This window comes from Tasmannia lanceolata, unplaced genomic scaffold, assembly GCF_043159265.1.
Source record: "Tasmannia lanceolata isolate RefF3 unplaced genomic scaffold, GAP_Taslan_0.1 ptg000020l, whole genome shotgun sequence".
NCBI classification, from domain to species: Eukaryota; Viridiplantae; Streptophyta; class Magnoliopsida; order Canellales; family Winteraceae; genus Tasmannia; species Tasmannia lanceolata.
In genome coordinates this window covers 11,227,265-11,349,160 of record NW_027518697.1, presented here as the reverse complement: position 1 = coordinate 11,349,160, position 121,896 = coordinate 11,227,265, and the positions used below count along the sequence as shown (strand labels likewise).

At 38.3% G+C, this 121,896-nt stretch overlaps 8 protein-coding genes and 1 long non-coding RNA gene across 19 annotated transcripts; 7 read left to right on the top strand and 2 right to left on the bottom strand.

Annotated features, from left to right (window-relative positions):
• The first annotated feature begins 967 nt into the window (after positions 1-967).
• On the top strand, positions 968-20,663 carry LOC143854534 (uncharacterized). Of its 2 annotated transcripts, none has more exons than XM_077364552.1 (3): positions 968-1,172; positions 19,621-20,046; positions 20,245-20,663. In XM_077364552.1, exons 1-3 carry the CDS (start codon positions 1,119-1,121, stop codon positions 20,494-20,496), a joined length of 732 nt encoding a protein of 243 aa, XP_077220667.1. In that variant the 5' UTR covers positions 968-1,118; the 3' UTR covers positions 20,497-20,663. The 2 variants fall into 2 exon arrangements, with proteins under 2 accessions (XP_077220667.1, XP_077220666.1); XM_077364551.1 differs by having other exon boundaries at positions 975-1,181.
• A 2,032-nt stretch (positions 20,664-22,695) lies between these two features.
• On the top strand, positions 22,696-28,349 carry LOC143854365 (tRNA/rRNA methyltransferase (SpoU) family protein). Its single transcript, XM_077364268.1, has 4 exons — positions 22,696-23,079; positions 24,370-24,667; positions 26,992-27,042; positions 27,909-28,349. Exons 1-4 carry the CDS (start codon positions 22,790-22,792, stop codon positions 28,308-28,310), a joined length of 1,041 nt encoding a protein of 346 aa, XP_077220383.1. The 5' UTR covers positions 22,696-22,789; the 3' UTR covers positions 28,311-28,349.
• Positions 28,350-29,824: 1,475 nt separating this feature from the next.
• LOC143853723 (uncharacterized) lies at positions 29,825-36,695 on the top strand. 3 transcript variants are annotated; one of them, XR_013237286.1, is made up of 6 exons: positions 29,825-30,032; positions 34,553-34,612; positions 35,586-35,669; positions 35,805-35,971; positions 36,076-36,234; positions 36,400-36,695. XR_013237286.1 is itself a non-coding variant. In XM_077363458.1 (5 exons), the coding sequence occupies exons 1-5, from the start codon at positions 30,011-30,013 to the stop codon at positions 36,172-36,174; spliced, it is 432 nt and encodes a 143-aa protein (XP_077219573.1). In that variant the 5' UTR covers positions 29,826-30,010; the 3' UTR covers positions 36,175-36,695. The 3 variants fall into 3 exon arrangements, 2 of the variants coding, with proteins under 2 accessions (XP_077219573.1, XP_077219574.1); XM_077363458.1 differs by having other exon boundaries at positions 29,826-30,032; positions 36,076-36,695; XM_077363459.1 differs by having other exon boundaries at positions 29,829-30,029; positions 36,076-36,695.
• Positions 36,696-38,894: 2,199 nt separating this feature from the next.
• LOC143853722 (gamma-glutamyl peptidase 5-like) lies at positions 38,895-45,852 on the bottom strand. The gene is made up of 4 exons (XM_077363457.1): positions 45,439-45,852; positions 41,168-41,317; positions 39,895-40,062; positions 38,895-39,099 (listed from the first exon to the last, which is right to left on the bottom strand). The coding sequence occupies exons 1-4, from the start codon at positions 45,745-45,747 to the stop codon at positions 38,989-38,991; spliced, it is 738 nt and encodes a 245-aa protein (XP_077219572.1). The 5' UTR covers positions 45,748-45,852; the 3' UTR covers positions 38,895-38,988.
• Positions 45,853-52,172: 6,320 nt separating this feature from the next.
• LOC143853751 (uncharacterized) lies at positions 52,173-62,191 on the top strand. Its single transcript, XM_077363487.1, has 10 exons — positions 52,173-52,221; positions 52,493-52,677; positions 53,260-53,371; positions 56,088-56,284; positions 57,172-57,277; positions 57,937-58,036; positions 58,960-59,086; positions 61,167-61,491; positions 61,590-61,691; positions 61,792-62,191. Exons 1-10 carry the CDS (start codon positions 52,173-52,175, stop codon positions 61,803-61,805), a joined length of 1,317 nt encoding a protein of 438 aa, XP_077219602.1. The 3' UTR covers positions 61,806-62,191.
• Positions 62,192-62,981: 790 nt separating this feature from the next.
• On the top strand, positions 62,982-74,260 carry LOC143853736 (heat shock 70 kDa protein 15-like). Its single transcript, XM_077363478.1, has 10 exons — positions 62,982-63,138; positions 65,702-66,936; positions 68,734-68,955; positions 69,083-69,178; positions 69,270-69,491; positions 71,039-71,233; positions 71,575-71,721; positions 71,805-71,954; positions 72,542-72,672; positions 73,690-74,260. Exons 2-10 carry the CDS (start codon positions 65,767-65,769, stop codon positions 73,883-73,885), a joined length of 2,529 nt encoding a protein of 842 aa, XP_077219593.1. The 5' UTR covers positions 62,982-63,138; positions 65,702-65,766; the 3' UTR covers positions 73,886-74,260.
• Positions 74,261-75,792: 1,532 nt separating this feature from the next.
• Positions 75,793-92,066, bottom strand: LOC143855067 (uncharacterized). 3 transcript variants are annotated; one of them, XR_013237680.1, is made up of 9 exons: positions 91,695-92,066; positions 82,426-82,501; positions 82,057-82,240; positions 81,729-81,803; positions 78,118-78,201; positions 77,806-77,871; positions 77,604-77,719; positions 76,984-77,225; positions 75,793-76,156 (listed from the first exon to the last, which is right to left on the bottom strand). It is a non-coding gene; the product is annotated as an uncharacterized LOC143855067 (long non-coding RNA). The 3 variants fall into 3 exon arrangements; XR_013237681.1 differs by having other exon boundaries at positions 82,148-82,240; positions 91,695-92,065; XR_013237678.1 differs by having other exon boundaries at positions 81,729-82,240.
• Positions 92,067-101,294: 9,228 nt separating this feature from the next.
• LOC143854046 (ubiquitin-conjugating enzyme E2 2-like) lies at positions 101,295-108,952 on the top strand. Of its 6 annotated transcripts, none has more exons than XM_077363770.1 (6): positions 101,295-101,407; positions 102,556-102,631; positions 102,766-102,843; positions 103,731-103,820; positions 105,284-105,372; positions 108,651-108,952. In XM_077363770.1, the coding sequence occupies exons 2-6, from the start codon at positions 102,565-102,567 to the stop codon at positions 108,777-108,779; spliced, it is 453 nt and encodes a 150-aa protein (XP_077219885.1). In that variant the 5' UTR covers positions 101,295-101,407; positions 102,556-102,564; the 3' UTR covers positions 108,780-108,952. The 6 variants fall into 6 exon arrangements, with proteins under 6 accessions (XP_077219885.1, XP_077219882.1, XP_077219883.1 ...); XM_077363767.1 differs by having other exon boundaries at positions 102,556-102,689; positions 102,818-102,843; XM_077363768.1 differs by lacking the exon at positions 101,295-101,407 and adding an exon at positions 101,426-101,576.
• Positions 108,953-118,106: 9,154 nt separating this feature from the next.
• Positions 118,107-119,539, top strand: LOC143855227 (transcription factor MYB98-like). Its single transcript, XM_077365459.1, has 3 exons — positions 118,107-118,254; positions 118,407-118,533; positions 118,953-119,539. The coding sequence occupies exons 1-3, from the start codon at positions 118,115-118,117 to the stop codon at positions 119,481-119,483; spliced, it is 798 nt and encodes a 265-aa protein (XP_077221574.1). The 5' UTR covers positions 118,107-118,114; the 3' UTR covers positions 119,484-119,539.
• The last annotated feature ends 2,357 nt before the right edge of the window (positions 119,540-121,896 follow it).

The window sequence follows — 121,896 nt, the reverse complement described above, 5'->3', positions numbered from 1 at the left end:
AACTGGGCCTTAGTGGCCAATAAGACCCTGTTTGGATTGGGAAAAAAATTTGTGGCGGAAATGATTTTCTTAGGAAAATTTGTTCTTTCAAAATTTCGAAGGGAATAAATTGCGGAAGTGATATATCCGCCCCTTTTGATTACCGAGAACACCCCCTCTCAGTGTTTGTGGCAATCAGGGGCATTGAATTCTTCTGACATAAGTACAACAACCCCCCTTTAGTCATTGATACACTGACAGGGGGTGTTCCTAATGATCAAAAGGGGCGGGTATATCATTTCCCATAAAATTAATTATGATTACTAAGGAAAATGATTGTGCGCTGGAGCGCATATAAGCTTATATGCTCTTGAGGGCCCAAACATATGGGTCCCACATTTTTTGTGGTGATCAAAACCATTCATATGCAAGGCCCCATCATAGATAGGGTGTATACAAAAAATCAGCTCCATTGGATCATCCTAACCCCTTCAAAAGTGGAGGGCAATCTGGGCAGATTTGGCCCTCAACTTTTGGAGGGTTAGGATGATCGTCTGCCCATTTTTGCTCTCCACTTTTGGAGGGGTTAGGGTGATCGTCTGCCAATTTCTGCCCTCCACTTTTGGAGAGGTTAGGATGATCCTATGGAGCTGATTTTTTGTACACACCCTATCTATGTAAGAGTCTTTCAAATGAATGCTTTGAATCATCCTAACAATGTGGGCCCACATGAGTTTTGAGCCCACAGTCATATTCCTCTTAATATAAAGGGATATTATCATAAATTGAAGGTCCTACGAAAATATAGAATTGGGTTGGTTCCCGTTATCTTTTTCCTTTTTTCTTTTTTCTTGTGTAATATTTTTCCTTTCCAAACTTTACCAAAAAATTCCTGAGAAATTATTTTCAAGAAAAACAATTTCCAAGAAAACATCTTTTAAGAAGAATTTTTCAGTGAGAAATGTTTTTCTTGCCATCCATGATCCATACATCGCCTAAAGCTTTCGTGTATATTAAGACACAGGCTTAGCCTCTTCCCTTATAAAATCCACAGCAGAAGCATTGAGGATAGTGTTTTTCTCTCTGCACTGGGAGACGAAACAAGAGGAGAGTAGAATGAAACAAAGAGAGTATAGGGAATGATGAAGACAGGCATGGAAATGACACTCACTGTGTCTTCAAACCCTCCTTTCGTAAGTCAGGTACTTTAACTTCTTTTTCTTATCTTTTTTCTTCTTTTTATGCCTTATCTTCCTTTGGGTTTTTTTTTGAATGGCGCTCCAAATTTTGGGTTGCTGTAATCTGATGCATTTTTCGCATTTCCTGTTGATAAACCTTCGTCCTGTGAATTTTATTGTGTGCTTGATGATAATAAGGACCAAAATCTATGTGGGTCTCTCTTATTTTCATCTGGGTCAGTGGGTGTTGGTTTTAAGAATCTTTTTGATGATATATTGGATTTAAATCTTTGTTTTCTGGGTCTTGTGCTGTGGTTCTTTATGTTATTTGATGATTGGTTTGTTTGTTCCCTTGTTTTTTGTGTATACCTGTAAAATGAGTAATTAGATTAATGAACTTTGGTTGTACTTCTTGCTCGCATTCAACAAAGGGATAACTCAGAATAAGTATTTGTTCATTCATTTTTTTTTTCTTTTTTTCATTTGGCAGTTTCTTTTTACTAGGGTTTTATGCTGGAAACCCAGTTTCCAATAGAAGAAGGTAGGATGCAAAGAAAGTTGTTTTTGGTTAAAAAGAGTTACTTCTTGACAGATGGATAATTCTACCAGTTATTTAGCCATAATCCATCCACCCTTTGCGTCGTCTGTATCTAACCTACCAACTCCATAGATGGTGATCAATGATGCTTCTTTGGAGCGTTTGAGGGATAATTTATTGTTGGTGCAAATAGGGAAATTATAAAAATGAAAACTGCAATAGTATGATCTTAGAGAAAGATGGAAATACCAAACAAAGAATAGATAATCATCAATACATGTAGAGCTGCTGTACGTCCTCGAACGCTTCGCTTAAGACGTTATTCGGCCCTATTCCGGTGCAAGGATCTGACGACCGAACCGTCTCCAGGAACAACAACTAAGTGTTGGTGTGCACCTACCAAACACTTTGAAGGCAAAGCTTCGAGTCTCTCTAGTTTAGCAAATCTGGCTCTACAAAAACACTTTGAGGCTTCTTGTGAAGATCTTAATCTCACACCAAAATATGGGACGCCCCCTTGGTTGGCTTTCCTTTCACACCACAACAATGGTGTAGAGTCTTTTCTTTTCTCTTTTCTCTCTTATTAGAAGTTAGCCAAGAGTCTCTTCATTTTTATGGAATCACCCTTAATGAGAGAACTAAAGGCATCCAACTAAAATGAGAAAACCAAAGAGCCACCATAAATGGAATACAAAGAGTCACCAAGAAAGGCCCACTCTTTTGTCCTTTTGTGCATAACTTTTGGAGTACCAAGGAATATGAAAAGCCACCTTAAAGCCTTAGCCCAATTATGAAATATTTGAAACTTAGATTTTTTAATAAAAAATCCAACAATCCCCCACAAGTTTCAAATCATTCACAAACAATGGTTCGGTCGTCAGATCCTTGCACCGGAATAGGGCCGAATAACGTCTTAAGCGAAGCGTTCGAGGACGTACAACAGCTCTACATATATTGAGGATTATTTATTCTCTGTTTGGTATTTCCATCTTTCTCTAAGATCATACTATTGCAGTTTTCATTTTATAATTTCCCTATTTGCACCAACAATCTTAAGACGTTATTCGTATAAGATGGATACTGCAAGAGCTATGGGTATTGAAAGTCTAAAGCTTGAGAACTTTGACGGTTCTAATTTTAACGCTTGGCGTCGAAAAGTGATTTTTGGAATGCAACTTCTGAAAATCTATTACACTGTTCAAGAGAAGAAACCCGATTTTGAAGAGGAGAATGCCAAGGAATAGGCTGATTGGGATAGAGATAATGACTTCTGTAGAAGTTATTTGCTCAACTGTCTGTCAGACCATCTTGCAGATGTTTATGGTCAAAACAAAACAGCTAAAGCAGTTTCGGACAATCTGGAGCAGCAATATAAAGATGAAGAGAATTTGTCCAAGACTCATCTTATTGACAAGTTTCTAGATATGAAATTTGAAGACGGAAAAGAGATTCTGCCCCAAGTGAAGGAACTTGACAAATTGGTGTTGAAGCTTGAACAGAAATCTATTCAGCTTAACAATGTTTTCATTGCTGGAGCTATTGTAAACAGGCTCCCTCCTTCCTGGTTATCTTTCTCTACGGAGATGCGTAGAAGAAGGAAACAAGTTTCTCTTGATGATTTGAAGCGGTTCATTCGTATTGAAGATGAAGCCCGAACTCGTTCTCAAATTGAGTTGCTTGAGAAGCAGAAGGCTACTGCAAACATGATAGAAGCAAAGTAAGAAAATAACAAGGGAAGATATGATGTAAAAAAGAAGAAGTACAATCCCAAGAAGAAGTGGAACAAAAAGAACCTTAATGTGCAAAAAAATGATTTTAAGAAGAAAGGTCAATGTTTCAATTGTAGAAAGTATGGCCACTTCGCTAAGGATTGTAGGGCACCACCAAAGAACAAAGAACTGAAGGAGTCGATTAATGTTGTAACTGAAAATGAAGGGATTTCAAATTTTGTGGCAGTAATCTCTCATGTGGAGGGTACTTCAAATTCTACTGATTGGTGGCTAGACACTGGTGCTACTTGTCATGTGTGCACCAACAAGTCACTATTTTCTTCTTATGTTGCTTCAAAGGAGAAAGTGGCTATGACGGATCGTTCTACTACTGATGTGCTCGGTTCTGGGACTGTTGTGTTGACACTCACGTTTGGGAAGACTCTTACTCTAAAGAATGTCAAGCATGTTCCATCCATAGCTAAGAATTTAGTGTCTGGCAGTCTTCTATGTGAAGCTGGTATGCGTCTTGATTTCCAAGGTGGTAAGGCTGTTATTTCTTATAATAATGTGTATTTTGGAAATGCTTACCGCACTAATGGAATGTACAAAATGAGCACTGTATCTTCTGTTGTTAATGAAATTACAGGTTCTAATTATTCTTTGGAGTTGTGGCACAATAAAATTGGTCATGTTAACTATAGAAAGTTGCAAGACATGAAGAGCTTGGGATTATTACCCAAATGTGGGGGTGATAAACCTGGGAAGTGTGAAGTGTGTGCACAAGCCAAAATTATCAGAAAGCCCTTTCCGAAAGTTACTAGGAGTACAGAGTGTCTTGATTTGATTCACTCTGATACGTGTGATTTCAGAAGCTTCACTACAAGAGGAGGTATGAAGTATTTCATCACCTTCATCTATGTTCGCACTAGATTCTGTCATGTGTACTTGTTGAAGTCAAAAGATGAAGCTTTTGGGAAGTTTGTAGAATTCCGAGTCAGGGTTGAGAAGCAACAGAGTCGACCTGTAAAGAAGCTCAGAAATGACAGAGGTGGTGAATACCGGTCAAATGAAGCAAAGGCGTATTTCAAGGAGCATGGTATTGTGGCAGAAACCACTGCCCCTTACTCACTTCAATCAAATGGAATTACTAAAAGGAAGAATCACACGCTCACTGAGATGGTGAATTCGATGCTCATCACTGCTGGACTTCCTTCATGTTATTGGGGAGAAGCTCTCTTGACTGCCAATTTTATCCTGAACAGGGTTCCGTATTCAAAGAGAAAGATCACGCCACATGAACTTTGGTATGGTTATCCACCTAGTTTGGATATTCTTAAAGTGTGGGGGTGTCTTTCATATGTCAAAATACCAGATATCAGGAGACCAAAGATTGGACCAATGGCTAATATGTGCGTATTTTTGGGGTTCGCTGAAGACATTGATGCTCGAAGGTTTCTGGATCTTGGCACTAACTCAATTATTGAGGCCAGAGATGCTGAATTCTTTGAAGACAAGTTCATCAAAGACAAGAATGTTACACTTAGTGATCTGCCAGAAAACTCTAATGCAGAAGAGTCTATTGAACCAGAGGAACTTGTCTCCCTACCAGCTTATCAGGAGGTTATTAATGGAGATTCAACCATGTCTAAGGAAGTCGAAGTGAATGATGATTCCATCATTCCTGAATATCATGAGCCTCGTTCAAAGCGTATCAAGAAAGCTAAATCTTTTGGGGATGACTTTATGACATATAGTGTTGAAGCAGATCCACAGAATTCAAAGAAGCAATGAGTTCTAGAGATGCTCTACTCTGGAAAGAAGCTGTTAATGATGAGATGGACTCATTGATCCAGAACAATACTTAGGAGCTAGTAAATCTTCCTGAAGGTGCTAAGCCCATTGGTTGCAAGTGGGTCTTTAAGAAGAAGTTGCGTGCATACGGTTCCATAGAGAAGTATAAAGCCAGATTGGTGGCTAAAGGCTTCACTCAGAAAGAAGGTATGGACTTCTTTGATACTTATGCACCAGTTTGTCGGATTACAACAGTTCGTGTTCTTATTGCTTTAGCAGCAATAGAAGGAATGATTGTGCATCAGATGGATGTGAAAACAACATTCCTAAATGGTGATCTGACTGAGGAACTGTATATGCAACAACCGGAGGGATTTTGTGTTGAAGGTCAACAGAACAAAGTGTGCAAGTTGATAAGATCTCTCTACGGTCTAAAACAAGCTCCAAAGCTATGGCACGAGAAGTTTGACAAAGTTCTCAGGAGTGATGGATTTGGTGACAGTAACTCTGATAAATGCCTATGCAGCAAGGTTGATGGGGATAAGGCAGTAATCATCTGTCTCTATGTAGATGACATGCTGATCATTGGGACAGATATACAGATTGCGACTTCTGTGAAAGATTTTCTCTCATCACATTTTAGTATGAAAGATCTTAGTGCTGCCAATACTATCCTGGGGATTAGAGTTTTGAGGACAGAGTCTGGGATTGGTTTGTCTCAATCTCATTACATCGAGGGCATGCTGAAGACATATGGATATTTTGATCTGTCTGAGTTATCTGTTCCATATGACTACAACCAGAAGCTCCATAGCAATACTGGAAGAACTGTAAAGCAATTGGAGTACTTAAAGGTTATTGGTAGTCTGATGTATGCAATGCGTTGCACCAGGCCAGATATCACATTTGCAGTGGGGATGCTCAGTAGGTTTACAAGCAATCCAGGTAAGGAACACTAGAATGCAATCCAGAGACTGATGAGGTACTTGAAGGGTACTCTCAACTATAGTTTGTTCATCTCTGGTTATCCATCAGTTGTAGAGGGTTTCTCAGATGCTAGTTGGTGTTTAGAGCCAGACGAGTCTAGATCGACTGGAGGCTTTGTTTTCACCTTGGGAGGTGCTGTGATTTCATGGAAGTCCGAAAAGTAGACCATAATAGCTAAGTCTTCTATGGAGTCAGAGTTTTTTGCTTTGGAAAGTGCTGGAGATGAGGCTGAGTGGTTCAAAGATCTTCTGCTAGATTTTCTGTTGAAGAAATTGCATTTGTCGACAATTACTATATTTTGTGATAATCAAGCGGCCAACACTGTTGCAGAAAACAAGCTCTTCAATGGAAGAAAGATGACTCTTCGTCTGAAGCACAGCTATCTATCGGATCTGATAAGTCGAGGGGTCATTGCAGTGATCGATGTTCGATCATCAGAGAATGTTGCTGATCCTATGACAAAAGGTCTGAAAAGAGAATTGGTCATGCAGACAGCCGCCAGAATGTGACTTATGTCCATTTGAGGTATGGCAATTTGCATTTGAGTTATGGTCATTTGCATTTGGAATGGTCATTTGTGTTTATATCTACCATTGTAATGACGTTTATGGTTCAAAGACTTGTCTACCTAATGTCATTCATTGTTCAAAGAATAAAACACAAGTGGATTGATTCAAGATTGCTTGCATTTGTTGCAAAAAGGATTATGCATTTGTTGCAGAAATATTTTCTTACTTGTCGGAATGGGTCTCTTGCTTAGATAATCTATCTATATTTGTATCTACCATTAAACTATATTAGTGGTTCAAAGCTTAGTCTACCATCAAATATAGTTCATGGTTCAAAGAATGAAATATGAATGGATTTGTTTTGGTGCACTTTAACATAAATTGTTTGAGACCATTCTTGTGTTAGTGCACTTAACCTGTCGGAGTAGAGGATGGGTGTAAGCCTTAATGAGCCTAAAGCATTTTGTGTGTGGGATGCCTGGCAGGTGCATGCCCTGAGGGACTCACCTATGTATGGGTAGAGGCATATCACCTCTTATGTAGTCTGAGTAGACAAGACTGCTAGAGCCCTACAGAAAAATGAATGAGTTGAGGTTGGCTTTCGTGCTGCCTTAATGAGTCCTGAGTATTGTGGATACTCTGAGGAGCTCACCTATGTGCGGGTGGAGATTTGCCATCTTCTATGTAATCTGAAAGATTGCTAGAGCCCACACAGAAACCTGTCATGATAAAGAGGTTAGTTTTTAAGCCTTAATGTGGTCCAAAGTACTATGGACGGGGTGTTTGACAGGAACACACTAAAGGACACACCTATGTTAGGGTGGAGACTATGTGTCTTCTATGGAACTGGCATACTCTTAGAGCCCTCGCAGAACCAGGACGAGCACTGTGTGTGCTATTTGTTTCAGGCAAGCTTGTGAGTAGTGTGGTAGTTCAAGGCGTGGTCCATTACACACTCATACTCTGAAGCTAGTCATGTGTGATTACTGAAAAGTAGAAAGGTGCTGATTCAAGGCTAAGTCCACCATGTACTTACACTACAATTCAGATAATCTAATTGGAAATTCAAGTCTTCGGACATTTTCATTATGCACAATGTGACTAGAGCTCTCTGAGTTTGTGAATGATTTGAAACTTGTGGGGGATTGTTGGATTTTTTATTAAAAAATCTAAGTTTCAAATACTAAGGCTTTAAGGTGGCTTTTCATATTCCTTGGTACTTCAAAAGTCATGCACAAAAGGACAAAAGAGTGGGCCTTTTTTGGTGACTCTTTGTATTCCATTTATGGTGGCTCTTTGGTTTTCTCATTTTAGTTGAATGCCTTTAGTTCTCTCATTAAGGGTGATTCCATAAAAATGAAGAGACTCTTGGCTAGCTTCTAATAAGAGAGAAAAGAGAAAAGAAAAGACTCTACACCATTGTTGTGGTGTGAAAGGAAAGCCAACCAAGGGTGTGTCCCATGTTTTGGTATGAGATTAAGATCTTCATAAGAAGCCTCAAAGTGTTTTTGTAGATCCCGATTTGCTAAACTAGAGAGACTCGAAGCTTTGCCTTCAAAGTGTTTGGTAGGTGCACACCAACACTTAGTTGCTGTTCCTGGAGACGGTTCGGTCGTCAGATCCTTGCACCGGAATAGGGCCGAATAACGTCTTAAGCGAAGCGTTCGAGGACGTACAACAACTCTACATATATTGAGGATTATCTGTTCTCTGTTTGGTATTTCCATCTTTCTCTAAGATCATACTATTGCAGTTTTCATTTTTATAATTTCCCTATTTGCACCAACATTTATCTCTAAAAGGATACAGTAAAGATTGGGAAGTGATATCATTGTTGTGAACAGCTCCGCTCATTTTTCTGAGACATGATAGTATTTTCCCCATCTCCACAACATCTCTTGGCATCACATGGGAAGCATTATGGTCATTACATGAAATCAATCCCCCCATTTTCCTCTCCTCTCCCTCTATTACTCAATTCAGGCTGTGTAACCCCATTCACAGGTCATTTGCAGCCCCTATATCTATTTTACCGTCCCACCGATCACTCCACATTGGTTCAAAATCTCAATTACTTGGAAATCAAGCCCACTCGGAAGTGGATTTTAGGCCGGTAAAATCATCCCCTACTCTTATTCCTCTTCTTATCCATGAATGCCTATATGTGTGTATGGAAATGTTAAATGCCTTGCGAGGCTTAATGTTTGTAGCCTTGTTTTCCCTGCTAGAACATTCCAGTATGGGACGCAATGTGATGATTGTGGCCATAGATGTGGTGGGCCACCGTGTGTACTTGGTAACTCTCCAAAATGTATGCAATAAAATGTTCCAAATCATTCATTCAAAAAAGGGGGCTTCAGGTTTTTTCCTCAATGGAAGGTATACAATCATTCATTTACAGTCATTGGATGGCTGAAATCATTTGATTACCACCATTTGTGATACTAACCCATACCTGCACACACCTAATCAACAGCCCCTATCACCATATTTGTGGGATAGGTGGAAGATAGGAACAGCAAGGCTTGAAAAAATCAAGCCTCAAGGCCCTCTTGTTCTATAATTGCTCAATTTTGTTCCCGTAGGTGTTCTGTTTTTCTTCTTGTATAGAATGTTTTAGTATTTTGCATATTCATGTGTTTCATTTTAGAGAAGACATGGACAAAAAGATTTAAATTTGGAATAAAATTGAAGAATATGAAAAGAAACGTAACTACACTAAGTCTACATAATTTTATCAGATACCATTTATTAATATCAGGTTAACATCTATCTAAAATCAACATAATGGAAGTACCATCTATATACTCCATATTCAGAGAGGTTTTCTGTTATTATTAAGCCCCCAAATTTTATTGGAGATTTTTTCTCAACTGAATGGGTCCATAATAAGGGCATCTGATTTTTTTTTTTTTAAATATATACAAATGAAGTATTGATCGGAACAAGTGTAATTACTCGAATTAGTCTAAAATATTCAGAAATTGAATACACACTGGCACATTCCAGTATAGTTTTTGTTCCGGTTTGCGTACGAAATGGAAAATTTCACAACAGAATGCAATTGACAACTAAATTGGAAACTGAAATAGTTAATGAAAGAAGTTTAAAATACAGAGGTATGTGAATATCTATTTCTGACATGTAGTCGTCTGTATCTACAACAGTGTCATGTGCTATTATGTAACATAAGTTGTGTAGATAACTATATTTAACTGAGTTCCGATATATATATATATATATATATATGAGGAAACTGTTGGTGCGCTTAAGCTCACCAAACTTATGGTGCGCTTAAGCGCCCAATCACATGGGGGCCCACTTTGTTAGGATGATCCAAAGCATTCATTTGAAAGGCCCATTTTGACCTCCACAAACATGGGGGCCCACTTTGTTAGGATGATCCTAACCCCTCCATTTGTGGAGGACAAAAATTGGCAGATTTGTGGACAAACAATGTCTGTCCATTTTGACCTCCACAAATGGATGGGTTAGGATGATTCTATGGAGCTGATTTTTGGTACACCCCCCATCTATGTAAGGGCCTTTCAAATGAATGCTTTGGATCATCCTAACAAAGTGGGCCCCCATGTGATTGGGCGCTTAAGCGCACCAACAGTTTCCTCTCTCTCTCTCTCTCTCTCTATATATATATATATATATATATATATATAGAGGAAAGTGTTGGTGAGCTTAAGCGCCCAATCACATTGGGGCCTACTTTGTTAGGATGATAAAAATCATTCATTTGAAAGGCCCTTACATAGATGGGGTGTGTACCAAAAATCAGCTCCATAGGATCATCCTAACCCATCCATTTGTGGAGGTCAAAATGGACAGACATTATTTGTCCACAAATCTGCCCATTTTTGTCCTCCACAAATGGAGGGGTTAGGATGATCCTATGGAGCTGATTTTTGGTACACACCCTATCTATGATAGGGCCTTGCAAATGAATGGTTTGGATCACCACAGAAAATGTGGGACCCATGTGATTGGGGCGCTTAAGCTCACCAACACTTTCCTCATATATATATATATATATATAGAGGAAAGTGTTTCTACTCGGTCCCCTAGATAAGCTTATCTACTCCTCCCTTTAAAAAAATACAGTGGGCCCACGCTGTTTGGATGATCCAAAGAATTCATTTGATAGGTCTTAACATAGATAGGGTGTGCCCAAAAAATCAGCACCAAAGGGTCATCCTAGCCCTTCGTTTTGTTGGGCACACCGTGTCCAAAATGGACGCATATAAACGTGGACGTTTATATGTGTCCATTCTGGGCACCACAAGGCACTACAAAACGAAGGGCTAGGATGACTCTTTGGTGCTGATTTTTTGGGCACACCCTATCTATGTTAAGACCTATCAAATGAATGCTTTGGATCATCCAAACAGCGTGGGCCCACTGTATTTTTTTAAAGGGAGGAGTAGATAAGCTTATCTAGGGGACCGAGTAGAAACACTTTCCTCATATATATATATATATATATATATATATATATATATATATATATATATATATTTATATATATATTTTTTGATGGGTAAGCTGGGGCTAGGCAAGACGCCCACCAGATATATTGCATAAAACAGAAAGATACACATGAAGCTCAAGGACAAACCCTCCAACATGCTGGGGGGAAGACAACAAGGAAGAAAGCACAAAACAAACCAAAAAGAATCAAAACCAAGAGCAAACAAAGGAAAAAACAGCCCATATAAAAAGCGGAGGAGAGAACGAAATTGCTCTCCTGACAAAAAAGCGAAGGCAAAACCAACACCGAACGGCAAAGCCAAGATCAAATACTTCTACCACGGGTTAATTTGGAGAAGAAATGAAGCCCACTAGAAGAAGTGGGTGGGAGAGAAAGGGGCGGTTTTCTTTTCTTCCTTTGAACTCTTTGCCATGTACATTGATCCAATGTAGATGGCTGAAATTCAGATTTATCAGGGTATTCATCTTGCTGCTTGGAGCTGTCTTCAGTTGGGCAAGGATTGGGATCGAGGTCTACAAGGGCAGCAAAACGATTGGAATGGCCTTGAGCTTGGAGAGCTGAAGAGGTAGAGCCTTTGATAAACTCAGAGGGCTTTCTAATATGGGCCTCGGACTGTCGAACAATGGGAGGAGGAGTATGCGCCAAAGCCAAACCTAATGATTCTATCCACAATGCACCCTATGCTTAAGGTAGTAATGTCCTACATACCAAGCAATCCAAATGGATGTGCCCCCAATTCCCACATAGATGTAGAAGTAGCATACTGTGTATCCTTTCTCGTAAAGTGTATCACAGCGATCCAAAATTGGATATGAGGCTATCATTTCAAATAGACTTAGAATATGGGAAGAAAAGAACATAAGAGGCTAAAATCACTCCTTTTATAAATATTTTTCCTTTCCAAACTTTTCTAGAAAATTCCTGCAATCCAAACAGGGCCTATAACTTTTGTGACACATATTAGTTCGAGTGATGCTTAACAATTTTTCTTGCAATTGTGACACATATTAGTTAGGAAACATGCTTTATAATTTTTCATGCAAATGAGCTGGAAAAGTACCAAATGAACGATGATCTAAACTGTTTATTTGTTCGGCCTCTTCATTGGATGATCCTAACCCTTTGATCTTTTAGAACCTTCTCTATCACTATGCCGTCATGTCGCTGTCGGAATGAGGATGCGGATGATGCCAGACATTGGTTGGCAACATGGGCGACCAGATGGCAGCAACAAACAGAAGAGTATATGCAATTATTGTTGGAAGAAGATAGATGGAGAAGGTATTAATTACAATTGAAACACCACATGATAGGTCAAGGGGAAATGTGTCGGCATGCATATCTTACCCCAGGGAGGTTAAGGAACTTATTTCAAAGTCTCTATAGGGGTCCAAAGTCCAAACAGGATAAGGAGAGAGTGAGGAGAGAGGAGTTCATTAATGCTGTGGCGGAAAACTATGATGGAAATGAACGAATGGATGACGACAACATGATACTGCATATTCATCTGATGTCGACACGATAGGTAGAAGATGGACTACAAACGGGCTATGAGAGTCTGTAACTGCCGAGTACGAGAGGAGGTGGATGAGCAATCTTACCCCCACCAGGCCAAATTTTGGCCCTTCCATAATGAGGCGGGCGGGGGTAGTTCGAGAGGAGAAAGGCCGATGCAGGCATGCTTGGCACGTGGGGCAGCCTAAGGGATCCAGCAAGGGCACGGCGATATGTACATAGGGAAAATAGAGGGTTTTAAATTCTCCTTAGACGAGCATATGTAAAATTGTCCTTTACAACACCTTACCAGCACACGGCACAAATAGCCCATACTTGCAGCATTTTATTGACGCAACCATGGTTTAAATTGTCCAAAAAATTTCGACTTTAGGTCGAGACCGAAACCGAAATCAGTAATACCTGAAATGGTAGTTTATTTCGGCCGAAACTTCGGAATTTCGTTTCGGTCGAAATTTCATTTATCCCGAAATTTTGTTCGAAATTTAAGAGATTTCAGCCAAAAATCTCGATTTTTGATGATTATTTAATATTATCCTGAAATTTCGGCCGAAATTACCGAAATTTTGGTCGAAGTTTTGTACAAGAAAAATTAGCTGTTAATTTGATTTCGTTGGATTTCGGCCGAAATTTCAAATTTTCATTCGGTGAGGACCGAAACGCATTCCGAAATCAAAATTTGAAACCATGAATTCAACTAGCCAACACAGGTCAAAGAGTGAAAGCCTCCACTTCATATGAGATTATGAAGAAATACTTGCCCATGGAGGTGACCGAACTAGAGTATATTGACAGGCTGAAGAAGCAGTGGCCTGAGTACGGAGTGGCAATCATGTGATGGTTGGACTGGTCCCACGAGACAGTCGATCATCAATTTTATGGCATATTGTGATGGCAAAACTGACTTCTTGAATAGTATTGAGCATTTGATATTGTGAAAGATGCCTAGTTCATCTACACACATGGTCGAAGCAATTAAGGACGTTGGGAAGATGAATGTTCAGATTGTCCCTGGTAATGGGAGCAACTATAAGATGGATGGAGAGAAGATTTTGAGTAAGTACAATATGTCCTGGACCCCATGTGCAGTGCACTGTATCGACCTTATGCTGATGGACATTGGAAAAAAAGAAGTTAATTGATTATGCCAAATCAATGACTCTTATACAACCATGGGTATATATTGTCTCTCATGAGAAGGATTTGTGGAGGGGACTTGGAACGCCCTGGGCTTACTAGGTTTGCCACTAACCACGTTGCTCTCCAGAGTATGCTAGACAAGAAGGTTGGTTTAAAGCAATTATTCTCATACAAAGAGTGGAATGAGTACAAGGAAAGAAAGTGTGCAGGTGAGAAGATGGCTGAGGAGATTGTCGGTAGACCAAACTTTTGGGACCAGTGCATGAATGTAGTTGGTATATTGGAGCCCACTATAAAGGTATTGAGGATGGTAGATGGGGGCAAAAAGCCTATCATGGGTTTTTTGTATCATGGCATCCAATTAATGGAGGCAATAAAAGTGGCTGCTCCTATATCCTATCATGGCAACCATACCATCGTCGATAATAGATGGACGAATACGCTCATTCACCCACTCCATTTAGATGGCATGATCACCAATATGGACTTATTATCTCTTATGTCGTGATTTATGATATATTAATGAATTGTTTTTTATTAGCATATTATCTCAATCCAATGTACCAGTACACCTAATACCTTGGTAAGGGATGCCATATGACTTTTACATACATGCACATGGCAAGGCATCATCTTCATATGGAGCAACACCGACATCACTTGGCCCTACTGTCATGTACCCACATTTGGGATTGTTGACGCAGGTTGAGCATTATGTCTTTGATTTTTATGTCTAGGAATGCCTGGCCCTACTGTCATGTACCTATGTTTGGGATTGTTGACGCAGGTTTAGCATTATGTCTTTGATTTTTATGTCTAGGAATACCAACATACATATGCGGTTAACATGTCCTGGAAAGAATATTACTTATCTATTGAACAACAGATTTGCCAGCAGAAGCACCATGCATATCATGACCGAGAGAGATGATGGATTTGAACTGCCCCGTAACTCATGTGATATTGACATTGGGGTCCTTGGAGGGATGATTGTTGATTCTACTGTCTTTATTATTATAGTTTGGTACATTGTATTTCTTTACTTTGAGTTTAGAATTCACTTTATTATTCCATACACGGGTGATAGCGCATCTCATTACTTGTTCATATTGTAAAACTATTATGGATGACTCTCTTTCTTATGTGATGGTTTATAAGTTTGTAACTTTCTATGCATGCTTATTCTAGCATTTCCTGAAGTTTCATCTTAAAATTTTATCATTTAGATATGTTTCCATATGTTTCCATGATGTTACAAGATTTCCAGCGAACCCGAAATATTTCCATTTCAATGAGGACTGAACTGAAACCGAAATTTAAATCCTTGCCAAGGAGTTTGATTTGTGATCTAAGCTAGACGACAACATTTTCAATCGACTTCATCCAAACCAAAGTGAATTGTTAGAAAGGGACTTCTCGGAAGAGGAAGTGTGGATGGCAATTAAAAGTATGAAAAAGGTTAAGGCTCCCGGGCCCGATGGGTTTCTGATGGCCTTTTACCAAAGAAGGAAAGGGAATCAATACTACTTTCATCACCCTTATTCCAAAGAAGGAAGGGGCCATTGAGTTGAAGGACTTTTGTCCTATTAGACTAATTCATAGCGCATGTAAAATCTTGGCCAAGGTTCTACCAAGAAGGGTTAATAAAGTAATGGGGAAAGTAATATCTAAGTTCCAATGTGCTTTGTTTGATGGAGGCAAATACTAGAAAACATTCTCATCGCCAATGAGATCCTCGATTCGAAAAAAAAGAGAAGGTGGCAGGGCAATCATGTGCAAGGTTGATATCGAAAAGGTATACGACCATGTGGATTTGACCTTCTTGAGATTCATCCAAGAGAAGTTGGGATTTGGCCAAAGATGGAGGTGTTGGATTAGAGAGTGTATATCCACAACATCTTTTTTCTATTATTGTGAGTGGAAGCCCGATGGGATATTGATGCAGGAGCATCCCCTTTAGCACTCTCACATCAGCCAATGTTTGCTCATTTGTGTAGTTTCTCTTTTGTTTCATGAACATTAGCCATGTAGGGGAAGTTTAGGCAATTTGTGTTGTTACAGGTCCTTTATTATCATTTGCATTAGTAAGGGCGGTTAGGTCTTTTTACATTGTTGGGTTGCCTATATAAAGCCCATTCTCCCTCATTTGTAATTAACATAGTTGAATTTGAATTTGAACGAAATCCTAGATCTTGGATCTAGCAAGAGAGGTTTTGGAGGGAGTTTTCTTCTATGCAAGGAGAAGGTTCTTGTTACTTTCATGAAAGTCCGTTTACAAGCTGAATTTCTCGCTTTGCTTTTTAATTCCAACCATTTCATCCTTGTAGAACCAAGGATCTGCCCTGTTTAGTGAAGATCTAGCGTCTCCTCGTCTGATCCAAGTCATTTTCCTTCTAGATGTGCAAGAAAGTGCAGAAACTGTGGAAGTTAAGTACAAGAACATGAATTTTTGAGCTCAGGTTAACTCGATTTGGACTGTTTTGATTCAAGAAAATTCTGTCCACATCTGAAGTTCAGATGGACTATGAATTCAGATCTGGATGCTAGTACTTGCTAGCAATCTTCTCGACTGGAATCCTTGAACTTCATATGTGAAGAGCATGTTTTTACCATGGATTTGCTAGAACCGAGTGCTAATTAGCAGAAAGTGAATTGATTTCTGTTGTTGAATGTTTCCACGAATTTCACTATCACTTGATCTGAAATATAAGACCCTCTAGTTCACTACATTTATAGTCTCTGCTTGGATAATGGTTTTTGTTCCCGGAATCTACAAAACTCGTGGAATGTGAATGTACAAAGAACAACCCTTATATGAACAAAAAATGAGTTTCTTGTTGTATTTACCATAAATTTGTGGATTTTTCTAAGCAAATTTCCTACAATACTTGTCTGCTGCTACAAGAGCACGATTTCTTCGTGTTTTCCAAAAATGTTTTGTTAGTATACAGATCTGAAGATAGGGAGGCATTCATTTCTTGATTTCAACATCCAAATATAAGGATCAAGGACCTATTGCTGTTTACATATTTTTCCCAATTTCTGCTGCTACAAGTTCAGATATGGAATGTCCATCATAGATGGATCAAATCTGGAGCCTGAAATCTCAATTCCGAATTGAAAATTTAAATTCACTGTCATTGGAGAATCAGGTCGGTCTTGGCGTGAATTGATCAGCTTCCATATTAATATGTTTTTAGTTGGAGTGAATTAAGTGATTCGACCTATAGTGGAAGTTGTGTCCGTTTCCTATTTTGTTCCACCGTTGTAGAAGAATGCTATCTAAGGTCAGGTCGGTCTTGGCGCTCTGTGAGCTGGAATTACTCCAAACACTAGCGACTGTCTTGAGTGTCACATATCATATATTGAACCAGTAACAGTTTGTGAAGAGTTTCTGGCTTGCTATTCTCGGTGTACCTGAAATTGATAAGGAAAATGGACTACCATATCTGATCTGAAGTAGAAGTATTAATCTTTAGAGGAAGCGTAAGAATCAGCTGAGAATTGTATCTCACTCAGTCATTGGGCTGTTTGATTTCTGCCACTCACCAGTTAATTTCAGTTTCACATATTTTACTGTTTGTGTTGAATCTATAGAAGGATCTCGATCAGACATAAATTGAAATTGATCCTTGAACACTCTATAAAGGAAGATTTGTTTAATTTCTTCAGAGAAAATCTTGTGTTAACATGCTCTTCAGGCAGTTTATATTAATGACGTTGAGGATCCTTCTTAAGTCAAATTCCAAGCTTCCTCTGCAACACTTGTCCGCACACTTACCCTGCATCAGATATTTTTGTTTCTCAGGAGGCTTAAAACAGGGAGATCCAATATCCCCATATTTATGTATCATGCTCACAGAGGCTTTGAGCCTTCTATTATCGAAAGCGGATGAAAAAGATTTTCATTAAAGGCTTAAAAGGCTTCTAAGAATGGTCAAGCACCCCCAGTATGCCGACGACACACTCATATTCTTGGAGGTGGAGTTTGTAAGGAATATCAAAAGTGTATTCAAATGGTTTGAGATGGCATCTGGGCTAAATAATTAACTTCTCCAAAAGCTCTATGGCGGGTATCAATTTGCAGAGGAGGTGAAAGTTGTTTCATCTATATTTAGGTGTAAAGAGGTGGAGCTTCCAATCACTTTTCTTGGTTTACCATTGGGCTATGGAGTTCCGAAAGTTTCATTCTGGTCTCCTATAATTGAGAGAATGGAAAGGAAATTGGTTTCTTGGAAAAAAAAAGGTATTTATCCATTGGCGAAAGAATTACACTGATAAAGGTATCTAACTTGGCCAAGATAATGGAAAAGCTGCAAAAATTTCTTATGGGAAGGTGAAGAAAGTAAGAGAAAGCTCAAGCAGCTGATGAAGCGGGAAAAGGTGTGCAGGATGAAGAAGCGTGGAGGCCTTGGTATTGGAAATTGAAAAACAAAGCCCTCTTTCGAAAATGGTTGTGGAGATTTGGAGAAGAGAAAGATTCCTTACGGCATAAATCCTTACAGCTTAAACTTTTGGAGAAGTTGGTAAGTTAACATATGATTTTAAGAACCGCTCCATAGTTATAGATAGTGTGAATTTTTTTTTTGTTTCTACCATAACTTGTGACTTGAAGTGGATACAATTTTGGATTTTATGGATCACATGGTTTTTTTAATTGAACTTTTCTCCTCCAATATAGTAAATTCATAAAGATAGGGCATTAGAAGAGTTAGAGACTTCAATCATGCTCTTTTGGGAAAATGGTTATGGAGGTTTGGGTTGGAGGAGTTTTCATTATGGGTGAAAGTGATAGGGAGTAAATACGGTTTCTTGGCTGGTAAATGGGGCTCGGAGGATTTCTATAATAAAAAGTCGTTGACTGTGTGGTGGAATATTTACAAGCTGAGGCACCTTTTTTGTGGTGGTATTAGATATAAAGTCTACTCAGGTGACCGTATTAGATTCTGGGTTGATGCGTGGTGCTCGAGTGAACCTTTTATGGTTTTGTTCCCTGACTTATATGTGATCGCTTCCCAGAAAGAGGCTTTAGTTTGTAAATGCTTTGTTCGGGAGGGCAGCAGTGTGAATTGGATGCCGAGTTTCAGAAAGAATTTTTTCGATTGGCTATTAAAGTTGATTGGGGGATCTGTGGCGATCTGTGGTTGACTTCAAGTATGGCATGACAGAAGAAGACTGGACTACAAAGAGTCTATATCCTGGGAAGGGGTCGGGTTCATGGCGGTCGATCTCTTCCGCTAGTGTTGACTTTTACCAGTGAATAAGATACAAACAAGGTTTTAAATTTCGGTTTCGGTACTGATTTCGGACCCCACCGAAATCTGAAATTTCGGCGAAATCCGAAATTGACAAGGCTCTCTATAACAAAACAATTGTAGAGGGTGATTCTAAAAATGTGGTGCGGTGGCTCTCGGGTTCGGCGTCTCCCCCTTGGAGATTTTCCTCTTTCTTTGAGGAAATCGCTGACTTAACTTTCGGATCCTCTATTGTATGTAGGCATGTAAGGAGATCTGTTAATTTTGAGGCAGACTCTCTAGCTAGGGATGGTGTGTTTAGGGTGAGGTTGGAATGGTTTGGTTTCCTTCCCCCGTGATTTCTCGGTCTGTCTTGTATTTCTTTCTTTATGCTTGTATCTGTTAGGACCTTCTCGGTTCTCCTTATTAATTCATTCTTTTACCATTTCAAAAAAATAAAATAATGATAAAGATGTCTTGTTATTTTCTGTTTCCCCCATGGCTCATGTCATTATTTTATCTGCTTTGGCTTGCAGATAAAGCTTCTCAAGAGCCAGAGATATCCACTCCTTCATGGGTGCTTCCTAATTCCACGGTCTCAAAGTCAGCGATTCTCTCTGACATGTTCTATGGAAGTGCCAAATGAGAAACCATTCAGGGAATTAAGGAAGATTAAGACCCGTGTGGAGAATTTCACAAGAGTATTGGAGACCTTTCCTGATTCAGTCAAAGAGTTCCCATGGAGGAAGGCAGAGGATACAATGCTGCAACGCCTGCTCCTTCTTGGACAGAAAGCATTGAAGTGGTCCTTGATTGCCCTCTTTATTACTAGTTCTTTCTTGGATATCGTCTTCTCCATTTCAAGAAATAGAGAATTGATGATTCCCTTGGGTCTATTCATTGGCTGCACAATAGCCGATTTCTTGAAGGAAACATCGCAGGAATTGTTTCAAGGCAGAAAGGTATTCCTCTTTCCATTTCCTTTTTCTCTCTATATCTGTTACCCAGCCCAAGAACATGTTCTTATGTTAGCCCAAGGGTTCAACAGTCTTATCCTTAATCTCAGTTTTGTTGATTACAAACCCAAATTGATCAACATGTAATGATAGTAATGTTGTTGATCTTGTTATATGCCCTTTTTTCTTTTGGATGCTGGACAGGAAGAAGGTTTGCTCATAGGCGTGGGTTCCTTTTTTGTGCTTGTTAAGTTCATTTCTCTGTATTTTTCAATACAAGGGCGGGCGTTTCTTTCTCATGTTGGCAATGGTGGTTTGATGCAAGTTTTGTGGTTAGCAAAGAAGTTGCAGGAAGCACATGCTGATGAGAATGAAAAGCGGGCCCAATTTTCACACCCAGATGCTTCTGTTGCCGACAATTTGGGAGACTCAGATAGGGAATATCCTCAATCATGAAGCTCCAAAATTTTCATGTTTTCTCCCATTTTTTGGCTAAAACTGATGCTTGTGTTCCTACTTTTCACCAGAGTTTAAACCAAGACTGCCTTTCAAGGTGATAAAAAGGTACATCTTAAGCTTATAATTCAAGATGATAAACAAGAAAAGCATTGTGTTTTTGTGAACTGAGATCCTGTAATTGTCTTTGAGGATGAGTTTGGTGTCTTATGTGATCAAAACTGATCAAGAGGTTTCCCACACCAACTAGAGACTGAACTTTCAACTTTCTGATATTTCTTAGAGGCTGCTGATATTGGCACTATAACGTTTTGATAATTGCACTAACTCATCCTGTCTTTTATTATTTAACGACTGTCAAAGGTTTAGAGGTTCCAAAAAGCTCTCGGAAGCCGATTAAAAAAGAAAAGACAAGTTGAGCTTATGCAATTTTAAAAACATGGTAGTGCCAATATCAGTAGCCTTCTTATATTAGGGTAAATACATAATCATGATGACATGGGTATTCATTGAACCATAGTTTGCAGGAAAACTTGATTTTGGTTTCCATCCCAATTTCTTGAAAAACAACAAGTTCCCAATTTTAGAAACACATTTTCTAGACTTGAGAAACCTGCTTCCAGAATTTAGGAAAATTGTTTGCTGAATTTTGAAATTGTTTTTCTTAATTTCAAAGCTCAAGACTCGAACTATAGGCCCGTTTGGATTGCAGGAATTTTCCTTGGATTGCTGGAAAAAATTTGGAAAAGCTTTTCCAAATTTCATGGGTTTCCGTTGGTTGATTACATTTAGAGGGACCTTTCATTTATAATGATATCCCCAGAATTTATTATTTCCTTCAACTATGGAAGCAAAAAAAAATCCTTGCAAAAAACGTTTCCTCTAGACATGTTTTTCTTAGAGTCCATACAGGGAGCCGGTGTTTGGATCTAGGGAAAAGAAAATTATTGTAAATAAATAAAATTTTCTATGAACAAACACATACATGGAAAATAAAACTCTAGGTTTGCAATTTTCCTTGAAAAAAAACTCCATGAAAGATGAGTACAGAACAGTATAAAATACATTTTTTTTTCATAAATTAATTTCTGGAAAAAAATTTCCTTACATTCAAACGGCTCTTAAATGTCCGCCTTTTCATGGTAAATTAGCTCAAGTGGCTTAAAAACAAGGAAAAAGTTATCATATTTTGGGGTGAGTTTTTATTTTCCTGGTTTTCCAATCTTTTCTTTCCCTCTCCTCACTGTATCTATCCCTCTCCCGCTTTCCTCACCACTTGGAGAAGCTAATTTATCATGAAAATAAATTCATGGTAGCCAAACGTGGCCTTAGCCTATGTTTGCCAACTATGAATTTTTTTTCATGATAAGGGAGAGTATAAAACTGATATAACGGAATCCCCCAACAAATGATAGGTTCAAATGGAAATGCCCAGAAAATGTGCGCCCACTGTATTTGTTTTGCTGTACTTGCATATACGGTAAAAAAACTCAAATTTTTGGCCCCTTTTCTTCCCAAAGGCCACCCCTTGTAGTGTGAAAACTAAAAAGCAGTCATAAATACAACAGAGGTAGAGTGGCCCGGGTAAGAAAAGGAGGTGAATATATCAAATTCCCTTGTAATATAGCTCATCCATGATGGAGCCCACAGTATAGACAGTTCAGAACGTCTAATAATACCCCAATTTCGGTTCACTTCTAATTAACCAAACATTCTGAGCCATACAGCATGGTTGGCCTCACAGTTGTCTTATAAAATGCGAATATTTAGATGGATGTGCGGCCACACAAGGTTAGATTGAATTAAAAATGAAGACATCAGTAAAAAGGTCGGGGTGGCACCAATTGAGGAGAAGATGAGAAAGCACCGCTTTAGATGATGGTTTGGGCATATCCAATATAGGCCTTTGGATGCTCCAATGAGAAGAAGTGACTCGTGCCAAGTTGATGGAGTAAAAAGAGGTATGGGCAGACCGAAAACAACTTTGGATAGAAACAGTGAGGAAAGACTTAAGGACTAGAAACATAACAGAGAAAATGACTTCGGAAAGGAGAGAATGAAAGAATATGATCCTTGTAGACGAACCCAACTAATGTCAGAGTAGACTTTCGTTAATTTTGAGCCGGGTAGAATTCATGAAAAAAATTCTATAAGGATTCATTAGCCGACCCCAAACAACTAGTTTGGGACAAAGGCTTAGTTGAGTTAAGTTGAGTTAAGTTGAGTCTAATTAACAAGACGGGCTTTTCTAACCAGAGTTTAATGGGAAAGACCCAATTGAAGGGGGGAAAAAATGTCCCACACATCCTCAGCCTCCTCCACTCCCCTTTGCTTACAAAAACAAAACCATCAAATCATTGGAGCATTTTCACAAACAATACCAAGACTCCCCATTCGGATTCCCCAATGTTATACAAGTTGTAAAATTAGAACTACAAATGAGAGGGAATTCGTCCCTCGTCACGTAGACCATATCACAAGCCCTTCAAACCCATTCGTGAAGCACTGCCTCAAGCTACGCCAAAGCTCTTCCTATCGCCATTCTCGTGGTTCCACACTCGTCATTGGACTCACCCCCATTTTGTAATTTCATCCCTCACCTCTTTTCATTTAGTCTCTCTTCTTGTCCTTTTTTGTTCTTGTTTTCTTTTCTTTCTTTGTTTTTTTGTACTGGAATCCGTAGGAACTGGTTGGTTTTTATACTTTGGTGGATCTTTTCTCATTTGAAGATCTAAAGCAGACTAAAATAGAAGTGGGTTTTGTCTCTTTGAATTGGAAGTGAAAAATTAGAGTGCAAATTTTGAGTTTCGAATGCTATCGATTTGCCCTTTGTTTCTGCAGTTGATTTCATAGAAATTGTTATCCTTTTGTTTTTTGGGTCTCTTTCTTTCATTTAAAAGAATATGTTTTAGCTCTTTCGGATGGAATTGAACATTTAAAGAATGAAGATTGAGGTTTACTCGGTTGAGTAGACCTCATAATCAGGTCTTAGTTTTTTTAACATTGCTGTATTATTTCTGGTCTGTTACTCTTTACCCTTTAGTGTATGATTGATTCTGTTGGATATTCTTTTTGAAATATAAATCAGAAGTAATGGGGTGGTTAAGAACTTCAAAGTGTATAATGGATAATATTTTGAAAAAAAGATTAAGCACTTTGAGTGATGGTGGAGGTGAACAGAATTTCACTGATATTACACTCTTCCTTTCATTATGTGGAATTGTGCAATTAAATGTGAGATCCTTATACTTTGGCTCAGAATGGAGATGTAAAATCAACCTCTGACATATATCGAGAGTAGAAAAAGTCATCGATGATGTTTACTAGTGGCATTCCTCAAAACCTCTATTCTAAAATCATCAAACTGTCAACATTATATGGAATGAATCAACCCGAATATGTTTCTTCTTACAATGCTTTTGACAACTTAAGACCGATTGTTTTCTAGAGACAATTTATCTCGTTTGTAGTCAATCAAACTTGAAATATTTAATATGCATTCTCAGCAGCTTGTTTTTAACTTGCTAGCTTGTACTTCTCATTCAAACTCACTATCATATTATGGACCGGAACAACCATTTACAAAATTCTGTCAACCTGAAGTTGATGTTTTGTCCATTATAATACTTCCAAAAGAATCTCAGCTTTTGTCAAAGATTTAATTGTATTCATATTGAATCTGACTTTATAGGTTGTGCATGCTACTTTCTGTTTACGTTCAATGCCATATTCCCTATATCAGCTATTTTCTTAGAAATCTACAACATTTGTAATTATTTCCATGCTCCTGAATGGATGATGAAAATCTCTAAAAATTCTCCATGTAGTAAAATTTGATTAAGGAGTATAATTAGCATATTTTCACACATGCAGGGAGATATCCAGGTTCCTGAAATTTAAGGAAGAGGGACCAACTATATTGGATTGTTTACTTTTACTAGATGGTGCTGAGGTTCCTGGAGGATTATATGATGCCTCCATACGCATCGTTCGTGTGAGCTCTATTGTGATGAAAAAGCTTTCTGGGGTGCAATCTATAGATTCCATTGAAGCAATAGCTCTTATGAGAATTCCTAGTAGTTTTTGCAATGTAGATGACAACCAAGAGATAGAAAATTGTCAGAGTTGGTTTCCTTCTCCACATCGGATATTAGTCCTCGATGGGATCCAGGTACTTTCTATACTCGCATGATTGCATATGCATCTCTCAACAACATTTTACCATTGGGTGAGTATTTGGCTCTTCTGTATGGCCATCTGTAGGGATGCTAAGCTTATTTAATAATAAATCTTGAAACATTTTCCTTCACAGTAATGTTGAAACTGCTTGTTTTTTTTAAGGGAAATAACTCGGCCATGTATTTCAGGTTGGTATTGTGTGCATGGCAAGCCTAGCTCTTGCTGCCATTCTCATGGCAGATCTTGCTGATAGTCTGTGACACCCATATCTTCGATCATTCTGATTAGTTATGTTTCAAAAGCTAACTATGATTTTCTCATACTTTCTTTAAATTGTTTACTCTTCCACAGTTATTGGGAAATAATTTCTCATATTCTAGATTGGAATAGTTCCTCGTAGGCCCTGTTCCTTTAAGATTATGACAACTAATTGCGAGCGCTAAACCAATTATTGGACCCACATGTAAACGTAATTTTGGGTCCAATAATTGGTTTGGCACTCACAATTAGTTGGCATAATCTTAAACAAACAGGGCATTAATAGGATTGATTATGTACGTTCATAGGATTGATTATGTACGTTCAATAATCATATTTGCTTTTGGAATGATGTTGAAAATGTTATTGCATTGCTGGCAACAGTTAGGATACCAGCAACACGTGATATCTCTTGGGAAGTATACTGCATGCCTATGCAACTATATCAATGTTAGTAAAGAACCCAGCCCTATCATCATGCCTTGATTAAGGACCCTGATATCTCCAATCTGCTTTGCCCAGCACCTACCATTATGAAAGGATCTCCAATGCAACCAACTTTATTTATTTTTATTTTTTTTGAATGGAAAGCAACCAACTTTATAAAAGTCTCTCTTGCCGTTTCAAATGACCACCTTTCCTTAGAAACTCAGACCTTTTGCGCTTACTCTTCCCACATCGGTTATGCAATTTACCTTTAATATCAGTTGCAGAGTCTGCTTTCTACTGTCGTTGTTCCCGTATAGTCTATGACGTTTTCTGCTTCACTATTTACCGTTGTTCTTACCAATGTAATTGGTTTTTATGTTTTGTCCTTCCATATTGCTTGCAATTTCTTTGGAAGAATTACAAATGTCTCATTTTAGCTCCACGGTTCTCTCTCTTTCCACATTCCTGTTACTATCCTTCGAAAAATTTTGTCGGGGCAATCGATAAATGTATTGTGAGGTACACTAGGAAACTGGAAGTATTACCCTTGAAGAAATGAGGTCATCGCTGCATGACGCACGTGCAGGGAAGAAGCAAAGGAGCATCAAATCCGTCCGGCTGAATAAAATTTCAACCAAAGTGACTAAAATACTCCTTGTTTCGGGGGTAAATATTCAAAGGAATGGCTTGCAATCTCTGACAGTCAGGCAAGACCAACACTGACGGGGTCTCTCTGCCAGGCTAATACAGAATCGGAGGAGAGTCCAGCTAGCGAAAGGTGGTCCGCGGAGCTCCGGATGGCGTTGGTCTCATGTGGTCACCTCTGATGGGTTTAGTAGTGATGGCATTTTATTTGAAATTTTAACCCTTAACTTATGATATTTTTGTCATTTCACCATCAATTTTTTACCGAAGTGGAACCACATTTTAAAAGGCTTTTCGCTGTATTTTTGTTCCGCACCATTTTCTATACTTAATGAGCATATGCTATAGCCTTTTTTATTTTGTTGATCACCCTCATATTTTCAAAGCTCTAAAAGAAGCTTGTATTTGTTAGCCGACGTACCTTATTTCATAATTGCTTTGTTTATTGTACTGTAATGACACAAGGACAGAGGAGCTACCCATCAAGTTACTCAGGGAATTTGCTTTGAAAGAAATTAATCCTTTATTTTCCTCATACGATAAATTGACCAATAAAATTGATATTTAAATGTTAGCAAATACAAGCATTATCATGGAAAAGCCCGTTGCACTAGAGACCCAGTACTCAAATGAGCAAAATCGCTGCAACAAAAGAACCCTGTAGGTTTAGAAATTATTCTAGAAAATCCTTTGCATGCCTTTCTAAGAGCTGAGAAAAAAATTATGTTTTAAATCAAAACTCAAGAAACCATTCTTTCAGCTCATGTCGCATGTTTATGAAACATTGATTTTTCGAACATGAATTTGTGCTTCCCTGCTGTTTAAATCTGGGTAATCTAGCATTCACCCCTATTATGAAAGCTTTCAATTCTGGCATTTCTGGTGCTTATGGGGTTCATCATTTCTGTCAAATAATATTTGGAAACTCTCTACTAGTCCAATGCTTCTGGCTTCCTGCTAATCAATCAAACTTGTCTACTGCAGGACCCCGGAAACCTTGGTACATTACTAAGATCAGCTATGGCATTTAGATGGGTATGATCCACATTGCTTATCAAATTAAATTTGATTTTTTTCCTTTCCTTTTACATTTCTTACGATGTTGTTTATTATTATTGATTTATCGGTCACATTATTACTTTTTGGGTGATTTGAAATAGCTGGATGGTAACTGCAGAGTCCATGAAATTGTCGATGGAATTAATAATTTGTAGTTAAATACTTAAAAGTTACCTTCTGAGTAACCCAAGAAGAAACACAACAAAAATTAACTCATTCACCATTTCCTTTGGGTTTGTTTGGCTGCATCTAGTTACCTTGCAGAATAGTGGTATAAGTAGTCAATAGGGAGAGAAACATTTGAGGGAAGAGCGAGAAAGAGAATAGCATTATTCTCCAAGCCAAATTCCACGTTTTTTGAGAAATTTGGCTTGGAAAGTATAAGGAGGGGACATGGATGCTAGGTCACCAGACATGCAATACTTATCTATGAAACTTGTCTGGTAGTCCCAGGATTTCGATGTTACATTGGCAACCAAACAAAAGATTTTGTTGACGTGGCACCCAAATGCAAAGCAAAATCCCTAACCTATCCTAGCTTTTGTGCAACCAAACACACCTTTGGTATATTATTTGAAACTGTACTTCCTACAACACACACACCCTTCCCTCTTTTATGCAGAAGTCTCAATCAGATGAGTCAAAAGTTATTATCACTCAAAAATATCACGGTGTTCTTAGTTTAATCATTATGAATAAGGATGCTTTGTATTAATTTCCCCTTTTTATCTTGTGCAATCTCGCTTTATTCCAAAATTGTATTTCATCCACATGCTTTCTCAATTCCGTTCTCTGTGGTTTCATCTGATTAACTCTTAATGCCTGCTTCCAATTACCAACAGGATGGTGTCTTTCTCCTTCCTGGTTGTTGTGATCCTTTCAACGAAAAAGTACTTAGAGCAGCCCGAGGAGCTTCCTTTCAGATTCCCATTGTCTCAGGCAGTTGGGTTCATGTAGAAGCCTTGAGAAACAATTTTCAAATGAAGATGTTAGCAGGCCATCCAGAGAACACTGAAGAACGTAAGAAGCCATTTTTGTTGGGTCAAAAACTAGCAGATTTGTTAGCAGATGAGCCTCTCTGCTTGGTGTTGGGCAGTGAAGGGCATGGCCTTTCTGAGCAATCTAAGCTGGCCTGTGAACTTATAAGCATTCCAATGGCAGAAAATTTTGAGTCTCTCAATGTTTCAGTTGCTGGTGGGATTTTCATGTTTATGCTCCAACATCAGCATCAGAGATTTATCTGATGATTTCTTCATTGTTTCCATAAATTCTGATTTTCTCTCCTTTTCTTCTGTCTTTTCTCAGGAGGGTATATTGTTGCCCACCTAATTTTTAACAGTATTCATAGTAAAAAAGTGGTACTAAACCAAACAATATCCATGCAAATCTATAGCCATCAAAGCCTAGTCAGTAAATTGAACTGAATGTTGGATTTGGCCCAAACACGGCTAGATCACAACATAAAAGGAGGGGGAAATACAAAAATTCTAGCCTAAGTTTGTAAACTTGTTTTAAGCAATTACATTTCTTTTGCTAGAAATTTATATAAAACATTTACAAATTAAACAGCATATTTGGCTTAGTTTAAAAATGTTTAAAAGGGTAAATCTAGAAGTATTTGAAATTGAGATTAGAGGGCTTTTACTGCATTGCAGGTGATTTCAGTTATTGAAAAAAATTAAAAATAAATTTTGGTTTAAGAAAATATTGGAGGAGGTGGCTTTTGGTAAATTTTCCTGCAAGACACTTACTAGCCCCACTTATACGTAGTATCATAATTCTAGACTGAAGACGGACGGGGGAGTGAGCGTGGGGTGGCAGGGTGGGTGCAAAGAACAAATTTAGATTTTTGACCCTCCTACATCGGGATTTGGATCCCGATGAAAGAATACATCAATGAGTAGGAATGACACAAGGGTAGATTGATACAATAGAAACCTCTGGTAAAATGCCCGCCCGTGCTCGTGCATTCAATCAATATTGGATTGGGTGGGTGATTGGTTTTTCTCTTATAGATCTTATATTTTTAAAAAGAAAAGTTAGAACTTCACACACCTTTTTTCATTTTACACTTTGAAAGCTGCTTAGAAAGCAAACCCATTTCAGTGATGTCCATAATATGGGATTTGCTAGTGACCACTGCAGAAGGCATTTCACAAATGGGCTGTTGGATGTGAGAGCTACTACACAGGTTCACTCTTCAGAATCTCTTATTCATTTAATTCATCTGAGGTGGGACCATGTCTTTCTCCTCATGATAGTCTACCAGATCAACGGTCTTGATTACACATAAACTACGCATGTGTGATCCATTAATGATTTGTTAGGATTGAGCCCTTGATTATATACATCTCCTTCTCACACTTAAACAAGATTAATTATGAGTCGTGGAGATGGGCTCCATTGATCAACTCTGTAAGTTTATCTAATGGCTCCCATGACTTCGATCCACATTGCCCATTGATCTAATGGATCTAATTAATCCAGTGGGCCACACAGAACGTAGGAGTTGGGGTGATGGGGTGGGTCCACCTCATCTAATGTATCTTATTTTCTTAACCCAATTTTTTATTAAGGACCAAGGCTTCATCAAAGATCAAAGATTGAGTGAGTTGGTAGTGGCCGTTAGATGGTAATGGGCCCCACAGAAAATGCTTTAAGCCTTGTTTGGGAATTTTTTTTCCTTGTGTAAAAAATAAAAAAATTTAGAAATATTTTTCCTTTCAAAACTCTTCCATGAAATTCTTGGCCCAGGGGGAGTTCAGACGGTAGCCCACTTAAGAAATCTCCTAAATTAGAATTTTCTAGAACAAGGGGGTTGTTAGCACGCGAGGGGTGTTGAACAAGGCACACCCACAATATTTTTTCCTATAAATACGTATTTTTTCTCCTCATTTCGCAAACCTAGGGTTTTTGGACTATCATCGACTGCTTATCAAGAATCATGCCTCGTCGAAGCTCTGGTAGTACGTTTTATTTTTCATTTTGAAATCTCTTTCTTCCATTTCTTTTATCAATTTTTTGTGATATTTGTGATTTTTGGTTCTGATTTGGTGGTGGAATGACTGTTTCTTCTGCGATCTGAAATTAGGGTTTTGTGTGTATGTACTTTAGATAGATGTTCTGTTGCTCTGTAGGTTCTATCTTCTTGCATAAATTTTTATGGCTTAGGGCTTGTTTGGATTGTACGAATTTTTTTGGAAAAGTTTGGAGAGGAAAAACATTTCAAAATTCTTCACTTATGTAGCACATGGAAAAAGATAACTTGAAGTAACCCTATTCAATTTTTAATTAGAGGGGCCTTCAATTTATGATGTTATTCCTCAATTAACCACAATTATATCATTTCCCTCTAGCGATTTTTTTTTTTAATGGTTTATTTCTATAAGCCGACCCCAACTAGTTTGGGACAAAGGCTTTGTTGAGTTGAGTTGAGTTGAGAATGGTTTATTTCTATATCTTAGAAAGAATTTTTTTTCCATCAGAAGTATTTTTCTTGCAATCCAAACAGGGCCTTAAAACAATTTGTATGCAATATATGTTTTTTTTTTGTGCGATCGAGAAGATGCCTATTGTATAAATGTGTTTATATGATTTCTGTTTTGTTGATTGGTCGACTCTTGGTTCGTGATAATACACATACAGTACTTGCATTTTGTTTTCTATGTTTGAGATGTATTCTCATGATAGTAGAGAGGAACTAACTCTGTAGTTAGCTATTCTTAGCAATGTATGGCAATGTATGCTCATCTTGGATATGGATTTTTGTTTTCTGGATTATGGAGTATGATGGTTCAGGGAAGTGTTTAGAAGTTATGATATTAGAATCATATGGTATTGAAGGTTTAGTTGGTAGTTGTAATGTTTAAAATATATTGATGGTTGATTTCCTACCACCATTTGATTCGGTTATGCTCATACTTGATTTTTTTCAATTGGACAATATGGACATAAGTGTACTCATGTGTTACATGTTTTTAATAATAATCATTGGGTTTTGGGGCTTGAAATATGTGGCATATTTCTAATGATTAAATCCCTGTCCACCTCCTATCTGAGATGAAGTGGTGAGGTAAGGAGATTTACCATTTGCTCTGAGTTGATGTGCTCTGTCTTAGTTAAGTTCATCCATATTTTTTTAGGGCTTTTTATAGCTACCCCCCTCCTCTCTCTATCTCCCTGTAATACCTTGGCCTCATCCCTATGAAAGTTTAATGCAATTCAGACCACACTATAGTAAGCCTTCACCTAGGAAACTTGCTTAGGATTTGTTGTCGTTCAAATCCGGTTTGAGTGCACGAGAGGGTCCTTCCTTCTTGTGCTCGGGCGGATGGTGGGTCTACAAGATGATAGCGAGGGGGGGATGTGCCCACAGACAAAGGGTTAAGGCCACGCGGAGTTCGGAACTTTGGGGGAACCCTTCGACACTCAAGTTAGCTTTGGAGATAAGAGATGGAACCAAGCACAAAGTGAAGGTTTCCTATGCGTACTTTGGCCTCCCCTGCTCTGAGTGTGGGTTTCCCTTTTTATAGGTGGAGTTTCCGTGGAAGATGGATATGTCGTGTTGTCACGGTGAGGGCTGGCATTGGTACCCTTGTTGGGACCGCCGATTAGTCCAGCTTTTACAGAGATGGCTTTGAGTCCTCTGACTGTCAACAGGGTATTGCGGAGAGGTGCCATGATTGATACCGGTGCCGCTTTGTCCCAAGAATTCTCTAGTGGTCTTTGATTGGTGGTACGAGGCGGCATGTGACCTATGGAGGTATCATGTTGAAAGAAGCTGCTGTGCTAGCAGAAGGGTTCATCATGGTTGCAACAGGGTCGGGTTGGGTTGGGTTTTTCAAAACCCTAGCCCAACCCAGGATCCCATTATCTCGGCCCTGACCCTGAGTTAGGGCCGAAAAACTAGGGCTAGCAACGGGGCGGGGCCAGATGTTGCATTCCCCGTCCCCGTCCCCGTCCCCGCTTCAAGGATGGCGGGGAATCCCTGTCCCCGCCCCGTGGGGAATACCTAATCCCCATCCCCGCCTCACACACAAAATCTCACTTCAAAAAAGCTTTTTTAACACCCAAAAAAAGAAAAAGACAAGCCGTGTTTGTGCACTTATAAAAATCCGGTAGTGCCAATATCACTAGCATAAAAATATAATTACTGTTAACTTAAAAAACACTAAAAAAATACTAAAATAAGAGGATATTAATAAGCATATTAAAACGGGTCGGGGCGGGGCAGGTCCATCCCCGTCCCCGTTCCAAGTCGGGGAATCCCCGCCCCGTTCGCGGCGGATCCCCGTTTTAACGAGGGAAATTGCCAGCCCTACGAAAAACCTCAATCCATTGCAGGGCTCAATGCAGCCCTGGCCCGCCCTGATTGGGCACGGCCGGGCCGGGCTGGCCCTGATTGGCCCTAGTGAAAATACCTGTTAAGAGTGCCAAAAATAAAGCAACCACATATCATATAGAACAAAATGATCAATAAACAAAGAAGGGGAACAAAATAAGACAATATGAATTCAACAACATGACGGGCAACAGAGACAATTAACAATAATGATCTAAAGAAACATCAATCCAAGATAATAGAAAACATTAGCAAAAGAAACATGCACAGATGGTTCAATTCTATAATAGAAAACTTAGGGTCGGGCCGGGTCAGGGTGACCCGAGGCATTAACCCAGAACCCGACCTGACCCTGAGTCAGGGCCTAAAAAATGATCCCTGACCCACCTTCAGGGTTGGAAAATCCAGCCCAGACCCTGTTCGGGACTTCAGGCTCAAGGCGGGTTAGGGCTGACAGGGCCAAACTTGCACCCCTATGCCCTTCCATGCAGAAATTTTCTCTTGGAGGTTTTCTGTGGGTATGGAGGCCACATGTCATTCTGTGTGCTCGATTTGAACCCCAGCATATAGCCCCCCTACTTCGGGCCAGGCCGGGGAAGTAATCCTTTCAGAAGGGTCTTTGGTCGGACCTTCCTCAACTTGGCACGAGTCACTTCTTCTCACTTGAGCATCCAAAGGCCTACGTGGGATACACGCCTCTGCAAATGTTAAATTGATGCTTTGTAAAATCCATGTAAACTCCATTTCAAAATTCAAATATAAATCAGAAATAGCAGTTCATATGCTGTTGACCTTAAGCTAGGTAATGTGCTGACATCATCATAACAGCACAACCATTATTCTTTTCCCGTCTTCACTGAAACCTTCTCTTCTCCCATAGGTTGGTCTGCATCAATCTCTTAGTCCTTATTCCTGTCATGTATGTGATTTGCTTTTTCTCTTGCATGTTTAAGGGCAGTTGTAACACTGGGAATGTATGAATGGCCCGAAACTGTTGACTCAATAAATTAGACCATTGTGGGAAGTTCACAAGGATCTTTACTTCAGTACTATGTATATAGTAATGGGAAAAACATGTTTGTTCCGCGAGGTTATTTACTTATTTAAAACCTTATGCATGTAAAGTTTCTTTTAACTATTAAATACTTTTAAATATAATTTTTTTTTGCAGCTATTAAATATCTTATTTATGTAAATTGCTCTATTAAATATCTTATACGTGTAAATTTCTCTATGGCTACTAGAGAACATATATATGTAAGTTTTGTTATAGCCATTAAATATTTTCCATGCTCCGGCTCAATTTTTATCTCACAAAAGTTTTAGTCTTTATCGAATCCATTTTTCGCATGAATACTGTGCTGACTCCATCGTAAACAGCACAATCCTTCTACCGTCCTCATTTCTTGGCTGAAATTTTCTCTCCTCTATTTGGTTGGACTGCCTCAGTATGGTAGTCCTTATTCTTATCATTATGTGATGTGTTTTTTGGCTTTTATGTTTAAGAGCAGTTGTGGCATTGGGATTTGGGCATGTATTAATAACCAAAAGTATTGATTCGTTAGTGAATTAAATTATAGTGGGAAGTTCACAAACACACGTTATAATTGGAATATCATGTCATGGTGGGTGTAATATAGCAGGGTACAGATCTATTTGTGGAAAAGATTATAGATCAAATCTTAGGAGTATTTCTTAGTGGCATGAAATTTTGCTAATGTCTTTTAATTCCTAGTTTATATTGACTTCAATTCATAATGTAGTTGCTGATGACTGTTTAGATACAGTTGAAGGAGAGGCATTTTTAAGTATTTCTTACTCATCCAATTGTGCATATTCATTTTGGCTTTTTACTGAGTAGTTGCTGATGACTGTTTAGATACAGTTGATGGAGAGGCATTTTTAAGTATTTCTTGCTAATCCAATTGTGCATATTCATTTTGGCTTTTTACTGAATGGACATTGCATCCTTGCAATTCCTAGGTTATATTGATTTTTTTTTTAACTTATAAAGTAATTACTAATTTGTTTCTGACTTATTTAATCCGGCATCATTGACATCAACTCCTATGTCTTCAGTCATCATTTAAACTAAAGTCACAACAAATGTATTGACTTATGTGCTGTTTGCTACCACTCTTTCAGGTAGGCCAGCTCCCCGTCCGGCTCCTCGTCGTGCACCAGTGCGCAACTCCCCTCAACCAGGTAATGCAGAAACTGGCCACATCTCCATTTAAATAATAGAACAACGAATCACCCAGTTTTTTAATTGCATCACTTGAACCATTTAAACTGGTCGGGTTCAAAGATTTTACCTACCAAAAAATAAAGAAGTAAAAAGTTTTGGTGAATTGGTAAATAGAGTTCATCATCAATGCAACTTCATGTTTAAGAGAAGTTATTCTCATCAAGGAAAATTAAGAGAAACTAAAGACAAGCTAATTAGGTGACAAGGAAAGATGAACTATTGTATTGAAACATAAAACTTTAGAGTAGAATTATTTTTACATATTTTTTCTGTAAGGTTAATGAATAAATGCCATTACTATTTTATCGGTTTGGATCGAATTGGAAACTAAAGACTAAACTAATTAGGTAACTTGTCTCGGGTGAAATCTCATATGGAAAACAAAGGAAAGAGGAACCATTGTGGAACATAAAAGTTCCAGGAGAATAACTTTTTTCTGTTATTATTTTTACCCTTTTTCATTTAAGTTTAATGAATTAATTGCATTAATGTTCTTATGATCAGTTTGGATTGAATGATGGCCTTTTCTTATTTGGCCGCCTGTCCTTTTCATAAAATTTTGTGGCAGATCCAATTTTTTCCCTCCCAAACTACCATTGTTCCTTGCCGGTAGTGGTTATGTTTTTAAATCTCAGATTCATTCAAAACTATGATCTGTTCTTTGGCAATCTAATATCATAGTAGTTGTTAACCTGCCTGTTAATGCGTAGGAGCCATGCATTTTTGGTTTTGTGCCTGCTTCTTCCACTTAACCACAGCTTGACCTGTGTGTGACTGAAATTGACATTCCACATTTTCTTTCACCGCTCTTATTCGTACCATCTTATTTGTACACAGTACACACATTAATTCTTGCAACAGGGTACAAGATGAGTGTGTTGATATTGTGCACACTAATTTAACATCGATGCTTTTACTGGTCTGTGACAGCACGTCAGGCTCCTCCTCCAGCTCCTGTGCAGGGTGGTGGCGGCGGATCCATGCTTGGAGCAATTGGCTCCACCATAGCCCAAGGTAACTATAGGGTACCCTATTGTTCGGTAAAAGAAAAAAACCTATATGTTATATTTGTTTCATTAGTACTCCTTTATTCTGGGATTTCATCTGAATAATATCTGACCATTTGTTGGCATTTCTCTTATGAAAAAGGAATGGCTTTTGGTACTGGAAGTGCGGTTGCCCACAGGGCTGTGGATGCAGTGATGGGCCCTCGAACCATTCAGCACGAGGCTGTTGTGTCTGAAGCTGCTGCTACCCCAACATCCATGAACAGTGGCTCCGATGCATGTGGAATTCACAACAAGGCATTTCAGGATGTAAGTAGACATAACTTTTTATTATCTGATTAATCTACAAACCAATATTCTTCTTGGACTGGAAAATAAGAAGTATTTTGTGTCTTTATTGTTATATTTTGCAGTGCCTGAACAACTACGGGAGCGACATTAGCAGGTGCCAGTTCTATCTCGACATGCTGGCCGAATGCCGCAGGAACTCTGGTTCCATGATGGGCGCTTAAATACATTAGCCCAGAAATTCCTGTTTCTGAATTCAAAACATTTGATCATCAAATGAACTTGTAAGTGATTGGCATCAATAATTTTCGTTGTGAACAATTTCGTACGTACGTTTTAGTTTGCAGAAAGGGGTGCCTACTGTCCTTGGCACTCGCCTTGCGGCACCTCTTCTGACGGGTTTGTTTCCCTTGTTCCTAACCGGGGAAACTCAAATTCGATGGATGCAGGATTGGAGGCGTCTGGTGTTTTCATGGTGTATGTTTTTATATTGAGTGGTAACAGAACGTGCGCAAATATGAATTGCAGCATCTATTACCTAAGGCTTGATGTGTTGAGATTGTTGGTTTGTTTGAGTTGTCTGAATCCAAGTTAACCATGGACGACCATAGTTAATTCTTGAACAATTTACAGGACATTTCCAGCATAAATCATGCTTGGGAATGGCGAGGTTTGTGCATGTGCTTCTATTTACCATGAGAACGTGATATCAAGTGAATTTACAGGTGGTGAATTTATAGTGTGACATCTTAATTGTTCCGCCCTTGCTTGATCGCAAGATAGATTTTTTGGCTCCTTTTCTTGCAACTAGACAGGCTCTTTCCTGGTCTGTAGTGTGAATTTACAGGACATTTCCAACCCGATGCGGCCAGAAAAGGGTTGGGATATGCAAGGGTTCCCATACTCTTATGTCGAAACTGCGCTCTTTTGCTGAGACCGCTCTACAGAGTACGAAGAGGTGGAGTTGTGGGACATTGTGTTTCCCAGGAATATCTGCTCTACAGTGTGGGAAGAGGTGGAGTTGTGGGACATTGCGATCAGATCTAAGCCTCCAGCCGAAATGGAAACCACCACCTTTGGGTTGGTTTAAGCTAAAACTTCGATGGGAGCTCGATAGGCAATCCAGGAAGTGCTGGGATTGAGGGCTCATCAGGGACGATAAAGGAACAACAATTAGTTTACTCAGTGTCGGCAGGGGAATGTGATGCAAATGAGGCTGAAGTTAAAGCTCTCCTCTTTGGCCTTTGATGGGCTCTTGAGCACGCCCTAAGTTGACTAATAGTGGAAGGAGATTCAGTTGGGGACATCTTGTCCCTGACTAACCCTATTGGAAATTAATAAAATATCAATTTTCAAAACAAAAAAAAAGAAGGAATATCCACACATACCAGATGAATGTCCATCCATACTAGGTGACAATCGTTTATTCCCGAGGATTTAATGTCAATTATATTTTGTCGCACTTTTTGGTAGTGACTATTGCAGAGGGCATTTTGCCGATGGGCTATTGCCAGTGAAAGCGACCACAATGAGACAAAATCTGCTGAAAAGTGAGTCTATGTAGTTGCTCTCACATGCGACCATGGCTTCAAATTTCGGTGGAGACCGAAACCGAAATTTGGCGAAATTTTGGATTTCAGCCTTTATTCCGGAATTTCGGTAATTTCAGTCCGAAATTTTGAGAAAATATAATTTTTTTAAAAAAAAAAAGTGTCACAAAATTTTGGCCGAAATTTCGGAAATTCCAAGTACCGAAACTGGTACCGAAATGCCAAATTTCGACCATGCATGCAACAGCCCATCCGCGAAGTGCCTTTTGCGATGGTCCGCATCAAATGTCTTTCCTCACATTTACTTTCAATACAATTTATCTCTACATTTACTTTCACTTTAACTCCAGCATAATGTACATTTTTAGGGTCATTTACATTTCCTTGCAACATGCATTTCCAGCGCCCATAATGTTTCAATAGTTTACATTTCCAGTGTCTTTTACATTTTCAAAACTTATTACATTTTCACGTTTCTGTTGCTTTACTTTTCAAATATCCTGTTACATTTCCTTGCAATTTGCTTTCTATCACACGTTTCATCAGCTGAAATACATCTATTCCAATCACCAAAGTCTATGCATTTCCTTTGTTAAAATGGTGCCCCACAGTTGTAATCCAGAGGAGTCCCAAAAGAGGAAAACTCAAACCTCCGTAGTCCCACAAGTGACCAAGTTGGCGAGCAATGAACGCCGAGTGTGATTCAGTGCTTCATGTTGAAATTGGATGAACACAGTGAACTCTGACCGGTTCTAAGGTTCTAATGCGTTCACTCACACACACCATTGGCCAAACGACCGCTTTGGCTAGAGGGGGCGCGCTACAGGAGAACTATGAGATGAGATGCACCAACTAATGACACCCAAACTGCCTCTATGGAGGCTTTGGATCTAAAACATTGTAATATGTAGTGAGCAGTTGATAGAGGTCGTCTCAAATCTTTAAATTGGAGTCTGGTGTAATGTTCTAGGTACAAGAAAAATACAAATTACGACATGCTTAGGCCATGAGAGCTATGATTTTCTGCATTCGATTCACAGTGAACATGTCATACTTTTATAAGGTGATTGAGAGCATTGATATGCTGAACAAAATGGAATTACCCAAAAATTGCACTTATTGAACAATCCCATCCATCCAATTGGTGGATGTAATGCTCATTTGTGCATTTTTTGCTCTTAGTGATTTGCTAGGAACCATAGCATAAGGCGTTTCGCAGGCCGGGTGTTGCATGAGTGTAGCCACATAGGCTCAGATTTTGTCTTATTCATTTAATTCATCTGAGGTGGTTGCTCTCTCATGCAAAAGTTGGCCTGCAAAATGCGTTTGTCTCTAGCAAATCCCTTGTCTTATATTCAAAATAAAGATTTTTATGAAAAAATTCTTTAAAAAAATAGAGTAATTTAGTGAACTCTAAATTTTGATTTCCAAGTAAACATATTTATATTTTGTTATATTGATGAAAATTAACCCAAATAATCATCAATATCACTGCAACACTAATCTGCCCTTAAGAAAGCCCCTGCAAAGCCGCTTCCACGCATCCGTATCAGGATCATATTCCTCCAACTTTGCCTTCACTGAGTCCGCATGACAGATCTGCAACATATATAGAGCTTTGTAATAACACATTCAATGTATAGCTTTGTAATAACACGTTCAGGTGTATAATAATGGGTCACAAAAAGTTAGAAGTGAACCAAAGCTTACATCAAATATTGTAAAACCTTAACCTTTTTTTGTGCAAATAACTAGGGATGCAATCTGGGTCAGGTTGGGCTAAGCTTTTACTAAAAGATGAAGCCGAATAAACCCGAACCAGACCAGATTTTATGGTAAAAGCTCAACCCAAATTCCCAAAAATGGACCCGAGTTGACACCCTAAAATAATTCCATTAACAAACTAGATCAACCTCAACCTCGCTCAAGTAGCCTAGCATTGTACAGAAGGAAGAGGGACACTTGGACACTCACAAAGAAGCACTCAAATGAATGAAAAGAATGCTTACAATACTTGAAGTTACGAAATCAAAGGTTCATAGATGATTTGCAAATGAGGGGCTCACCCCTCTTTATAGACTTTCCTCTTCTTATAACAATGGTCCTGATCACGCCAAATGGCAATCATCTAAAGATTCAGATCACTAGAATCTATTAACCTCTAAAATTCTTCATACTTGTCTTTACCAAGAGTCCTTAGTAATGCACTAAAGACTCCGGCATCTATACATCCTTAGGAATGCTATTCTTTTTTCAGGTTTGCCTTAAGCCTCCCTGATGCCTATAAAAGGAGATTAAGTTTGGACAAATTCTCATTGTGTGACTACTAATAATCGAGATTAGAAATGTGATTAGAATTGAGTTTGTAGAGAAAAACATAGAATGTGTGTATACCTGAATTTTGTTGCGTTGGAGGAGACGATCAATGAGATGCAGGAGAATGTCTTTGTTGTACTCTGGATGCCCTTGGATGCCCAAGATGTGGTTTTCACGCTTGAATATCTCAATCCCTGTCTTCTCTGACCATGCTATCACCTCTACAGATGGAGGCAACTCCCAAACCTGAAAATATTAATTTAATTTCTTGAGATATTTTTTTCATGATAAATTTAGTTTCTCAGGTGGTGAGAAAGGGTCGTTCTTCACACGATTTAGAGTATAATGATACGATTATAGTTAATTTAGAGGGACTCTATTATTTAAAATAGAAGGTCACTCTAAGTAAAAATTGAATAGGGTTGGTTCAATTTATATTTATCGTAAACAAAAAACAACGGGAAATTTTAGAAATTTTTTTTGGAAATTTTTTTTTTTAAGAAGTCTCTAAAAGTTATGGCGAATAATTTTTGACAAAAATGAGCTTCGATCACTTCTAAAATTATGATTTTTAGCCTAAAATAATTTAGGGATTCACACCTTAAAAACTAATCCAGTTTCCTTGGCATAGCAAAGCATATATATTAGAGAAAAAATATGTTTTTATTATAGGAAATTTTTTTCTGAATGTTAACATTTTGGCTAAATCATTTGAATTATTGATGGCTAATCGGTATATATTTTCCATATTAGATATTTATAGGTAAGAAACACTAACAAGAAAAGAAAAGAAGTGTAGCATTTGTAGAAGTATAAATGATTAAATAATGCCAACTCTTAACAGCTTAAGCTTTTGTAGTCATTGGTCGTTTCACACGGAACCAGAGCTACAAGTTTTGGGTTCAAAACTCACAACTCCTTGATAGTAAAAGCAATGTTTAAAAATGCGGATGTGACGCATAACGTGGCAAAGAAAAATACATGTTGACTCGGCACGGATGCGGCCAAGAACGTTGTTGATGCGGTCATAACTCGGGAGAATCAAAGGAGTTTTTATTGACTCTGCAGGGCAAAATGCAAAATGCAAAATGTGGATGAGGTGTAACGCAGAACGGCGCCAAGGTAAAAGGGAGTCAACTCGGGCGAGTTCCGAGTCGAGTTAACGAGTTTTTAAACACTGATTAAAAGTCTACATGTAGGGCCAACCCAAAAAAAGAGGAGCCACACATGAGGAGGAGTGTTGAAGTATAAATGATTAAACAACGCCAACTCTAACAGCCTAAGCTTTTGGGGTAATTGGTCGTTCCACGGCATTAAGTCAGTGAAGTGGTTTTCATTAAGGAACACACACCTCATCTTGATGGCATTCTATTATTTTGAGTAGAGAAGGGAGTTGCAGGGCTGAGAAATGGTTCAAGGGCGAAAGATTAACAGTGGTTACTCCGATATCCCATCCGTTCACTGCACGACCCGTCTTCCCTCCTAACGCACGACCCAAAATCTGCAAATGTATATACATATTTAGCATTTTACTTTAAAAAACAATGCATGTAAGAAAAATTAAGAACACGCAAATAAATGTATTTAAGGTGTGCCCAAATCATCCAAGCTGTTGGATTTGTTTGGATGAGGAATCGTGGGGCTCAGATGATGGGATGCCAATCAAGCAGCCAAGACAAAGCAATGCAAATATGACCAAACAGACAATGAAACATCACCATGATTTGGAATGCTCATCTAGTGGGCCCACATTGTGGAGATGTTACAGCTTAATTCTCTTACAATAGATGATCCTAACTATATGATCTGAGGATCTTTACCAGTCAATTGATTGCTATGGCATGGCAATGGAAGGGCCCATCAAAGTGAACAACCCAATTGTGCATTGGGTGGGCCCAATCAATACACCTGATTGGAATTATAGAGTATAGAGTACTCACCATCCCCTATTTCCCCCTATTTTTTGTTAGAGTCTTAATGCATTAAGGTAATACTTACAAGTTCAAGGTCGTGTTTGGGCACCAAGAAAAATCATTCCATGGAATATTTGTGGGGCAAGTTTTGAGAGATGGGCGGTAGAGGGAGAGACTGGGGTGGGACTGTGGGAGTGAGGCTGGGTTAGCAAAACGTGATTCAAAAAAAAAAAAAAAGAAGAAGAAGAAGGGACATGAAAATTTCGAGTTTAATACGGCATTGATAAAAAAAAAAAACATAGTAAAAAATGGAAACATAAAAAAGCACATTTAAGATTGGGAAATGATATCAGCACTCCAATGCGTTGATATTGACGCTCAAGTTTCTTTGTCTTTTAGTATTTATAGGGCTTGTGAGAGCTTTTTGGGAACTGTAATTCCACACTGAAATTGAAGATTGGAGACAGCCCCTCATCGACTACTTAGAAGACGGAAAGCTGCCAGAAGACCCCAAGTGCAAGACAGCTCATTCAATGGAACCTTCATGACCTCTTTTGACAGACCTTTAAATACCAAAAGAAGAAACTTGAGTGTGAGTATCAAAACATTGGAGCGCTGATATCATTTCCCTTAAAAAATTTGTCATTTACAAAATTTAGCAGGGGTAAAGTTGGAAAGTTGGCTAAAAATGCGTTTAATAAAGACGCTTCAAACATTTTCCTCCAATAAAAAAAAAATGCAGCCTTTTTATTATAAAAGCTAAGAAAACAATATTTTATTTTTGGGAATTGCTACTGTCCATTGCAAAAGGCATTTCGCGGCTGGTCTGTCCCATGTCAAACCACCCACCTCGTGAATGGAGACAAAAGCTGCTGTCATCATTCACAAGGTGGCTGGTCTGAAATGCAATTGACCAACTGCGAAATGCCTTTTGCGATGGACCCTAGGAAATCCCTTTATTTTGACTAGTTTTCAGGAATTTTTGATGCTAAGTCCTCAAGTGTCCACTCGGTACTCTAGCCGACACAATTCTCTTCATGTCCCTCCTATGTTCCCCGGTACAATTTTTCCACAGTTGCCAACCAAGACTAACAAGGAGGTGCATATATGACTACATTGGTTGGCTAAGTTAGGCAGTTTTGACAAAATTGCTTTATTCTTGGAAACTTTTTAGTTACTCACAAAGTAACTATAAAGAGTTCACATTTACATTTATAAAGCAGCCAATAGCTTAAAAACATTACATCCATAAGGTTTTGGTGACCTTGGGACTTTCCTTAAGTTCTACCATCTTATATTTCATAGATCTTAAGGGTGTGTTCTGTTGCATTCTTTAGTTGGAATCCCTCGGAAATGACGTGGCAAAAAAACAAAAGAAAGAGAAAAGAAATAAAAAAAGAAAAATTAAGTGTGTTCTTTTGTCGAGAGAAAAGAAAATTTGAGTTGAAAATAGGGGCCACCTCATCTTCCATCAGGGTTTCTATGTTATGAATCTGAAGCTTGGAAATGGAGGCTTTGTCAATGGGCTTATTTGCCTCCCTGGTGGTTGAGGACGATGAAGATGCCAAAACTGTTAAATCGACGATGGGTTAGGATGAGGTTGAGGACAATGAAGATGCCAAAACTGTTAAGTCGATGGGTTACATATAACGAGAGCTAAAAAGATCTGTGGAAAATGACCAAAATCCGTTGCTAGGAGACGGATTTTGGTGGGTGGAGTGGAAAGATCATGGCCACGTCACCCAATAGGGAATCTAGGTCATTTTCCTCTTCCTCTTCTGATTTTCACGTAAAGAGAACAACCAAATCTTGGTCTCCTAGAGAAAAAGGAGCATTTTCCTTTTCCTTTCCCCACGAAGCTACGCAACAGAACGGAGCCTAAATGACCTTAGGGTCTGTTCGCTTGTTTTCCTAGGAAAAGAAAAGAAAATGTTTTCCGGGAATCTGACGTTGCATTAGGAAAAGAAATCCAGAGAATCTGTGCAGAAAGAAGTTTCCTTAGACTGTTCACTTGCGTTGGAAAAGGTTTCCAGGGAAACCGCTTTCCCTTCTTTTTGCACTAGTTTTCCAGAGAAACGAAATCCGTGTGTTTTGGTCGAAAATGAAATCCCTAAAGGGTGGGAAAATGGTCTTTGTCATTTTATTTCTTTGCTTTTTTGCAAATATTCCACATGTGTAATCCTATTTTTCCCGGAAAGCAAGTGAACACCAGAATTCTGTCTTATCAAGGTCTTGTCAAGGAAAAAATAAGCTGTTTTCCAGGAATTTGCTTTCCAGGGAACGCAGGTGAACAGAGCCCTAGGGGGGACACTATATTTTTCCCATCATACAGAAGGTAAGGATTCTTCGGGAAAGATAGATAAGACAAGCTTATATTTGAATCTACAAGATTAGATTCTTAGTCAAACCAAAATAGAAAAGCAATAATAACACAAACAACCGTGTCGTTTTTGTACGGGTGGTATTTTTTTGGGCCCCACATGAGTCACGGGGACATGATTCGGTACCAAACACATGTCTAGCCTAGAATATGGAAAGTGATATTTTCACCCCTTTTCGACCTCCCTTCTAGTGTAAAAATAGTAGTCCTAACTCCTAACTCCTAACTCCTAACTCCTAACTCGTAAATAAAGACGAAAAGGGGTGAAAATATCATTTCCCTAGAATATATTTGGAAAGAGAATGTCCCCTTACATTGAAGATTCAAAAGAGGGGTATTTTCGACAAAATATCTTTCTCCAACGAATCAAGTTATAATTCCTCCCCCATTCCCAAGATCAACACCCTCTCACCGTCACCCGTATAAAAGCAATTTCAAAGTTATAATGACACAAATAATATTTTAAAAAATTAAATTACCCAAAATGCCCTTCCGAGAATCCTGTTTCTGTAAACGCTAAACCCCAAAAAAATAGTTTCTTTTCAACTGTGCCATTATTAATTTATTTTTTAATTTTTTCTCTTCATGATCAACAGAGAATTCCCTTCAACAGAACGAGAATTTATTTGATGGGTGCCGTGAAAACACGTGAAGTCTAAAAAAAATGTAGGTAGGGCCCATTTTTTTTTTTTTTATGATCCAAACCGTTCATCTGTTTGGGCACAACGTAAATAGGTTGTGCCCAAAAAATCATTTCCATAGGATGATCCTAGCCCTCCGATCTGTAGAAGATTTCATAGATGATCTTTAGAAATCTCCATTTTCAGATCAGGTCAGATCGGAGGGTTAGGATCATCCTATGGAAATGATTTTTGGGGCACAACCTATTTACGTTGTGTTGTGCCCGAATAGATTTATATGATGGCAAACACACACACAAAAAAAAAAACCCACAAAAGAAGAAGGCTGCTGATATTAGCACTATCATATTTTAATAATTGCATAAACTCAGCTTGTCTTTTCTTTTTTAAATAGAAGATCCTTTTCGAAACTGTAATAACTTTTGACAGCTGTTTAAATAATAAAAGACAAGATAGTAGTGCAAATATCAGTATCCTCTATAAAATCTACTATTTTGGTATTTTAATAATTGCACAAACCTAGATTGTCGTGCCCTTTTTAATCAGTTGTCGAATGTTATTACAGTTCCCAAAAATATCTCAGAAGAAAAGACGACATGGGTATGTGCAATTATTAAAACATGGTAGTGCAGATATCATTAGCCAAGAAAAAACTTTTTTTCTTCCGGGATGAGAAGAAACTCCATACCTGATGTCCAAAACAAATACCCAGAACTTTCTTCTGCATAGAATCCAATTTCTTCAAGAGACCCACCAACTTAATAATCCAACCCTCGTTTCCATGTGCATCATGGCAACTTCCAGTGATTACAAACCCATCATAGACTTCAAGTTCACCGTCTTCCGGGAACTCTCCTACTGCGACTTGAAATACGTCCCAAATCTCTCCTTCTTCGGCCAGCATTCCCACAAACACCCCAAAAATTCCACCGTATTTTTTCTTAATGTATTCAGAATCCTCCGCACAGAGAAGGACAGCAAATCTCTTCTTCTCCATCTTTCTCTTCTGCGGAGAGATTCCCAAATCTCTCTCTCCCTCCTTTCTATTCCTTTGCAGAGTACCCCAAACGGGCAATTGATTTTGCTACACACAATACATGGGAACTTTCTCTGTCTTTATAAAACTGTGGGTTTTGGAAACAAACCTCTTTTCAGTATTAAATTACGCCTTTTTTGTGTAGTTCTGATTTCGGTATCTTTTAATAACGACATTGCCATTGTTTTTGTTGTTTCATTTTATGGAAGGTGTTTCCCAAACGCTGTGACAAAAATGACGAGAATATCCTCACTGAAATGGGTTCAACTTGGGTCGGGCTCAACCCGAACCCAACAGGTTCAACCCAATTTTGGCTCGGGTTGGGTTGGCATTTGCTTGGGATGGGTTGGGTCAGGGTTGGGAAATGCCAACCCGATTTAATTTTGGGCTGGGTTAGGGTTGAGGCCTTGGCAACTTGACCCGACCCAACGTCCTTTAATTTTATCTTGATTTTCTCTGGGTTGTGTGTTTTCCTTGTATTTTTCTGTTTGGCCCAAAGTGAACTTGAACCCAACCCGACCAGATTTTAGTAAGATGGGTTGGGTTAGGGTTGATCATGCCTCAACCCCGGGCTCAGGTTGGGTCAGGTTAGGGTTGAGGAAGTGCTAACTCGAGTTGGAGTAGGGTTGGCCTCAACCCGATGCAACCTGACCCGAGTTGCACCCGTGACCACGGCTAACCCAATCACCACTCACCAACAATTGGATTTGGGTTTTAGCAAGAGAAATGTACTGAATGTAGGGAATAATTACGAGAAATTATCGATTTCTGGTACATATTAAATTAATCATCAAACAAGGGTGATTCTTAAAAAACGGGTGGAAAAAAGACCCCAATACCCTTCTGACATCAACATGATTCTCCTTGCAGGTTCATTTTTCATTACAAAAAATCCCCCCTATTTAATGCACATCTAATCCCATTAAATTGGCGCGCTTCACAAGGCTTCGTTTAGTTCGTTTGAATGTGTATTTGAACCGTATTTGAACCAACAGAATCTTGGGTTCGTTTCTATCTTGGCCGTCGGAAATAACCAAAGACGGATGGATGCTTGACACGTGTTAAAAAAAAATTGGAACGGTGGCACCTCTATACACAACTGGTTTGGTTTGGATTTGAAATTTTCCTTTGAACCCAGAGTACCTTGAGTTCATTTAAATCTTGGCCGTCACCAATGCATAGACGGTTGGATCGACGATACGTGAACATTAATATGGAATGGTGGAGTCTTCTAATGAGAGCGTCATCTCTTTATATTCACCATCTTCTTCATTCCAACTCTTTCATTTTTACTGTATGTTCAAAGATAGTGTCGTTCTCTCAATTTGATGAGGTGTTCAGTGAGATTCCGCCGGCGTACCCCTTATTTCCGCCGGCGTACCTTTGTTTTTGCTAGCGTACCTACATTTACGCTGGCGTACCTGTTTTTGTTTCCCACCATGTCATATTTCTCTACAGGTACGCCATCGGTACTATACAGGTACGCCACCGATACAAAAGAGATACGCCACCGGTAGGCCACGTGTGCGCCACCGGTATAATAGAGGTACGCCACCGGTACGCCACGTATGTGCCGCCGGTGCAATATAGGTACGCCATGTGTGCGCCATCGATACAATATAGATACGCCACCGGACGAATTTGCTGACCACAGTGTGTCATTTCAGCCACTTGAAGGAACCTGCAACGAGAATCATGCAAGCACCGTCTTGCACCACCATACGAGAATGATTGATATCATGTCAGAAGGGTGTTGGCCAAATCCGTAATTTCCCGTTATTAAAACCCAATTTCCGTACTTTTCTCTTTTAGAAATAAGTATGAAAGCACATGAAGGGTGTTGGCCAAATCCGTAATTTCCCGTTATTAAAACCCAAAATCCGTACTTTTCTCTTTTAGAAATAAGTATGAAAGTTTATGATTAAGTAAGGGTATTTTCGTCATTTCAATTAGTAGATGGCCGACGATTTAGTGCTTTTGCTTTTTTATAGATACGTGTCACGAACAGGTTTTATGTTTTCTTAAGGTAAACGCAATGCCGTTTTCCTGGCACATTTTGCTTCCTACTTATTTCCTTGACCATCTATTAAATTTGTGTACGAAATTATTCATTGCGAAGAATGTCATCGACCATCCCTTGTTATTTTGATAACCGCACACCTCTGTTTTTTTAACTTCCTATAATAGCAGCTAATTACTAATTAGAAGGTGTAAAACAAATCAAGCAAAATAAGGGAAGTGAGGATTTCATTTCCCTTCTCAAAAAGGTCAAAATAATGGAAGTTGGGATTTCATTTCCCTTCTCAAAAAAGTTCAAAATAATGGAAGTGAGGATTTCTTCACCCTTTTCATCCATGGGATTTGCTAGAAAAAGGGCATTCCTTTTAAAACTTTAAAAAAATTATATGTCTGTCTATTTATATCTATTTTTTAGTATATATAACTAGAAAAGCAACATCAATGTAGAATAGAAAGCCCACTAGGGTATATATGGCTGTCATGTCGTAGAAGTAAGGCTGGCAAAATCAACCGAACCGAAACTATTCCGAACTGAAATCGAACCGAAAATTCAGTTTCAGTTTGGTTAAACCAAACCGATTCAAATTTCGGTTCGGTAGAACCAAACCGATGATTGGTTCGGTTCGATTTCGGTTTCGATTTGCTTTGGTTTCGGATCGGTTCGGTTCGGTTTGGTTGGGACAATGATAAATGTGCCTCTTTTCATAGGAAAATGATAAATATGTCCCTTTTCATCGGTTCGGTTTGAAGTGTTTCGGTTTCGGTTTGGGGGTCAAACCGAACTGTTGCCACCCTTACGTAGAAGCCCTTATGCTATTTAAAAACTTATAAATATAATAAGCTTTTAGGATGTTTAAAACCCTAGAATTGTAATTTGTAAATTTCTCTTTGATAAATCCCTACACTTTTAAGAAAGAGTGCTGCTATTGAGACCGAGAGTGTCCCACATGCCGCATGGCATGGGAGGAGTAGTTTTGCCAATTTAATGGAGAAAAAAGCCAAAAATCAAGAAAAAGTTTTCCAATGTGTTAAGAAGATATTTGTTCGGTTCCACTCTTGGTCCCCAAATCGGTTACCATATCATTATTCTTTAAGAAATGTTATAAATGTAAATCAGTTTTTAATATGGCTTTATGCTATTAAAGAAATTATTTAAAGCAATCTATATTCTACTTTAAAATTCACTACAATCTTATATAAATCCATGCTAATAAAAAAAAGGGGCTTTTGCAAAAGAAGTATTTTACTTTGTTTATTTACAGAAAGAGTCTTCAAGTTTGTGGTAATTTTGCAAAGCAGGTCATGTCGTGACCAAAATACCCATGGTAGATTTTCTTGACGAGTAAAAAGACCAAAATGTTCATTCATGTGAAAAGATGAAAATCATTTGTAAAAATATCAAAATAAAATAACCGTGACTCTCCCACAAAGCAGGAGATGTAAAACAGTGGGTCCAACCCTTTGCCCAGGCTCAGGTCGATATCGTGGGACCTACCCATCAAAACATGAGGTAAGAAGGTTGGCCCCACCTGATGCATGGGCTTCAGGGCTTCAGTTGAGTTGTTGGGACCCACCCTATCAAAAAATTGAAGTGCCCCACCCCATCAAAACATGGTTTGAGTTGGTGGGACCTACCCTATCAAAACATATTGTTATTTAAAGTTGTGGCCCACCATTTGCATTAGTCGAGTGGATATCATGGGACGTAACCCATCAAAACATGAGGTAAGATGGTGGGCCTCACCCAATGCACGGGTTTGAGTTGAGTTGGGAGAACTCACCCTATCAAACACAATGAAGGATCTCACTACACCAAACATGAGGTGTAAAATTGTGAGTCCATCCTATGCATGGTTTGAGTTGAATTGGTGGGACCCGCCCTATCAAAGCATATTGTTGAAGGTGTAAAATAGTGAGCCCCACAATATACAAAGGCTCGGGTGGATATCGTGGGATCTACCCCCATCAAACCATGAGGTAAGATGGTGGGCCCCACTTGATGCATGGGTTTGAGTTGAGTTGGTGGAACCCACCCTATCAAAACAATAATGGGCCCTAGCCCATCAAAGCATGAGGTGTAAAAAGGTGGGACTCATGTTATCAAAACATATCTTTAAGAGTCATGGGTATTTTGGTCTTTTTACAAATATATACGGAGTGGTTTGAGTCGATCAACAAGATAACTTATCTGGTCCGTCGACCAGAAAAAGAGTGGGGCTCACGTTGTTCAGGTAATCCAAACCATTCATTTGATGGGCCCTGACATAGATAGGGTGTGCCAAAAAAATCATCTCCATAGACCTTCTCACCCTTCGATTTGTGGAGGTTTAAAATTGACGTAAAACTCCTCCATTTTAAACCTCCACAAATCGAAGGGTTAGGATGATCCTATGGAGATGATTTTTTGGGCACAACCTATCTATGTCAGGGACCATCAAATGAATGGTTTGGATCACATAGACAACGTGGGCCCCACTCAGTTATCTGGTCCGTTGACCAGATAAATACAACCTTGTGTGTGTAGATGTATATGAGGGAGACCACAAGCAGCTTATCTGAGCTAGCGAGTGGTGTTAACTAACCAACTTCTCCAAAAGCTTAAGCTAGAGAAAGGCGTTTATTTTTTATACTTTAACACTCCCCCGCACGTGTGGCCCACTTGGCAAACACGTGGCACATGTGGTCCCACTTTGGGCCGACCATCTCATGTGGATTTTTGCTATCCGGGAGGTTTGAAATCGAGACCTTTGGCTCTGATACCATGTTAACCAACCAACTTCTCCAGAAGCTTAAGTTGTTGAAGAAAGGCGTTATTTATCTTTTATACTTTAACACTCCCCAGCACGTGTAGCCCACTTGGGCAAACACGTGGCACATGTGGTCCCACTTTGGGCCGACCATCGCATGTGGATTTTTCCTATCCAGGAGGTTTGATCTCGAGACCTTTGGCTTTGATACCATATGAAACGACCAATTACTCCAAAAGCTTAAGCTGTTGGAGAAAGGCGTTATTTATCTGTTATACTTCAACAAGTGGTGCCTATATTGTTTGGGTCATGTTACATATTGATTCTATAGGACCTAACATAGATAGGACGTTCCTAAGAAATCATCTCCATAGGATCATGCTAACCCTTGATTTGCAGAGGTTTAAAATGGACGGCTATAGATTGGGTTCTTTTTATGCCTGCATAGATCGAATGGTGAGGATGATCTATGGAGATGATTTCTTAGTAACACCCTATCTATATTAGGTTTTATGGAATGAGAGGGTTGGATGACTCAAACAACATGAGTTGATGTCCTATGGTGCCCAACCGTCAAGTCCCGTATAGGCAGTACGACAAAGGTACTGCCCTTGATATTTGATCCAACAGCAGACTCTAAAAAAGTGGATGATCAAATATCAAGGGTGGTACCACTAGCACCCGTGCCTGACTGTGGGGCACCATGTAGAAAACTCACATTTTGGTTTTGTTATGAGTAAAAAGAACCGGCCTAAATTTGCAAAATTCACTCAAATGTGGTGACGCTATTTGCAAATTGTCAATCTGGAATACGGTGCTTGCAAATAAAACAAAGTAGAAGACTTCTTTTGCAAAAACCACTAAAAAAATGTGGCTTTTGGCCTATGCATGTCACGTGTATACATCACGTTTATATGATAGCACATATGAGTCCAAGAAAAGCTTTATGGTCGGTGGGCAGTCCATGAGGCCCGCATGAGACTGAGATCGTTTACACCAACTTACCACGCGCATGTTCTATCTGGGACTTATGGGTCCCACATAACTATTAGTAGAATTTTTTTTGGGAAGTGAGACATTCGCCCTATGTTTTTATTCGGGACAACCCCCTCTAGCGTCCCAAGTGAAAAATAGGGGCGAATGTATCATTTTCCTACTGTTTACATGAAAATATAATGACAAAGCTTGAGTCGGAAGGTGAATTAATTAAAGCCATAAAAATGTAAAGTTTAATGTAACTTAAATGCTTAATAAAGTTAAATTTTGAACCATCTATTAAATGTATTTTGCCGGAGGCGGAAGTCCCTGAAAAACATTCTTAAAAAATCGTCACTAGTTTTAGGAAGTACCAAAATTGCCCTTTGCCCCTCCTTTAATTTCTCAATTCTCATGATGGGGCAGATGGCTTTTCTGGCCAAAACGCCGAGAGCAATTTCAGACTCTCCAAAACGCCAATGGCAATTCGAGACTCTCCAAAACAATCAAGAAATTCAATATTTTTAGGAGTGATTTGCTAGCGTCCATCGCAAAAGCCATTTCACGGATGGTATGTTGCATGTGAGAGCATCCCCCGGGCCCGGGCTCACTTTTCAGCAGATTTTGTCTTCATTCATCCGCGAAATGCCTTTTCCGATTATCAACAGACCATCCACGTCTGGTTCTCCCACAGGTGAGCTCAAGTCTACCCAATTTCCAAGGATTTTGCCTTGAGCATGCTCCTCTCTCTATAGATATCTCTCTCTATTTCTCTTAGGCTCTGTTCACTTGCCTTCCCGAGAAAGGAAAGGAAAGGAAAACCCCCCATATTTTCTTGAGAAACCTTGAATTAGAGTGTTCACTTGCATTATCAGGAAAGTGGGAAATCTGACGTGGAACGTAATTATAATTACGTGGAAAAAAAATTTTCTCGCGAGGAAGTGAAGAATTTTCTCGTCAAATAGGTAGGATTTCAGCTTTCTCGAGAAAGTTTATCGCGCTGGGTATTCTGAACCCAAAAAAAACGCAAGAACAACGGCTTATCTCCTTCCTCGACCATTCCGTCTCCGGCGACCATTCCGTCTCCGTCCTCCTTCTCCGGCGACCATCAAGGTCAGTGGTAACTCCTCCTTCTCCGGCGACCATCACGGTCAGTGGTAACTCCTCCATCTCCGTCCTTTGATCCTCTTCCTCTGTAATTTTTCTTTTTTTTCCGGGTTGAATCCCCTCTTTCGGTAAGATGGGTCTCCATCGACCTTGATCTACAAGAAAAATTAGAAGATCTACAGTATTTTGATGTTGATGAAGAAGATCTAGGGTTCGGATTTCTTGCAGAAATGGGTTTTTTCCTTGGGTTTTTTTTGCAGAAATGCTGTTGATCTCCATTGACCATGATCTACAAGAAAAATTAGAAGAGATTTTTTGCAGAAATGAGTTTTTTCTTTTGATTTTTTTTTTCGAAATGGGTTTTTGTTCGGTTTTATTTGTTTTTGTTGCAGAAACGTGGGTTTGTAAATGAGTTGTTCTCATTTTGTTTCAGATAGGGGTTGGTTTTTTCTCATTCGAATTTCAGAAATGGGTTTTGTAGAACTTTTTTTTTTCAGAGATGATTTTTTCTTCGAAGAAACTGTTTCTGTTTAATTCAAAGAAACTGTTTCTGTTTAATTCTTAACATCTCTGTAATACACCAATTTTTCATATTGTGATACTTTATTTTTTTAATTTGTTGCAGGCTTGTAAGTTTCTTGATGAGAAGTGGGATCTTAGGTTCACTGTTATTGTCGCCCAGAAAAACCACCATACCAAATTTTTTCAGCCTGGGTCTCCCGATAATGTTCCACCTGGTTAGTCTATTCATGAACTTCTCAAGAAACAGAGAAATGGAAAACCCTCATTTGATCACCTTGGTTGTAGACAAGGGTGTATATTTTTAGGATATAGAGTATCCAGTATGGTGAGGATCTCGTATGGGATTTTCTAGCCTCATATCTATCATGTACATGGATACCCGTAGCATTAGGAACAATCAACTATCATGGCAATTTGCAATTATCATGGGAGAACCTCCTTTCCGCTGATGGGAGGAAGTATGTCGCTACTTCTTAAGAGTGTTCACACCAATGGCTTATCATAGGATACAGTAGAGGAGAGTGTCCGTGGGGACCCCTGGAAGGCTCAGCAAGGGAAAATGGGAGCCGGAGCCTGTTGGGACAGACAGGGAGGGAGGGAGGGAGGGACCCATATTTGTGCATCATCCCCTTCACCACCTGAGGTTAGTTGTGAGGAGGATGAGGCTGAGGAGGAACCTTTCACAAGAGGAGTAGACGAGGAATTTTAGGAGCTGATTTTGGAAGTTGATCTAGTGGAGGACGAAGCTGATTTGAGAGAGAGCTCTGAGCTTTTGGAGACTCCTCCTTGGAAGGAGATTGTGTAGAATTCTTCAAGTAGGATTTTCACTTTTCCTCCTCATCTAGAATGTAATCGTTCTATTTCAGTTGCAGTACTATTCTACATCTTTGTTCCTTATAATTTTCTGTTGTCTATGAGTTTCTGTCCCCAAGTTAAATTTGTTTAGAGTTTCTGTAATCTAAGATCAGTTTCCACTGCCATATGAGTGAAATATTAGGAGTTCTTGACATCTTGAAGTCTGCCATTTCTCTTCATCTTAGATCTAAAAATTCTGGAACAGATCACAAGCATGAATCTATACATTCAGTTCTGTGTGCTTTTTTCGATATGAAGTCTTGCAAACATTACAAGATATACATCATTTGTAACATTTCAGATTAGAATGATCTGAGCTCATATGCTCCATGAACACAATCTGAGCTTCATGCCTAAATGCTGTTTTGTTTATGTCCATTACTTAATTCACAGCTTACACAAGCTGGTAGAAAATTCAACATCTACATTTCGTATTATCGAAGCTACACTGTTGGACTCACATCTTCACTGTTGGACTCACATTTGTAACATTTGAGATTAGAAAATTCACAGCTTCCCACTCAGCTTTCATCTAGCCCATCTAATCAGTTTTGGACTCACATCCCATTGCCAAAATCCAAAACAAACTGGGCCTTAGCATATTCTATTTCTAAGGTCCCACCTGCTTTGGTGGTGATTGTTATTATATTCTTTTTTAAGAATAGTTGTGTCAGGTGGCGGCAAATGGTTATGCCACTTTCAGAATGTAATGTCGAAACTATTACTGAGCTTACTAATTTTGCTGCATTACTATCAACAGGGTACAGCTCGCCCAACCCATTATCATGTCCTGCCGGATGAAATTGGATTCTCTCCTGATGATTTGCAGGTTATAACTTATGTTTAATTTCTGTTGGTGGATCATACTATATACATGTTGTTTATGTGGTAGCATTTAATACAAAAAAAAAAAAATCTTCCATATTTTCCCTTGCTTTCTGGGCAAGTGAACAACGAGAAATTAACTTTCCTGCAAATTTTCCCTCCCTTTCTAGGCAAGTGAACAGCGAGAAAGCATGGGAAAATCACAGTTTCTTTTCCTTTCCTTTCCATTTTGCCACATCAGATTCCTTTCCTTTCCTTTCGTTTCCTTTCCCGGGAAGGCAAGTGAACAGAGCCTTAGTCTCTTCCTATTTCCCTTTCACAGCTGTCCAAACTCAATTTCAGCTCCAGAGAGGAAGATTTGGGGTGTTTGCTATATTTGGACATGTTTACACCCATTTTGGAGCTTAAGTAGTGGTAGTCCGCTTGAGCTCAACTAAGTTATATGCCACGCCGGCACTTAATAGACGTGTGGGAGAACGTGCATAGAATATGTGTGTGTTTTGTGTGTACGGGGTGTGTGCCAGCCTCTCTCAAGGCAAGAAACCAAAAACTCAATTCGAGGGGGGTCAAAGACCAAACCTTTTCGTCCCCTTGGGATTGAATTTCAAGCAATTGAGAAGAAGAGCATAACGACACTTCATCTTTGGTCTCCTCTGCTTTTACACAGATGGAAAGGACTTTTTAGCTAATTGGGCAAGCTTGGACATCCAAGGCAATTGGGACGCCCAAGTGATCGATCTCTATATATACATTTTTGGTGGAAGCCAAAATAGGTTACACATTTTGCGCATCTGAATCTCTCTCTCACTTGTTTTCATTCACTTTTCTCTTTCTCAAGTTCATCTTCTTCTCCCACTTCTAGTTCTCGATGAAAGGTTCTTCAAGAAAGCGCAGTCTGAGTAATCAAAGGGAGCCATCGATCCAACTTCCAAGGTGTTTGTTTTTTCTAAGAATTGAAGCCGGCGAGAAGTAGATAAAGTAGAGATTACTATTTCGATTAATCACTTCGGTATTGTTTTCTTAATCTTTATGAATTTCAATTTGATCACCATTGATAATATAGCAACTAGGGATCCTATAAATCTGATTGATGAATGAAATTTTTTGTTTTATGTCCTTCCAAGGCATTTCCACTCTGCCTTGATCCCTTAATCGGAGTGGGTTTAACTAACAGCACGCTGTTTCCTTCTGTGCGGATTTTTTGAAATGGTCTTTCATGATCTCGACTTGACGGGCCAAAAAATTGAACAGCTCCACCGTCGAGACGGTTGCCTGAGATGCTCTACTATTCTGGATACAGTAGGAAGGCTGTGACGGAGGAGGAACGGTGTGAGATGCCATGGGGTGGCTATGGGAACCGTTCTTGGGTGGCGATCGTACCTCCCCGATTGGAGTGCATGCGGTTGCTTCTTCCCAATGCTAGGCTCAAGTTGAAGCCTTTTGTTTTGGTTTCTCACGGATGAGACCAATATGCTGCCATTAAAAACTAGATTGAGGTTGAGACGTTCCCAAGATGAAGATCTGGAACCTGTGTGCACGACTAAATCGTCACAAAACCACCAAGAGCTTGGACTCCAGGGAGGCTATCTGATGCTTAAGTCAACGAATGGCTCCATATATGAAGGTTGAGCGCTCATAGGGCTCAACAAGCAAAATAATGGTTTCAGAATCCGTACATTTGAGCCTCAACTCCCTTTTTATAGAATGGTAAGTCGGGAAAGTTGCCTCTTGTGGCTCTTTACTAATTGGTTGGGTGTCCTTCAATTGAGAGTTTCCAATTTTGTCCCTTGTGAATGTGTTTTAGAACCGCAATTTTAGAGTTTAAAGTTTCTAGGGCTTCCTTGTGAGCTACAAAATTACCATTTTGTCCCTAGAGCGTTTTGGCCAGTGAGCCCCGGGTGTCCAACTCCGATTGGGTGCTGGTTTTCACTCCCAACACATTTAAATTGATAATATGAAGTGTCCATTAAAAAGAAGGTAAAAATACAGATACACCCCCTGTAGTTTCCAACACATTCAACTCTAACCATGAGTTTCAAAACGTGACAAATACACCCTCGAGGTTTTTTTAACGTGGCGGAGTAGACGGTGAGACGGAAATGACCAAAATGCCCTCATCTTCCCCAATTGAAAATTAGGATTTTCATACTTGAAAACTGAAAATTAGGGTTTGATTCAAACCCTTGTTTATTTATCAACATAAATCCTCGATTTAGGAGTTTTATTTGTCTTCATTCACATCATTATCATGATTTGTACAGAAACTCTAATATTTTAGGGCTTTTTTGTTTTGTTTTTATCAATGTTTTTTTCTTGAAATGTGGGTTTGATGTAGCCATGGAGTGGGGTTTCATCGTATGTGGTGGAGGTGACGGCAGCGGCTGGAGATGGCGACGGCAGCGGCTGGAGATGTCATAATCCTAATCCCTCTGCAAATGAGGGTATTTCTGTCCTCAAAATATTAACCATGGTTAGTTTCAATCTTTCTGTCAGGTTAAACTGACGCACCGTTGACGGAGAGGGGTCTAACTTATACAAATTGAAACCTCAAAGGGTGTACCTGTCACATTTTGAAAGTTAGGGTTAGAGTTGAATGTGTCACATTTTGAAAGTTAGGGTTAGAGTTGAATGTGTCAGACTGTCAGAAACTAGAGGGGGTGTAAATGTAATTTTCCCTAAAACGAAATCTCTTACTTTGGGATGATCACAGCCATAAAAATTTTAGCTCGTAACTAGATGGTTGAAAGGAAATCCCCAAAAAAAAAGAAAACAAAAATAAAAGTGGTTGTAGATTGAATTCGAAAGCCTCGACAAATCGGACGGCTACAATTGCAAAGCAAGGAGTTTGTTTGTAGACCTGGCAAAAATTGACCCGGACCCGCGGGTTGACCCGGCCCGCCCGTAAATTCCGGGTCCGGGTCAAGATGTTGTGACCCGTTTCTATCGTGACCCGCGGGTCAACCCGGCCCGTCAAAACTGCGCGGGTCCGGGTGGACCCGCGGGTGCCCGTAAAAAACTAAACATAAAAAATAATGTCGTTTTTTTTTTTCCCTTATAAAGTTATAAAGTCTCACTTTCACAAAAAAAAAAAAAAAAACAGGTCAAAAAACAGGTCGTTTCTTTTGGAGTTTTGGGTTTCTTCTCTTCTTCTTCAACCTCCAGAAGCGTCGCGGCGGCGCGGCGTCGCCACCTCTCCACAGGTACGGCTCTCTCTCTCTCTCTCTCTCTCTCTCTCTCTCTCTCTCTCTCGTGAATGAAGACAAAATCTGCTAAAAAGTGGGCATTTTGCAATGTGGGAGTCTTCCTTACAGAGTTACAGTTATGGATTTAAACACCAAAGTGGGCTCCACTAATCTCACGATCCAAACAATTCGTTTAAACACCAAGGACCCCAACTCTCCATTTTCCATTTTATTGATTTATTCTATGGGTGTGAAGGGGTCCATCTATGTTTTGATTCCAATATGCTCAAATTCTTTTCAGAGTACTTTATGCATCATACTTTCAGAGTCTGGGTCACAGACTCACAATCCAATTTGAATCAATCTTTGATTTTCCTTTTCTGGGTTTCCTTCTTTGATTTCTCCGTTCAATCTTTGATTATTCCTTACTTTGACGTCTTTATGTGATTTTCCTTTTTTGGGCATCTTTTGATTTTTTTTTCTTTTCCCATTTCCTGTAGCAACCTCTGCTTCTTGGACTGGAAATTTTTTATTCTTTGATTAGGTTTCAATATTTCTATTTTGGGTTTCTTTTGATTTTTTCCCCTTTCTATAGCAACCCCTTCTTCTTGGATTGGATATTTTTTATTCTTCAATTTGGTTTCAATATTTCTTTTACAATGGTCGCTTTGGTTTCGAAATTTCATCTAAATACCATTCTTCAATCTCTGATTTCTTTCTGTGATTTTCCTTTTTTGGGATTATTTTGCTTCTTTTTTCCTTCCAATAGCAACCCGGGCTATCGAGAAGGAAAAATCATATTGCCATTCCATTTGCTATAGCACACACGCCCACACGCAAACACAAACCCTAAGGTCAGAGAGAGAGAGAGAGAGAGAGAGAGAAATTTTCTGATGGATTTTGATGGTTGATTTTACTAAAAAGATATTGTGGAATTGCAGGGGAAAAGATGTTGAAGAAAGGGGATCTCAGCGTAGATCGATGCTGAGTTTTAGGGAAACAAAAGGGAACGCGTCCTTTGAATGTTCCCTTGCTGGATCCTGTGTTGCCTGTCACTATTCTGAGAAGGTATCTCACATAAGTTTCTGTATTGATTGCAATTTCTCTACATTTTCATTAAGGCCCTGTTTGGATTACAAGAAAAAAAAATATTTTTGCTGGAATTTTTTTACATGTGAGTGGTTGCTTCAATTTACACAAGAGAGCGGCTGCTTCAATTTACACAAGAGAGTGGTTGTTTCGGTTTATTTACATGTGATATCTCAATTGTCATTTAATTGTTTTTTTATTGTTTTGATAACATTTGTTCTAGCCCCATTCCATGTCGTCTTTGGGGCTTCTTTAATTGTTATTGTTATTACTTTATATCTTGGCAAGTCTATCTTGGCGACTCTATCTTGCTTCTATTGATGTTCACTTTTTTTTTTCTTTTTTTTTTTCGATAATGCAGCTTCTCCTTTGATCATTAATGTCTGTCACTGTGAATATGAGTACCCCCGTAGATGTAAATGATGATAATGAGAATTTTCTTAATGATAGTACTGCAAGTAGAATTTGTAAGAAGCGTAGAGCAATAATTTGGGATGAATATGAATCATACTTTGACGAGAACAAGAAAGAAAGGGCAAGATGTAAGTTGTGTAGTAAAAGTTATGCCGTTGGTAGTAGTAGTCATGGGACAAAGAATTTAATAGAGCACTACTCCAAGTGTCCAAAACGTGAAAATATGGATGTAGTACAGATGCATTTAAGTAATGAAATGCAATTGAGGGGTAAAAAATTATGTCAAGAGACATATCGTGAGAAGGTGGCCATTTCAATAATGAAACATAACTACTCTTTCTCAATGGTAGAGCATGAAGGCACTAGGGATGTTCACACGTATCTAAATCATGATGTGAAACCATATTGTAGAAATACCGCCAAAGCCGATTGTTTGAAAATATATAAGAGAGAGAAAGAAAAACTCAAACTTGCTTTGGAGAGGGTTCCCGGTAGGATATGTCTCACATCCGACGTATGGACATCTTGTACGACCGAGGGTTATATTTGCCTCACCGCTCACTATGTTGATGAGAAGTGGAATTTAAAAAGTAGGATTCTCAATTTTTGCCACTTACCTCCACCTCATAGTGGTGTTCTTTTGTCGGAGAAGATATTTCAATTCTTAAAGGAATGGGGGATCGAAAAGAAAATTTTTTCTCTAACTTTGGATAATGCATCTAGTTGCAACACTTTGGTTGAAATCTTAAAGAGCCAACTTCGAGTTCAAAGAGCTTTAGTATGTGAAGGTAGTTTTTTCCATATAAGATGTTCGGCTCATATTTTGAACCTCATTGTTCAAGATGGTTTGAATGTGGCTAATATTGCATTAAACAAGATCCGAGAAAGTGTTAAATTTGTTAAAGGATCCGAGGGTAGATTAGTGAAATTTGCGGAGTGTTGTGAAGTAGTGGGAGTGACGGGGTCAATGGGTTTGCGCATGGATGTACCGACAAGATGGAATGCCACTTTCTTAATGCTTGAGAGTGCCCTCAAACATCGTGAGGCTTTTGCACATTATGCTTTGATGGAACCGGGTTACAAGTATTGTCCAACAAGAGATGAATGGGAAAGGGGGGAGAAAATGCACAAATTCTTGAAGCCATTTTTTGATATTACAACTCTCTTATCGGGTTCCGAGTATCCAACAGCGAATTTATATTTCCAATGTGTGTGGAAAATTCATTTGCGCCTAAATGAAGAGATAGAGAGTGTTGATACTGTTATTAGTAGCATGGCACAAGAAATGAAACCAAAGTTTCTAAAGTATTGGGACTCTTATAGTGTTGTGCTTGCTATGGCCGTTGTGCTTGACCCTCGCTTCAAGATGAATCTTGTAGAATTTTGCTATAAGAAGATTGATGAAGACAATCACAAGGTGAAGGTGGATATTGTTCGAAGTTCATTGACTTATCTTTTTCAAGAATATGTTACCAAATGTCCCATGGTAACTCCGAACCATTCTTTGGTGGAAAATAGGGGCGGTAGTAACAACGATGACGACATTAGTGTAAGTTTTCTTTTCCCCCTAAACACTTGTGGTAGTTTCTTTTTAAATTTTGTGTATTATTAATTTATTATTGACTTTCATATCTTAATAATGTAGGAATTTGATTATTATGAATATGATGGTGGAAATAGTAGCGCAAAAAAGTCCGAACTAGACCTCTATTTGGAAGAGCCAAAGTTCGATCGCAAACACTATGCAAACATGGATATTTTAGTGTATTGGAGAGACAACCATGCGAGGTATCCCGTTCTATCTATATTGGCGCGTGATCTCATGAGCATCCCCATAACAACCGTTGCTTCGGAGTCGGCTTTTAGTATTGGAGCCAAAGTTCTCACCAAATACCGAACTTCAATTCGACCGGAAAATGCCCAAGCGGTGATTTGCTCTAGAAATTGGTTGTTTGGTTATGAAATAGAAAGTAAGTTGCAATATTTGATTTACAGTACACAAATAATATTTAATCATATTCTTCTTATGTATTTTAATAAATTAATTATTTGTATTTGGTAAATGCAGGCGATGATCCAAGTGATGAGCAACTAGTGGTGCCATTATCCAAGAACCTGTTGGCGTCGGTGTCGAGAGAATCCACTACCACTAATGCCTTGGAAGTTGCAGGTAAAATATTTAGTTATATAGTTATATTGATGATAACAATGATGTATTGTGTTCATATGGCCCTTCATCATGTATTGTAAATGCCTATTTTTGTTCACAGGAACTATACCATGAGTAGCATGCCTTGGATAGGTTTCAACAAGACCATTGGCGAAAGCTTTAGGAGTATGATAATTTAAATGCGGCTTAAAGATGTGACTTCACTTTGTGAACTTTTCTGTTTCATTGTTTGTAAAATTCATTTTGTGGGTGTCTAAAACAGGGGCCAACATAGGCTAAACAGGGACTAAAACAGGGGCCAAAACAGCGGCCAAAACAGGGGCTAAACATGCGCCAAAACAGGGGCCAACAGGGTCTAAACAGAGGCTAAACAGCCCCTGTTTCAGGTGCTAAAACAGGAGCTAAACAGGGGCTGTTTGTCTTTTGATAATCATTTTATGGATGGATATTTGTCTTTTTTATTACAATGGATGGTTGGGTGCTAAACAGGGGCTGTTTGTCTTTTGATAATCATTTTATGGATGTATATTTGTCTTTTTTATTACAATGGATGGATATTTGTCTTTTTTATTACAATGGATAAAACATGGGTAAAAAACTAAAAATCCTATGATTGATTTCCATAGGATGATCCTAGCCCTCCAATCTGTAGAGGTTTCCATAAATAATAATATGCGATTCCTACATAGATTAGAGGGCTAGGATCATCCTATGGAAATGATTTTTTGGGTTGAACCTATTTATGTCATTGCCCATCACATGGACGGTTTGGATCATCCTATTACAGTGTGTAAAAAATAGGAAAAATGTAGGCATAAAAACAGGGAAAAAAATAACAGAAAACGTGTAAAAAAAGGCAAAAAACCCGGGTGACCCGCGGGTCAACCCGGCCCGTACGGGCCGGGTGTGGGTCCAAGGTCCGCGACCCGTAAAATTTTCCGGGTCACTTTGACCCGGCCCGTTTGACCCGGACCCGTACGGGCCGGGTCAAATCCGGCCCGGCCCGCCCGTTTGCCAGGTCTATTTGTTTGTGACAAACCCATCCGTATTGGACCCAATAGATGAACGATTAGGATTATCAGAAATTAGGCTATTTCTGTCTCTTTATGGTCATACCAGTACATTGGTACAACTACAAGCGGGTGTCAACCTAATATACATCTTTCTAGAACACCAGTACACCACTCCACCCATCGCCTAAATGATGATTCTTTCGCCCCACTGTAAGATTATGCGCCCCACTTGTAACGTTAATTGAGGGCAGACTTCATCGCATTCTGGCGTTAAATCACGTAACCTTGGGGGCGCATTATCCTACAGAGGGGCGAAAATATCATTGACTAAATTTCAGAGTCCTCCTAAAAGAGGGTTTTTACAAACGTTTTATTACACCGCCTCCTAACGAAACATTCAATCCAGAACAATCTCTCTCTCTCTCGATCGAAAGGTATGTCTCTATCTCGGCCATTCTTACATCTATTACATCTTTTTTTTCATTAATTCATCTTTGAATCGGTTCAAAATTTTGAAAGAGCTGTAGATCTGATCTTTTCCTTCGTAGGAAGCCCTAATTTTATGCTTCTGCTACTTCGATCTGGGTATTCTTTTACTGTTTTTTAGTTTTAATTCTCGCGCAGAAACCCTAAATATCGTCAACCTTTACTTTCATCTATTTTTTTTTTTTAATCTCTCTCTCTCTCTCTCTCTCTCTCTCTCTCTCTGAAACCCTAGATTGGAACTTTCACCTCTTCTTTTTTGGTAATTTATACGTGTCTATGAAATCCTATGATTGTTACGAAACCGAATTGGTTTCTAACGTGATTGATCTTCTTAGAGGGAAGATCAGCCTCTTGATCCACTTCAAGGGAAGGATCAATCCTCCTTTATGCACAAAAAACACAGCTTCTGGAATACATTTCTTCATTCGTTAAAAAAAGAAGGCTGTGTACATATTATATGTAGAAAAAACCCTAATCTAGATAGCAACCAAGAAAGCAATCTCTAAGAGTCCTACCCAAACCAAACAACTAATAAAGCAATCTGTAAAAGCTACCAATCAAAACTAATTTATCCCATTCGTAGTGGGACCCACATAAGCACGTAACATCCCCCCCCCTCTCTCTCTCTTAAATCAACCTTGTCCTCAAGGTTGGATTATTGGAGAAAATAACTTATTCTTATTCTACGGGGTCCCAAATCCTATTGGGCATTGTTGATATTAGCTATCATTCGAACCTCGCCTTCAATATCCGATGTGATCTAAGTTGGAAAAAAATATGATTTTTCATGGAGCCGCATTGAAATGACAGAATGATTGAATAGTTGGCCAAAATCAATATGCTCTTCGATAATGTGTTCAACTAACCCATCCTTGTCGCCATCAATTCTTGCACTTTACTCGACCTAAACATCAATATTTTCAAGATTCCGCTTTTCTTTATCCGTGCACATTTCCTCGATCAATATGCTGATTTTTTTCAAACCTTCCATAAATTGTTGTTGCTCTTGTATCATTTTCAAAACAAATGCTTTGAACTTCTGAAAATCGGCACGCATGGAATCCAAAATCTCCCAAGTCGTTGCCATGGCGCAGGATCAATTGCTCTGATACCAATTGTTACGAACCCGAATCGGTTTGTAACGTGATTGATCTTCTTAGAGGGAAGATCAGCCTCTTGATCCACTTCAAGGGAAGGATCAATCCTCCTTTGTGCACAAAAACACAGTTTCTGGAATACGTTTCTTCATTCATTCAAAAAACGTCGTGTGCATATATTATTTATAGAAAAAACCCTAACTAAGATAACCCTTATCTCTAAGAGTCCTACCCAAACCAAACAACTAAGAAAGCAATCTCTAAAAGCTGCAAATCAAAGCTAATTTATTCCATTCCAAGTGGGACCCATATAAGCACGTAACAATGATTTTGCGAATGATATTTTTCTTTTGCGGGGAAAACTCTGCACCCTCAGATTTCATTTCTGTATATTTTCTATAAAAATCCAAAAGTCATACCTTTTTACCTTCTCTTCAAACGGATGAAATCCTAGGTTTATGTGAATCCTAATTCTTTTAATATTTCATTTTTGCTGCCTACGTTTATGTGAATCCTAGTCTCTTAATATGCTGCCTAGGTTTTTGTGAATCCTAATTCTCTTAATATTTAATTTTTGCTGCATTAATATTCAGATAGTTAATTTTTTCCCCTGGTTGCGGGGAAAAGTTTGCACTCAGATTTCATTTCTTGATTTTTTCTAGCAAAAATCTGGAAGTCATACCTTTTTGTTATCTCTTCAAAAACAGATGAAACCCTAGGTTTATGTGAATTCTAGTTCTTTTATGCTCTGTTTGGTTGCCGGGTTTTTTTTGTTCCTGGGAGTTATGTGGGAGAAAAAAAATACCCTGGGAGATAGGTGGGAAAAAAAAAAGTCCTAGAAGTATCCTGGTAAAATAAAAATCCCATGTTTGGTTGACCGGATTATGGTGGGAAAAAAAAAACCTTTGTTTGGTTGCTTGAACTGTTGGGTAGAAAAAAAATTCTTCTCAAGCTTTTTTTTGGTTCCTGAGTTTATTTTTGTTCTTGGGGTTATCTTGGGATGGGATGAAAAGGCAATCATTACAAAAGTGGGATTAAAAAATTCACCCCACAAGTAATCATTACAAGAGTGGGATTAAAATAAACCTAGTGCTAAAAGGCAACCAAACATGGGATGGGACCAAAATTTAACTAACTCTCCCACATAACTCCTAGGAACAAAAAAAACCCGGCAACCAAACAGAGCATTATATTTCATTTTTTCTGCCTAGGTTTACATGAATCCTAATTCTTTTAATATTTCATTTTTTCTGCCTAGGTTTATGTGAATCCTAATTCTTTTAATATTTCATTTCTTGATTTCTATCTATGAAAATTCCTAAAGTCATACCTTTTTATCTTCTCTTTAAGCGGATAAAACCCTAGCTTTATGTGAATTGCAATTATTTTAATACTTTGCTGCATTGATGTTCAGATCATTAATTTATATACTGGGGATAAACTGACTCCCCGATCCGAGCTGTCTTTATTCTGGCAAAGATGAGTGTTGTGGGTTTCGATTTTGGTAATGAGAGCTGCATCGTTGCTGTTGCGCGGCAACGTGGGATCGATGTTGTTCTCAATGATGAATCAAAACGTGAGACTCCAGCTATCGTATGCTTTGGCGAGAAGCAACGGTTCATTGGCACGGCCGGAGCTGCATCCTCCCTGATGAACCCTAAAAATGCCGTGTCTCAGATAAAACGCATCATTGGCCGGCAATTCTCCGATCCCGAGCTCCAACGAGACCTTCAATCGTTGCCATTTTCCGTCACAGAAGGGCCCGATGGTTACCCATTGATTCACGCACAGTACCTAGGAGAGATGAGGTCATTCACACCCACACAAGTTTTAGGGATGGTCTTTTCGAATCTGAAGAGTATAGCAGAGAAGAATTTGAATGCAGCCGTTGTGGATTGTTGTATTGGGATTCCAATTTATTTTACGGATCTTCAAAGAAGAGCGGTTATGGATGCGGCTACAATTGCAGGTTTGCACCCTCTGCGTTTGATGCACGAAACTACTGCAACAGCTTTGGGATATGGAATTTACAAAACGGACTTGCCGGAAAATGATCAATTAAATGTTGCTTTTGTCGATGTTGGCCATGCTAGCATGCAAGTCTGCATTGTCGGTTTCAAGAAGGGTCAGCTTAAAATCTTGGCTCATGCATTTGATCGATCACTTGGTGGGCGGGACTTTGATGAAGTTCTGTTCTGGCATTTTGCGGCGAAATTTAAGGAGGAATACAAGATCGATGTGTTCCAGAATGCTCGAGCATGCCAGAGACTGAGGGCAGGGTGCGAGAAGTTGAAGAAAATGTTGAGTGCAAATCCAGAGGCACCTTTGAATATTGAGTGTTTGCTTGATGATAAGGATGTGAGGGGGTTTATTAAGAGGGATGACTTTGAGCAGATTAGTATTCCTATTTTGGAAAGGGTGAAGGGGCCATTGGAGAAGGCTCTTGCAGAAGCTGGGCTTAGTGTTGAAAACATTCACTCGGTTGAGGTTGTTGGGTCAGGTTCTCGTGTTCCTGCAGTCATTAGGATACTGAGCGAGTTTTTTGGGAAGGAGCCAAGGCGCACAATGAATGCTAGTGAGTGTGTTGCCCGAGGATGTGCTCTTCAATGTGCAATACTGAGCCCAACTTTCAAAGTGCGGGAATTTCAGGTACGATGCTGTCTCTGGAATTTATGGGGTGCATTCAGGGCTCTCACTGTTGTATAGGACACCTATATAACAAGAACTTGACCATCACCTATGCTAATTCTCCTCATGCCCTGTTCGTTTCAGATTGTTGCAGCCGATTGTGGACCCCAAACCTATTATTGGACACCAAACTAGTTTGGTGTCCAATAATCGGTTTGGTGTCCAATAATCGGTTTGGGGTCCACAATCGGCTGCAACAATCTGAAACGAACAGGGTCTTAGCTATTAGGATTCATGGGGATCTAGCATGATTTTGGGTAAGTGACTAGGCAATATCCCAGTTCTTTGGCATTGCCTATGGTAAACATTATTCTCATGACCCGAGGTGTGAATCACTGCAAGAGACTAGGCTATGTGTGCTTTAGTTCATTAGTACCATTTTTTATGTCATATTTCATTATTTACACGGAAATCATTGCAAGAGAGTAGACTAGACATTACTGCTCATGATCTGAGGTGGTAATTATTACAGGAGGCTAGACACTACTTGCTTTTGTTCATTAGTTACATAATTTGCTTGTGTTGTATTATGTTATTTACATGTTTCAAATTACTCCTTTCATGGATCAATTCTTTTTTGCCAAAATTTTCCCTATCCTATTCATCAGGCGACCACCTAGCTGCCCAGGTGGTCCCTTTGGGGTTTTCTAGGGTGAGTTTTATCACTAAGCAGTTATAAGTTTTTTAACCCTGGTTGATTTTTATATAATTTCTGATTAGGAGACCTGCAGTTGCCCTATGTTTAATGTTGTGTACGCTACTTGTGGCATTTCACCAGCTCTGAGAATCCATACTTTCCTGGCCATCTAACCTTTCTATGCATAGTTTCAAAATTTCTCCGTGCCATCAGTGACCCCCCGAGTTGACTCCCTTTTGCCTTGGCCCATTCTTGTCCGAGTCCACATTTTGCCCTACAAAGTCAATCGAAACTCCTTTGACTGTCGATTTATGACCGCGTCAACTGAGTACTCTGCTGCGTCAACTGAGTGCTCGACCACGTCATGCCGAGTCGACTAGGATTTGCTTTGGCTGCATTTTTGACACGCATCCACATTTTGAAACACTGTTTCTATGTCTATGTTATTGGAAACCTGCCTATTATCGGTGATAGTAAAAATCATCTTATCTTAATTATTCTGTCAAATGGAGTCATTAGAACTCATTTAATAAGTGGGACTGTGCACTGATGACTGTTGCTTTCTCACTGGCTGGTAGTCAGTAGTTGGAACTAGACGGTAGTCCAAGTTTTTTCTATATTACCTTGATAAGTTTATTTGGATCCATTATGGTGATAGGATCCTGTAAGTTTGGTTGTTACTTTCATTGTTTTGAAGGAAATGATGATAGAAGCGTCCTTTTTTGAGTATCCATGTTGGACAAATAGGTTTCCCAGCCTTTTGAATGATCCTCATATGATAGGTTTTCTTTTGGGTATTTTTGAGTTCTGTTTCATTAGTTAAAAAAATAGATGATGTCGATCCATCAATATTGTAATGTTGTTCATCTTAGAGTTTGTTATATGTCAATACTGGAACTTCTTCTCTCTTATTTTTCCGTTCTTGTTATGATTATGCTACTGTTACTATGAATGCCAAACACCTCCTGTTTCCATTCTGGTTACAGTGATGTCATTATTAACAATGCAGAGTAACTGGATGTGAAATTCTGAATACTGTGCTCTTGCTCAATCATTTTTATGTTGGTTACCATGCCTACTTGTATCCAACTGTTTTTATGTGTTGCACTTGTATTTTGAAGGTCAATGAGAGCTTCCCCTTCCCAATTGCCTTGTCCTGGAAAGGTTCTGCCCCTGATTCCCAGAATGGGGCAGAGGATCATCAGCAGATTGTATACACCAAGGGAAATCTAATACCCAGTATCAAGGCTTTGACATTTTATAGATCAGGCACATTTACAGTTGACGTTCTTTATGCTGATTCGAGTGAATTGCAAGCCCCAGCAAAGATTAGCACGTACACGGTAATGAATCAGCTATCATAATTAGGTCTTAAATTTTATTTTATTATGTATTCTCCATTATATATTTATGCACTTCTATACCTTATAACATTGATAGTTTCTTTGGTATTTGGAATGTTTTTGACAGATTGGCCCTTTCCAATCCACTAAAGATGAACGTGCCAAACTGAAACTAAAAGTTCGATTGAATCTGCATGGCATCGTGTGCATTGAGTCTGCAACTGTAAGTTAAGGGAGCTGTCAGTAGTGAGTTTCTTTATTTTTGTTATATTATCTGGCCATTATGAACACATTTCTTATTGTGGGTATTTCAGTTGTTGGAAGAAGAAGTTGAGGTTCCAGTATCACCTGCTAAAGAGCCAACAAAGGAAGCTCCAAAGATGGAAACTGATGAGGTTGCAAATGCTGCTAGCACAGTTGAGAGTGATGTAAATATGCAGGATGCCAAAGGCACCTCTGAGGCTTCCAGTTCTGGGGTTGAAAATGGTTTTCCGGAGTCTGGAGACAAGCCCGTGCAGATGGAAACAGATGCCAAGGTTTGCAAATCTCGACCCCTCCATTAATTCAATTTATTTGTTAGCTTAGTTATTTTTTATATGTTTTCAATTAACAATGAACAGAACTGAGATGATATCCTCCCTTGTTTTGATAATGAGGCTCTTCCCTTAAGTTATAATTAATACTTGGCTGTTAGCTTCTGTTACAATTCACAATTAATGAGCGTTAAATGTAAGGTAGAGAGGAGTGTCTTTATCAAAAGATGGCAGTACAGTTATCATTTCGCTAAAAAGAAAAGCTTTGTTCTTATACATATTTTAGCTTCTTATGTTGTATGCACTTTAACCTGTTCATTGGATTGTCTATCATTTCATTTCTTCACATGCAGATGTAAATTCTTTAACTGAATGTTAGGAGGTTACGGTTAGATACGCTTTATCTAATCAAGAAAACAGCATGCTCTATGCATGGACAAGATTCCTGCAAAAATTTGTGCTTATATGACCAAGATCGCATGAGATTAAAAAATAAATAAAAATGGAGATAGTAATAATGTAGACCTTAAATTTTCTTAGTTCACTATTGGAATGATCATTGTCCAGAATCCAGATATGGTCTTAATAATCAAACTGTGGTCCCACATAGCATATGTGATCAAGATCATTGATTTGATCCATCCCGATGAGCGATCTACATGATCTTAGTTCTAGGTCACATGGTACATGCACACACTATTTTATGGTCATTATTGACAAAAATTAACGGTTTATCTTCTTTTTTTATTTGTGGCTCCTAAACATGTGGTTCTAGGACCATCCAATTATAGTGGTACCAACTGTCGACAATTCTGCAATATGTAGGTGTGGCATGGATGGTGGCCGCTTAGATCGTTTCAAACATGATTTGTTTTTTTGAACGGTCGTTTCAAACACGATTAGCCATCAAAATCTCCCCTTCTAACTACACTATTCCTCTTTTAGGGTTCTTTAACACTCAACTTTCTTCTTAAAACACAGATCTTACCTCGATTTGTGTTCTCCGAATCCTGATCTTGGTTCTTTCCTCATGCCACACGAAATTCGCTCCCTTGGGCTGCAGAAACGTCTAGGGTTTGATTAGTTTCCTCTATATCCACAAAGTTGTATTTATAGGCTCTTTAAAGAAGCCCTAAGAGATAATTATCACTTAGGAAAAAAAATACCCCTCACTATAAAAGGGGAACGAATTTTCATATGGGGGTAATTTTGTGTATTTTACGCACAGCTTGACATGTCATCTATTTCTAGTTTGTCTGACCTCTTGCGCCAAGATGTTAACCACAGATGGGGCAAGGGCTACTATGAAGGAACATGATGTTGGATGGAAGGGACCTATTTTGTCTTTAAATTCTTTAGCGTACGCAAACTCGGTATGCATTTGCTGGTTCGCCATAAAACATAAATTTTGAACTTAAATGTAATATGTTGACTTGATTTTTGTTTCTTGTATATAATATTTATTGCTGGTTGCGGAGCAAGTGAAAAATTGGAGATGGTTGAGATTTATCTTTCAGAAAAGTGTAACATCTTGACCACTCCATTTTCAGGTTGAGGTTCCAAAGAAGAAGGTAAAGAAAGTGACCATCCCAGTCGCGGAGACGGTATATGGCGGGATGCTGCATGCTGATGTGCAGAAAGCAGTGGAGAAGGAATTTGAGATGGCTCTGCAAGACAGAGTCATGGAAGAAACCAAGGATAAGAAGAACGCTGTGGAGGCATATGTTTACGACATGAGAAACAAGGTGTAGCCTATGCTCATAAATTATTAGTTTCTCTTACATTGTCCTTATGCTATATCTTATCCATGGTTTTAAAATTCAGCTGAAATACCGAAATTTTGGATTTCGGTTGGGACCAAAACTGAAACCACATGAAACCGAAATTTCAGAGTCCCAAATTTCTTCCGGAATTTTGGGAAATTGTAATTTAAAAAAAAAACAAATTCAGAAATTTTGGCACAATTTTGAAATTTGTTTTTTACCAAATTTCGGCCGAAAATTCAGTTTTGGCTCTGTCCGAAGCCTAAATCGAAACCGGAATTTAAAACCTTGACCTTATCTAATGAATTTCTTTCGGCATCCAGCTTCATGACAAGTATCACGATTTTGTAACTCCTTCGGAGAGGGAGGAGTTGATTGCAAAACTTCAGGAAGTGGAGGACTGGTTATATGAAGACGGTGAGGATGAAACCAAGGGTGTTTATGTTGCCAAGCTTGAGGAGCTCAAAAAGGTAATTGCACTTCATTGAACTTTGGCTGAGGCTTTATTTTGGGAAACTGTCTACCTATTTGACAGCTTTGGATCATATTGCAGCAAGGTGACCCCATCGAGGAGCGTTACAGGGAGCATTTGGAGCGTGGCCCAGTTATTGATCAACTTGTCTATTGTATCAACAGCTATAGAGAGGCGGCTTTGTCAAAAGATCCTAAGTTCGATCACATTGACATAGCAGATAAACAGAAGGTACAAAGTTGGATGTCATCTTAACTACAGTTGTTGTTGACTTGTTGCATTAAGTGTTATCAGAATCAATCATTCACACATTCATTGTTCCAATATAAATTATTTGAAAGTAGAAATAAGGCCCAGTTCGTTTTGGATTTTGAGAAGTGATTTTGATTCCAAAACTTATTATTGGAATCTAAATTAAATGCAATTGTGAGTCCAATAATCAGTTTAGGACTCAAATCAATTCTCAAAATCCAAAATGAACGGAGCCTAGGGGAATAATACTTTGCGATTGTAGCTGGTAATTTTGCAAGTGGCCATGAACATACCATGCTGAAAATATCAGACTCAACTTGGAAGTTATTTTTGACTTTTGAGTTCAACTAGGGTATATCAAGGGAAACAGTCAGCAGTTTCACGAGAACATGGGTGATGATTTTTGTGAAAAACACCTGTCTTCTTAAGCTGATGAGTTTTCGAACACTAAATAGGTTGTAATGTACTATATATTGGCAATATGGACAAGGCTAGCAAGAGACTGTCCTGCAAATGTAATAGGTTTTTTTTTTCTGTACTTATGTCACCTTATTTTTATGGGGTAGGTCGTAAATGAATGTGGGGAGGCAGAGGCATGGCTGAGAGAGAAAAGGCCGCAGCAGGAATCATTGCCCAAGTATGCTACTCCAGTCCTCTTGTCAGCTGATGTGAAAAGGAAGGCTGAGACTGTCGACAGGTACAAATTTATTGAATTTCCATTGAAAACTTGAGCGTTTTATCCTTTTTCTTACCCCAATTCTGGCCATTTCAAATATTTGGGAATCCCTCAAGAGGCAAAGGGCCCCCTTTTTGCTCTGCACAACTATATGTTTGGCCCAAGACTAGTTAGTTATTTAGGATGTTCATTTGTAGCCCCTCTGGGGTGGGACATGCTCCAAAAATCTCCCTGATTGGTCTCATCAATATATGATCAATGACTTCTTCCCTTTGAACCACGCTTTCACTGATTTATGATATTCTGACCATCCACATGCGAGCAACTATTGGATGGTTAGAATTGTCCTATTGGGAGATTTCTAGGGCGTGTCCCATTTTTTGATGCGTTCCTTCCAAAAAGTCTTGGAATCACCATACAATAGGCTTCACATGTATGGTTACCTGGCTCTGAACAGAAATCAGAGCTTTTCAAATGCTGCAATTCAATGTCAAAGGGGGTTGCCCTATGGGTGAATCATGAATGGTCATGGTTATCATGTGCTGATTGGCAGTTATGGATCTTATTAAAGCTAATGTAATTTCTTAACTTCTAATGTAATTTCTCAACTTTATTTTTGCTTCTGTTTTTGTGTGAGGTTTCAGTTTTTTTTTCTTCGGTAATTTTTGCCAAACAGCAAGAATTGTGGATTCTAAAACAAAAGACAGCAAATACTTTACAATTCACCGAAGTCCCACCATGTTTGATGTTGTTTCACAAAAGACAGCAAATATTTTACAATTCACTGAAGTCTCGCCATGTTTGATGGTTTCTTTACTGAAAAAACATATATTTGAAAGTGTAAGCAATCGTTTAACTTTGTAGTTTGTCAAATGGGACTTCTGTTTGCAGTTTTAGTATCCGTGAAGGGACACCCATATCTGCTAGTTGGGACTTCTGTTTTAAACAATGTTGCCTTGTAGGCCTGTTATTTGCATACTTAGTTGTGATTTTGTGGGTCTAGTTCATCATTCTGAAAAAAAAGTTGCATGTAAACAGGTTTTGTAGGCCAATAATGACGAAACCAAGGCCAGCACCTGCTAAACCACCACAGGAATCACAGCCTTCTCCATCACCAGCCAACAACGAGGAGCAACAATCCGAAGGTGCCCAAAATAACCCAGATTCTGATGGCCAGACAGCAACCGAGCCCATGGAGACGGACAAGTCGGAGAGTGTACCAGATGGTGCCTAATTGAGTTAATATAATTTGAGGGTTTGTATTCTCATTCATTATAGTCAATATCGAATTAGATGCTGTATTCTCATTTTATTTGAGCCTTCTCTGCAGTTTAGAGAAGTGCTCTGGGATTATTACTTTGTGGAGGACTAAATATTTGTGGCCGGTGATTTTCATTTGTCACCCTCGTTTATATTATAGGGCTCGAAAGTGCGGTTTTGAGAGGGTAAGGTCTACCCTCGTATTTTGTTTGGAAAGTAACTGTTGGTTGGAGGTACTACTCTTTGCAAAGGCAGATTTTGTGCCATTTGTCTATGAATTCTTGCAACTTTGGTTCTACTTGCTATTTATTTTTCAATGAATTGCTTCTCTATTGTGTTGTTCCCTGCATATTTCTTTACAGAGAAACATACTTGTGGAAAAAACCCAATTGGGCCCATTAGTTTGGTGATCTGAACCATGGGTGATGAGTGAAGGCTAGCATTTGAAAATCCTGGCCATCTGATTGTTGAATGCATCACACTATTGTTCTTAACTCTGAGCCATCCACTCTATAGTTGTGGAATTATCATTACTAATTACATTTTGATTTCACTGCCGCCCAAGCTGACATTTGCTAAATACATTTTCAATTAACAAAACCATCACTACTTGTACATTTTCAATTAGCAAAACCGTTGCTATTCATACATTCAGTGATTGATATACCTTCTATAAAATTCATTTCATTTGTTAAAAAAAGTCTTTTTGCATTGAATTTTCCTTTTACTGAATGCATCTAATCCCATCTCTTCGTGTATAGCGGGATGAATCATTTGTTCATTTATTTTGGAATTTACTTACTTTCCACCAAACAATAGGAGAATCTTGTATTAGTTACTAGATGGTAGGCAATTGGGGGATAAGTAACCTCCCACATTGTTGATTGCATGTGGTATAGACAGAAATAGAAGATTATTCTCCTTGGCTAGCATTTTCTATTATGGAGATGGAGATGGAGATTTATCATAGTTGGAGTTGGTTTCTCAATTCATTTTGTATTCAATTGACTCGAGTGGGATCTAACACAATCAACATATGACTTTGATTGCTACAAAGGATTGTTAAAAGAAGCACCCAAGGTGCTTTCTGTATCTCGCACCAAAACTTTTGCATGCATCACATGACAAACATTTCTTTATGAAAGATCTAGGGATTTTGTTCCTCATAATCTAGTTTAGGAGAGTATGAAAAATTAAGGAATCAGATGACAGTCCATTCAGCCTTTGCGGCTTCGACCCACCGCCATACATGATGATTGGGTCCATGAATATTGTTAGAATCATAAATAAGGCGTACCAACCTTTGGATGATTCAAGACATTTGGTCAATCATGGTGAAAAATGTCCTTTAAGATGAACAACTCTAAATTTGATGTAAAATGTACAACTCTTTAAACGAATCATACATAAATTTTCTATGTAGTTTGGTGCCCTAATTAGTACTCAACTAAAATTTCTTTGATCTAATGATAAAACCCCCATGACATCAAAGGACCTTTGGAAATGTGCAAAATACAGTCTCACAAAACCCCATTCTATATAATCTGAAAGCTCTCCTTTTCCATAAAATTAAAATTTTGAAGCTGAGCAAGCCCTAGCCCTCAGCTCTAGGCTTCAAGCTTCACCCTTATCTACCAAAGGGATAAAAAGGAACCAAAAAGAACACCAATTCTGAGTTATAAGCGCCAATGTGTTTCAATCACATAAAACATGAACAAACACATTATAGGGAACACAGACTAGGCTCATTCACCAAGTCACATAATAAGGAACACAGACTAGGCTCATTCACCAAGTCACATAAAAAAACATACATAATTGGCCAAACTTCAAGCAATTCATGCAAACCTTCTTTAGAGAATGTGCATAACGCAATATACATGGAGTTGAACATGAATTTTTATTGATCCAAATTTAAGCTAGACCGAAAGTTTCAGACCGAACCAAACATGTCCAATGATCCCACGTTCTTATATAAGCAGAACATGAACTATTTAACCGGTAAATCAAAATTGTCTCACCAATTACTTCAGAAAGAATGCTTTGAAGAAACATCAAGTATTTTACCGTGCATGGAATGTTTCAAGAAGCTGCAGTACTCTGGTCCTCTATTTTCAATCGCCGTTCAAAGAAGAATAAGCGAAAAGAATCCACACGGAAAACACTGGAACAGTTCAGGTCATCACTTTGGATACCACCCCTGCACCAACAGTCCTCCCTCCTTCTCTTAGAGCAAATCTTTGTCCTGCCAAAACCATCTAAATATTAAGACCTGGATCTTGAACTCGGAAGCAATAATAAAATCTAACGAAATCTGAACCTACATACGGTTGGGAGTAGATATATAGGTGCCAAACACTAAACAAGATTACCTTCACAGCAAATGTTGAAAGCAGATACATTTAGGATAAGAGAAATAACAAGTAAAAACATCATATAAAGACACAATCCGTGATTATTAATAAATAAAATAGGAAAGGTAATTAGAACCGAAATGAACAAATACAAAAAAAAAAAAAATTACATCATTGACATACATGTCACAAACAAAATACGTTCTTCCTTAAAATGCATCTAGACAATTGAAAAATGTCAAAATCTCCCATAAACTAAGGCCACGTTTGGAAACCTCATGTTTTTGTAGTTGGATTTGGATTTGAGTACAAAATACATCAATCATCCATGTGCTCATGTTGAGAGAGAGAGAGAGAGAGAGAGAGAGAGCAGCGAGGGTGAAGGTAATTGCAAATATTGATTTCCAAATAATGTCTCGCAGAACAAATTTGAAAATCGGATTTTGTTTTCACTATTGTAGCTGATTTTGAAATCTAAGGATCTGATCCAGTTCCAAATCTCAACTGCAGATGTGAGAAACCCAAATCTAAATCTTGTGGGTATCCAAACGTGGCCTAAAGAAAAAGCACAACTTAACAATGTTTTGAAGTCAAAAGGCAAGGGGCCCTGACACCTTTGAAAGAAAAGCATTAGTCCTTTTTTCGGTTGCAGCAATGACACTCCTGTAATAATATCATGAAGTACCATACATTGTTGATTACAGACATTACATAGTACCTGCTTCAACCGGGACTGGTGAGATAAGCTCAAAAACTGCAGTCACATTATCACCAGGCATCACCATCTTGACATTTTCAGGCAATTCCACTTTCCCAGTAATATCTGCAGTTCTCAAGTAAAACTGAGGTCTGTAATTTGAGAAAAAAGCAGTATGGCGACCACCTTCGTCCTTTGAGAGCACATATATCTCCGCCTCAAATTTCTTGTATGCTTTCAAAGAACCAGGCTTACAAAACTACCTGCAGTCATCACACAAGTGTCAGGAAAATACCAGCGGAAGAAAATTGTAAAAAAAAAAGTCCTTAAATATGTATTATAATAACATGATAAGAGAAAAACAATTGAGTTACTCCATATGTTGTGAATGATGATAGGCATGGCCCTCGCAATGCCAAACCAACCATTATAGTAAATTTTTTGCAAAGGCAATCTTTTAAGTTTCCATATTAAAATGAATACCAATAAAAGATTATTTTCAAATTTAAAGATAAATTTGGTGTTATTAAGTCATCAAGCCTGTTTGGGGTTCCATTATTTGCTCTGGAAAGAAAACAAAGAAAACGAAACAGTAGCAGCATATCAATAGCTTCATTCTTTGGTGAAAAGAGAAACTTTACCAAAGCATAGATAGCTCGCATGAGTCAGTGGAATTTTTTTATGGATGGTTCACCTGTCCTCGTTGTACATCCCCCCTCTTTAAACCACGTAGAAGAAGCCCCACGTTATCGCCAGCCTGGTAATTATAATGGAATCTTATCAGTAATTTAATAACCTCAGGTAAAGAAAACACAGATTCGAGAAGGCTAAAAGCAAGTGCACCTGTCCATGATCTAATATCTTCTTAAACATCTCCACACCAGTAACAGTAGTCTTCAAAGGACCACCCTGACAGAGAAAAGACATGTAAAGACCAGGAAATTAGGTAACTTAACCTTCTCCTACTAGCTGTAACACCATAACATTATCATGCTTGAAAATGGCTACACAAAACCAATGTGTCTACATCATCCAATATTGCATGATTCAAGATATTGGTTCCTATGTGCAAGGAACTAAATGATCAGACAGAATAATCATGAACAAAATGAATAAGTGTAGTGAAATATACTGCAAATTGAATTTGAATCTCACCTGCATTAATCCTAAAATCTCTACATCTTCGCCAACTTTGATTGTCCCTTGTTCAACACGTCCAGTGACAACAGTTCCATGTCCCTGCAGAAATCATTAGAGCCTTTGAGAGAACAATTACCCATTAAAGCTTCTTAGTTATGCCTGATTTCCTCGCAATGAGAAATATTAGCACAAACAATAACCTCCAGCAGCACGCATTTTTGTATCAAATACAAACACTTGGATAAAGTAGCGAAGAAATAAGTTCATATTTGATCATCTATAATCCAATTTAACTCCTCAATAAATAAACCTGCAGACCTAAAAATACATGTAATAGATATTCAGGGGAAAAGACCTCCTAAATAATTGTTATATCGATAGAACAGTAGTAATGGATTTGCATACTGATAATGATTGTCACATGCTTATGTTTATTGTATAATTGAATTGAATTAAAGGAACTCCCACAGACATTCAATTAAGTACTTGATGCAGCGCAAAGTCTAGGCAAGGGAAGCCCAAAATAAAGGATTTCGAATGCAAAAATTAAGCAAAAAAGGGTGGATTGTTGGAATAAAAAAATCTCCTATAACTTGTGAATATTTAAGAATTTTTAGTGATATTTACAAGATTTTATAGGTGATCACCTTAAGCAATTAGGACAAGTTCTGTTAGTTCTAATTAAAGTGAGAGATTAATCTAGGGTATCCAGGTTGAGACTAAAAGTAAGATATAAGATCGATTTAGACATTATATTTATGCTCCATGGTTGATCAAATATAGATTGTATTAATGCTTTCCATCCAACAACTATCTTTGTTTTCCATTATTTGGTACTATTCTGATCCTCGGAAGTTTGTAATGTGTATACTCTATGGCCGCTTATAGAGGAATATCAATTACACAAGATGTTGTGAATCAAAAAGTGTGTAGACAAGAAGAATCAGTCTCTCCCATGACAAATGGACTAGACCACTCAGAAGTTAAAGCTCTTGGAGAAAATGATCGTAGCCCTCTAATCTACTTGGTGTAAAATGGATGGCTCAAAAAAGTTATACATTTACCCCTACAATATGCGGTCACTGGAACATTGGAAATCAAATACCCCTCCTAGTTTATCCGGCACATTCTAACAACGATCAAGGGTAAACCAATGGAGGGAAAGAAAGAAAAAAGGGTGGCCCAGTGCACGAGGCTCCTGCCATTGCAGGGTCTGGGGAGGGCTAGATGTACGCAGCCTTACCCCTGCTTTGCAGAGAGGCTGTTTCCGTGACTCGAACCCGTGACCACGATAATTGAGCAACCTTACCGTTGGACGAAGGCCCACCCTCTAATGGAGGGAAAGTAGATTCCTCTAAAATAAATTGCCCTGAAATGGGTTACCCTCTCGTATTTAACTTCAATGGAACAAACCTTAAAGGAGATTTGGATATATGCAAGGTTCTTTATACGTGCTTCAACCATATTCATACAGAGGTAATGAGTCGGCTGTTGTGCTCACGGGTCACAAGAGCTAAATAGAGAACACTTGGCATTCCAAGATCCACATTTTTTTTTTAAATATTCCAAGATCCACATTGCTACACCCATCCAAATTCCGTTTCTTCTAACCAAGGCTTTAAATTTCACTTTCCGTTTCGGTCACTACAGAAACGGAAACATTTCAATTACAATTGGAAATTTCAGTGAAAATCCGGTAAAATCACTCAAAAAAAAAGGAAACATATACAAATGATAAAATTTTAAAATGGAACTTCAAAAAATGCTAGAATATGCACAAAATACACACTTAAAAAGCATCACATGAGACAACCATCCATTTTTATTTTTATTTTGAACTGAAGACAGACGACCATCCATAATGGTTTAAAAATATTGAACATCTAGTGGCATGCACTATCGCATGTCTGACAATTTGGTACATACCAAATTTCGCATGTATTCATATAAATATTTATCAACAGTACATGCAACACATTTCACGTGCAATTGGTATAAATATAATTATGTAATGCATACTGATTAATATACCACTATTACACATCCGATTTTGGTTTATGCATTTCGGTCGATTCGGTTTCAACTTTGGCGTGAGTGGAAACAGAAACATTTCAGACGTTTTGTATCAGTTTCAACTTTGGCGTGAGTGGAAACAGAAACATTTCAGACGTTTTGTATCAGTTTCGGTGGAAATTTAAAACCATGCTTCCGGCTAGACTGAAGAGTTATCTAGACAACCAGATACCAAATTTGCCTGGCTACGCGACCCAAAATTACTAATCACTCCCTCATGATAACATGCTTGGGAAGAACATTGGATTGAGAGTATATTTGCGCAAATCTTCTAATCATGGTTCTGCTCTCATTTCGGAACCTTGCAATTCAGAAATGATTCAGAGTTAAAAAAAATAGCTTACTATCTAGTTTTTTCATGCCCCTACACTTATGAACCAATTCCTTCCGCTCGTGCTTAAGTTGAGATACCACATGCCAATTTCTCTACAACAGCCTAGAGGATTATTACTATAGGAGAAAAGAATAAATCATTGGAAAAATAATAAAGAAAAAGAGAAGAAAAAATCATTGGAGACACTTTACAGGCACCAATTCCATCTTCCTATCTCTCTCACCTCTATGGCGGAGTCATCCCTACAGGGAGGTTTGAAGAACTATGTTCAAAAGCACATGATCTGGAAGCCCCGATTTTGATAAAGAAAGGGAAGAAGGAAGAGGGTAAGGCTGGAATGTCTGCATTCACTATTAAAATTAGTTAACTAGATCATAGAAAATTATGTCAAATTGTTCTACGCACATGCCCAATCACTTTCCAATTTTGCATCATCAAACCGAAGCTTGGACTTGGGATGCAAGAACTAATCACTTAATGAGTCTCTCCAATCTTTCGATTCACAAATCATCAAAACCTAGGAGATAAAATAGGAAAATATTTAAGCAAACCCAAGTTTTTCTAGATGAAGTGATTTGTAAATCCCATTATGAGGAATCGCCAACCATCATCTTCACAAGGTTTGAGGTTGCTTATAGTTACTTATTTCCGACTTAATACTGAGGTGGCATCCTATGTATGATTAGGGAGGCAATGGTGAAAAACAGTTTGTATCATCTCACAATCATAGGGAGGCCAATGTTCGTGTCAATGCATTTCTTGCTGGACGAGTTTGTATTCACACTTTGAAGCCATTTACCTTCCTTTTTCTTGTTTTGCTTCTTTGAATGGAGTTACATTCACTGATAAAGTGATATAATATTCAATTACTAATGACACATTTCAAATAGACTGTGTCTTCACAACAACTTACAGAAATTTCAATGTTAAAGTGAGCCAGAGCTAGAGTGCTAGATACATTTTAGCGCCCTAAAATCATAGATGTTAATGCCACACCTGATAAGTAACCAACTATGGGAGCTAAGTCTTTATTTGGTTAATCTTACTCTCATGCGTAATATTTAGTTTCTCTGCATATTTAATTCCTTTTTTATCTTTGTCTTAATAAAGTTCTCCCGCAATAAATTCTTGTATGCAACTTCCCGGTAAAGTTAAGGATAATATTTGATGTAAATACTACCAAAACTCAAAAACAAAATTTTAATTATCCATAACTTACTTTAACATAGTCCGCATGTCCTGGGCAATCTACATGGGCATAATGTCACTTAGCAGTCTCATATTCAACATGAGCCTGCAAAATCATGTTTTACTTAGGCTCAACAAAATAATATTTGTAAGAATTAAAATAAAGTGGAAAATTGTACTATGAGACGCAATTCATGCTAGAAGAGATCTCGTTGGTTGCTTCAAATGACTCATGTGGGTCTAGTAATCCCTACTTAAAAATGGATTCAAAAGAGTCCTTTGAATCAACCAATGAGACTGATTCCCATTTGCTTCTCGCACAAGTGCTTCTCATGGTGTCATTCCCCCAAAAAACCTACCCCTGTATTAAAAAAAAAGGATAGAGTACTAATGCAACTATTGCAACAAGAATAATTCTAGGGTGTGCCACAAAGTTAAGGACATCTGAACCGTTGCAATGGTAATTCCTCTCTCTTTTTCCTCTGGTGCCTTGTCAATCTCATCAAATGCAACGGCCTTAGCTTTACCTTCTTCTGATAGTACCTGAGAAAAAGGAACTTCATGCTCAATGAAACTCTTCGCAGAGATCAAAACTTAAGCATGAATGCATAAAAATCAAACCTTCTAAGTTTATATCTCTACAACACACGTTTTTCTATCCCTACAGAAACCAAAAAAAAAATTGCAAAGAGAGGAAAATATTATTGAAACATTAACTATGACTCTACCCTTGTAATGGCGGCTGTGAGTGTAGTTTTGCCATGATCCACGTGTCCAATGGTCCCAACATTTACATGAGGCTTCCTGTAGCAATAAATGCAACAAGAAAAATCAGAGCACAACTTATGATTATACTTGAATGAAGTGGTTTAAAATGATTTACTGCATATGCATAAATGATTCAATAAAATATATGAAGAACATTATAAACATTATCATTATAAACATTATCTGCCCTCAAAAGAATTGAACCTAGCATACCTAACATACCCAAAGTATTCTAGAAAGAAAGACTAACAATAAGCAGTTTTTAATGGAATGGGCGTGAGGTAGACATTTCATTGATTGAAGACAGTGTAAGAAACGATAATGTATGAGTCAAATAAAAATTCCAAAAAATTGAATGGTGGGAGAATCGTCTGGATTTTCATCACATTAGGAGGTCTGCAAATGGGGTAGCTGATAGACTTGCCAGGGAAGGGGTGTCCATAGAGGGATTGGAGAAATTCCAAAAAATTGAACGGTGGGAGAATCGTCTATGGATTTTCATCACATAAGGAGGTCCGCAAATGGGGTAGCTGATAGACTTGCCAGTGAAGGAGTGTCCAAAGAGGGATTGGAGATGTTTGACTTCCTCCCTCCTTGAGTTCTTCTTTATGTTGGAGATCTTGTTTATCAGTTTTGCATCTGTCATTAGTCTGTTGCTTTTATCTTCTTCGTCATTTGTATTGACCATCTCGGTCTTCTTTTTCTTTTTAATGAAATTGCTACCATTCAAAAAAAAAAAAAAAAACTCCAAGACTTTCCAAGGGTATAGCCAAAAAACTTAACTTTCATGAATTTGGAGGATAATACAAAATTACAAAACAGCAAAGATATAGACAAATAGAATACCGCCAACATGAAAAAAAGGTTTTTTTTTTTTTGAGAAAACAGTTTCTACACACAAGTGTAGATAAGTTATCTACACAGTAGCTTAAAATACAGTGGGGGCCCACATTATTCTGGTGATCCAAAGCATTCATTTGATGGGCCCTCACATAGATAGGGTGTGCCCAAAAAATCAGCTTCGTAGGATCATCCTAACCCGTCGAACCATGGAGGCAAAAAATGGACAGATTTGTCAAGGTTTATACACGTCCATTTTACCTCCACAAATCGTAGGGCTGGGATGATCCTATGGAGCTGATTTTTTGTGGACATCCTATCTATGTGAGGGTCAATCAAATGAATGGTTTGGATCACCCAAACAATATGCCCTCCACTGTGTTTTAAGCTAGTGTGTAGATAACTTATCTACACGTGTGTAGAAACCGTTTTCTCTTTTTTTTTTAATGGTAAAGTATTTAAGAAAAAAGGGTTATAATTTAGCTATGTAAAGATCATTTTCTTAATAAGTTTAAAAGTAGGTATATTATATCAAATATGGACAACCTTTCCTTAATAAATTTAGAGCAAACTATGCTACATTAAGCTTGTTAATGTCAAGTTCAAAAGAAAATTATATCATATTAATAATTTATGTGTTAGAGATCTCATTAAAGGTAGTGAACACTTCACTTTGAAATTTTTGTTTTTGAACGGCGAATAATTAATTAAAAAGAAGACAAGCAGAATCCAAAAACAGAGATGCTCTAAGGCTCCGTTTGGTTGCTCGGGAGGTGGCTTGGAGAGTAGTGGAATATGAAGTCAAAAGAAGTCAAAAGGGAGGAGACAAGCGTTTTGATTTGTCTAGAATTACCTCGGAGAATAGTGTAAGTAGTGTTCGGTTAAGCGGCATACACTCGGAGAGTAGGAGAATTAGTAGGGGTGCCAATACTAATATAGGGAAAGAGGAGAGAAGGAAGAGAGAGAAAGAGAGAGCACCATTCCCTAGAAAATTCAACCAAAAGTCCTTCCTTTTGGAATAATTTGGTTTAAAAGTCATAAGGAGGGGACAAGGAGTCCATGTCAGACAAGCAATTATTACATGGAAGACATCAAAGGGAGTAAAAGGGGAGTCAAATGTTATTTTGGCAACCAAACGAGTAATTTGTCCTACATGGCAGCTATTCTCCAACAAACTTCCTGGAAAATAAAAACCCAAATGGCAACCAAACAGAGCATATAAAGGTGTAGAACATTGTCAAAGAGGTAAAGAAGAGGCAAAAAAAGGAGATTTGGACAATTTATCAAGTGTCCACAATGGGCCACCTTCAAACAATGCGTGAAGTGTCTGAAGTTATTGATAACGTCACCATGACACTCCATCCGTAAAAGTCCAGAAGCGTCTTTGCCGTGTCCAAAGGTGTTCGAGCGTCCCCATCTTGCTTGCACCACGTGTGGCTAAAAAATTAGTGCGTCCACGTAACACAGAAAAAGTGTAGTATGGTTGTCGAGTCAAGTGCAGAGAAGCAGAAGCAAAGTACATGGGTGATGACTCATACTACATTTGAGTTGATGTGGTTGAAGACTCAGATTCTTAAGATGAATTTTAAGTTTGAAGGTCAATGAAGATGTTTTGTGACAACCTAATAGCTACTCACATATCATGCAACTTGGTATTTCATGAGGCCTTTGGATGCTCCAGTGAGAAGAAGTGACTCGTGCCTAGTTGATGGAGTAAAAAGAGATAGGGGAAGACCAAAAACAACTTGGGTAGAAACAATGAGGAAAGACTTGAGGGCTAGGAACATAACATAGAACATGACTTTGGATAGGAGAGAATGGAAGAAAATGATCCATGTAGACAAACCCAACTAGTGTCAGGATTAGACTTAGTCAATTTGAGCCGGGTAGATCCTTTCACCTTCTTCATGAAAATTTTCTAAAGGATTCATTAGCCGACCCCAACTAGTTTGGGACAAAGGCTTAGTTGAGTTGAGTTGAGTTGACTGTTGAGTTTTATTGTACTCAAGAAAAAGCTCATGGCAGTGACCAATTCCTAAATAATTAAATATTTATTTCAAGCTAGGCATGGGTGACATTTATGCTCCATGTTGAGGGGATGATAAATTTTATTTCTATTACTTTATCTTTGTTAATTACGATTTGTAGATTAATCATTTTATGTTTTTTTTTCATTTTTAGTGGCATAGTATGTAATTTTCTTCTATGCTCTATCAATAAACATAAGAGAAAAGTTTGAGGCTAGATTGAACACTTCTCTCAACCTCAAATTTTTTCCTCCCCTTCTATTCTCTTTGTTTTCTCTCGTTCTTCTCTCTTATTTTCTTTCTCAACCTCTATTCTTTTTTTTTTCTTTTTTTTTTCTAACTACTCCAATCATCCCAATGCATTGACTTGATTTCAAACACCGCTACAAGGAATATTCTTTTGGGTTCCTTTAAATTTGGCAGAAACAAACATAGGAATCCAATAGATAGACAAGAAATCTGATTGATAGACATAAAATTGATTATTAAGTTGGACACTATAACCCTGCAATGCCTCCAAATGCAATTAGCACCACTAGTACTCAATACCGCAATCATGCCCGTAGTTGGCAATGCAAAGAAGTGAGTTGCATTCTACTCTTAGTTCCAATGCATATCTATCATTCATAACTTGTACACAAACCAAACTTGTTGCCAACATGTACTTTGGCATTCTTTTATCAATATCAATTAAGATCGTGAATTCAGACGAGCAAAAGAGTGCAGGAGAGCTTTCATCCCTCGCGTAATATACATACATATATATATGAGTTAAGTGAAGCTACACATACGTGTAGCTAACTTAGCTACACCGACGGCTTAAAATACAGTGGGCCCACATTGTTTGGGTGATCCAAACCATTCATTTGATAGGCCCTCACATTGATAGGGTGTGCCCAAAAAATCAGCTCCATTGGATGATCCCAACCCTTCAAACTGTGGAGGCAAAAATGGACAGATTTGTGAAGGTTTTTACACGTCCATTTTTGCCTCCACAAATCGTAGGGTTGGGATGATCCTATGGAGCTGATTTTTTGGGCACACCCTGTCTATGTGAGGGCCCATCAAATGAATGGTTTGCATCACCCAAACAATGTGGGGCCCACTGTATTTTAAGCCGTCGGTGTAGCTAAGTTAGCTACACGTATGTGTAGCTACACCTCTCTCTCTCTCTCTCTCTCTCTCTCTCTCTCTCTCTATATATATATATATATATATATATATATATATATATATGTGTGTGTGTGTGTGTGTGTGTGGAGAGATAAATATATATATATATATATATATATATATATATATATATATATATATATATATAGAGAGAGAGAGAGAGAGAGAGAGAGAGAGAAAAGTGTAGCTACACATACGTGTAGCTAACTTAGCTACACCGACGGCTTAAAATACAGTGGGCCCCACATTGTTATATAGAGGAAAGTGTTGGTGAGCTTAAGCTCACCAAACTTATGGTGAGCTTAAGCGCCCAATCACATTGGGGCCTACTTTGTTAGGATGATCCAAAGCATTCATTTGAAAGGCCCTTACATAGATGGGGTGTGTACCAAAAATCAGCTCCATAGGATCATCCTAACCCATCCATTTGTGGAGGTCAAAATGGACAGACATTATTTGTCCACAAATCCACATGGGGCCCACTTTGTTAAGATGATCCAAACCATTCATTTGAAAGTCCCTTACAAAGATGGTGGGTGTACCAAAAATCAGCTCCATAGGATCATCCTAACCCCTCCATTTGTGGAGGACAAAAATGGACAGACACAAATCTGCCCCATTTTTGTCCTCCACAAATGGAGGGGTTAGGATGATCCTATGGAGCTGATTTTTGGTACACCCCCTATCTATGATAAGGCCTTGCAAATGAATGGTTTGGATCACTCCCCAAAATGTGGGACCCATGTGATTGGGCAAGCTAGCTCACCATAAGTTTGGTGAGCTTTCCTCTATATATATATATATATATATATGTGTGTATGGCAATCCTATACAGTTCTCTTTTTTATTTAAATTATGGGTCACTCATAAATGTCATATAAAGTTTTCAAAATTAAGACATAATTGAAAATTAAGGGGATGGGTCAAATTGAATCACAAGATCACGTAAAAAGATTTTGTTCAACTAAAATAAAAATAAAGAGGGAAAATGATTGAAAAAAAATTCTTTAAAAATCCCCGAATTAATTATCAGCTTGTTTGATTCAACTCCGTTTTGCCTTAGTCAAGTTCTCTTCACAGTTGGGAGTTTGGCTGCCCAACCAATCAATTAAAAACTCCTTTGCCTCTCCTGAGTTAAAAAAAATCAACCATATCAATCTTGGACTTGCACAAGTCGACTTGGTTTTACCTTGGCCTAGCTCTCGTCTGAATCCAAGTGTGTAACAGTAGAAAAAATAGCGAAAATTACAAAATGCGAACTTTGCCTCTCAATTGATTGTACGCGTCCACGTTAGGACTAGAATACCTTTGTAGCTTTAAATAAATAAAACTAAAAGAGAAATACAAATGTATCTATATACTATATAGCAGAAGAGAAAATGAGAGAATTATTTGAATTTCTCCCAAAATTCTATGAGAATTACACATCACTTTTTTTGACTTTTTTTTAACAAAGGCACCCATTCAACCCACATATTTTCAATCCTACGCCCTTCTTTATGCTTTTTAACAAATGCACCCATTAAAGCTACATAATTTCAATCCTACCCATTTTTGGAATTATTTGAAAAAGCAAATCATGATTTGCTAGCCACCTTCTCCAAAGGCTACGTCTCGCACATCCTTTGCAATTGTATGTGTTCAGAGATTTGTCTTATTAGACGTGGTGGAAAACTGTACGGAAATACTATTTCTTGAAAGGTGGCTAGCAATAATAAGTACCGAAAGAAGCTAGCAATAATAATCATTACGTAGTATAGTTTTGGAGGGAAATTACAGACAACGGGTACTTGTATATGACAATTACGGAAAATACTACAAAGATGAGGTATCGAAATATGACAGATACGAAAAAACTACTTTTCCTTTGTAATTTTTTGAGGATATTACAAATTCTGCACACCTTTAAAAATATTTACGAGTTCCGGGCACCTTAAGAGGAACAACATATTATTGAAACCTCTATAGATTGGAGGGCTAGGATCAGCCTATGGAAATGATTTTACGGGCACAATGTATTGATGTTGTGTTCCATCACATGGACGGTTTGGATCAACCTATGATGTGGTCCGTACAGTTCTTTGTCGGCCCGTGCATCGCACGGGGTTTTTACTAGTATATACATATATGGAAAAGTGTTTCTGGTTGGACGACTAGATAATGTTATCTACTCCATCGGCCATAAACACACTGGGCCCACATTGTTTGGGTGATCCAAAGCATTCATTTGATAAGCCTTTACATAGATAGGGTGTGCAAATCAGCTCCATAGGATCACCCTAACCTTTCGATTTGTGGAGGTTAAAAATGGACAGATTTGTGGAGGTTTATATCCGTCCATTTTAACCTCCACAAATCGAAGGGTTGGGATGATCCTACGGAGCTGATTTTTTGGGCACGCCATATCTATGTCAGGGCCCATCAAATGAATGGTTTGCATCACCCAAACAATGTGGGCCTCCATTGTGTTTTTGGCCGACGGAGTAGATAACGTATCTAGTCGTCCGACTAGAAACACTCCCCTCCCCCCTCCTCTCCCCCCCCCCCCCCCCCCCCACACACACACACACATATAGATATAATATATTAATCCATTTGATTTATGGCTTTCAATAGAATCCTATGAATTTGCTTAATTCTATGATTCATTTCATGGAATTGTCGATTTATTTTGTGGAATAATACTATTCCACTAGATCCTAAATGATTCTGTTGCATTGGTATTCATCTAGCCTATTAAAATCAATTATAGCCTAATTGTTTAACATTTTAATATGTGGATGACTGCTAGCCAAAGGGTTCAACCTTGGTCTCCTTCTCAGTCATGTTTTGATGACTCCAAACACAATATGATCATTTGTGATACTAATGCTTGCAATATGTGTAAGAATATTTTTTTTAGGCAAGCAAGGCATGGACCAAAATTGAAGATCATTGGAGCCAGGGGAGATGCATAGATCCAAGGCATGGACTAACTTGAAGATCATTGGAGCAAAGGAAGAAGGTGATCCATGGAGAAGAAAACTGAAGACTAAAGACTTGAAGAAGACTATTGAAGAAGCCAAAGTCAAGTCTCAGTATTTAGAGTATAAAATCTAGACCCTCATGTAATTACATATAATGGCACTTAAAAGGGGATTAAAAATAACTAAAATGGATTAGTGGATGGCCAAGTTGGTGTCCAAACAAGTTTGGACTCATATGGCACTTCATTCAAGTGGGTAAAAGTGAGATTGAAGGCCAATGGAACAGCTGCAAAAGCTCAAGAAAATATGTGAAACAGATTGCGTCCACAAAGCTCCGTAGGGTGAATCTCAACTCAACTCAACTCAACTCAACTAAGCCTTTGTCCCAATCTAGTTGGGATCGGCTAGCTCTGTAGGGTGAATCTGTCCAAAAAATATATAGGGCAATGGCTTGGACGGAGCTCCGTGGGAAGCCTCTGTACTAGCTGCAGGAGCCCATAACGGCTAGTTCAAGGTCCCATGCTCTATATAAAAGATCATTTGCCCTTTAAACTCAACAAGAACACTCATCGGCTAGCCTTGACCATTATACAAAGTGTTTAAAACCCTTGTGCCATTATTTGTCTATTTTTGAGGGATTAGTTACTTAGGCCATGGAAGAGAAAAGAAGAAGCGTAGGAGAAGAATAGACGAAGAAAAAGAAGAGGGAAAGAAGTAAGACAAATTAGAGGGGAGAATTTGTATTCACTTCAATTAATCATACTCAACTCAACTAAGCCTTTGTCCCAAACTAGTTGGGGTTGGCAATTAATCATCAAAACCAATAATCTCTAATACATGAGGTCTATTTATAGGCAATTGAAATAAAATTTCATGGAAAATAAATAAAGTCCCTAACTATAAATAACATGGAAAATAAAAGCCCTACTAAATACCATGAAAATAAAAACCCCAAAAACTAAATAAATCCCTAAAAGTCGTAATGGGCAAATATGCCTCTTATTGGGCCTACAATCCAGATCAATTAGTCTAGGAAATCACCTGTAAATCTTTTGTGAGAGTTTGTGTGAGCTACAATTGTATATCACCTTGTAAGAAGGCCTTTGGCCTTCTTTCTTGCAATTGGTGGAGAGGCATCGTACCAACATCTAGAAGACGAAGCTTGGAGATACAGCTTCAGGGATTGGTGGAGAGGCACCAGATCAACCTCGGCAAGCTTGGGCATAAAGCTTGGATGTAAATGATCTAGTCTTCACCCGTAAGAAGACCGGGATATTGGAAGCACGAAGAGGGGATAACTTCGTGAGAGGGGAGTAGGCTGGTATAGGGCAAAACCACTATAAAATCATTGGTACACATCTTCTTGCCTTCTCTATCTCTTTATTTATTCTTGTGATTTAATTTTATCTTCCAAGCCATTCTAAGTTTTTAATTTATTTTTGCTCAAATTTGTGAATTATCTTTAAAATAACAAAAAAAAATTAAAACCCAATCCTGTGGATTGAAAGTTTCTGTCTTCCAGCCCAATTGATCCATTAACCAATAAAAGATAGTCCAACTTGAAGGGTCAGAGGCATTGGAGCCCAAATAATTGGTTGAACTAAAAATTAGATTACCACAATTACGTCCAATTTTCCTATCACCTAAGCAAAGAAACCTTTTCCCACACCTGCAAGGACATCTCGCCATTACTGATTTTGCATCCTCAGTGTTGCTGCTTATATTGTTTGTCAGTCCAAAAGAACACCTTAAACAGCATTAGCAATTGAGAGTTGATACATGTAAGGCCCGCGAGAAATTGCTTCCCTGATCCCACCCCGATCATTCCCATTCATCAAAATTCCTTCCTAATGATAATGAATGTATGAATGGAATCAAAATGTATCTTTTCCCTTCTGGGCATGGCTCCCATTACTGTATCATTTTGCACCTTCTCCATGTAAGAATTGTACATAAAAAATCTAAGCAACAGAACAACTTCCCGTTTTCATTTTGGGGTTTCCTTATATAGCAATTTTTTTGTTAGAAAAGAAAATAAATCCATCAGAAATATCAGGTGATGCACACTTCGTACAGAGTGAATATCTTTGAGATCGAACAAGAACACCAACAGTATATCATCAAAATAAATGCAGACCCATCAATCCGAAAAAACAAAATGAAAAAGAAAAAAGAAGGTAAAATCGGTTCAGAAAATAAATTCTACTCTATTTTCCCACTTACGTGCGCGTAAATGTGGCCATAGACTTCCTCCACCAGAACCCACTATCAAAATCCGCTCCATTTACACGGACCGATTTCGAAAGAGAAAATGGAGTCGAAATTGCCCCACGACAGCTCGAATGGAGGCGAGTAGAGGACCCCAAAATGCGCTTTCAATTAGGGTTTTTTTAGAGCAGCTGAGGCCATGGAAGAGAACCCAGAAGACAACAGAAGTAACCCTAGAAAGAAAAGGGCTTTTGCGGTTTGCAATATTTTTCTCACCTAAAACAAAACAAGGGTTTGGGCAAACAATTGGCTTTAGGGTTTTAGGTGGGTTTTAGAGCTTGGGTTGGGGGAGTCAAGAGGGCGTAGGGTTCTATTGCTTTGATGGAATGCTAAAAACATTCGCGCCACTAATATTGTTTTCTCTGCTTCAAATGCTGTTTACAATTTAGAGGTGGTCCCACTAGATCAACGGTCATAAATCTTTTGAACAATACTCACAACAAATGACACTCTAAGACTTCCGACCAAAGTATTGTTGGTGGCAACTCGGCCATTCATTCATTTCATCTTAGGGGGCTACTAACAATTACAGGTCTAACCCTGATGGCCCTTTGGCTTAAAGTTATGGGCCCCTGACTTATCCGATGCACATGGTTTACTGGTTTACTGGTGATTGCTCGCAGGGAATAGTTCCGTCCTAAAACCTGGGTGGGACCGGGGATATCCTACGTCACAAAAAAAAAATGCAGGTCTAATTTCAGCCTTTGGAAAGATAAAATGATACCAAGAAACAATTGTGCAATGGTTGTTCCCATGTGGGCCGCCCTTGATATTTGATCCAACAACATCCTCTTAAAAAAAGGGTTTTGCTAACGAGTGGCCTGTGACCCTTAACTTAAATAGGGGTATGTTTGTTAATTTATCAATTATGTAATGGCACTATTGTCATTTAAAATAGCATTAGGCCTCGATGAAGTTCCCTTCACGCGTGGGTTGATTGGCGTTGGATGATATCGAAATCATACATGATTTGGGCCAACTATGGATGGACAACCATCGGTACAAAAAAGCTCATTATAGTGTAGTAGTAGTGTACTAATTGGGGAAATGAGATGGTATCTGCAGGCCCTTGTTTTGATATTGACACTCTTCTCCTTATGTCAAGTTGCTTCATTAGTTGGTGGGAGCTCGCACAATTGTGCACGTGCCAATGGGAGAAAAGGTAAACTAGATACATCTGACTTTTTTTTTCTCCTAGATGACTTGCCTTTTCATGGATATAAGGGCCTGTCTCGTTGCCACATGCTCGGCATCCTCAAGGATGTCCCAAGCAGAAAAAGGCTTTTCTAGCAACTTTTATGAAGTTTGGTGGCCAATTTAGCATCACAATCCCTAGAGTTTAGTGATAAGATTCAAAGCTAATCAATGCTTGTTTGGTGAGGTGGTGGTACCTATGTTCCCTACTTATACGTTATACCTTCAGCGCCATCCTCCACAAAAAAGGAAAAAATTCCTCAAGTAGAATTTTGCTTTCTCTCTCTTCTCTTTCTATATATTAGTAGGGACACCCTCTCTCATTACTCTTAAAATATTGGCAACCAGACACTGCTTATCACTGTTCTACCAGGTAAATCCTTGGTAGATCAAACATTATAAATGTATGTCTCCTCCCTATTGACTACTTCTACAACTAATCTGCAAGGTAACTATTTGGATCCAAACGAAGCCTGAGGGATGGCCCAATGACTACTAGAATAAGAAGTCAAAAAGGGAGAGGACAAGCATTTGACTTGTCTAAGGCTCTGTTCATTTGTTTACCAAGGAAAGCGAAGGAAAGTAAAGGAATTTGATATTGTAAAAGGAAAAAGGAAAGGAAAAGACATATAATGGAAACCTATGAAATAGTCGTTGGCAAAAAATCCTACAGAAACTAAACAAAAAAACTATTAAGAACAAAATACTATCTATGATCTATTTTTTACCATGAAAGAGACAAATTCAAACTTTTCATGTTATTACTCTATTTTATGTGTTTCTCAACTCAGATTAGTCCTATTAAATGAAAACAAAAAATAAGAAGGTAATTTTAAATTTTTTAAAAATATATATTAAATTGGTGCAATAATAAATACCTTTTTGTTTGGCTTCCTCCGATATCTCATTTCCATATAAAATTTTTTCAATAATAACCTAAGATATACATAAGAATATAAATATTAAAGTTAGAACATTTTAGTGCTAATAATAAATCTATAGAAGAATAGATTATAAGTGTAAAATAACAAAGATAATTTAAACTATTGATAGGTGTAATAGGAAAGACTTTATTTATCAAAAAATATATATAATTTGTTTCTCATAAAAAATCACACTAATAAATTTGATAATGAGTCACATCTAAAACTATTATAAATTGTCTTGAAGCAAAGTAACTCCCTTAAATTTTATTCTCTTATCAAGCACCATTCCACTTCTTGTTATAACCTATGGGCAAGTAGCATATATATAGATTGAATCACATTGAAAGAATGAATTTATTTCCTGACCACATTTATGTATGTTTTTTTTAGTTTTTTAGGGGCCTATAACAAAAGTACCCTTTATGTGAGTAGAGTCGTCACATTTGATGTGTTTTTTTATGGTTTTTTTAAAGGCCTATAATAAAAGTAGCATTTAATTGAGAAGATTGAAAGAAATAACATTTAATTGAGAAGATTGAAAGAAATAAGTGTTGGAAATGTGTTTCCATTTAGGTGGCCCATAATTGATACACCTAAGATTTGGAGATCTTAGACTTTTGTAAAGTGGGTTTTTGGCTACTAAAGATAACACTCATTAAGAATCCTAACTTAGAAAAGTGTTAGTGTAATTGGGAAACCAAATCATTCCCTCAAGCATATATACGTGTGTTGCTTAATGGGAGCAACCATTATATTCCTTCAGAAACTTGGGATTAGGGTTTTCTCTGTCTGGTCCCGGATCTACCAAGGAACGACCTATGATTCCTTTGATCTGAGCATAAGGCTTGGATAGATTTGAAGACTACATCAGAACCGAGTCCGTCGCGTTCATTGTGGAGCGTCTTCAACCGTTGGCTCTCGTGCATCATCATTCACTTCTATCTGATCATCATGGCCGGAGGTAATGATCCGTTTCCGCATAAGGTTAATTAAATTTATAACAGTTGGTATCAAAGCGAACCTCTGATGCATGATGATCGATGGAAGCATGATGCTTTGATTGAGATAATTAATGTGTTGATTTCAATTTTTGGATTTAATGTATTCTTGGAGTTGAATCATGATCATCGTCTCATCGAGTAATAACAGCCGATTCGATGTATCAAGAACCAACATCGATTCCAAATCATGGATTGACCATTAAAGTTTCTGATTTGGGGTTGGTTTAAGAATGCCTTGAATCTAGAAATCCTAAAGAAAATAAAGACAAGAGACTACATGGGGTTTTATTTGCCCCTTTTGGGTCACTGCCATTATTTGGCTTTTCCCGGCATGAGCGCGGCTTGGTGCGACTCTGATTTCCCCTTTCGTGCCATCCATGTCGCCCCTTGAGATCTTTCGCCGTCGCATCTCATTTGGACGATTGGATCCTTGTCTGGCATCAATTAGCCGGGATGACGAGATCTCTGGCCGGCACCATGGCCGTGAATCCCCCACCCATGTAATCCCGAAAATTGCAGAACATACCCACGTTTATGTTCTTGCTTACTTTGGGGAAGAAGGATAAAAAAATAAATATTCTAAGTTCTGTGTATAGAAGTAAAGTTGCCCATTAAATCATTCTTGATACGTACAGAAGATATGGAAAGCACCCTAATAGTCTGTTTGGTTGCTTGTAGATCGCTGTGAGAATAGGAGAAAAATAAGTCAAAGAGAATTAGACAAGAATGGAAGATGGGGAGAATATTAGGAGGGAGATTTGCGAGTAGTGTTTGGTTGCGCGAGGAAATTAGCAGAAGATGTAGGGTGTCATTATCAAAATATAGGTGGAAGAGAGAGAAAAGTAAGAGAGAAAAAGAATAAGACAAGAATTTCTCCTAATTCCCCCAACAAATTTCTCCATTTTGGTGAAAAAAGGGGAGAAGATTATAGGGGGAACATCTCTGCCACGTAGGCGCCACCTAGGATAAAAACCAATAATGATGTCTAGAAGTTGTCTAGTGGTCAAAGGTGTAAATGACAACCAAACATGCTTTGGGGAGATCCCTGGGAGATCTCATGCATTTGAAACTCCTACAATCCCCCCAAAACAAGCAACCAAACAGAGCACTTAGGCAACTTTGTAATTTTGGTATTCTCTTAACTTTTGCAGTTAACTTTTGGATGGTTTTAAGCCCATAATAACGATTCTGCCATTACCTTCCAAGTTAAGTTAAAAGGGCTTGTCATGGACCAAATTACATGTTTGCCATGATAATTTTCATTTAAATCATTAGGGGTATTTTCATGGTTTTGGGCTCAAATTTTTAGTTATTGGGCCCGGATAAAGACCTTGAGCTCAATACCTGTTTTTTTTTTTTTTTGGATCCAGAATGTTGGGACCAAGCCTAGGGTCCAGATATCCCGGCCTAAGACTGCTAGTCGAGCCAAAACATAGAAGTTAAGGGCCCATAATGTATTTATAGTATAGGAATGGATTTTTTTAAAGGCCCAAAATGATTTTGGGGTCCAAGATCAATTTTTTAAAGGATGTTAAAGTCAATCCTGGGACCCGCTCAAGTAGACCATTAACTTGGATCCTTGGATTTAGGCCATATAAAGTACTCCATCGGTCAACCAAGAGTTCAAGCTCAATGCTTAAGGTTTTATCATTATGGGCTTTGGTGTATAAAGTTGTTTTGGGACCTTAAGGTTTGCAAAGCATATGTTTTGCAAGGCCCACTTATGGATTATGTTTTATTTTGATGTGTGTATGGATGTGCTTCTAAATGATTAGTATGGGATTATGGTTTGTTTTCTTATTATCGATTCTTATGGAATTGTAATTTTGATATCCATACTCTACAGTTAGTACCTCCCTAAGGAACCCCTGTGAACTGAAATCGACCCACTGGCATATGGTTTCGGGCCGATGAGTTGATTTCGGTTCTCTTTATGTCACATAAAAGGAGGATGTCAAAACAACTTGAGAGTGGCCACAACATCTTAACTTGTATTGACATTCAGTGGTTAATTTATACCATTTGGTTGCACTCAGCCACATCAAGAGAATTCGATGCGTGCATGAATTATGGATTTATTGATTCTAATGGATCTAAGGCAAGAGCGTCCAATTGACTCGGGAGTAGCCACAACATCCTGGGCCATGAGGAGGTTCTCGTGGTGAAGTGCAACGGCAAAGTGCACTACGCCACATGGGGTTGTCGATTTGCATTGAATTAAGTGACACAGGGCATTGCATCAGACAGTGAAACATGATTGCTCGGCCTACAGGGAAGCAATCATGGTTTACTGATTGATCGGTTGAGCTGATTAGTGGGAGATCAGTTTTGAGGATATGTCTAGATGCCCACAGGTATAGGGATATCTCTAGGATTGGTTTTACAACTGGTTGACCCCATAAATAAGGATTCTAGCAAATTGCTAGTGTGTTGCAACATTTGCCCACAGGAGGGTTGCAATGACACATTTTATTTGCAGCCAGTGTCGTTAACGTGGGTTGATGACCTAATATATTTAAATGGAATCTAGCACGTATTTTATTAAAATGGCATGTTTTTATGTTTTACAGTTGCACGTTCTGCTATGTTAAGTAATAAAGCTACTCATATTCCCTTTCTAAATGGGGAAAATTTCTCAGACTGGAAAGATAAGGTATTGCTTACATTAGGGTGGATGGACCTTGATTTGGCTTTCCGTGTGAAATAACCTCCTAAACCCATAGAAACCAGTAAGCCAGAGGAAAAGGATCTATATGAGAGGTAGGAGAAATCCAACCGATTGAGTCTTCTACTCATGCAGAGCCACATAAGTAAGAGCATTAGGAGATCCATCCCCAAGTGCGATAAGGCCACGAAATTTCTGAGTTCTGTTGAAGAACAGTATGTAAGTTCCGATAAGGCTCTGGCTGGCACCCTTATAGGCAGGTTATCTTCTTTAAAATATGCTGGAGAGAGAGAGGGATCCGCGAACACATCATGGAGATGAGAGATATAGCCGCTCAGCTCAACTCACTAAAGATTGAGATTTATGAGTCTTTCCTCGTGAATTTCTTACTCAGTTCCTTTCCAAGCCAATATGGGCCATTTAAGATCTCTTATAACACACATAAGGCGAATTGGTCCATAAATGAATTAGAAAGAAATGAGATGACAAAAATTCCATATGCATGTGCAGTCGACAATCTGATGTATGCGCAGGTCTGCACTAGACCAGACATCAGATTTGCAGTTGGGATGTTAGGCAGATATCAGAGTGATCCAGGGATGGAGCACTGGAAGGCAGCAAAGAAGGTTTTACGATATCTTCAATGGACAAAGGATTACATGCTGACTTACATGTGATCTGATTATTTGGTAGTGATTGGATATTCAAATTCAGACTTTGCTGGGTGCCTCAATACTAGGAAGTCCACTTCAGGATATGTCTTCCTACTTGCGAGAGGTGCCATTTCATGGAGGAGCACGAAGCAGAGTCTGACCGCTTCTTCCACTATGGAGGCAGAGTACGTGGCGTGCTATGAGGCCACTTCACAGGCACTATGGTTGCGAAATTTTATCACAGGGCTTATGGTTGTTGACTCCATTACTAGGCCGTTAGTGGTTTACTGTGATAATTCCGCCGCAGTTTTGTTCTCAAAGAACAATAAGAGTGGCAGTGGTAACAAGCACATTGGCATCAAGTATCTTACTGTTCGAGAGAGGATTAAGAATCGTCTAGTGGTGATAGAGCACATTCGCACTGATATGATGATTGCAGATCCCATGACTAAGGGGCTTCCACCCAGATTGTATGAGGGTCATGTAGAGCGCATGGGTCTAGTTAGATCATTTAGTGCTTGATTGTGATACAGTGACACCATTATTTTCATTTGAGTTGCAACTATGGTTTGATGATTCTTGCTATTGTTATTTTTATCTTTAAACTACACTGTATACATAAAGTTCCCATGAAAGATAAAGTTTGTCCATGAGGACAAAATAAAGTTGGACCATAATGGGCATTAGTTAGCCTATTCATAAAGGATTACACTAAATAAAGTGTTCAATAAAGCGAATCAGTAGCATTGTGATATATGGAAGGGAATGCTCACTTTAGGGTAATACCGCCATGATTCATGCACTTGAGACTCTTTATATGAACTAAGGTAAAACTCTTTAAAGAATATGGATTGAGAGTTAATTTTCAAAATGTATGGCCATACGTTAGGTTTTTAACATGCCTAAAACCCAAGTGTCCTTTTCAAAATAAAAAATAAAAAATTAGGCTTATCAATATGGACCAAGTGGGAGACTGTTGGAAATGTGTTTCCATTTAGGTGGCCCATAATTGATACACCTAAGATATGGAGATCTTAGACTTTTGTAAAGTGGGTTTTTGGCTACTAAAGATAACTCTCATTAAGAATCCTAAATTATAAAGAGTGTTAGTGTAATTGGGAAACTAAATCATTCCCTCAAGCATATATACGTGTGTTGCTTAATGGGAGTAACCATTCTATTCTTTCATAAACTTGGGTTTAGGGTTTTCTCTGTCTGGTCCCGGATCTACCAAGGAACGGTCCCATGATTCCATTGATCTGAGCATAAGGCTTGGATAGATCTGAAGACTACATCAGAACCGAGTCTGTCGCGTTCGTTGTGGAGCGTCTTCAATCGTTGGATCTCGCGTATCATCAATCACTTCTATCTGATCATCATGGCCGGAGGTAATGATCCTTTTCCGCATAAGATTAATTAAATTTCTAACAATAAGTTGATTTACTCATCACACTTGTGTTTTTTATGGTTACTTGGAGGTTACAATTAGCTAAAAAATATTTTTCAAAGAGAGGGGACCTGTAATACTATTTTGTAGTAAAAAAGACATAGTTGCGGCCTGATATCATTCCAAAATGAAAGTTGCAAAGTGATCAGCAACAATTCAATGAAAAAGTATTAGCCAAGTCAGACTTTTACACTTCTATTGATAGAATTTTGTATACCAGAAAAGATATATTGGGTGAGAGGCCCATTGCTAGATAAGTGTTTAACTCTTATAAGAAGTGCAACTTACTTTTTTTTTTTTTGAAAAATCCAAATAAGAAATTTAGGCTTCAAAAAACAAAAAAGCCCAAAACTAACCAGATGGGTTTTCCTACAACCTTGCAATGCTGAAAAACTTAGCAAAATGAATTTTTGAAAACCCTGTTACTAAAAAATCCCAAAACACCAAGTGGAAAGCCGATTAGCAATAAAATAAGCAGAAAACATATGATGAAGCAAATATCACCGACCCGGAAATAAAAAATAGAAAATAAGAAAGGGCATACACGAACAGTGCCTCTCGAAAATGAAAAACCGGATACCCTATTTTGATCGTCTAAAACTCTAAAACCAAAAACCCTATTTTGATATTCTCGAAAACAAAAGCAGAAAACCCTATTTTGATCTACTTGAAAACGAAAATAGAATCCCTCATTTGTATCCCGAAAATGAAAGTAGAAAAATCCTATTTTGATGTTCTCCAAACAAAAACAGAAAATCCTATTTTAATCTTCTAGAAAACAAAAACAGAAAATGAGAAAGAGAGGGAGAGGGAGAGGGAGAGGGAGTACCTGGTTTTGAGGATTGAATCAAAACTTTAGGCTCGAGAGTTTGAAGACGAAGTAACATTTTCAGCTACTCAGTAGCGGAAATAAGACACAAGAAAAGAATGGAAAATGACATTTTCACATGTTGTTTTTCTTTCTAATTTTCACTTATGATATTCTCAATTATGAGGAAATCAACAAGACAACCAAATTCGTGTTTCCAAGGAAACTTTGGGCTACTTTTCCTTTCCTTTCCACGTACTGGAAATCAAATGAACAGAGCCTTAAAGAATAGTGAAACAAGGGTAAGTAGAGTTAGGTTCCACAATGGTTCTCTTGAAAAGTAGTGGAAAAAGTACGAGTGTCATTAAAAAAAGAGAGAGAAAGTGAAGAGATAGATTGGAAAGAGAGAGAGAAATACAGAAAAGACAAGACCTTTTCCATCATTATTCTACCAAAATGTTATAAATGGAAGATGAGAAGAGAGACATTCACACCACATGTGGAAAAAAAGTTACATTCATGTTGGTAAGTTGTTGGGGAGCCCAATGGAACTTCAATGCAATATTCGCAACCAAATAAGGAATTAGCATTGAGAGAGAGAGAGAGTAGGGCACGTGAAAATGAGGATCCACCCCGCCCCGCGCCCACACGGGGCGGGGGCGGGGATGGGGATAGCCCTGCCCTATCCCGTTTTTAATATGCAAGCCATTATCAATATCCTCTTATTTTAGTATTTTTTGTTAAAAGTAAATATTTCTTTTAGGCTAGTGATATTGGCACTACCATATTTTGATAAGTGCACGAACACGGCTTGTCTTTTTTTTTTTTTTTTTTATATAGGCGGTTAAAAAGCTTTTTTGAGGTGAGGATTTTTTGTGCAAGGCGGGGACGGGGATTAGATATTCCCTGTGGGGCGGGGGGGGCGCGGGAATGCAACATCCGGCCCCGCCCCGCCCCCGTTGCCAGCGCGTAGGGTGAGTGCGTGGTTTCAATCGTGTCCTAGTTGGCTTTGTCTCTCTCTTTGTCGTTTTCTTTTTCCCAACTTCAATTCTATCACTTGCACGCCATTGAAGTCTTTGCCTGAAACCCTACAAGGAGCTTCTATTCTCGCCTCTTTTGTCGATTGTTTGTTTTTGCCTTAAGGTGATATATGTATTAAAAACTAGTTGTTTATTTATCTGATTTCTGTTATGGGTTTTGTTCTCTTGTGTGGAGTGGATCAGAATACCTTAATTTTGTTAAATATGAGATGCTGAGAGAATGGGAAAAGCCCTAATTTAGATTTTTTCTCTTGTTGATAGTAAGGCTCAAACTTTACAGGAAATAACTCTAATTTTCTAGCTGTGGGTTTTTGTTCATGTTGGTATGAGTCTCGAATGTTTGAAAATTTCTCTTTAGGAAAAAAAACCCTAATTTTATTCGTAAGCAATTACGCTTATTATCCATCTGGGTTGCGATTATCTCTATGTTTGACTTTTTTTTTCTATGTTTTAAGTCATATTAAGGCTGAAAATTTCAGATTTGGGATATAAACCCTACTCAGAGCACTAGGGTTTGGCACTTTGGCATGATATCTTTTTGTTTTTCTAGTTCAAACTTTAATATGTGGCCAAATTGAAGAGAATACTCTGATTGTTGCTGAACTTATAGTTTTTCCTTTTTGCCCTGTTTGGATTGCAAGAAAAACATTTCTGATGAAAGATTTTCCCCTAGAAATTTGTTTTATTTTCATAATTTAGAGGAAAGTGATATGATTATGGTTTATTTAGAGTGATCATAAATTAAAGGTCCCAGTTTATAAAAATTGAATAGGTTTAGTTCAAGTTACATATTTTTTTGGGTGTGAAAATTCCTGCAATCCAAACAGCACCTTTGCGAATTTTGGCATTTATTCCTTGAGTTCTGCGTTGCTTAGGAACTCTAATTCTAGCTACTGAGATCTTTTTTATTTTTCTTTGGATTTAGGGTTTTTTGGATCTGTTTTTTTTTTGGACAGGAACACTGGTTTGATTTTTATATTTTAAAGGGCTACTTGTTTAGTCTGTTTTGTAGAAGACTGTTCCCGAACTCTGATATTTTCTTCTTTTTTCTTTCTTTTGTGTGGTCTGGCATAAATTCATAGGTGTCGAGTATGTCAACCCCTGCACGGAAGAGGCTTATGAGAGATTTCAAGAGGTTGCAGCAGGACCCTCCTGCAGGTATTAGTAGCGCCCCCCTAGATAACAATATAATGCTCTGGAATGCTGTTATATTTGGGTAAGTTAGAAAGGAGCTGCTTTTTTTTTTTTTCCTTTTGATATGTGGTTTTAGTTCTGATCTTGGACATTTCTAGGTTTTGAGCACTTTTGGTTTTTGCTAATACCTTTAATGGGTTTGAAATGCAGTCCTGATGATACTCCTTGGGATGGAGGTGAGTAATTTTTGGTTCCATCCTTTGATTCAAAAGGATATTAAACATTGCAGAAGTTTGGTCATTTATACTCATACTTTATGCTTTAAACATTGTTTTAGATAGACTCATTGCAATTGGTCCTGTTTATCAAATTTAGCTTTTGCTGACAATCCTCCAAAATGTTCTTTGGAGAAGGTAGTATCGAAGAATTCCTCATAAACCAGTTGCGCAGTCCTGTTTTTTATAAGGCTGGTTTGTCAGGTTACCATGTTCCAATTTCTGTACCTTGCTTTGAAGTTAAGTTTGTTATTATATTGCACGATTCCATGTCTATAACTGTGCACCGGTTTACGATTTATTCGTGATTATGGGGTCCTTATGTCACAATGGCCATATTCAACATCTCATGTGGATAATGGTGTAACTGTACATTCATATATCTGTTATGTATGCAAATTAAACTCAATGAAAAATATGGTATGTTGTGTGTCTTGGTTGATGGTTACTTTAACCAAGTTTCTTTTGAAAGTCTTACACGATGTTACAACATATTGGGACTGGTACCCAAAAATGGAAGGTGAGACAAAATCATTGAATGTTATTATGTATTATATTAATCATAGTGCCAAGAGTTTCATATTAATTTCGTTTCCATTTCTTATCTTTCCTGTAATGGCTTTGTCTTCTACTATAATCTCTGAATAGTTGAAAACAGCAAATATTTGTTGAATGTCACTAGTTTGCAATATTTTCTTTATTTTTCTAAAATCTCCAATTCTAAGTTGTCTGCATATTTATGAGTGGGTTCTGAAAAGATCTCTTAAAATCTTTGGCCTCACTTTGCACATATTAATTTTTTGTCTCTACCAAGTTGATTATTTAGATCTCTTAAATTGGGTTCGCAGGTACATTTAAGTTGACACTTCAGATTACAGAGGATTATCCAAATAAGCCACCGACAGTTCGATTTGTTTCTCGAATGTTCCATCCAAATAGTAAGTTGAAAGCAAAAAGTACCGAATGTTACCATTTGTTTTTGCTTAGTCTGGAACAGTAGCTTTTATTCTTGGGCCTCACTCTGCACATATATAATGAATAATGGAATAATATTAAAACTTCAAGCAATCATGTGAACTTATTTTACCACTAAAAAAAACATCATGTGAAATTGTGAACTTATTTCCACTTTGAAAAACTTTGTTTTTTTGTTTTTGAATGGTAAAAAAAAAACTCTTTTGAAAAACTGATGCTCCTTCTTCTCATCTTTGCTATTTATCATTAGATTTAAAACAGAAACAATGAATATTTTAGATTTTATATATTTCTATAGCACTCATATCTGAACTCCTTACGTTTCATCAGATTCTATACATTTCTATAACACCCATATGTGCACTCTTTAGACTTTAGTCTTTATGTCTCATTCACTTTTCTTTTCTTTTTTTCTTTTGATACTGAGACTGCAAATTACAACACTTTGGGATTTTTACATTGCTTTTAAGATGAACCTCACCTTACTCTCATTCTCATCTCTCTAATGTTACTTGGACATTGGTACCGGTGCCTAGTGTCAAAGTATCTAATGTGGGTGGCACTTGACACATGGCACGGATTCCTCCACAAATCATGATGCAAAGATTCTTTAATGAGTAAAATAGGTTCTATGAATAATATGGAAGCAGCAAAATATCCATTTGAGTTCAATTAACATATGTTGGAATACAATCTTAAGAAATAATTGATAAGAAGAAACAAGGAACAGCATGCGATAAATATTTGATTCTATCATGCCCATATGAGCATCATAGCCTTTATGAACCTCATACAATGAACATGAACGGCACGCAAAGAAGGTATAGAAAACCCTAACTAGAATGAACAGAAAAAAAGAACATAAGAGCTAATTATTGTTTGACATTTTGGCCACAATTTATAATGAGAACACAAGAAATTAAAAAAAACTGTATAATGCAAGAAAGATCTCATGAGAAGAGTTTCGTAGCCACTAAGAGAGTGTACGGTAGGTAGGTTGCATGGAAAGATAATTCATTTCATTCTAGAGTGAAACAATGTATCATATTCTAGAACTTCTCACTTAATGTACCCAACACATATTGTCGGGTTCAGAATAGTTTATTTCTTAAATATTCAACCCCACATGGAGTGTCCCAAGGACATTTCATTTTACCACGTCGTCGCACGACACACCGTGTCTCTTCACCCTTACATGTACTGCAATATCGTTTCTTGTCATGTCGGGGATCATCCAAGCGTTTTCAAGTGTCAACATGAGAAAAATCCAAAAGTTGAAGTATCCAAGAGTCACTACTGTATTCTCTCTCTTACTATCTTATTGTTTATTTGTCACAATATCGTTTAAATTATATTGAAGGTTATTTTCAAGTATTGATTTATTGCTTGCAATTTCTAACTTCTTTTTTATCTTGAATTTCTTCAGTCTATGCAGATGGGAATATTTGCTTGGACATCCTACAAAACCAATGGAGTCCTATTTATGATGTAGCAGCAATACTTACATCAATCCAGGTACGTTGGTGTACATCATTTATCACTTGATAAGTAATGAATTTGATTTTCTTTCTCCCTCTCTCCCTCTATGCATTTCATCATGAGAAATGAAAACATTACTTTGAAAACAAACGGAGAACTAAAGAATCCAAATAGAAAGGGGCAAATACTAATAAAAACAGAAGTAATGAATTTGATTTTCTTTCTTCTTTTCTCCCTCTTTGCTTTTCAACATGCAAAATGAAAGGATTACTTGAAAACAAACGGAGAGGAACTAAAGCATTCCCATAAACAGGAAGGGACGAATATTAATCAAAACATAGTCATATGGTGCAAATACATCAGGTCAGAGCATATGCAAGCCCAAATTCACACACTGGTCTGAAGTTTGGAATTGAATTCGATTTACTTTATATACTATATATCATTTCCTAAAAATTTTGTAGACTGAATTATTCAAAATAAATTTAATCTATGAGCATTTGCCAGGAGGTCTGAGTGACAATAGTTGGTAGATTGAGAAGCAAGTACTAGGTACAATAGACGAAAATATGCTGAAAGTGTCTCATACAAAACATATTTAAGGGAGTTACACAAATATGTGAAATGTATGCGAGGAAGGGAAGCTTGAAAAGTAGTTATTTAGAAGGGGAAATGATGTCAGATAAGGACACTAGCTGTGAAATTTCAATAAAGTCTAACAAGAAAATTAGTTGAACATTAATTGGATTTGATTCAAGAAATCAATCTTGAATCATTCCAAGTATCCAGTCAATTCCTGCCTATTAAGCAATTTCAAGATCCAGCTCAAGAAGAGAATTAGATTAAACAGTAAATTGTTTGGGCTGCTTCTTAATGTGATTTGATTCAGTAATCAATTTTAAGTCCAATTTTGTGTCCCGATTGGAAGGAATTTAACTCAAACAGGAGCTTCTGTTGAAGGATTTGAGAAGAACAATGGATCTCGTTACAAGGATGAAAATATGTCTGCCGTCCGAGTAGCTCAATGGTATAAAGAGCTTTTGGCTTGATGGAGTCCTCCAAGTCTTCTGCAATCAGCCTGCTTGGATTCTTTGGTACAGCGGGCAGAGGGAGATGGTGATTCAAAATAGAAGAAGAAGAATGTGCCTAAATACAAGGATGAAAATCTGTCTGCCGTCCGAGTAGCTCAATGATATAAAGACCTTTTGGCTTTATGGAGCGCCTCTCCTCTCCAAGGCCTGCCCAGTGATTGATGGAAGGAAGGGAGTAATATCTGGAAAGCTAACATTTACAAGCTCTGAGAGGGGAACAAAAAGCCTGCTTAAACAGTAAGAACCTAAACCAAAAGAGCCTAAAGCTTTCGTGGACCCCTAGGCTCAATTCTGAACGTTGATGTAGGATCGTTAGCGCAACTAAGTTTCCCAAAACCAATTGGTGATGGGGAAGGTGAAACTAATTCTCTTAAAGTCTAGGCTAACCACAGTACAACACCCCGTACTGCTATCAACGGCGGCGCAGAGCCCCCTACTAGGGCCCCAGCCGGGCTGTCAAGCCCCTTTTTGAGCCCGTGGGAGGTTCTAGCCCCCATAAGCCTGCCTCCCCCCCCGCGGAAACTTCCCTTGGGAATCTCAAACATGGGACCTCGCTCTGATACCACTTGTAGGATCATTAGCGCAACCAAGTTTCCTAAAACCAATTGGTGATGGGAAAGGCATAGCTAATTCTCTTAAAGTCTAGGCTGACTACAATACAACACCCCGTACTGCTATCAACGTCGGCACAGAGCCCCTACTAAGTGAGGGATGGGCATAAGGTGCTGCACACCTCTTCGGTGCGCCCCAGGCCGGGCTGTCAAGCCCCTTTTCAAGCCCGCGGGAGGTTCTGGCCCTCATAAGCCAGCCCCCCAAGGAGGACGGGTAGCCCCGATAAGCCAACAGTTGACTCAATCTAGGTCCAAAAGACCGTGGACTTCTTACTAGCACTGAACTAGGTCCGTCGATATTTGTTAAGCCCACTTGCAGCTCATTCGAGATAAGACTGCAGTTGTCCTCACAACTTCTACACATGTACTCGAACCCAGTTCCCCATGCAACATAATTACAGGCTGCGTATCAACTGAGTAGCCCTCAAAATACTTATCAAAAAGAGTCTGACAACGACGGGCTTGACACCTAAGCTTTGAAATTCAAAGCCGACCTCTAAAGGAGTATCCAACCATTCATTGCTGTCCTCATCGATGCTAAATTTGATCTCATCGTTCATCATCAAAAGCAAATATAAGGACCCACTTCTATCATCCTCCACCTGCCGTATCCAGAAATCCGCCACTAAAGACCGCCATACCCTCTGAGAAAGATGGATTTTGAGCCCGAATCTGCGAACCTCCACTCCTCTCTACCATCTTTTCTGTAATTGCCTTCACTTGGAAGGTCATGTCGTCCACGACTAGATAGATAAAAGTTTGATCGTTCAGTCGCTAGCAACCCTCGAGCATAACCTTCCGACTTCAAGACCTCCTTCAGAAAGCAAGATCTGTTTGAAGCCCCTATCTTCTGCCCGATTGTAGAAAAGATCTCTTTCTAGGCACTCCTTTTATCTCTCACCACACGACTTCCAGCGCGACTCTACGGTACTCGATCCCATATCATAAGCTTTGAAAAAGGGTTCACCGATTTGTTCAAGCACAAACCAACCACGTCAACCCTATTGACTTTCAACGGTAACTCCCCCAGAACCTCCTTCCCTCTGCCATGGACTTTGATCCTCCCTTAAATTGCGCTTGTCCTCATCAGCGATATCTCCGACACATGGGCGTGGAGGATTGGTAACCCACCATAGGTTAGTCTTAAAAAACTCAGAGGCTCTACCTCTAAACCCCCAAACTTGTTACTTGAATTCATGTCTCATCAGTACAGAAATATTAGAAGTTTTTGAGAGGCCAAAAATTGGAGAACTAATAATTGACTTTTCGAGCTTTCCATCTACTCGTAACCTTGAAGTGCCTTAATTTGCTGAAGTGGGTTTGAGTGATTATACTGAAATGTGTGAAATTCTTTTATTAACCTCTTCTCAGATTATTTGAGAACTTTCAGCTATGTTTTTCTCATGGCTTGTTTTTCTTGGATTACACCTACTTCTATACCATCTGTAGATATGATCTAAACATTTGTTAATAGACAAGCCTTAGTTAATTGTTGATTTATTCTATCCTTGTGATATCCGAATTGGTTTTTTTCTAAGTGTATCAGATGGTGTAAATAGTTATTTTCTGAAAGTCTATCGAATGATCTAAATAATTATTAATCGCTTTGCAGTCCTTACTCTGTGACCCAAACCCAAACTCGCCTGCAAATTCAGAAGCAGCACGTATGTTCAGCGAGAATAAGCGCGAGTACAACCGTAGAATACGAGAAATTGTTGAGCAGAGTTGGACAGCAGACTAGTCCTGGGCTGGCGTGCCTAATCTAGACTGTTTGGGTAATGTTGGCACTTAAAAACATTGTATTCCGACTTGTAACTCTTATTTTTATGTAAGATATTGTATTTGGAGGATATTTGTTGGCAGCTTTAGCTTATGTCCTGAAATGCCCATTTCTCTGATTTTATGTACATAGAATGTCATGTATCAATTTCGTTCTCAGATAATCTTGGAAGCAACGTTTGCCAAAACTTTGCCATTCCTTCTACAAGATCCAGCCATGTTTAGATTTCTGGGACTGTAATAACTATCTATAAATAATACAGTATAGAAAGTTTAGTTCTTAGATAAATTTATATCTGTTGGCTGATAGATAAGTTTGATTGAAGATACAGAATATACTGGGATGTTTATGGGCTGGCTTGGCTCGACGAATCCAATGGCTTTGGTGGATCAAAGGGGCTTTAGTTAGGATTTCTGGTTCGACTGATCCAAATCCAGCTAGGAAATGAGTAATCCTAACTTGGCTGTAGACTTTAAAGAGAGTGAAATCCCCGTAAAGCTCATGATCCTAATCTTCGTTAATTATTTGTCTGGGGTTATTAGGTTTCTATTTTTTTAAGAGAATGATACAAGGACGTGCTCGTTTTAATGTTGTCCCAAACATCCTACCTCTATTGCACGGATACGAGGACATCTTGTTTTCTGTAGGATTTGCCTTAATGGTTGATCTGTGAGGACATTGATGATGTGAGCTTGAAAGTAGGACCTCAGTTTGCGAGCTGCAAAATCACCAAGGCATAGGTCAGCTTCAAAATCCTTTGGTAACTTGTCTCAGCATTGTGCATAATCCTGCCTACGTAATAGATAGGTTTTCACATTGTTGCTTCCTCTATAATCAGGACTGCGCCCAGAGTGACCAGGCTTCCTGATAAGTACAAGAACAATTCTTCTCCGACCATGGGCTTAGTGAGGAGTGGTGGCGAACTGAGGTATTGTTTCAACTGCTCGAAGGACGTCTGACATTCTTCCATCTATTGAAACTCTTTTACATTCCTCAGTACTTTGAAGAATGACAAGGACCCGATTTTGACATAAATTGGCCTAGTGCTGCGATCCAATGTGAGCTTTTGCACCTCCTTAATAGTTTGGGGGCGTCATATCCAGCACGATCTTGATCTTCTTGGGATTTGCTTCTATTCCCCTTTGGCTAGCCATGAATCAGAGGAATTTTTCGGCGGTTATCCCGAAGGTGCACTTGGCTGTACTCAGCTTCATCTTGTACCTTTGCAAAATTCTGAAGGCTCCTTCTAGGTCGGCTACATACACTTTGGTCTGCACTCTCTTGACCTGCATGTCGACGTAGGCTTCCATGTTCGTGACAATTTAGTCCCTGAATAGTTTGTTTACGAGCCTTTGGTAGGTTGCCCCAGCATTCTTCAGGCCGAACGGCATGATTATGTAGCAGTATATGCCCTTGTCTGTAATGAATGTCGTTTTGGGTATATCAACCTCGTGCATTCTGACTTGGTTGTAGCTTGAGAATGTGTCCATGAAACTTGGCAGCTCATGCCCCCTGAAGTTGCATCGTTTAGGAGGTCGATCCTTGGCATGGGGTAACAGTCTTTCGGGCAAGTCTTGTTCATGTCGGTGAAGTCGATGTAGATCCTCCACTTTCGGGCAAGTCTTGGCATGGGGTAACAGTCTTTCGGGCAAGTCTTGTTCATGTCGGTGAAGTCGATGTAGACCCTTCACTTTCTGTTAGGATTTTCACCATCATCACATTGGTGAGCCACTCTGTATAATGGATTTCTTTGATGAATCATTGAATCCAGCTCGGGGGAGCTTCTCGACCTCCTCTTGGATTGCTTGTTGCCTTTCAGGTGCGGAGTTCCTCTTCTTCCGCTCGACATGCTTGTGACTTGGGTCGCCGTTGAGCTTGTGTGTGCTCACCTCAAGATAAATTCCTGGCATGTCTATTGGAGACCAGGTGAATACATCTGCGTTAGTCCTTTGGAAGTTGACGTTGCTGGCTATGATTTCCTTCTGTAGCAGTGATCCGATCTAGAGTACTCGGTCATCATCACCTTCGAACAGAGGTATAATAGTCAGGGCTTCAGTCGACCTGCCCGGCTTCATTTTTTCGTAGGCTTCATAGTAAAGGATATCAATCGAGCTGTCATTATCAATGAGAATATTTCTCACCTCGAGGTTTTCTACCATCACTGCCCCCATAACTGTGTCTTCATGCAGTGTTTGGACGCCTTCGAGCTGAGAAGGATATAACTTGGTTGGTTTTCGCCCTCTCGCTCAGGTCATGGCTGGAACCAACCTGTTGCATGTAGGCTTTTCTTCCGGAGGACGTCATGCATCCTTCCGTTAGGCCACCAGTGATGATGTGAATGACCCTAGCAGGAGGTTGTTGGCAGTCATCTCTGCTCGGACTTCTCCTGTCTGGGGACCTCCTCGGTTGCTCCTCGTCTCTTGAACGACGTCCCTTCTTGACAAATCTACTGAGGAAGCCTCTCTCGATCAGGCCTTATAGTTCCTCCAAGCTAGTTAAAGTGAACAGATGAACTATAGATAGAAAATTTACATCAATAAAGGATCACTACACTTGCAAGCACCAAGTCAAAGCTGAAACAGAAACAACAAGCAAGATTTGATGGAGCCAACACCAAAACAACTTGAATAGGCCATGTACAAGTTCAAGCATCAATCTAAAGTCAGTGCAATCAAGTTTGAAGACCAAATCTCACTATCCTTTAGACTGTAAATGAAGAGAATTTCTTAGGATACATTTTAAGGCACAACTCAAAATCCTTTAGAAAACATCCTATAGTAGTTTCAAAATCCTTTTAAAGAAGCCAAACACATTTCAAAATTGGTCAAATTTAAATCTCACTATCCTTTAGACTGTAAATGAAGAGAATTTCTTAGGATACATTTTAAGGCACAACTCAAAATCCTTTAGAAAACATCCTATAGTAGTTTCAAAATCCTTTTAAAGAAGCCAAACACATTTCAAAATTGGTCAAATTTAAATCTCACTATCCTTTAGACTGTAAATGAAGAGAATTTCTTAGGATACATTTTAAGGCACAACTCAAAATCCTTTAGAAAACATCCTATAGTAGTTTCAAAATCCTTTTAAAGAAGCCAAACACATTTCAAAATTGGTCAAATTTAAATCTCACTATCCTTTAGACTGTAAATGAAGAGAATTTCTTAGGATACATTTTAAGGCACAACTCAAAATCCTTTAGAAAACATCCTATAGTAGTTTCAAAATCCTTTTAAAGAAGCCAAACACATTTCAAAATTGGTCAAATTTGATTCACCAAATCTTCATCTCTAAAAATCTTTGAAAATCAAAATTTGATTCAGTAAAACAGAGGAAATCTCACCAGAAGTCTATACAGAAATATTTCAGAAAAAGTCTGTACATCGTCTACAGAACTATTTCACAAAAATTGTAAAATGTCTCAGAACTATTTCATATCTGTGTACTTACTCTGTTTGTCAATCGTCTGTACATCATCTACAGAAATATTTCAGAAAAATTGTAAAATGTCTCAGACATCGGTCAAGTAACCATAGGCGTCTGTTGTTCCAGGACAGACATGTGTCAGAGTGCAGATGGAAAAAAATTCATAACGGCTAGTTTATTTTTGGATCCTTTTCAAGTCAAACCTTCCATATTTGTAATTTACATGATAATATACACATTGGGGAAGCTTTTAAATACCTTTTAACATTTGGAAACAAACTATTACTCGCGCTAACTCATTCTTCCATAAAGTTCTTCCTCTTGTGCCTTGATTTGTAATGCTATTCAAGAAGCTCTCCATAGGATCTTTTGTATTGAGAAGAAACGTGTGCTGTAGCGGTGTACTAGCCTTTGTTCGAAGGCATTTCAAATTTCTTGTAAGAAGTTGGTGAGCAGGACATCGATCTAACCCACGCAGATTGAAGCTCTCGGTTGGAGCTTGGAAGCATTGTATTTGCTGTGGTTGCTCGTGAGAGTGGAGTAGGCCTAGAGTTACAGGCCGAACCACTATAATAATTGCTACATTTCTCTCTACCTCTAATTCATGAGATCAAGAATAATTTGACCATTTTCTGAGATGAAGATAGTTCAGTCATTTTCTGAGATAGAGATGAGTGAATGACATGGATCTAGTGGAGCGACCTTGCTGTTTGTGTCTTGCAAGGGCACAGTTTACTTTATTATTCGTGAAAGATTTTTTTCATGAAAATGCTGACTAAAATCTGGTAAATAGTGAAATTTAAAATTTCAAAAAATTGAAGGATGTGAACCAAACAGTAGGAAAAAAAAATTAACCCCATAAAATTTTTTCCAAGAAAGTTCCAAGAAAAACATTGTGCACAGCACATGTACTCTGTTGGGACCATGAGAGAACAATCTTTAGGAACTTATTAGTAGATAGATTAAGTTAATGATCTTAATTCCAAGTCTTATTGCTCGATCATCTAATGGCGGTTTTAGAATATGTGGAGTTGAATGACATAATACGTGAGTGGTGACACTAGTGTAATACTTTGTTATGATTCACTGTGACGTCCAGGCCAGTTGTATAAAGCAGTTCCTTACACTAACAACACTGACCATGATCACACAATCCTTTACTGCACCAAAGATGATGAGTTTGGGTTTGTACTTCAGATTGCAATTTTACACACAAATTTGCACAAAATATCCAATGGGATCACATACCCTAACTAACCCAAAATACTTCTATGGAATAAAATGGACACGAGCAAAACATTGTGAATCGTTTCAATTTGATAAACAAATCGCAACGGAGCAATCGACTTTTACTTTCTGCAATCCACAAAGTAGGGGTGCAACTTGGGTCGGATTCAATGAGAAAAAAAGTCGGGTCAGGTTGAGTTTGGGTCGGGTTTGGGTTGAGTTTTCCCAACCCCCGGTTCGGGTTGAGGGCTTGGGTAACCCGGCTCGAGTGAAATCCAACATTTGTTTTTCAATTTTTTTAGTAAACTTAGAAACTCTGGAAATTGGGTCGGGTTGAACTCGGGTCGAAGTCTGGTTGGGGTTGAGTAAATGGTTCCTCGGGCCAACCCGAACCCGGCCACAATAAAAATAGGGTATTTTTTCCATAATAAGAGATCCACCTATATAAGATTCGATAGCTGTAATCCTTCTTAATTCAGTGAATGGTTCTTTATGTAATATGAGGAAAGTGTTCCTAAGCTATATAGCTAAAAAACACATGTGGCCCCACATTTTTTGGGGGATCTAAAGCATTCATTTGGAAGGCCCTTCTATGGATAGGGTGTGTAGCAAAAATCAGCCCTGTATGATCGTCCTAACCCAATCAAAGGTGGAGGGGAAAATGGACAGACAATGTGTGTCCATGTTTCTGCCCATTTTTCCCTCCACAAATGGCAGGGTTAAGATGATCCAACATGGCTGATTTTTGGTACGCACTCTATCCGTGGAAGGGCCTTCCAAATGAATGCTTTGGATCCCCCAAAAATGTGGGCTATAGCTTAGTTAAGCTTATCTAAGCTATAATATAGATATTATGTTGTCTATTGTAACCTCTCTAATACGGCTGTAGACTAGATTCTGGGAGTTCTAATTAACAAATCAATTTGAAGTTTCAAGATAAAGAAATGGGGTGCCGATATCAGAAAAGGATGATAATATCACTTTTAATATCTAGCTTAAAAAGTAGTAAAAGTTTGAGATTTGCCAAATCTAGCTTTGCAAAGTGTAAATTAATAGATAATATCAGTATTAATGTTTATATTAATTAGTTCTATTTGCAAACATTATAATTTGAACTTTTCACTGCTTAAACTTGAAAAGTTGATGAAATGAGATGTGAGTCTCGCTTTTCAAGACATTTTGTCGTACTTAGAAAAATATACAAATACCTCTTGGCCTACAATAGAGGGCTCCCCCCCCCCCCCCCCCCCCACCACCAAATCCTCTTCATCTCTCCGTTGTCTTCTTCTTCTTCATCTTTTTCTTTCGGCATTATCCATCTTCTTCTTCATTCCCTTTGTCTTTCTTCTTCCTCTTCCTTTCTGAAGGACAATAGCCGAATCTTCATAGAGCTGACATCTCGTAGTTCGTTAAAAAGGAAGAAAATATTAACAGCCAATCTCTATAAAACAACGTCGAGGATAGCGCTGGAAAGAAAACTTAAATAAAAGATAAAAAAGAGGCATAGAAAATGGTGTGGAGGAAGATGAAGAATAAGAATAAAGAAGGCCAAAAAAAATAGGAAGATATCGTCCTTCACTCGCAGCTCTTCAAAACTTTATATAGAAACTTACAAACCCTTACTCACCCGTATTTAATGTTTTTAAGGAAAATATCTTCAACTTTTTTTCTACTACTCTCTGTTTTCTTATTCTTCATCTTCTTTCACACCATTTTGTTTAGGCTTTTTAATTTTGTTTTAGTTATTCTTCTTCCTCTATCTGCCACGGTATTTTTGTATAGATTGATTCTTATTATTTTCTTCCATTATGACAAGTTGTGATACTTTGTAGAGATTGGTTCCTAATATTTTCCTTCTTTTTAACAAACTGCAAAATGTCCTCTATATAAAGATTTATTCACTGCTTCAGAAAAGAAGAGGATGAAGAAATATGAAGGACAATAAGAAGAGGAATAAGAGGAGTAGTAGGAAGGGGAAAAAAGAGGGAGAATTTGAAGGAAGATGAATAGGAAGACTAATAGGAGGAAGGAGACATGGAAGAGAAGAAAAGGGAGAAAGGGGAAGATGAAGTGTGTGTATAATATATACTAAGCATGTTTGTTTCCATTGTCATCCGCTTTTTCTTTTTTTTTTCCAAGAAATTCTTTTATTGGAAAACCTTTCTTTATACGTCTCGTTTTGTTTTGATATGGTGGGCTCCAACATTTTATAATCAACCATAGCATGGGTGGGGGCACTATTTTACACTTAATCTGATGGGTCTACTATCTCTTCCCAAACCCTTGCATATAGTGGGGCCCACCATTTTACACCTCAAACCTATGTATTAGTGTGGGCTCCACCATATATATGTTTGTAGAAACCGTTTTCACACACACACACACATATATAAGAAAAGAGTTCCTACTTCCTAGAGAAGATAACTTATCTACTCCCTAGGCTTAAAATACAATGGGAGCACATTGTTTGGGTGATCCAAAGCATTCATTTGATGGGCCCTCACATAGACAGGGTGTGCCTAAAAAAATCGCCTAAAAAAATAAGCTCTATAGTATCATCCAAACCCTTCAAACCGTGGAGGCAAAAAATGGATGGATTTGTGAAGGTTTATACCCGTCCATTTTTACCCCCACAAATCGAAGGGTTGCTATGATCATATGAAGCTGATTTTTTGGGCACACCCTGTCTATGTGAGGGTCCATAAAATGAATGATTTGCATCACCCAAACACTATGGCCCCTACTGTATTTTAAGCCTAGGGAATAGATAAGTTATCTATTCTAGGGAGTAGGAACTCCTCTCTCTCTCTCTCTCTCTCTCTCTCTAGATGTTCTTACAACCCTTTGCCAAAATGTGAATAGTCAAAATAATTTTTGAGAAGCGGTAGAGGGTTCTTTACTTTGTTTGTCTCAACTCAACTAAGCCTTTGTCCCAAACTAGTTGGGGTTGGCTTCTTTACTTCTTTTGTCCAGTACGAAAAATCTCTGTCAATAATTTGAAAAGAGAACATGATAGGTAATTTCATCAACTTATAGAATTTAAGTAGTAAAAATTTCTTATAATATAGATTTAAGCGTATTTTCCATTGGACATTAAGGACTCATTGGATGCCATTAAATATATCATTTCTAACATTGTTATAACAACACAGTTTGAAAACTATGATACTTGACTTCAAAATTTTTGCAATGGCTGCTGATATTCTCACTGCCATGTTTTTATAATGGGATGAACATAGCTTTTCATTTTTAATTACATGCGGAGATCTTTTTGAACTTTTAGTAATCTTTTCAGATATTAAATTAATAAATTAAGGCACCATTTGGATGCAGACCTTGTAGATTAGTGGTATAAGTAGTTAATAGGGAGGAGACAAACATTTATAATGTTTGATCTACCAAGGATTTACCTCGTAGAATAGTGATAAGTAGTGTTTGGTTGCCAAATCTTGTAAGAGTAATGAGAGGGGGTGTTATTAACAATATATAGCAAAGAAGAGAGAGAGAGAGGGAAGAGAGAGCGAAAAAGAGAAAAAGCAAATTCTACTCGAAGATTTTTTTCCTTTTTTGAGGAGGATGGCATGGAAGATATAAGTAGGGAAAATGTGTGCCACGTCACCACACAAGCATTAATTAGCTTTGAATCTTGTCTAGTAATCTCTAGGGATTGTGGCGCTAAATTGGCTACCAAACACCATAAAAGTTACCAAAAAAGCATTTTTCTACTTGGGACATCCTTGAAGATGCCAACATGTGCCAACCAAACAGAGCCTAAATAATATAAACCACCAGGTGACTTCGCCTCGTTATCAAAACTTGGTAGCCTTTGAAATAGCTATCATGGCGGTGGCTGAAATGCTCAAGCAATGGTAGCCAATTGTACTAGACTGCGCTAAAAGATAGCAACGCTCTTGCACGTTGTAAAATGCATGCGGGTTCGGTATAGCAACCACAACTTATCGCGGATGACTGATATACGCCAATTGGCACAACATTTGTCGTCCGATAAAAAGAAAATATATTTGAACTAATAAAAAATCTCAAATGCCACATGGTTGGTAAATTTCAAAAAGTTTCTTTTAAAGGCATCTTTCATGCATATCTTCTCACCAGGAACGGAAATGAGAACCGCTATTTATGCCTCGATAAATCGGAGGGTTAGAATCATCCTATGGAGATTATCTTCAGAGCACGGCGAATTTTTATACGGTATCGATGATTATGTACATGTTCATGCTATTAAACATTTTTATGTGAGGTCCATATTAGTTAATGATCAAACCTATTTGAAAAGTAAGTCAGCTAATTTGTTGACAATTTTATTCACAAAGAGGTAATTAAAAATATGGAATGTAATATGAGGCCTATTCAAGTATGAAATCAATCTCGCGAGATAGCCCCAATGGAGAAACATTCATAAAAATAAATGGGGGCGTTTCTGTAATTTTCATTTGGGTATTTTGGCTGAGAATTGTTGTCATAACAACAACCAAAATTTTCTCTGGGAAGCTGAAACGTCACAAGCAGGGGACATACTCAACCGTCCGATGAACTCTTTAATCTACGGCTATTAAGTAGCTTTTCTTAGTATTAATAACAACTCTTTACCATCATCGTTTCTCAGTGTCCCTCTCGTGTAGTTCATGTTGGTGAAGAAAGAAATGCAAAGTTTTCAGGGTATCTCTTCATTCATGGCCAAGAACAGCTTCCTAGTGAGAGACACAAAGACCCCATCAACAAGACCTTTTTTGATCAAGGGCCAATGGACCCTAGAGGAAGACAAGTAAGTCATTAGAACACAAAATTCCCATTTCTTATCTCTCTTCATTCCTTCCATTCAAATCAATCATGAGAAGCAATTTCCTCTTTTTTCTTGTTTAATTAATTTCAATTTAGTTCAGTGATTAAAGTGGTGAACTATATTTATTTGTACAGATTGCTGGTGACCTTAGTACATGAATATGGAGTCAAGAGATGGTCCAACATAGCTAAGATGCTCGTGGGTAGAGTCGGAAAACAATGCCGCGAAAGATGGCATAACCATCTCCGGCCAGATATCAAGGTGTGTTCTTTAATTCTCTATGGAGATTTGCTCATTGGATTGATGAGATATTGGATCGAGTGGGTGTATCCTCTATCTCCTTTTAGCATGTTCCTAAGTCAGCAAATAGTGAGCCTATAGGTTAGCCAGGGGGAGCTTCTAAGGTGTCATTGGAAATCTTCGATTTCTTTCCTCCTTGATTGGTCTTGTTTAGGATTTTATTTTGTTCTTCTTCTATTTGGGTAGTCTTGTTTTAGATCAGATTGTTCGCCGGGCCACTACCCGTATTTCATTTTTTTTATTAATATAATTCTTTGACATTAAAAAAAATCCAGGTGGGTTCTTTTTTCCCTCTCTTTCCATTCTATATTTTTTAGAGATTGCATGTTGATCTCTTATCAACTATCAAATAGTTCAAAATCTATGGTTTCTTCTTTCAGAAGGATTCTTGGAGTGAAGAGGAAGAGAGGGCTCTGATCAAAGCGCATGCAGATGTAGGGAACAAGTGGGCCCTTATAGCAAAGACTATTCCTGGTAGAACTGAGAACTCAATCAAAAATCATTGGAATGCAACTAAAAGGAAGCAGAATTCAAAGCCCAAATGGACAAAGGCAGCCCAGAAGAGTAGAAACGGGAGTTCAACAAGCACGGTTTTGGCGGACTATATAAGGAGTAGAAGCATGGCAACAGAGAAGGGCGAAGAAAGCAAAGAAAAATACACCCCAAGTTCTCAATTTTCATTTTTGGCAGGTGAAGATTTTCATGGTACAACAAGGAGTAGTGAGGAACACAATGAGGTGTCTGATGGCATGGAGCTCTCTGATCTTTTCCAATGGCCCAGTTCTACTTCTTTCACATCTTTCTTGGATTTGGAATATCAAATCCCTGAAATTGGAACACAAGAATTCCCTATGGAAATTGGGCAAGTAAAGAAAGAAATGGATTTGTTTGAGATGGTTTCATCCTATTAAAGAATTATGTGTATCTCAGTTAATTTAATCATCTTAAATAAACATAGTTATTTTATGTTTTTCTTGATTAAGTTATTTGGGCTTTTTTCTCTCATGTTGGTTATTGTGGTTTCATTTCTACTACTTAGAGACTTGAAGCATCATGATATTTAGGTACATAAAGTAGTGTACTTATTGAGATTTCAGATGATGGTTATTTTAGGAATGGAAATGGTATCATTAGGCTTTGGATGTTCTGATGAATATGGCATATTGGAGATTGATGGTAGGAGCAAGATTGAGATTACAAATTTTGAATTTTATGGGAGAGTTTAATTTGGTAATAAATGAAGGGCAGTGATACCCCCCCCTCCCCCCTCTTAACGGATATCGTTAGGATATACAAAGGGGTGGAGGAGCCACCGTTAAGTCCAAAAGGCTTAAAAGTTAACGATTTCTGTTTAGGCGGGGGGGGGGTGGGGGGGGGGGGCATATCACTGCCCTCAATGAAGGAAAATGTTATAAGGATACCGTGCTTTGATATTTGCACAAAATATTCCCAAAAAGCTCTGACAAGCCAATTAATAAAGAAAAGATATGCTGCATTTGTCCAATTATTAAAACATGGTTGTGCTGATAACACTTCCCTAAATGAAATACAATATTTAGCATATTGTAATCCAATGAGTTATTTTTAGAATACACAGCTGTAGAAAAGAACTTGAAATACAACATGGGCATGCATGCCCAAAAGCATCTGAAAGGTGGCAATATTAAGGATTACGGCTTCTGCCTTCTTTGGATCGACTTCACCAAAATAGGTCCTTATTTTCAAATCAGAAAATTTTAAGATGATTTTATTTATGAAAAAGGCATCAAACCCAAATTAAATCGTCTTTGGAATCTGTTGCTTGTTCATTTCACAAATCATTTAAAATAATACTTGCAAATAATCATCTTCAAAACAATTTGTGAAATAGATTAGAAGCAAATAATTATCATGGCATCTGAAGGACCCAATTTAAAACATATTTTCATTTGAATATAACTAACTGAAACATGTAAGAAGATTATAGTTCAAAATATATAACACAAAAGGGATCTTTTTGTTACTGATTACTTTCATTTGTTTGCAAACAGGAGTGGTTCAAAATCAAAACCTCATGTACTTTTGTAGAGATGGAAAAATAACTAAGGGCATGTTTTGCTATTTCAATGAAAATTCGTTGCCCAATTGTGAAATATGTGTGAGAGAGAGAGAGAGAGAGAGAGAGAGAGAGAGAGAGAGAGAAATCCCTCAGCATGGTTTTAAATTTCGACCGAAATTCGAAATTTCGGATTTTGGTGGAGAACGACACCGAAATCACTAAAAACCGAAATGGAACAATTTTATTTCGGCCGAAATTTCGGTTTTTCCGAAATTTGACCTAAAAAATCTGTTTTTTTTTTTTTTTTAAATTAATTTAATATTTCACCGAAATTTCAACCGAAATTTAACATTGAATAAAATATTGGTTTTGGTTTTTGTACCAGATTTCGACCGAAATTTCATGGGTCTGAAACCGGTATCGAAACCGAAATTTTAAACCTTGTCCCTCAGAACATTGATAAAAATGTCCTCAAAATGTGCTCCTTCAAATTAGGATTTTCTTTCCTAATATTTCGGGGCTTTTCATGCTCCCCTCTCTCCCACCATCTAATGTTGATATCCACCCTTGACAAAATATTGTGAGGAAAGCTAGTGGAGAAAATCTTTTAAGTGTGAATAATCATGCACACCCCAACCCTAGAAGACGGTCTAAGCACATGACAACGCTACATAACCAACGGGTCAAATCTCATAAGCATTGTTAGACCAAGGGTTCAATCTTGGTCACTGTCACGACCCAAACTGAGATCAAGGCTACGCAGGAGACAACACCGCATACCCATGGGGTTAAATTCCATAGGCATGCAAGGCTTACCATCCATCAATAAGCATACATGTACAATGTATTCTCCAATTAACAAGCACGTCTGTGCCTGAATAATAAAAAAAAAAATCTAGGTCTCAGATAAGCAAATAATCAAAGCCAAATCCTAATCCGTCAATTCTCTCACTCCCCTAAGGGTGCTTTTGGATTCTCGGAATCAAGAATCGGTATCGATATCGCATTCCAATTCCCTTTGTAAACGGAATATCAATTCCGATTCTAATGTTTGGATAAGCATTTGAATTCCACAAGGGAATCAATTGTTATTCCGACTCCAGCATTTGGTAGCATCTAGAACAACGTCGGAATGGAAACAAATATTCAATGAAATTTTGTAATAATCCTAATAAATAAGTTTCTTTTTATTTGCAAAAAACTATCAAATCATATAAATTACTAATCCATCCACACCATAGCAATAGCTTTGCTAAGATAGCATTAAACAAACAATGTCTGCTAAG

Bases quoted from the DNA above. Each gene is read 5' to 3' on its own strand.
- LOC143854534 (XM_077364551.1), top strand. From the start codon at position 1,119: ATGATGAAGACAGGCATGGAAATGACACTCACTGTGTCTTCAAACCCT. The intron at 1,182-19,620 runs GTACTTTAACTT...TTTGGCTTGCAG, and splicing joins ACCCTCCTTTCGTAAGTCAG to ATAAAGCTTCTCAAGAGCCA. The intron at 20,047-20,244 runs GTATTCCTCTTT...GATGCTGGACAG, and splicing joins AATTGTTTCAAGGCAGAAAG to GAAGAAGGTTTGCTCATAGG.
- LOC143854365 (XM_077364268.1), top strand. From the start codon at position 22,790: ATGTCCCACACATCCTCAGCCTCCTCCACTCCCCTTTGCTTACAAAAA. The intron at 23,080-24,369 runs GTAATTTCATCC...TCACACATGCAG, and splicing joins ATTGGACTCACCCCCATTTT to GGAGATATCCAGGTTCCTGA. The intron at 27,043-27,908 runs GTATGATCCACA...AATTACCAACAG, and splicing joins CAGCTATGGCATTTAGATGG to GATGGTGTCTTTCTCCTTCC.
- LOC143853723 (XM_077363458.1), top strand. From the start codon at position 30,011: ATGCCTCGTCGAAGCTCTGGTA. The intron at 34,613-35,585 runs GTAATGCAGAAA...GGTCTGTGACAG, and splicing joins GCGCAACTCCCCTCAACCAG to CACGTCAGGCTCCTCCTCCA. The intron at 35,670-35,804 runs GTAACTATAGGG...CTTATGAAAAAG, and splicing joins TGGCTCCACCATAGCCCAAG to GAATGGCTTTTGGTACTGGA.
- LOC143853722 (XM_077363457.1), bottom strand. From the start codon at position 45,747: ATGGAGAAGAAGAGATTTGCTGTCCTTCTCTGTGCGGAGGATTCTGAA. The intron at 41,318-45,438 runs GTATGGAGTTTC...ATACATTTGCAG, and splicing joins GTATTTGTTTTGGACATCAG to ATTTTGGGTCGTGCGTTAGG. The intron at 39,100-39,894 runs GTATACACACAT...TATATGTTGCAG, and splicing joins TCCAACGCAACAAAATTCAG to ATCTGTCATGCGGACTCAGT.
- LOC143853751 (XM_077363487.1), top strand. From the start codon at position 52,173: ATGCCTTTTCCGATTATCAACAGACCATCCACGTCTGGTTCTCCCACA. The intron at 52,678-53,259 runs GTCAGTGGTAAC...AATTTGTTGCAG, and splicing joins CTTCTCCGGCGACCATCACG to GCTTGTAAGTTTCTTGATGA. The intron at 57,278-57,936 runs GTATTTCTGTCC...AAAAAAAAACAG, and splicing joins TAATCCCTCTGCAAATGAGG to GTCAAAAAACAGGTCGTTTC.
- LOC143853736 (XM_077363478.1), top strand. From the start codon at position 65,767: ATGAGTGTTGTGGGTTTCGATTTTGGTAATGAGAGCTGCATCGTTGCT. The intron at 66,937-68,733 runs GTACGATGCTGT...TGTATTTTGAAG, and splicing joins TCAAAGTGCGGGAATTTCAG to GTCAATGAGAGCTTCCCCTT. The intron at 68,956-69,082 runs GTAATGAATCAG...TGTTTTTGACAG, and splicing joins CAAAGATTAGCACGTACACG to ATTGGCCCTTTCCAATCCAC.
- LOC143854046 (XM_077363767.1), top strand. From the start codon at position 102,565: ATGTCAACCCCTGCACGGAAGAGGCTTATGAGAGATTTCAAGAGGTTG. The intron at 102,844-103,730 runs GTGAGTAATTTT...TTGGGTTCGCAG, and splicing joins TGATACTCCTTGGGATGGAG to GTACATTTAAGTTGACACTT. The intron at 105,373-108,650 runs GTACGTTGGTGT...ATCGCTTTGCAG, and splicing joins CAATACTTACATCAATCCAG to TCCTTACTCTGTGACCCAAA.
- LOC143855227 (XM_077365459.1), top strand. From the start codon at position 118,115: ATGTTGGTGAAGAAAGAAATGCAAAGTTTTCAGGGTATCTCTTCATTC. The intron at 118,255-118,406 runs GTAAGTCATTAG...TTATTTGTACAG, and splicing joins TGGACCCTAGAGGAAGACAA to ATTGCTGGTGACCTTAGTAC. The intron at 118,534-118,952 runs GTGTGTTCTTTA...TTCTTCTTTCAG, and splicing joins ATCTCCGGCCAGATATCAAG to AAGGATTCTTGGAGTGAAGA.